This window comes from Schistocerca piceifrons, chromosome 2 (genome assembly GCF_021461385.2).
Source record: "Schistocerca piceifrons isolate TAMUIC-IGC-003096 chromosome 2, iqSchPice1.1, whole genome shotgun sequence".
Lineage (NCBI taxonomy): Eukaryota > Metazoa > Arthropoda > Insecta > Orthoptera > Acrididae > Schistocerca > Schistocerca piceifrons.
Window position 1 is genome coordinate 617,696,001 of NC_060139.1, and position 137,942 is coordinate 617,833,942.

A 137,942-nucleotide genomic window follows, 5' to 3' on the forward strand; every position below is an offset into this window, starting at 1 on the left:
ACCTGATTTTCTTTTTAATCTCTAGCTGTTCGCTTAAGAAAAAGAGTTGTCGGAATCAGCAGACATTTTGTTCATTTCTCAAGTATATGATTTGTGAAAAATTCTGTGGCCGTTTCTTATATTTTAGCCTAGGTTAAGTACATTTTTGGAGAAATAATTGGCGTTTGTGTTGTCGTTAATTACCGTTCCTTCATTCATTCTGCACTGTTTCACAGTAGTGTTAATTTGCTCGTAAATTTGGTTATCTTGGTGATATTCTGTCGATTAGTCGTACATAGGGGACCATCATCTGCGCATTGAGCTAAGTTCACACCCTGATTTAGAGGTAAGTGATCGATTATTACCTTGAATAGGATTCGTGAGAGCTCTGGGCCTCGCGATGTGCCTCTGCCGATTGCCTTAGTTTCTGAATGTTCTCTGTCTGTGGACACAGTGATACGTCTGTCTATGATTTTAGTACAGCACTCAGGTATAGTCGTCTTTGTCAACAACATTTTCATCTTCAATTTGTCTTTGCATACTTTTCATTTGCCCTAGTCCAGTGAATAAATAACGCAACAGGTGATTTGGAAATATTGATATTTCTGGTAACGCTTTCGATTAGCCGGAGGGCGTCCATTTCAGCAGAGAGCTTCTTCTCAAACTCGAATTGCTCCACACTGCTTGTTTCATCCTGAACGAAGGGTTGTTAAATTCTGTTTGGTAGGATTTCTTCTAATTCTTTACTCATTGTTAATTCTAGACCCATAGGCTTATAACTGTCAGGGTTTCAGGGTTGTCTGAGATCATTCCCCGGTTTTGGCATCGTATCATTACGAACAATTTTTCAAATCTCTACTAAGTAGTGTAGTAGAGAGCATTGGTTTAAAATTCTTGTCAGTAATACCAGCAGTTTAATTGTTCGTTTGTCATCATGTCTAATCCGGGATCTGAAATTTCGTTTTGTTTTTAAGAATATTCTTGATTGGCAGGAAATTTTGTTGTAGATTGGACTGCTTGTAGCTCATCAGCAACTTCGTTTGGTGTAAGCTCTACATTTAGAAGAGTATTTTGGTTTCCACAAGTATTCGCAAATGTTCCTGTAATAGTCAAAGGACATACGAGAGATCACTTTAACAAGTTATCATTCATCTTCTTATGTCAGTAAAAGATTATCCATCTTATCCTCGAAGCGTATATAATAAGAATTTTGAACTCCTGCCAGATTCTACGATAGCTATTTTTTCTCTGCGGGGGGCAGAAGAGCAGTCCCGTGTAAAGGGGTTGTTCAAGAATTGTAGTTACAGACTACGTTTTGAGTGAAGAGTTGATTCTTCTACTTCAGCTGTTTATAGCCGAGACGTAATCTTCAACAGCGTTTGATGTTAGCACTGCTCGAACTGAATGTGGGAGAATGCGCTTGTATTCATTCCAGCTGATGATACGTTTTACTCTCTTTACTGTAGAGCGTGTTTAGGCCAACAGGAAAACGACGGCTACAGGAAGCCTACCATGGGTCTGTAGGTCGATGAACACGAAAGGTATTTCTATCTCCTGTGTTGATGGGATGAATGCTGTCTGATTATTTTGTCAGCAGTTCTATGAGGTGTGTTGGGTATTTAAACCTCATTATTACTATTATTACGTGTGCATATCATTATACTTAAGGCTTTGTGAATATTACAGCAGCTGCAGCAGTATACATCGCAACGGACGACATGGAGGAGTTCCATGGACTGCTACTGCCTGAGCCACAGCAACGCACAAGTGCTTGATCGCAGCCTTCCTCATCAAGAAAGGACACCTGTTTGGACGGCCAAGTAATCAGGAAGAATATAGCACGACAGAGAGTGACTGTTAGTGTAATTGTCGGTTGTAAATTGACGATAAATATACGGTGTAGTGCACAACAGCATATATGAAGGGTATATCTGAAAGAAATGTAGAAAATGAGAGGGTTGGTAGGTCATATTCATATAGCGACCCACGTACGCGTCACTTAGCGTACGGCGCTGAGCGTCGTTGAACAACATCGCGCGCCCCAAGAGGGAAGGCGCACCATATGTCATCCGAAAGTTATGGTGGCAGATCTGCGGGGCAACGTTTTCAATGTTTTTCTGTAATCAAGGTATACGAGAAGTCTGGGTGAAGTTTTATAACCTTCACTTGATAACAGTTACAAAAAAAAATGGTTCAAATGGCTCTGAGCACTATGCGACTTAACTTCTGAGGTCATTAGTCGCCTAGAACTTAGAACTAATTAAACCTAACTAACCTAAGGACATCACACACAACCATGCCCGAGGCAGGATTCGAACCTGCGACCGTAGCAGTCCCGCGGTTCCGGACTGCGCGCCTAGAACCACTAGACCACCGCGGCCGGCTACAGTTACAAAAATTGCTCGAAATTATGTCCTCCGGCTTGTATACACGACATGCAACGACGCTGGAGTGACTTTCGCGCTCTTTCAAACGCTCCTGGCAAAGTGGAAATTTCTTCGTAGGCTGCAATAATGCGCGCTACAAGCTCTTTATCAGTCTCAATGTGTGTTTTATGGAAAACAGTTTTCAGGTGGTCCCAGAAGAAAACATGAATGGGCGTCAAGTCCGGGGAAGATGCAGGCATGCACCCGCCCACGGCACTCTGCATATTTCTACCAAAAGTTGCATCCAAATGCATTCGCACTGTACGTGAGTAATACGCAGGTGCACCATCGTGTTGGTACGACATTCTCTGTCACACGCTGAGTGGAACTTGTTCCAACAACTCTGGCAGGGTTTCCAAGCCGGCACAAATGTTGACGGCTAAGTGATCTTGTTTACCACGAACAAAGGCGGCTTTTGGAATTTTCCAGGGCCCACACGTGTTGATTGTGGCTGTTGAACATACCCTCTAGTGTAGAGGATACCTCATGCGTAAGAAGTCCAGTTGAATGGCGCATCTTTGCAAAAAACCATTGGCAGAATTCAGTTCGTCGTGGAAAATCGTCTGGGTTCAGGGCGTGAAACTTGTGATGGTGCTAGTGGTGCAAACGGTCTTCATAACACACTCGCTAAGTTGTGGAGTGGCTTACACACATTTCGCGTGCAACACACCGCGACGTTCTTGAGGGTGTGTTTTCCAGCAGTGCTAACGCCTCCTCTAGAAGCCTTGGTGTCACAGAGTGATGTACTTCTGGCAAGTGAGAGACTGTTTGTTTACTCTTAGGACAGTGTATCTTTGACATGTTGCGTTGCATGTTCTGTGACTATGAAATAAAGTGTTGTTAGACTGCTAATCGCGGCTCTACTGCGATTCAAGACATAAGAATTTGGTGCCGAAACCCGGGAGACAATTTCCACGATTGCCGTTGTTAACCACGAATTCTGGACGCACGTCACGCGGCAATACTACGACGGGTTTTTTTTTTTCTTTATTGTGATTTCATGCCCCTGCCCCATACGGGCAGGGGAGGGCTGTCAGCAGCATAATCCGCCGCTCTTCAGCCGAGTGAATGACAACTAAAACAAGAATAAAATAATACATACATAAGGAGGTAAAAAAGGGGAACATACAACAGAGTAAGGGGAGAAAATGGAGGTAAAAATACACTGACATGTAGAAGTTCATTGGGGACAGTTAAAAAAAGTCACCAGAAAGTTAAAAAACACAGTTGGCGATTCGTAAAACACAGAAGACACTGGATGCGCATGCACAGGTTAAAAGTTGGCCACAGTATTAAAAACACTCCGAAACAACACACTTAAAACCCACTTGGAGCACACACGACGAAGAATAAAACTACCAGGCGGGACCTGCCGAGGAAAAGGTGAGAGAGGATGGAAAAGGAGGGGAGAGCATGGGGCAGCTAGGGAAGCGGCGGGATGAAGAGAGGAGGGGCAACCGTGGGTTCACGAAGAGGCAGGAGACACATGGGGCGGGAGAGGAAAAGGGAAGACAGGGCAGGAGGGAGCGCAGAGACACTGAAAGAAGGCACAAGAGATGGACGGGGAGTAGGAGGGGAAATCCGCTCAGAAGGAGGGAGGGGGAGGAGAGGGAGCCCTGAGGAGGAGGCAGGAAGAGGGGGTTAGAGTTGGTAGGAAGGGTAGATGTCAGGGCGAAGCTCATCATCCGGGAGTGGTAGACGGTGGAAGCTGTGTTGGGAAAGGAGATGGAGGGTGTGGAGATGGAGAGAGGGAGGGACACAACGGTAAAGGCGCGGCAACTGGTTGGGAGTGGAGAGGAAGGGAGACACCAGGGGGTGAGGGGGATCAAGGCGGCGGACAATATATAGTGTGCGGATGTGTTGGAGAAGGTGGGGGAAGGGGATGAGGTCATAGAGGATGCGCGTGGGGGACGGAAGGCAGATGCAGAAGGCGAGGTGGAGTGCATGGCGTTCGAGGATTTGGAGGGCTTTATAGAACCGGGGAGGGGTGGAAATCCAAGCGATGCTGGCATAACAAAGGATGGGGCGGATCATGGATTTGTAGGTGTAAAGGATGGTGGAAGGATGCAGACCCCACGTCCGGCCGGACAGGAGTTTCAGGAGGCGGAGGCGGTTGTGAGCCTTGTTTTGGATGGTAAGGAGATGGGGAGTCCAGGTGAGGTGGCGGTCGAGTGTGAGGCCAAGGTATTTGAGGGTAGGAGTGAGGTGGATAGGACGGCCGTAAATGGTGAGGTAGAAATCATGGAGGCGGAAGGAGCGGGTGGTGCGGCCTATGATGATCGCCTGGGTCTTGGAGGGATTAACACGGAGGAACCACTGGTTGCACCAAGCAGTGAATTGGTCAAGGTGGGTTTGGAGGGTACGTTGGGACCGTTGAAGGGCAGGATAAAGGGCTAGGAAGGCGGTGTCATCAGCGAACTGGAGAAGATGAACAGGAGGGGGAGGTTTGGGCATATCAGCAGTGTACAGGAGATAGAGGAGAGGGGAAAGGACAGAACCTTGGGGCACGCCAGCAGAGGGGTAGAAAGTACGGGAGTTGGAATTGTGGATAGTCACATAGGAGGGACGATGGGAGAGGAAGGAAGCAAGGAGACGGACGAAGTTGATGGGGGGAGCATAGGTCTGGAGTTTGAAAAGGAGCCCGGGATTCCAGACACGGTCATAGGTGTTCTGGAGATCAAGGGAAACAAAGATAGCAGAGCGACGGGAGTTAAGTTGGAGGGAAAGAAGATGGGTAAGGTTAAGGAGCTGGTCGTCAGCAGAGAAGGAAGGCCAGAAGCCACATTGGGTAAGAGGAAGGAGGCGGTGCTGGTTAAGGTGGCGGTGGATACGGCGAGAGAGGATGGCCTCAAAGACCTTACTGAACACGGAGGTGAGGCAGATGGGACGATAGGAAGAGGTAGCAGAGGGGGGTTTGTTAGGCTTAGGGAACAGCAGGACACGGAAAGTCTTCCACAGGTCAGGGTAAAATCCAGTGGAGAGGAGGACATTGTACAGGGTAGCAGGGACAGACAGGAAGGATGGAGGGGATTCCTTGAGGTGACGGTAGGTGACACCATCATGACCAGGGACGGTGTTTCGTTTGGAGCGGAGGACGAGTGTGATGTCTTGCATGGTGATTGGAGTGTTGATGTCGGAGGGGGGTAGCCGATCCAAGTACTGGAAGCTAGGGGCGAGTGGGGGGACAGAGGTGTCAGTGCGGTCAAGGACAGTGGGGAAGAGGGAGTAATCAAAATGGGGATCGTCAGGAATGGAGAAGACCTTGGACAGGTGGGAAGCAAAATGGTTAGCCTTACTGAGGTTGTCAGGAAAGGGTCGATCGTCATGGAGGATGGGGTAATGCGGGGTGGGATGGCTACCAGTAAGGCGGTGGAAGGCTGACCAGTACTTGGAGGAGTTGACAGGGAGGGTGGAGTTGAGGCGTGTGCATGTCTGATGCCAGTCCCGGCGTTTCTTTGCTGTAAGGAGGTTCCGGATATGCTGCTGTAATTGCCGGTGGTGGGTGAGAGTATCCCGGTCACGAGTGCGGAGGAAGGAGCGGTAGAGCCTGCAGGATTCACGCAGAAGAAGGACGGCCTGTGGAGGAAGCGTAGGGCGGTGAGGGTGGATCAGTTTTTGTAGGGACATGAGCCTCCACAGCGTCGGTGATGGTCTTCTGAAGGAAGGAAGAGGCATGGGTGATGTCATCGGGGTGGTGGAAAGTGAGGGGGTGGCTGTCGACCTGTAAGGCAATGGATTCCCGGTAGGCATCCCAATTGGCACGGTGGTAGTCATGGACGGATTTTGGAGGGGCAGGTGGGCGGGTGGCTGCAGTGGCAGGACGAGTAGAGGAGATGGTGAGAAGGACAGGGAGATGGTCACTACTGATGGGATCGAGGACATCAACGGCTATGCGACCATGGAGGTTGGGGGAAGCGAGGATAACATCGGGGGTGGAGTTACTTTCAGGATGGGTGGGCTGTGGGAGAGGAACAAGGTCACCATGGAGGGTGGCAAGGAACTGATGCCACTGCTGAAGGGTGGCAGGGTCACAGCTGTGGATGTTGAGGTCAGTGGCGATCACATAGGTGGAGAAGGTACGGTCAACATGGGAAATGAAGTCAAAGGGGAGAGGAGCTGTGGGGCGAATATAGATAGTGGCACAGGTGACGGTGAGGGAGGGAAAAAAGAGGCTGAGGAGAAGGTGTTCGGTTGGGTCATTGAGGAGGGGTTGTGGCCGGACAGGGAGATGCCTGAGGTGGCCGATAGCGACCCCGCCTCGAGCTAGGGGAAGGGGATTGTCAGTGCGGTGAAGGAGATAAGAGGAGATGCGGACCACATGGTGGGGTTGGAGGAAGGTTTCATTAAGGATGAAGGAGTCAACCTGGTGCTGGGAGAGGGTATGCAGGAAGAGGTATTTGTTTGCAGGGAGGGATCGAATGTTGAGGTAGAGGAGACGATACTGTTGACGAGCCATGGGGTTAGGTATGGGAAGGGTGTGGGAAGGGGAGAGAGGGGCTTAAACAAGGGTGTCTAGGTGGGTGAAGGTAAAGTGGGCCTGGTTGTGGGAGTATGTGGCGTAGATGTTTAAGTGGAAAACAGAGCGGGCAGTGAGGGAAATCTGCTGGAGTGTGTGGGGGCGCTGGAAGGGGTGGATGTTCTGCAGGACGATGGTGAGGAACCGGATGATGTCTTCTGCTGTAGGGGGAGGGCGGAGGGAATTGTTAGGGTGGATAGGTGGGTCAATGGGGCGAACGGGGACAGTGAGTTCAGGGTTGGTGGGAGGGGGCTTGGCTTTGCATTTGGAGGAATAGGTGGGGTGAGGTTCATTGCAGGTGTTGCAGGATGGGGGGGAGGCGAGGTTGGGACACTGTTTGAGGAAGTGGGAGGTTTTACAATGGGGGCAGGTGGGTGGGTTCTTGCAGTTTTGGGTGAGATGGTCATTGTACAGAAGACAACGCTGGCAGCGGTAGGATTGAGGAGGGGAACGCGACGGGTCAACAGGGTGGCGGCGGTTGAAAATCAGGGCTCCCTGCGTGAGGAGGTGGTCGATGGAGGAGGCAGACACTGTAAAGATACGCATGAGGAAAGTAGGGCCAGAGGAGTTGTAAATACGGCGGGCAGAGTGGACTTCCAGGGAGGGGTGGGCATTCAGTTCCGCCAACACCGCAGCCTCCGTGACCACAGGGCTGAGTTTTGTGATGACGGCAGTGACGGCGGACGATGAGGCGGTTGGGGTTGATGAGGAGAGGAGGATGTAAGGAATGGGGTGAGGGATGCGTGGGGCCCAAAGGTGATGCGGGGAAGGCGCCAGAGGAGATCAGTATGGAAGGACGGAGAGGGAGACTTGACGAGGACAGAGTCTCTGCGAGGGATAAGTTGGGTGATGGGTGCACTGGGGATGTACTTCCGGATTTCAAGGGTGAGGGTGCGGGCATCCAGGAATTTCGGATCAGGGTGGGCTAGGACAAAGGTATACAGGGAGGGGGCTGGAGAGGTGGGAGGTGGGGTGGTATCCATAGCGGGGTCAGTGGGAGGTGGGGCGGGCAGTGGCTTTTTGGAGGAAGGAGTAGAGGAGAGGTCGCCACTGGGCCGTTTGGAAGATTTTTTGGCGGGTGTTGCCTGGGATGAGGGATGAGGGACTGGATGGATGGGGAGGTGGTGGGAGGCAGGGCCCTCCTGTGAGGCAGTAGCACCGGATGAGAGGGTAGGGCGCTCTGTGGCGGCGACTGTGGCGCGGCGGGCGGAGACTCTGGCAGGGGAAGCAGCGGTAGTCGCAGGGGGGAGAGGGGAAAGTCGTCTCGGCGGGCGACAGGAGGGGGAGGGGGGTTGGGAGCAGGGACAGAGGCAGGAGCGGGAGAAGCAGCAGGGGCAGTAGCAGGGGTAGGAGCAGGAGTGACGTACAGGTGGGGATACATCGATGGAGAGGAGATAGATGGGGAGGAGACTGTGAGTAGGGGAGGTGCATGAGACGGGTGAATCCCAGAGGAAGCACTCCATGACGTTACAGTGGGGCAGGTGAAGGAGAGGTGTAAATGATGGTGGTAGTTGGGGCGTCCATGATCGCAGGCGGCAGCGAACACCGAGAGACGGCGACAGCGGCGAGCACCGAGAGACGGCGGCAGAAGAAGTGGCGAGCACCAAGAGACGGCGAGAGCGGCGGCGGCGGCAGCGGCGGCGGCGGCTGAAGAAGCGGCGACCAGGTGGCGGCGGCAGAAGAGGAAGCGGCGAGCACCGACAGACGGCGACCAAGCGACGTTGGCGGCGGCGGCGGCGGCAAGCACCGGGCGGCGGCGAACAGACGACGGAGGAGGCGGCGGCGGCGGCGGCGGTGGCGGCGGCAGGCAGGCAGGCAGCAGTGACGGCGCGCAAACGGGCAACAACGCGACAAGCACGGTTGGAGCTCTTCCACGTCGAAGATACACCCTGAGAGTAGCCCAGGCAGTGCGAGTCCTCGATGAGGAAATGAGGGAATCCAACCCTCGAATCACTACGACGGGGCTTACTGCAGCGATTTGTCACACCACGCAACAAGCTCTTCGACGACAACCGTCTACATAGCCAGGTAAGTCCAATTGAACTATCACGCGACATGTTTTGTAGTGCCATTTGTAAAGGCAGCTGAATACATTATTAACGCTCTGTACTCCTATTGTAGCTGTTCGATTAGCGCTTCAACGAATTATCAGATCCTACGCTACGCCTGTAGGTTGTTTATGACTAGTGCTTCTATCTAGCGACCATCGATTGAACTACTTCGACTACCGATCCAAAGGTAACGCCTTACTAGGACCAGGTGATCGCTAGCCGACACTGCTTTAAACTTTCGAGTAATCGGACGGAGTGGACATGCAGAACCACAAACCAGAAGCACAATTACACTCTCTAAAAAGAAAACATATGAAAGAAAGAGCAAACATTACGCGATTCGTAGTGGAAGCTGCAAGGTTGTCAGACACATCGGAAATCGCGGATTATACATATTACAATGACAGATTGGGAAGCGTTCTGAACCGCCACCGCAGGCTTGTTCAGTTCAATATGAAGGGGCTTTGGCAGAATTCTTCAGTGCCACTTTCTGCCTTCGAAAGTACTCACATTATTTCTCACCAGCCTTCGGTTCCACAACATATAAAGAGTTTAGCAGATGCCCGTAAGATTACGCTAGCAGATCCGAAAACCAATTAAATAGAAGATTCTAGTAGGAGGCGATTTTTATTGGAAGATACTGAAGCACAATTCGCCCATACGCATCTCTGAAACCTTAGTGTTAGTTCCTTCTCTATTTGGCTGGATACTTAGTGGTAACAAGTCATAAGCCTGTGTGCATGCAACCGTGGTAAATTTTGCTCAGACTGATCGATCTCCTCTGCACTCGGACAATGTTTTCAGACGCTTTTGGGATTTGGAAGCTATAGGGATTACTGCCGATCAGGATCTACCTGTGAACAACAAGGATACGAGACTTCTTGAAGAGTTTAGAGCATCTTTCTCTATAAAGGATCATTGAGCAGTGGTTACACTTCCCAAAAGACAACATACAGTACTTTCGAGTAACAGACCAATCGCGGAAAAACGATTCAAGCACCTTAGAGACAGATTTCAACGTCAGGAGACCTTTAAACAAATGTATTTCGATCTTATGCTAGACTACATTATGAAGGGGCAAGTAGAGGTCGCTCCCACCCCACTCTCAGGAAGGGAGCTATTTTATCTCCCTCATCATGCAGTGAGGAAGGAGAAATACGGAACCAGTAAGTGGAGAATAGTCTTTGATGCCTCATCTCACGAAAACGATGCACCTTCTCTGAATGAGGTATTAGAAGTAGGACCGAACCTATTACCAGAAATTCTGGAAATTTTACTGCGTTTCAGACTATGTTCTACGGCTATCGTCACGGACACCACACAAGCTTTCCTTCAATTAATCTTGAACGAAAAGGACAAAGACTTGACGAGATTCCTCTGGTTCAAAATTAGCCAGGATGAAACAGGAAATCTTCAAACGACGGACGAACTAACAGAATACCGTTTGAACAGACTCCCATTCGGCCTGACCTGCGGCCCATTTGGCCTGACCTGCAGCCAATTTTTACTTTCTGCAACACTAAGAGAACTTGCTGACAAGTGTATGACAGCATTTCCCACCGTAGTGCTACTTATAAACAAGACTGCATACATGGACGACTTTGTGATCTCAGTAGAAGGTGATAATTTGGTTATAACTGTATACTATGAACTTGTAACCCTAATGAAATTGATCAGTCTCCCCTTACCAAAATTGGCTACCAACTGTGAACAACTCGAAACTATCTGGAGGGCAGAAGGGCCAGAACTCCACACCCAGACTCAAGTCTTAGGCGTAGACTGGAACACCGCAGGTGACTACTTCTGTATCGATCCTATCGAAATCATCAGAAGGTCTTCAGAAGAACCAGCCACCGAACGACTCCTTTTACAATGTACGGCTAAATTCTATGACCCACTCGGACTGTTTTCCCCTCTTTCTCTTGGTGGGAAATTACTATTCCAGGACACATGATGCCGAGGAATTGGATGGGATGAACTTATGCCCTGGGACTTTGGCGCACTTGTATATCTAGCTTACCTTCATTGCCACATATACGTGTCCCTAGATGGATAACTGTAGCTCATGGAAGAGACTCTCAGTTGCACGTATTCTGTGACGCCTCAGAAAAGGCATATGGAGCAGCTTTGTACATTCGTACTGTCTTAGGTGATGACGTCGTAAAACATTTAGCCTGTAGCAAGAACAGACATGCTCTTATTAAAAAGGTGACATTGCCTCGACTCAACCTTTTAGCGGCAGTGGTTGGGACCAGACTATTGTGTTACTTTTGCCGCGCAACAGACTTTAAAATTGCCCATGCAATATTGTGGACGGATTCTACAATAACACTAAGTTGGATTCGCTTTGATCTAACAGATGGAAGACCTTAGTTTGTAATCGTGTTACTGAGATACAAAGGCACACGAATCCCACGCAGTGGAAACACTGCTCAGGACCAGACAATCCTGCTGACCACCTCTCACGTGGACTCCTTGGCTACCAAATGAATTCTCTGGATATTTGGTGGCATGGGCCGCCTTGGCTTACATGCCCTCCTGAATGCTCGCCAAACGATACTCCAACGATGGTACGACTTCCTCCCGAAGAAAAGAGGAAGGAAACCCAGAGCCAAGTCTTGTCGATATCTACGCCAACGAGCCATCTGAACTTATTTAAATTCAGCTCATACTGGAAGCTCATTCGTATCACAGCATGGACTCTCCGCTTCCTACACAACATTCGTCAGAAGAATAAATCTTCAGGAGCACTTACAGCCACCGAATTATCAGCTGCCAAAATGTATTGGATTCGAGTGGGCCAGAGAGATTCCTTCCCCAACGAATTAAATGCACTTCAGAACAACTTACCACTGCCAAGAGAGTCAAAAATCAAACGATACAACCCTTTCGTAGAAGATGGACTAATACGTCTAGGAGGTCGACTGCAGTGCACTAGCCTAAATAGGGAACAAAAACATCTTGTACTCCTTGACGCTTTCCACCACTTCACACAATTTGTTATTCGCGAGACACACATCCGCCTCCATCACTTTGGTGTTCGTTCTGTACTATCCGAACTGCAAACCGAATTTTGGGTCCTTAGAGCTCGTCAGGCCATCAAAAGAATCCTACACTCATGCCTCGCGTGCAAGATCTTGAAGAATCCACGAGGGTAACAGATCGAAGCACCGCTGCCACCTGAACGAGTTGCGCCTGTCAAACCATTTGCTGTAATCGGAATAGACTTTGCTGGCCCACTATTCATCAAAGTGGGGAAGGAAACGCACAAGTCATATATCACTCTTTTCACATGTGCTACCACACGAGCTGTACACCTCGAACTCTGGACAGACTTGTCAACGGACAAGTTTCTTATGGTACTTCAGCGATTCGCCGGAAGATGTGGACTACCCCACACGATATATACGCGAAAACATTCCACGCCACGAATATGGAACTAGCCCAACTTTGGAAGGCATTAACCACCACAAAAACTTAGCAGTTCCTCGCCCACCACGGTATTACTTGGAAATTCATTGTCTCCCGAGCGGCTTGGTGGGGAGGATGGTGGGAAAGAATGGTGGGCGCTACAAAGCGTTGCTTACGGAAGGTATTGGGACTCGCAAAGCTCACTGAGGAACAACTGAACACCACCTTGATCAGTATTGAAGCCTAGGTGAACTCCAGGCCCATCACACCAGGAGATGATTCTGATGCACTCACACCTTCCCATTTTCTGACGGGAGAAAACTTACGAATATTCCGACGGGACCAGAGCCTTCAGCGAACACGAATTTAACAAAGGAATTCCGACTGAGACAGCAACTCTGTGACAGTTTTTGGAACCGATGGATTAACGAATACCTATTGGAGCTCCGGAACTACCATGAAGTTAAACGCCCATCGGGTCGAGTCATCCCCTTTCGCCCTGGCGACATCGTGCTGATCCAAGAGGACCTTCGTCCGCGACATATGTGGAAGAAGGCCAGGATACAAAAGGTACTACCAGGAAGAGACGGCAGGGTAGGGACGATAATACTTCGGAGACCAGAAGGTCACGTCATTAGTCGTCCTGTGCAGCTGGCCGTACCTTTGGAGGTCGACCAGGGTGGGGAGGATGTCACAGAGTGATGTACTTTGGGCAAGTGAGAGACTGTTTTTTACTCTTAGGACAATGTATCTTTGACATGTTGTTTGTTCTGTGACTATGGAATAAAGTGTTGTTAGACAGCTAATCGCGGCTCTACTGTGATTCTCGACACTTGGGGTACGTATTGTGCATTGACGACCGCGTCCGCCCGACCCTCACGTCTGTAACACAAAATGAATACACCGGTTTCTAAGAAGCTATTAAATGCGCACTGCGAGAACGTGCCGGTGGAAAACATACCTCTAGTGAACTGCCTCTCGTAGGGACCTGTGGATGATAGTAAATGTGTGTGGATATGGCACTCGGTGATTCGGAAATTGTGGAACGTCCAAACGCTGGTCAGCGTAAGCATTTTCATCCACCGTACCATAAGCAGATCTGCCCTCTCCTCCCAAGAATAGCGTTCCACTTCCTGTCCACTCCACCCACTTACAAACACAAGAGGGTGCTCGTTTGGTGACCAACTCACGCAGAGAGAACCAGGCTCATCAGTGTGCACAGGTGCTGCCCTCTTTGCAGCACCTATCAAACAGGCACTTTCACAGCCGAAAAGGACGCGTTCGCGTCCCAATAAGAGGCGGAAAACGCGTAGTGTTGTCCCGCCTGGAATATCAGCAACAATGTTGACCAGCGCTTGCAAATAAAGGTTGTAAAATTTCAACCCAGCGTCTCTTTTACCTTGGTGTCATTGAAATCGTTGCCCTGCAGACCTCCTACCTCGACGGCTCGGGTGGCATGTTGTGTGCCCACCCTCTTGGTGGTAAGCGACATTGTTCAACAAAACCTAGCGCCGTACGCTAAGGGATGCGGACATAGGATGCTACGTGAAATATCCTTGTTATGACCTACTCTACCGCCCACTCATTTTCTACATTCATTTCAAACATCATATATACAGGACGTTACAAAAAGGTGCGGCCAAACTTTCAGGAAACATTCCTCACACACAAATAAAGAAAAGATGTTATGTGGACATGTGTCCGGAAACGCTTAATTTCCATGATAGAGCTCATTTTAGTTTCGTCAGTATGTACTGTACTTCCTTGATTCACCGCCAGTTGTCCCAATTGAAGATAGGTAATGTTGACTTCGGTGCTTGTGTTGACATGCGACTCATTGCTCTTCAGTTCTAGCATCAAGCACGTCAGTACGTAGCATCAACAGGTTAGTGTTCATCACGAACGTGGTTTTGCAGTCAGTGTAACGTTTACAAATGCGGAGTTGGCAGATGCCCATTTGATATATGGATTAGCACGGGGCAATAGCCGTGGCGCGGTACGTTTGTATCGAGACAGATTTCCAGAACGATGGTGTACCGACAGGAAGACGTTCCAAGCAATTGATCGGCGTCTTAGGGAGCACGGAACATTCCAGCCTATGACTCACCACTGGGGAAGACCTAGAACGACGAGGACACCTGCAATGGACGAGGCAATTCTTCGTGCAGTTGACGATAACAATAATGTCAGCGTCAGAGAAGTTGCTGCTGTACAAGGTAACGTTGACCACGTCACTGTATGGAGAGTGCTACGGGAGAACCAGTTGTTTCCGTACCATGTACAGCGTGTGCAGACACTATCAGCAGCTGATTGGCCTCCACGGGTACACTTCTGCGAATGGTTCATGCAACAATGTGTCAATCCTCATTTCAGTGCAAATGTTCTCTTTACGGATGAGGCTTCATTCCAACGTGATCAAATTGTAAATTTTCACAATCAACATGTGTCGGCTGACGAGAATCCGCACGCAATTGTGCAATCACGTCATCAACACAGATTTACTGTGAACGTTTGGGCAGGCATTGTTGGTGATGTCTTGATTGGGCCCCATGTTCTTCCACCTACGCTCAATGGAGCACATTATCATGATTTCATACGGGATACTCTACCTGTGCTGCTAGAACATGTGCCTTTACAAGTACGACACAACATGTAGTTCATGGACGATGGAGCTCCTGCACATGTCAGTCGAAGTGTTCGTACGCTTCTCAACAACAGATTCGGTGACCGATGGATTGGTAGAGGCGGACGAACTCCATGGTCTCCACGCTCTGCTGACCTCAACCCTCTTGACTTTCATTTATGGGGGCATTTGAAAGCTCTTGTCTACGCAACCCCGGTACCAAATGTAGAGACTCTTCGTGCTCGTATTGTGGACAGCTGTGATACAATACGCCATTCTCCACGGCTGCATCAGCGCATCGGGGATTCCATGCGACGGAGGACATTTTGAACATTTCCTGTTGCTGTGTGTTTCCATTCCATGATTAATGTGATTTGAAGTGAAGTAATAAAATGAGCTCTAACATGGAAAGTAAGCGTTTCCGGACACGTGTCTACATAACATATTTTCTTTCTTTGTGTGTGAGGAACGTTTCCTGAAAGTTTGGCCGTACCTTTTTGTAACACACTATATATATATATATATATATATATATATATATATATATATACAGTGTCCCATTTATCTTGACTACCCTAAATAACTGTTTGTCCAGATGGAAATTACAACATGTTTCAAGCAAATGTTCTTTAACCGTCAGGAGGGACATTAGTCAGCATTATTACCTTCGTTGTAGCATTGTTTATTACAAAGATATGAACAGCGGTACGACTTTTTTAAAAAGCACCTTGTATTTTTTATTCGGTAATTCTTTTCCTCTCCTAAAGACCTATTCAAAATTGTATCACAGTGTACCATTCACTGAAACACAACGTTATTAATTACTTAACACGGAGTTGTCAAAAAACATATGAAAACCAAGTAAAAACATAACGCAAAATTGACTTTGACTCTCCTGTACCACTACCCAGGAGTAGAACATTCAAAGGTGTTCCAAGTGGTGACCCTGGACACCCATACACTGGTGCACTCGTTGAATGAAAGAATTATTTACTGCTTCCAGTGTTGCCTGCTGAAGACAATTACAAGCAAGCACGATACGTTCCTTCATGTCCTCTGGAGCTGTTGGAAAATCGCGATAGACAACGTCTTTAACGCATCCTCAAAGAAAAAAAGTCCAGAGAATTTAAAACAGGAGACCTAGCAGGCCACGTAGCTGTTCCTCCTCGGCCAATCCATTTGGCCGGATACCTTCGGTTCAAACCACGACGTGCACGCACGGCATTATGTTCTGGACATCCATCGGTTGATACCACATAAGCATTCTGGTTCTTAGCGGCACTTCCTCCGTTTAGACTACCATTGATGAAATAAGGGCCAATAATTGTAGTACCAAGCATCCCACAGCAGACGTTAACTCTCAATTGACGCTGATGTTCCACCTGTCTAACCCATCGTGGTTGCCACGGGACCAATAATGCATGTTCCTTGTATTTACCTGTCCTTTGTTTGAGAAGGAACATTCGTCGGTAAATAGAACATTAGAGAAGAAGTTCGGGTTGTCGAGGATTTGCTGCTGTGCCCACTGACAGAACTGTACACGATTCTGGAAATCATTCCCATGCAATTCTTGATGTGCGTGTGCATGGTAAGGATGGAACTGGTGACGTGTAAGAATACGATGTACACTAGTTTTGGGAATGACAGTCTCGTGTTCAAGCTGTCGTGTGCTCACATGTGGATTCACAGCGACGGAAGCGAGAACAGTAACTTCGGCAGCTTCGTATGTGCGAGTGCTACGACGATTGCGTTTTCATGGGTTGAAATTTCCCGTTTCCTGAAGCGTTGCAACAAGACGAGGAAACATCCGTCGGGAAGGTGGATTCTTGTCAATATATCTCTCTCTCTACAGTTTTACTACCTGCGTAGCATTTCGCCTACCTTCAACAACAACGACAACAACAATAAAAGAAACGTTATGTCGATGCAGTTTGTAGGAAGAACAGCCTTTACTGTATGCCTACTCTACACAACAGTATTTAGAAGGACTAAATTACTGTACTAAATGTACCCATACATAAGAAAACCGTATTGCAATTACTGTTCTGCTAACTTACATTCTTCGTAGAATAGTAGCATTTTACCTTCTCTTCGTTACTGTACACTCTACTCACACAACTCTTCAACTGACTATGGTTGACGGAATGACGGGTTTGCATTCTACTTATGTTTACATTTGTCCTCTGTCAACGTCAGCACGTGGATGTGTTCCATTACCCCGAGTACCTGCACTAAGCGCTGGGAGCATCAACATCAGTGTTGTCTTAAGTAATTAATAACGTTGTGTTTCAGTGAATGGTACACTGTGATACATTTTTGAATAGGTCTTGAATGTCGTTATATACACTCACTGCTCCTAAACAGTTTAATAACTACCACTGTCACACGGCATTTGGTATCTAAGATAATAACGTTATTCATTATATTCAAACCCACGATGATGATATGTACAGTAGTATCTATATACAGCTTTCGATAAACAATTCAACCAGTCGTGTGAGTACTCTGAAAGAATGAACTGTCGAAATTTATAGCAGCAAGACAGTCGCCATCTAAGTATTAGAGCCGATGATGATTAATAAAAATTGTAGTTCATAGTGTATAATACATTCGACTTATAATCTATTCTTCTTTCTCCTTACAGATGAGGCTCTGTCATCTCATTAGCAGTCACCTGATGCGGAAATAATGTTGTACAACCTTACCTACAGGTTAAGGTGGGACGTTTACGAAAAACGCACGCTATTTAAAAGAGGCACCAAGTCCACAACTTTGAAGACATGGCAGTGAAATTTTGTACCATGCATTACATTAAATTAACACATTTACTGTTAAGTACCTTGGACTATATAAATTTAATTTTTTATGGAATTTAAAACTTTTATTTAAAAAAATAGAATATGTAACTTTTTCTCGGAAACTATTCAAGAGATTTCTACAAAAAATTCCCTGTTTAACCTCTTTGCTTGTATAACCTTCACTGCTGAGGTTCTTTGAATACATCGCATAGGAGAATTTTAATAATTTTTAATCATAATTCTGTAATATAATATAAAGTTCACACAAAATTCCAGAGACTGTATATCAGCTTACGCTCAAAATTTCAAAATTTGCTATTGAGACAACGATTGCTGGGTGTATCGTACCACGCGGACAGTATTTCATAACTCTAGTCTTCATAGGTTCTGATAATAAGGTATAAAAACCTTAAAAGCATAATTTTCTGGGAATGCAATTTAAAGTACAACCTAACGTTTTCCCCTTGTGTCACCTTTTTAGACGGCTGCAGATTTATACTCCAGGTACTTTTGCCTTTCAAGGCTTCTCTTCTGGTCTCTTGATTTCTGTCATCTTTCCTTTACCACATTTTCAACTGACTTTTCAGCTAAGAGATGCTGCAAATCTATTTTTCTCAAGATGTCTTCAGTGAAATTTCCTATCTGAAATCCCGTTCTGAGTAATACCTATAACCTCCTACGTTCCCGTCATTAAATGCAAGAACTGCATCATAAGTTGCAGTTCTGACAATTGTAGCAGATGAAAATGTTGTTGTAGGGCTTTTTTCCGGATGAGTGAATTTGAAGACTCATTTGGATTCTGGGTTCTGCTATTAACACACTTTTTTACACGTTTGGGTTCAGCCAGAAACCTGTAAGTGGACTTGATAACATCCAGCATACAATCAGTAAACCTCTCTTTGTGATTGTAGGTGTTGTTATCCATCTGAGCCTGTAGATACTTACAGCAGATTATGTTGCACGTTTGATGAGTGGTATGTTCATCTGTTGAAATTACGTAGAAATACACTGCATTTTATGATCGTGTTGCTATTGAATGATGAAAGAATCGAACACTTGCGTAATCTCTGTCAGTAGGATGAGACAAAGCGAGAATTGCCTATTCTTAAAGAAAGCAGCTGGTTTGTTATTGTTTCTAAGATACTGAATACAGTCACAGATGATCTGTAAAACCAGGGAGTATACATCATAGCCTTCCAGATATATCCCTCGCAAGCTTGCTTGAAAGTAATCCACGGAATCGTTGTTCAATGAGATAGTATGGAAGTGTTGAAATACGTTCCCCCTCAGCGATGTTGGGCCAACACGTAATCTCTGCAAGGGACTTACAATAAACAGTTAAAATGGTTAACGACAGAAAGTGCACAAATCTACAGGAGGACACTTTTGAAAATCTAAAGCTTGCCGGCAGTGAAATACAGCATGATCATAACTGTCAACTCAACAAGCAACCGTATGTCTACCGGTTCCATGAGAAGTTGTGGAGCAATCTGTAGGAGATGGCACGCAGAACTTGTCGACTATCAGAAGAAGCCATCTTTCAACTCTAAGATTCGTGATATACTTTGATAGAAGTGGAAATGTATGAAGCAACTGTACTGCATACAGACACAGAATTACGTTCTTAAAAAAAATAAAAAGTAAAAAAAAAATTCTACATACCCTGCTTTATGCAAGAATTTATAAGTAAAAATAAAAAATCTGCAAGAAGTATAAAAATGTTATTTATTTCTCCTGTAATCACACCAGAAACTGTAACAGGAAGAGGAATAGTTTGCTACTTTCAGATAATATACATGCTCTCTGATTGTTGGACTATCAGTCTGCAGTAAGACTAATCTTGTTCTGTTGCTGTTAACACATGCAGAGGAAATTCGCTTATTCGAGCATGTATGTAGAATTTCCAAAACGACATGACTTTAAATGAATTTGTTATCACATGCTGGTGTTCCTGAAATCACATGCAGTATACCGTTCTATTTATTGATAAAATGAGGGCATTGAATTTCAGTCGATATAGGCGAAAATTCCAGGAATTTCTGGGTAAAAGGTAGTATATTACCATGCTACTATATCAGTATACTGTAGACTATGGACAAAATTGCACAATGAGAGTTAAATGCCATATGTGGGGTTAGCAAGAGCGAGCCATATATGCTAGGTAGGTAGCCCATATATTTAACCAAGTATCCAATATAGGTCGTGAATAAGAAATCTGAGAGAACACTAGGTTTGTTAAATCTAATATTCTTCAAAACTTCGAGCTCTGAAAGCATCTGCCGAAAGAGAAGCAAACATATTCTAAAATATTTTGTATCACAAACATACATAGGATAGGCAGCACTCTAAAATGACGAATAAAGGCCTAAAAAAATAACAAATACAATAATATTAATGAGACCCCTTGCTCTACCTGCAGGACAGGTCAGATACTTTAATTTGTGGAAAGGGGCCACAATGAGTGGCTGTCAGTTGCACTCAAATATACTACTTTATTCATTTGACAAAAATTACAAGAGTCAAGAAAAAATTAAAAACAGAGCAAGCCAAACATTAATTTTAGAACTTAATTCCCGGCTAAATGCGCCATTCAATCTCACGCCTCAAGGGCAAAACAACTTTCATTTAAAACCGGTTGAAGGCGAATCAGTTAAGACTCAAAACAAGAATTTTAATTTTAAAAGGCACAAGGCGTTATCTTAAAACATTTATCTAAATTAGGCTGAAGGCCCAAACAATCTCTCGACCTAAGGGCAAAACAACTTTAATTTAAAATCGGCTGAAGGCCAATTACTTAAAGCTCAAAACAGGTATTTGAATTTTAAAAGGCAGAAGGCGTTATCCTAAAATTTCTTCAAATCAGGCTGAAAGCCCAAACAATCTCACATCTTAAGAGCAAAACGACTTTAATTTAAAATCGGCTAAAAGACGTACATAAACAAACAACAAAGGACAAATACGAAAAGGCAGCACGTCAAAGGGAGCGCAGACGTTTCCAAGGGTCGGCCTGGAATTCAAACAGTAACGCTCTCTTAGTTGAGACAGGCAGTCGGCCAACAATTCTCAATCCGATGGCAACCCAACCGACTGACAGTCAACGGACCAAGCGACAGGACAACTTCGCTCCACCCAACCAGCACACAAAAGGGAGTTCAATGAAACAATGCAGAAGGTATCGGCGCCCACAATGAATTACACATTCAGCTGCCAAGCTACACTCTGTGCTGGACAGCCACAACACGCCGAGGAAAATACACTGCCTGAATTTACGTCAACGCTCAGGGCAGGTAACCGGAACGTTAACGGCCACAAGGCAGAAGATTCCTCTGGTGCACTTCAATTCAAAATAAACAAGTTAAGTTAAACTCCACAGGAGGGCGGCTAGAATTTCGCCAACTTGAAAACACACGTTCTTGCTTGCGGGAATGTCCCAACAGCCGACAACTAAATTCAAACGACACAGTGTGAACAGTTGGGGCTGGCTGGTAGATTAAGTAAAGACTCAACTTTCATGTCCAGGATCGGTGAGCCAAGGACCTCATAGCAATGGGAACAGCCCCTCACACTAAGACCGCGTGTGGACGCCGCCAGCGGCCCCGGCCAGACATACGCCACGGAGACTTCCTCGCTGCTCCATGCCAACCGGAACTGCCCGTACATGGCACAGCTGGAATCTATAAGCGCGAGGCCAAAGATAGAACAAGGGTGCGAATATCGATACACGCTGCTGCTGCCACTCACAGAGAGAGAGGTTAACAGCATAATCGCGATAACTGCGGGAGACTAATCACTGAATAGCAACCAAGGTTTAATGCAAAGCATAACACGAGTCAGCCACTGCTCAATTAATAAACCTGCTTTAGAAGTTACATGTAACACAGGTAAAGGCAGTGATTCAGCATAGAAAAAGGAACACCGCGCCTGTGGAGTACATATACCACAATGACCCATACAAAATCACTGAATGATTATGACTGGTCACAGCATTGGTCACAGAAGGGAATACAGTACATATGACTGAAATGAGATCCGTCATTTCAGAGGTTTGAGAAAGATGTATCGTCGAGGAATTACGGTGACAGTCGTTCAGGACCTTCAGAAACGTGAATATGGCTGGCCAGTCTTGTACATGTGGAACAATATTCAAGTTTCAAAAATGGCTCTGAGCACTATGGGACTTAACATCTATGGTCATCAGTCCCCTAGAACTTAGAACTACTTAAACCTAACTAACCTAAGGACATCACACAACACCCAGCCATCACGAGGCAGAGAAAATCCCTGACCCCGCCGGGAATCGATCCCGGGAACCCGGGCGTGGGAAGCGAGAACGCTACCGCACGACCACGAGATGCGGGCTATTCAAGTTTCAATGAAAGCTTAAAATATATTTTAATGGTCATAAACACGAATTTCGAAATCATCTGACGCCCCCTTGTGAAGGCAAAGATAGGGAAGTAAGTTGCACAGATGTGTGAAAAATAATTGCTTGGAAACGGGGCCATCAGATATCCTTACAGCCTTCAAACCGACTATGGAGATTCATTTTACTACAGGTATTTTAAGACAATAACGGAACGATCTGGAATTCATCCCTACTCGACATTCCCCTATGTAAGACCGGGATGATGAAAAGTCAAATGGGATGAGATTTAAGTTTAAAGGGTCATACAAATGGCTAGACATTGTCCCTCAAATAACTGAACGGTATAATCGAATGAGACATCGAATGATTAAAATGAGACCAATTGTTGTACATGATAATGGATATCTAAGTACGGTATACAGTCGTCTTATGATGGTGGAACCACTCAATAAGAAATTCAGTTGTGTGATCTGGTCGTACTCCAAAATACAAAACTGCATTTCAGAAGTCTTATCTCCCAAACTGGTCAATGGAAATATTCAGTTTCTGAAGTCAAACGCATAAACCTCAGAACTTACATCTTAAAGGATAGAGAATGTGAAGAAATTGCCAAAATTTTGACACAGAGGAATTACAGAGAAGTTCTGAAGCACAATGTTTGTCATAGAGTGTGTTATAAGACGACGAGGGAAAAGGCCATGAGTTAAGTGGTTCGGCTTTCCACCAAAGCACAGCAGTTGGAAAAGCGTTCACGGTTTAGTATATAAACAGGACACACGAACTTCACGATATGCTGTAGCTTGACATGAGTATTACTCAACACATCGGAAGTGGTGTTGTTATTCTTGATCAGTTACCATTTGAGTTGCATGTCCCTGGATACAACTAATGTGGACTTAGAACAAATCCTGAAAAGCTCTTGCTCATGGTGATAAGTGAATTAATACGCTTGACAATGCATACAAATGAGCACAATGTTGCTTACACTACCAAAAAAATCGTCATTTTGTACATCAAATATTAGCTGATAAGGCGAAATAAATATATGGAAGAAAGAGCACAGGCATAGGAAAATGTACTGGAGCATTCGTATTTGATAAAGAACTGACAAACTTTAACTGTGTGTTGGAATAAATTTCAAGTATAATGAGCACAACTCGTCATACACTAAATAAAAAACCTGTAGCAAAAACACTGCACGTAGTCAGCAATGGAAGTGGCTAATAGTACCCTGAAGCACAACGGAGCAGGAATAAAAATAAGTCGAGTTAAAACACCTAGGGTACTACCGATACATAAAACATCAGGTGGAATCATTTCGCTTCCAATGGCAGCGCTTGCAGGGCTATCAGCACTCAGTTCTTTAGCTGGAGGAGCGGCTGCCATGAACAGCGAAAAACACACAAAATGCAGAGGAGCAATTACAGGACTTTAAAAGACATGGTAGGGCAATGGATGTCATCACTGTCGTTAAAGGACTATATTTAAAATTGCGCATACTACTGGACAGGCCACTTACACAGAAAGGTCTACTGAAATTTGTGGAGTGCTTATACAGAATATGTTGCCATATACAATGTGGAAATCCTAAGGATGTGTGACTGTCAATTTAGATGTTGCAGGAGGACATGGGACTCACTAGGTTGCATATATCTACAAACGATATGCCATCTACTACTTTGACGCATATGACGTTTTAAGACCACCTGAAGAACTGTGCATTATTTTAACAACGAGAACCAGACGTTTTACAATTTTCGACACTACCAAGACATCAATTCATATCTCTGTGGTCATCTCCAACCAGAGTTTCTCCTAAAGTGCGTCACTTGAGGTTGCTTTAAAACAATGTTTGTCAACATTAAGACGAAGCAGCTTTCACACTGAAGATCTAAGCAAGCGGAAGTGGTTTATTGTATTTATTAGTTTGGAAACATATAATAGCGTACTTAGCATCGACGAGGTGAGCAGTAAATTATGTCTACGAAGTGGAAAAGTTGCAGAAATATCTCCTGGCTCATATGAAATTGATGATTTGAATGCATGTATAAAATTATTTCTACAAGGCTTTGAGCTATATGCAGACGTTAGTACACTTAAAACAGAGATAAAAACAGTGGAAGAGTGAATACATTTTAGGCACGAAGGTAAAACAGCATTGCTATTAATTTTCCCGAGGAGCTAAGTATTGAAGAATACTTGTTAGCGTGATCTGTGTTGAGTGTAACATCTCAACGATTGTGTATCTTAGTGCTAGATTAAGTCCTATAATCAATGGAATTTTTCTACAATGGGTCCAGGTTGAAAACTCTTGAGGTGCCGAGGAATCTAATCTACCTTCGAATGAGAATTCAGACATTAGACATCTCGAAATGAGTAGCATAGATCAGAACGAGGACTTAGTCGCTTTTCACAGTGACGAAATTATAGTATGTCTTCATCTGAAGCAACAGCATGCGTGACTGATCTTTAATGTTGGGTAACCACCATGCACACAGTTCAGAATGCTACTTCACAGCAGATTGTGATAGTACACGAGAATTACGAGTTTATAAAAACGGTAAGACTGAAAACTCACAGCCGGCCGAAGTGGCCGTGCGGTTAAAGGCGCTGCAGTCTGGAACCGCAAGACCGCTACGGTCGCAGGTTCGCATCCTGCCTCGGGTATGGATGTTTGTGATGTCCTTCGGTTAGTTAGGTTTAACTAGTTCTAAGTTCTAGGGGACTAATGACCTCAGAAGTTGAGTCCCATAGTGCTCAGAGCCATTTTTTTGAAAACTCACACTGTCGTCGCTGAATATAACAACTCCAGTGCAATATGACAATCGGATCATTCATCAGGAATGTTTCTCCTACAAACCTTTTGCTTCAAAGATCTTTAATAATAACTATGGCATATGAATTCTCATTCAAATATCAAGACGAGTTAACAATTCCTAACAACAGTTTCCGTTATTTGGAAGGAAGATTTGTGACTACAAAGATGGATGGAAGTACTCCGCCGACAACAGCATGAAGCCTTACATAAGCACTGATCTTTCTGCTTCAAGAAATAAGATTTGAACTTAATGGTATCGAGAATGTTCGCTCAAGAAACGTTGAATCACATCGACCCTCAAAATGTATGTCTCCGCATTAACTTTGGACCTCAATGTATTACAAAACGCAGGATTGTTCGCAGATGGATCGAAACAAAGCCGCTTTAGCGCCTGTAACTCGCTCAAAATGTCGTTTGGCTACTTGGAATACAATAGATGCATCATTATAAAAGACAAACAGGAACTGACTCTAGCTTTACGTGCTAGGAGCACCCAAAGAAGAATAAAACTGTACTGGATCAGTTAGTAGGGAAAGTGTCCCATATATCAGTATCAGATGAAGTAATTCTTCGCATATATTGCATGCAGGTATTCAGCTGCTATTAACATTCCATTCTTCCAACACGCGTATCCAATCATTTCAGTGACAAACAGACAAAGATGGACAATTAAGACCCATTCAACTACAAAAGCATCGATTTATTATTCTAACCAATGTTTGAGCATATTTAAATTCAAAGTACTTTTCTTACGTTTCCATACGTTTCCCAGTTTGATGGGACAACACTAGTTTCAGTGTACTGTACGATATGTAGACAAGGTGTCAGTCTTCTAACTATGAGGGTGATGAATTTGGATGCATGCTCAGTCCTAAGAAATTTAAAAAATTAGCACTTATAGTGGTGGCAGATTGTTCATAGTAATAATACGCTATCAAAACTGGAACCTCAGGTGAGCATATTGAATTTGAATCATTCCAAAACTTCCCTGCACATGTGTCGTTGCTACATTACATATCGTGTTTCACTCACCACTCACAGAAATCATACAATGTGTAGTAAAATGTAGAGTGTGCACCACATGCAACATACTTCACAAAGGTGTCTCAGAGTATAAACGTCGTTCCAGATAAACAGCGGTTTTATGATGAGTGTGGACAAATTGTGTTTAAAGATGTTGCATTCTCCAACACTGGACAAATTTTAACGAAATATTCCACAAATATCACTTCATCCGGACCATTCAGTATAGTACACTGTGCTAAGACTCTCCGAAGCAGTGCATGTCTGACGTACTATGATCACAGAAAACGCTGAGATGATGAGAGAGTGCCATACAAAAAAGGGTACAATGTCTCTGAACCTATGGTCACAAAGACAGGATAGTTTATGTCAAAGTCCATGGGAAAGTGTTGTGGCTGGATGACATCTCAAAGAGTGCTTCAGTAAGGAATCTTGAGGAGTGCAACTGCCCACCAATTCGAAGACTCAGGCAAATGTATGGTGACAACAGTAGCAGTTAAATGTGTGCTTCAGAGAATGCACAAAGACTTTTAAGTTGGTTTATCAATACCTAAATTGTCTTCAAACACCTTTGTATTAATTTATTCTTTTCATATTTCGACTTCATGATTTGTAAGCTTCGGGTGAGTATTTACCATATGTTTCCTATGCAATTTTTCAAGGTTCGGCGATATAATTTTAGATGATTATTCTCTATAATGTTAGAAGTGACAGTGGTCCACAGTACCTAATGGAGCTTCGGTAAGGCGGTTCTTCCGATCGGGTCACTGAAAAATAGTTCAGAAACCGTAAGAGATTGTTGGTAACAAAAGCAGAATTACCATCCAACAATATAGCGGCACCATCAAGACTATTTCTTCCTTTCCTTCCTCTTCTGCAGACTGTATCAATCCTCTTCACACCATTCTATTTTTTTTCTTTTCTTTTGCTGCACCACCACGTGAAGATGGCGCCTCGTGCAGATTTGGCCTCTTGCTTTGTGTAAATGACAGCTGTATTAAACTTATAAAACTACTGTACATCGTGTTGAAACAGGAAATTATAAAAGAAAAATTTGGTGTTTAAGAAGAACGATAAAAGAGTGTAGGATAAGTTGAATACGTAGATGTTTTCTCTCCGCTGCCAGGGAGGACGTCCCAGAAAATTACCTCGAACCCGATATCCCTGTCCAGAGCCTCCCAGGGTTACTTCCTAAAGTATGTTGAAATAACAGTCTACTTAATTCTAGGTTAGGGTTTTACAGGTTTGGAGTGCTGCCTGGCACAACAACCAGCCACACTAGTTTACACATTGTAAAACAAGTCTTTATTACCAGGTAACAAAGGATTACTTCAGGTATGTGTTATGTATACTATGTTTTTTGTCTCTTCATGTGTTTTATTCTAATTTACACTACCTGTTAGTATGTCTTATTACACTGAGGTAACAAAATTCATGGGATACCCCTAATACCGTGACGGATCTCCTTTTGCACAGCGTAGTGCTGCACCTCAACGTGACATGAATTCAATAAGTCGTTGGAATTTCCCCTGCATCAATATTCAGCCACGATGCCTCCATATCGGGCACAACTGCGAAAGTGTTGCCGGAGCAGGATTTGTACAAGAACTGACCCCTCGATTATGTGGCATTAATGTTCAACTTTGCTAGCGATGGTTCACTGACAAAATACGCTCTCATTTGCCGAGACGATAGTTTAGCGTAGCCTTCAGCTACGTCATTTGCTACGACCTAGCAAGGCGCCACATTCAGTTACTATTGATATTGTGAATCATGTACCGTCAAGAGCGACGTTCATCATTAATGGATTAAAGTTAAATATTCCAGCAGCTACGTCCGTTTTTCTAAATTCTAATTTCCTTGTCCTGTTCCAGACCTCACGCCAGCCTGTGTGAGCTAAAACGCGTGCATTTTGGCCTCCCCTAGTAACACGGTGTTGGCTCTCCTGCCAACCACAACATTGGCGACGAGGCAAAACCGCGTTCTTATCGATATTGCCCTGATTTACTTGTGTAATGGCTTCGCCACAATCTCCAGATGTACTGTCCGAATCTTATCGCTTACAGAATCAGCAGACGCAGGCACTACTGGATGCCCTTGGACAGCTCATCCAGGGTCAACGTGCAATGCAAAACGATGCGGCAGCCGCTGCTCAACCGCTAACGCAGCCACAACACGCTGTTGCACCAACTTTTCGACCTTTTGATGCTGCACTGGAAAGCTGGACGGAGTGGTCACGCAAATTTGGATTCCATCTCGCCGCCTACAGAATTCAAGGTAACGAGCGGCAGCCTTTTTTGCAATCATCAGTTGGGGTGAACACGTACCATGTGATAGTCAAATTATTTCCCCGACGCAATGTAGCAACTCTGTCCTACGAAGAAATTTTGTCTGCATTAGATGCATATTTCAAAGCATCAGTCAATGTAGTTGCGAAAAGGTATACCTTCTTTCGTACAAAACGTACGGCAGGTCAGACTAATCGGGAATGGGTTGCAACCTTGCAAGGCCTTACTAGGGATTGTGCTTTTGAGTGTCAATGTGGACTCCCTTATTCAGATACTATGGTACGTGATGCAATTGCACAGAACGTTTCTGATGTTCGTATAAGGGAACAGATTTTGAAACTAGTCAATCCCTCCCTTCAACAAGTGATGGACATATTGGATCGGCAGGACACACTTGACTTTCCTCAGGAATCCTTTGAAACTTTGCCAGCCGTGTGTCGGGTTAACCGGCCTGCTGGGCGAGCTGCACGGAGCAGTAAACAGCCCTCGCGCCCGGCCGCGCCGCTGCCGCCAGGCTCTCAGCCACGTGTACCACGCCGGCAAGCAAATGCAGTGCTCAAATCATGCCCGTGGTGGGCTACTAGACATTCGTGTGAAAATTGCCCGTCACGCCAAGCTATTTGCTTTTACTGTAATAAAAAAGGACATGTTCAAAGTGTTTGTCAGAAAAAGCTCAGATCGGAAACTCAAAATCATTCCAGGCCCTTTGCTTCATGCCGGAATCGGAATCGAACCAAGGATACTTACGCTTGCTAAACTTCGCCCATGGAAATTCATGTAGTTCATTCCACTCCACCCAGTGCCATTCTCTCTAACAGTGACTGTGTTCGTCCCACAAATAATGTGCATCGACATCGCTGGAAATCCTGTCAAGTCACAAGTGATTTTGTACCAGTGTCAGTTCACGTTGCACGAGACAGTCGCTCTTGTCGTCTGCAGGACAATAAACTTTTTGTAGAGCTGGACATTAACGGCAAAGTGATACCATTCCAGCTCGATACCAGAGCTGCAGTTTTGCTGATCAATCGAGACACGTACAAACTGCTGAGCACACCTCCGTTGCGTGCCGCAGATGTAAAGTTAACTAGCTATTCAGGTCAAGGGATCTCGGTGTTAGGACAGTGCAGCCTTCTTGCAACATACAAAGGACAAACAAAACTTGAATCGTTTTACGTCCTTCGTTCTTCTTCTGCAGTGAACTTCTTTGGTTTCGATTTATTTCAGTTGTTTAACTTGTCTATAGTAAATCAGGTCCTATCAGTGAACCAGACTGTGCCTTCCGACAGTGTTTCTCATCTATGTGAAGAATTTGCAGACATTTTTGCACTGGGCCTCGGTTGCGCTAAGAACTATAAAGCGCATTTGGAACTGAAAGTAAATGCGCAACCGAAATTTTTCAGAGCGCGCAATGTTCCCCACGCATTGAGTGATGAGGTCGCAAAAGCATTACACGATTTGGAATCACAAGGTGTAATTGAATGTGTGCAGGCTTCTCTCTGGGCATCACCCTTAGTAATTTTGCCAAAACCTTCCGGAAAATTGAGACTTTGTGTGGACTTCAAGGCAACATTGAATCCACAACTAGTGATTGCAACTTTTCCTTTACCCCGCCCGGAAGATCTTTTTGACAAACTGTGCCTGGGTAAATATTTTTCGAAGTTGGACCTAGCAGATGCGTACTTGCAAATACCGGTGGATGAAGAATCCCAGCGCGTTTTGGTGGTTAACAGGCATCTTGCTTTGTATCGATTCAAACGACTGCCATTTGGGTGTGCATCCGCCCCTGCATTGTTTCAGCAATATCTACAAACTGTTTGTGCGTCGGTCCCTACTGCAGCAAACTATCTGGACGATATCGTGATCTCCGGAAAGACGGAAGAAGAACATTTAGCCAATCTCAGAACATTATTTCAGGTCTTGCGACAAAATGGTCTTCGCTTGCGGAAGGACAAATGTGTGTTTTTGCTCGTGACTTGCCATACCTGGGTCATGTACTCAATGCCTAAGGCATACATCCCAGTCCCGAGCACCTCCATGCCATACAAGACTTGCCTTCGCCGCAGAATTTGAAGCAGCTACAGAGTGTGCTGGGAAAAATCAACTATTATCATAAATGTATCCCACACGCTTCTTCCATTTCAGCGCCGCTTCATCGCTTACGCCTTAAAGGTGTTCCGTTCGTCTGGACGACGGAATGCGAACGCGCCTTTCGCCAGTTGAAATCGGCGTTGTTTTCCAATACTTGCCTTACGCCTTTCGATCCCCAGAAGCTCCTTTTGTTGATGGTGGATGCATCGGATTTCGGGATCGGTGCTGTGCTTGCGCATAAAGATGGATCGCACGATCGCCCTACTGCCTTTGCGTCCAAATTGCTCTCGTGGGCGCAAAGAAAATTTTCACAGATCGAGAAAGCAGCATTGGCTCTCGTATTTGGTGGTACTAAGTTTCATGATTTCTTGTATGGTCGTCACTTTACCATCATCCGAACAAGCCTGTACCTCCACGTACGCCGGCCGAAGTGGCCGTGCGGTTCTAGGCGCTGCAGTCTGGAACCGCGAGACCGCTATGGTCGCAGGTTCGAATCCTGCCTCGGGCATGGATGTGTGTGATGTCCGTAGGTTAGTTAGGTTTAACTAGTTCTAAGTTCTAGGGGACTAATGACCTCAGAAGTTGAGTCCCATAGTGCTCAGAGCCATTTGAGCCTCCACGTACAGCGCAGAAATTCATTCGCTGGTCTATTTTCCTCTCGCAGTACCGCTAGGATATCTTGTATCGGTCCACTGATAAGCACGGAAACGCCGATGCGTTGTCCCGTTTGCCTGTTGCTGAGGATAGAGCATTCGATTCCCCCGAACTTGCTTGCATGTTCATTGATTCGGAAACCTATGACGTGGTCGAATCTTTTCCGATTGATTTTAGTCGTGTAGCTACAGCCACAGCTGCCGACCCTGTCCTTGTTACCGTTCTGCGTTTTGTTGCTACGCAATGGGCCTTGTCAAAGTCACGGATCAGGGATCCGTTGGTTCGCCGATTTTTTGCTCACAAGGAGAGACTTTTTGTTCGACGTGGTGTTTTGCTGTTGCGTTCTGATAATGATCAGTCCAGGGTCGTGGTCTCACGTTCGTTACTGTCCTCTGTCTTACAGCTTCTCCACCAAGGACACTGGGGTATAGTGAGCACGAAACAACTTGCTCGTCAGCACTGTACTTGGTTCGGAATCGATGCCGCGATTACGAATATGTGCTCTTCTTGCATGGCGTGTGCCGAACACCAATCAGCCCCACCGCGGAAATTCTTTGCATGGTCAAAAGCCACTTCCCCTTGGCAACGCTTACACATAGATTTTGCTGGTCCATTCTGGAATGCTCGATGGTTGGTTGTGGTAGATTCATTCAGTAATTTTCCTTTTGTTGTCCAGATGTCTTCCATGACGTCATCTGCCACCATCCAAGCGTTATCAGCTATCTTTTGCATTGAAGGTCTTCCACAGACTATTGTTTCCGACAATGGCTCGCAATTCATATCCGCAGAATTTCAGTCATTCTGCAAGGCCAATGGTATTCAACATCTGACGTCCGCGCCGTTTCCGCCACAGTCAAACGGTGCCGCTGAACGATTGGTCAGGACTTTCAAGTCGCAGATGTTGAAGTTCAAAGAGTCACATTTTCGGGAGGACGCGTTATTGCTCTTTTTGTCCTCTTATCGCTCTCAGCCCCGAGATGGTCGCTCTCCGGCTGAGTTGCTCCACGATCGACCTCATCGAACCTTGATGTCTTTGCTACATCCGCCGCATCAGGTTCCTGTGCAGAGGCAGACACCTGCTTTTGCCCCAGGCGACGTTGTCTACTACCGCCACTACCGATGTTCACGGCGTTGGCTCGAAGGGCGCATTCTTCGCTGCCTCGGACGCGCTATGTATCTGGTTTTGAGGGCCTCTGGTGAGGTGCGCCGGCATCTCAACCAGCTGCGCCTCTGTCGACGCACGGGATCTGCCGCTCGTCGTCTGCTTTCAGCGACGGTGCCGTCCGGTCAGCGCCCTGGGGACCTATCTACTGGCTCGCCTCAGCCCCAGGTGTTACGGACGCCGCCTTCCATTTTGCCCCATGGCGACGTGTCGTCGCCACCGCCGCCGCCGCCTGTTCTCCCGCCGGCGACGCCCGCAGTGCACGCGTCGCTGCAACCGCCGGGCGCCTCCCTGGGTCACGCGCCGCCGATCGCTTCCTGTGACCAGTTGTCCTCCGACATGGAACTCTTGCCCGCTCCGGACCGTATGTCGTCTTCGCCCGTCGGGTGCCCCAGCCCGATGGAGGTCGACCCTTCGGCCCCTCCTGTCTCTCTGTGGGCGCATACACCGCATGTTGGCGTGCACCCTGGAGCAGGTTTTCAGGCGTTTCCTAGCTCCCCGCGGTCCGAATGGCAGGGTGCGGGTGGCACAGCCTCGCCTTTTGTTAGGCTCCCCACCTCGTCGCATACGTCAACATGGGGTCCTCCCCACGGCGGGCGGAAGCCTTATGCCACAACCGTACGCCGATTTGCGGGGGAGGAATGTGGTGTCACCGCCAGACACCACACTTGCTAGGTGGTAGCCTTTAAATCGCCCGCGGTCCGTTAGTATACGTCTGACCCGCGTGTCGCCACTATCAGTGATAGCAGACCGAGCGCCACCACACGGCAGGTCTAGAGAGACGTACTAGCACTCGCCCAGTTGTACAACCGACTTTGCTAGCGATGGTTCACTGACAAAATACGCTCTCATTTGCCGAGACGATAGTTTAGCATAGCCTTCAGCTACGTCATTTGCTACATTCTTTTCAACTTCCTACGCACAGTCATTGTGAAAGCTGAACTGCTGATAGCACTTTTGAATTCAGCAGTGACTCCTTCCGCTGATTTGTTACCACCACCACCCGCCAAGTCTGACGGTCCCTGTCAGTACATGAAAAGTGCCTGGTCTTGGTTGGGCTGTGGCTTTTGCTGAGCGTCGCCACTTCACAATCAAATCACCAACCGTCGAGTTGCGCAGCTTTAAAGGTGTTGAAACGTCCCCGAAGCATTTGTTAGTCAGGTGACATCCAGTAACTATTCGACTTTCGAAGTCACTGAACTGTCGCCACTGATTTATCCTGCTGTTACTGCTTCTCTACAGGCAACAATGTACTCCCCGACACCTTTTGTATTGGTGGGTCCGTATCTTGTGACATTTTAGGGTCAATTCCGCATTACGTAGGGTGCCGAAATACTTTTGGCCAGCTACTGCATTCTATCACAGCACCGGTCGAGGAGGCGCAGTGGTTAGCAAACACACTGGACTAGCGTTCTCGAGGACGATGCTTCAAACCAGCGTCCGGCCATCCTGATTTAGGTTTTCCTTGATTTTGCTAAATCGCTGCAGGCAAATGCCGCATGGTTCCTTTGAAAGGGCTCTGCCGGCTTCTTTCCCCATGCTTCCGTAGCCGATGGGACACATGACCCCGCTGTTTGCTCCCCTCCAATCAATCAACCAACCAATCATCATAGCTACCGTCGACTTTTCAACAACGTGACAAGCTTTCTTTTAAATGTACAAATCATATAAATAGCGGTTTGGTGCGTTAAATTAGTTTGATGTGTGTACCATACGTAAGTAATAACAGATTCTTCGAAACCACTGTGTGTCCAAAAATATCAGAATATCTATTGCCACATATACGAAAGACGATTAATTATGTGTAGAATTATCTACTGCACCTACTGTAACGTTTAACCTTTAGAAACACTGGCTGATGTGGTTAATATTTCACAACAGAACTCCCACTTCACAGTAACATCCGATAAGGGCCACGTTCATTAACCTGATGGTGAAATCGAGGCCATTACAGATTAAAATATTCGTGTACCAGAGCCCATGCAACTTCTGTAAAATCCCTGTAGCCGGACACGTGAATATGTGGTCTAGCATCAAGATGATATCCTGTTTCCTCTGTTCTACGAGTGCATAAGATATCTTTACGATGGCTCCACGTCGCACACATAGCGTTCAGTCTGGTGTCAGGCGGCTTTATTTCACATTGCGCTTGAAGATATAACTGAAGTTGGAAAGTATGGAATTTTCGAACCACACCTACTGACCGCACAATAAGTATTTCACAAACGTATACTAGAGATAGTCTTCTCCATCAGTTTTCGTTCCAACATCTAAAAACTTGGTTTAACAAATCTGTTGTAGAAACATGAGTTCGAAGTACTGCCGGGGAAGACAAGACAGGACTACAATACTGAATTTGTATAAGGTTATACTACTTGTCGTTGAAGTTAGATTTACGTCAATAGACTGACATTAATGCAGCTTCAGCATCATCTCCAACTCTAAAAGGAAATTCAGGTACCTGAAAGCTTTTGTATTTCCATATACTGATATGTGTCTCCTGAGATAACCAAGAAACGGATCATCTTAGTAGGGGAAGAAGAGGTTTTTGGAAACTTTTCTTTTGCAAGCCCGAGATTTGACGTTATCGAAACCGTCCTACATCATTTACCTGTCCCCTGAGACCACCAAGAAAAGGATCACCTACGTAGGTGAAGAACAGGTTTTTGAAAATTGTTCTTGGACGATCTTGCCATTATATACTTTCGAGACCGTCCTAAACCATTTACATTTGCTTAATTTCTTATTTGGAGTATGTCATCCACTTACAAATTCTTGTTCTGTTGCTGAATAGCTAAAATCTCATTCAAGTTTTACGTTCTGTGATGGATGTATACGTAGCAGTCCAGAAAGACTATCGAAGTGGTTTGAGCTAATTCTACAGTTGAGCCTGACAGCAGCTCGATGAAAAAGTAACTCCAAATGTTTGCCTGAGCTTCATGATTAATCTTGGTCAAAATAATCTCCGTTCATATCTCATTTGACTGAATTTCCTTACACATTAAACGTATTCGCAATTGCGAATACCTTCAACGCATTTCATAATGGCTGTAGTCGCCGCAGTCGGAAGGAACTTTGTATCGTAATCCGAAATAACACAGACACTGTTATTTTTGTACTGCAGTTTACACTTCACGTTGGATTCTACACAACCTTCTGGTTCCGGCAAACACTTTGTTTTCTCCTAAAGGTCTCGTTGCTATAGATTTCAGTTTTAAGCTAATTTTCATTTAAAATATGTTAGCCGAGATTTTCAGAAGTGCCTTAGTCAGTAGGAGTGTAATGTCTTAATATTTATGGGCGTTTTTTCAAGGAATCTGCTGCGAGTACTTTGTTCGCTAAAAGTACATTCTTTCAAAGCGGTTGTAACAAACCCTTACGTGTATTTCATCTACACTGGTTGCCTCTCTGGTGCTCGCATGAGCCGCTTACAGGTGCTTTTAAATTTTACTACTATGCCTCACCACTAACATGCCATAGCATAAACTTTTGCAGAAATGCAAAATTCTTCCGTTTAACGTCTGTGGTGTCACAAGGCTTAGACCTGTCCCACCCCTCATTGAATCGACCAAGACTTATACGAATAATTGTAAGAACAGTTATTATTATTATGTTCTTTAAGTTTGTTTTTGGGTTTTCAGAAATACAGTGGGAAGAAAGTTTATTTATGTAGCAGATAACGTGGAAGACGTTGCCCAACGATCACCACGGAAGTTCGACGTAGCGGCAAGTGGGCAAGGAATAAAACGAATGCTGCAAACTACCGCGAGCCATGGAAGAGCCTGGGCCGCGAGGGCGTCGAGCTTCCTAGGCCGTTGTTGGACAACGTCAAAAGAAGAGATATTCTGCTTTCTCTTTGTAAACAGATCGATCGTGTCTTGAATGGTTCATGTAAAACGTATAGGCGGGTAACACATTAGGTGGGACCCGATGCCTGTAACACTTCCACAGTTATTAAAAAGTTGTTAAATCGCAAAACCAATAGTTCATCATTTATATAGATAAAATGTAGTAAAGATACAGGAAATGAAGAGTTGCTGCTTCAGAAAGAAAAGTGATACATGGCTCAGCAACGAAGAAGGACGTAAACAGCTGGCGTTACGTGGTGAAAACAAATTAACTGATAACATAGTAAGTCTGTAATTAAACATAAAGCCACGTAACACTGCACATCTCAGACCCAGAGACAGCGGTAAGTCCCAAGGACAGTGCTGTTTTGCAACATTGTGTCTGACAAGAAGACTAGTCATCTCCATCTTCCTTGGTACTCTACTTTAAAGGTCAAGTGTGACGTAGGAGCGCAGGTGATAAACGTGCTCAACCATAATCTGCACCTTGCTACACAGTGTACCTCAATGGTTTAAGTGAGACAGTTCCTGTGTTTGCCATTCGTTGGAAATGCTGATAATTAATACATCCTGTTTCCTCTGTACCTACATTTACTACGTTTTCAGTATCAGATTACATCTACTTTCACAGTTCAGTATAACGTGCGCATCAGGCAGTACTATTATTCGTACTATACATTAAGGTTTCTTTAGTTTTCCTGGCTGTTATGGAGGCAGATTGTCTGTTCCACACGTTTGAAGCCGTTAGCTTAATCAAGAGACAGGTTCACTTTACCTTTGTAGATAAGTCCGAAAAAAAATTAAGTTGTTTCACATCTCTCTCTCTCTATTCGTTTAGTCGGTTCCGACTCTTCGTGACCCCATGAACCAAATCACGCCACTTTTTCCTGTCTTGCACTTTCTCCCGTAAACCTTCCAGGTTCGAACACATTTCCAGAACGAGATTTTCACTCTGCAGCGGAGTGTGCGCTGATATGAAACTTCCTGGCAGATTAACCCGAGTTCGAGTCTCGGTCGGGCACACAGTTTTAATCTGCCAGGAAGTTTCGAACACATTGCTTCTGTGATGCCATCGATCTACCTCTTCCTCTGACGTCCTCTTCTTCTAGCTCCTTCAATCTTCCCCAGCATTAATGTTTTTTCCAGCGAGACATGCCTTCGCATTGTGTGTCCAATGTAGGTCAGCTTTTGTTTTAACATTAGACCTTCCAAAGAGAAATCTGGTTTTATTTGCTCCAATATTGATCTGTTGGTTCTCTTTGCAGTCCATGGAACTCTAAGAAGTTTCCTCCAACACCACAATTCGGAGGAGTCAATTCTTCGCCGTTCAGCCTTTCTAATGGTCCAGGTCTCACATCCATACATCACAACTGGAAAGACCATAGCCCTCACAATACGGATCTTTGTTGCTAGTGTTACATCTCTGGACCTTAGAATCTTGTCAAGGTTTGATATCGCCTGTCTACCGAGCAACAGGGGTCTCTGGTTTTCACGGCTGCAGTCGCCATCAGCAGAGATCTGGGAACCAAGATAACTGAATGTGGTCACTACCTCCATGGTTTCTCCTGCTATATCCCACGAATTGGTAGGTGTAGTTGCCATAATTTTCGTTTTCTTCACATTCAGCCTAAGACCGGCCTTTTCACTTTCGTCTTTCACCTTCAGCAAGAGTGTTCTCAATTCTTCTTCACTTTCCGCCAACAGGATCGTATCATCCGCGTACCTGAGGGTGTTTACATTATTCCAGCTATTTTAATTCCTGTTTCTCCTTCATCTAGCCTCGCATTCCTCATAACATGTTCTGGATACAGATTGAACAAGTACGGTGACAGTATGTAGCCTTGCCGGACCCCTGTCTGAATCTTTATCAATTTCGTTGTTCCATATATAGTTCTCACCGTGGCTTCTTGGTCTAGGTATAAACTCCGTATCAGATGAATGAGGTGATCTGGTTCACCCATGTTTTTCAGTACGTTCCATAATTGTTGTGATCGACGCAGTCAAAGGCTTTGGCGTATTCAATAAAGCAGAGGTGCACATCTCTCTGGAATTCTCTTGCTTTTTCCATAATCCACCAAATGTTAGCAATTTGATCTCTAGTTCCTCTTCCTTTCCTAAATCTAGCTTGTTCTTCTGGTAGCTCTCGATCTAGATATTGGCGAAGTCTTTTTTGTAAGATTTTCAACATGACTTTGCTAGCGTGTGAGATAAGTGCGATTGTTCGGTAATCTGAGCATTCTGTAGAACTTCTCTTCTTTGGAATGGGGATGAATACTAATCTTTTACAGTCTTCTGGCCACTTCTGCGTGATCCATATTTTTTGACATATTGAGTGCAGCACTTTCACTGCATCCTTTCCAGTGACTTTAAACAATTCTGCTGGTATTTCATCATGTCCACTAGTTTGTTTATCAGCCATATTTTCAAGGGCCCACTGGATTTCGCTCTCCAAAATATCTGGCTCTAGTTCTAAACTAACATTACCATCAGCAGTAGGAGCCCTGTCATTACGCAGTTCTTTCTTCAATAGGTCTTCTACATATTCTGCCAATCTTTCCTTAACATCCTCTGCTTCACTCAGATCTTTCCCGTTTCTATCTTTTATCATTCCAATTTTTGCCTGGAATTTTCCATTAATTTCCCTAATTTTCTTATAAAGATCTCTTGTCTTCCCCATTCCGTTACTATCTTCAACTTCCTTGCACTGTTCATTAAAGATTATTATTATTTCCTCTAGCTAATTTCTGAAAATATTTAATTCAAGCATAGCTGATCTATCTCCCTTGATTTTTGCTATCCTTCGTTCTTCTGCAACTTGCAGTGCCTCAACTGATAGCCATCTAACCTTCCTGCTGTTCCTTTTCTTGGGAATGTGTTTCTCTGCGGCCTCCTTGACTTCTATCCACATCTCTTGTCAGCTTTTGTCCTCCAGCTCTAATACATTAAATCTGTTTTGCATCTCTACAGTGTAGTCGGACGGTATAGAGTTACGGTCGTATCTGCAAGTTGGGATACTTTTTGCTACATTCTGAGGTTTCAGCCGCAATTTTGCAATCAGGAGCTCATGATCCGATCCACAGTCAGCCCCAGGTCTTGTTGTAGCTGACTGAACCACGCTCTTCCATCTCTGATTACGAAGTATCTAATCAATTTGGTTCCGGTGTTGGCCATCTGGCGACGTCTAGGTATATAGGCGTCGGTTTGGTAGTTGAAACAGTGTCTTAGTAATTATCAATGAATTTTCTTGGCAGAATTCTAGGAGTCTCTGTCCGGCTTCATTTGTTGTACCAAGAACATATTTCCCTGTTATACCTTCTACAGCTTGATTTCCCATTTTTGCATTCCAATCGCCAACTATGAAGACGATATCCTTTTTTTGGTGTTAACAGTAGTAATTCTTGTAAATCTCCATAGAACTGGTCAATAATTTCCTTTTCAGCATCAGTTGTTGGCGCATAAACTTCAATTACTATGATGTTGAGGGGCTGACCTTGAAGTCTGATGGACATCATTCCATCATTATTATATTTGCATCCCATTACAGCTTTTCTCGCTTTGTCACTAACTATGAAGGCTACTCCATTACTTCTGTTGTTATCGTGTCCAGAATAATACACCATATGGCTATCCGAAGCAAATTCTCCCATGCCAGTCCACCTCATTTCACTTATTCCCAATATGTCGATGTTAATTTTCTCCATTTCTCTTTTCACTATGTCTAGTTTTCCTTGATACATGGATCTTACATTCCATGTTCCTATGCAGTGCTTCTCTTTGCACCATCTTACTCTTCGTGAAGCTCCTCTCAACCTGGTTCCCCCCGGAGATCCGATCGGGGAACTTGAAACTCCGGAACATTTTGAGCTGAGCGAAGCCATGGGATTTTCTTGGGATAGGGTAGGAAGTTGGAGAATTGAGGTGACAGAGGCTGTGAGAACTCTCTTGCTGAGTTCTTGTAATCGCGCATCACCCCCATTTTATGCCAGAGTCTCATGGTGTCTGCAGATACCCTCCCCCCCCCCCCAGGTCATTTCCTGGGCCCAAGTTGTTTTACATAGGTTTATAATAAAGTGTATGCGTATATCGTTTCGTAGTTCTTAACAATAATGGCTGCATAATTAATGACAGAAGGTTACATCTAAACCGCAGATACTTCATATGCCCCACTGTTCAGAATCTTTTTCCTTTGTTTACAAGTCTAATATTAATAAGACTGTTCTATTTGGAGAATTTGAATAGTCGATCAGCAAATACGCTCATTCTGAAGAGAACCAGTTACTGTAAATGTTAAAAATTGACCGAGTTTAAAAATCGAACAATGTGGATTCGTTTCTGTGGCGGTTTCCTCATCTCCACCACCTCCTCCTCGCTGCTGCGTCGACACTTGAGTATATAGATTTTCTACTAAGAATCGTGCATGAAGTATATAACAGAAACTAATATAATCACCAAAGGGTGGGCTCGATTGCTCTTAATCAACAATAGCCTCAAAAAATCATACTTCTTATACAACTTTCATTTCAACTTCGACAAATACTTACATAACATTTTCCTTTTGAAAGCACATACATGGGGCAATGAACTTTTGTCACTGAACAGATAATCTGAAGAAACTGAGATTTTCAAAAGATGTCGGGATGTTTGCTTCTAGAGAGTGAGCAACATGAAACTGACTCTGAATATATTTACAACTAGCAGATTTGGCGATCTTTGCAATTGCTAAGTATGTATGGGAATTGAATATAAGTCCTAATCTCCTTCTCTCGCCCTTCTCTCTATCCCTCCACTATTAACAACACCTTTTGTCCATCTCTGTCCATCATCTTCCCCAAGCTCCCTCCCTTACCTCTCTGCCCATATTCTTCTTCCCCTTCTTTATATCCATTTCATTCACAGTTATCTGTTCATCTCCCCCCTCCCCCCTCTGACGTTATTTATTGTTATTACAAATGGAACCTTGACTGAGAACAGAAGTCAAAATGAAAGGGGAAATCGGCTGGAATCATTAATACACGGGGTATCGGAGATACCTTTCCGGCTGCTCTATCTGCGAGGAAAGGAGCTTTATTGACAGTATTTCCCATGGTTTTAATCCACGAACAGGAATAATTACAAGGTTAGCTATATACACAACCTTCCTTTCTTCCGTTAAAATGACTGCGGAGAAGAAAGCAAACCTACACATTTTCACAGTACAGCTTAGCATGTTCTTTCTCGCAGCCATTGGCGGATGATTTTGCGTGAGTTACACGTGTACCAGCAGAGCTCGACTGTTCGCGAGTCATAAAGGATTTCGCTGTCTATGCTCTCCATCAGTCTCACTGACTCGACAACTACGTAGTTGGCCCGCGTTGTGCGTACGCCGAGCGTTATTTCGACCTCTCACTGGTGGCACTTCGTCCAAAGAAATTAACCACGAACTGAAATCAACTGATTGTTTGTAACGCACAAAATTACCAAGAAGTGACATCAATTCAATCTTCGCAACACACCAAAAATATCACCACTGAAAAACACTGAAATACCGCTTTCAGTTGTATTCTTTTTCGCAAAATATCTAAAATGAATATGGAATTTGTTGTTGTTATGAAATCATGCCACAGCAGAACTGTCAAACAGATCATAATATCTCTTTCATTGAGATTTTCATACGAAAATACCATCACAGTTTCCGACTTTGCCAGTGGATTTGCAAAAAATTTCTTTCATACAAACCTTCATCGGACAGTTACGAACACCACAAAGAAAGTCAACCAGATCGGTGAGCTGTTCTCAAGTGATGATCTTTCAAGCATGCGGAAATTTGTTTTTGTTTATATAGATGAGACTAATGCGGAACTGAACTGTTTTAGGGTAGGTATGGTTTTTATTCGTTACCTAACCCGTTCCGAGCCATTTAACTACAAAGTTTTGCATTTCAGACTTTGTTGGAGATTTTTCCAAAATACTTATAATCTTATCTTTTGTGCAAACAGCCCCACACACGGTTTCCACAAATTATATGGTTGCATTAGTAGAACTAAAAAAGTATGTGTTCATTAATACTAACACTAAACGCGTGTTCAAATCCTGTAAAGTGACACGTTCAAATTCCGTTTCGACAAAAGAATCGTTCAAAGTATTTATGGAACATGTAGCAGAACACCCCGCTCACAAAATACTGTACATAAACGATTCACATTAAAAAACTCAAGAACATTAGCAAACAACATACCTGTATAAGAGTAAATATTCCACATTCGTGTCCTTTGTCGTCACCATCCCGTACACAAATATTACAATATCAGAAACAATTGATACTATTGAAAACAACTTGCTACAATATAGAAAATTACCCATTACAGGAATAAAGGATACCATGAAACTGCTATAACTAGTACTAAGCCAGAATTACTTTGAATCTGGTAATGTATTATACACACAAAACGACGGCGTAGTCATGGGGTGTAGCATAAACAACAGCTGATATATTTTCAGACACATCAGAACTAAAATTTTTCAACACCATAAACACTGTTTGAAAGAAAATGTGCTACTAATAGAGGGTTCCGACACAGACGTTCAACAAATACACAAAAATTTTACTGAACTTCATCCCAACATGAAATTCACAGTGGAACCAGAAAACAATAAACCGATCAACTCTCTGGACCTAACAATAAAAAATATGCACAAACACATCAATCTGAAGTCTACAGAGAACACACAACATCAGACAACATCATTAACGCAAATACCTGTCATCTTAAAACACACAAATATGTATACTTTCATACAATGATAAACAGACTGACGAATCTACCATTACAACAGTCCGCAATATATTAGACATTGAAATCCTCAAATACATAGCACAACAAACAACTTCAGTCTCAAAATGGTTGACCAAATCTGAGACAAACTCAACAAACCGATACATATTAAGATTCATACCGACATAAAACTAACAAGAGAGGCACCAAAAAAACAGAAACTAACACACATACCACAAACATATATAGGGCATACATCAAACACCCGTAATGCATTACTTCAGAATACTCTGGCAATATTTCCATACCTAGGCACAAAACTCCAATCCAGAAAAACGAAACCACCAGGGCACACATATTCAAGCGTATGCAGAACAGAATTAATTGTAATGACTGGGAAAAATTCTATGTCGGACGGACGGCCGGAAATTTCAATATCAGTCATCGAAAATACACCAACAACAGTGATAACAATCTCATCCACAGTCCTCAGCCACATGCAAACAGAAATTCACAATGTAAATCTGATGAAAAATGAGGTGCAAATCATGTACATAACACCAAAGGGCTCAATAATGAACTTCCTAGAAGAATTTGGAATCTAAATACACATATGAAAATATCCGAACAAAACACTTAGCAAACAAACCGACTTAAAACTAAAAAAAAATTCACTGGATTACTGTACATATATTGTCCTTACACAATGACATAAAAAATAAATCTACAAGCAAAGACAACACTAGCGAACATCAGCAAAGAATTTACTACCACACACAACTTCATAGATGAATAAACCAATAATGTAGCCGTACAACATCACTGACGTATCTGAAAGTTAAAGGTTTTAGCGAATACTGCTGAAAAATAAAATCCAATGCTGAGATATTAACCGTCTATAACAAAAAAATTTCGTCTGCTCTACACCTACAACACGCAGCTGTACAAGGTGTTAGAGGGGGACAGTGTTAACGATGTGTTATGGAAATATGTACTACAATAGATACATATAGAATTGTCATTAGATAGGAATAGGCCTATACATACATAACACTAACAAGTCCATATGCTTTCAGATAGTTTGACAGTGGCCATAGAGCCGAAATAAGCTTATGGCTCCAGAAAATATCTTAATAAAAAAACTTTGAATATAGCAGCGTGCTGGCTTACTGTACATATATTGTCCTTACAAGCCAATTTTAGATATTAATCTTACTGTCGAAACCTATCCCGTGCGACAAACTGAGTGTTGTACAGAAATGTACACTTGAGGTTGATCACCGTGTCCGATTTTCCACTATTACTGAGGCTCCATTCGGTCATTTCGCCCCTTTAATGTGAATCTGAAATCGAGAGTTCTTGCTGAACAGCAGTTGAAATGTTACAGCACACGTCTTCCCAACGAAACGCTAAGTCCTTGATATCTCAGTCCTGCATGACAGCCAGTAATTTATTTTGTCAATGTACACTAACTATTTGTGCACATGAATTGTTGTCTGCCTTGTATTTTGGGTTCAAGGAATGATTTGTGCCAGTAAATGCAATTGTTGCATTCCAGGCAAGCGTATGGATCCAGCCGTTGCGCTAGGATCCTGCGAACGTGCGCTTGACACAAAATGAAGCGTTTGGAAGCACACCGATAGAAGTATTTTTAGTAATAACCGGGGGACTATAGTATCTTCTTTATCGCGATGAAGAACATGCGGTCGGGTCAGACGGCTGATCAAGCTAGTTTTCTTGCACTCACACGAGACAGAATCGACCTTCCGAAACCACACCACATAACGTCTTATTCTTCATCTACATCAATACTCGGCAAGCCACTGAAGATGTGGGACAGAGGGTACTTCTGGTACTCCCTTCCCTGTTCCATTCACGAATGGCGTGTGCTAAGAACAATTGTCGTTAATCCTTTGTATTAGCTCTAATTTCTCAAATTTCTTTTGTTCTGCTCATTTCGCGAGATATATGAGGGAGGAAATAATATGGTCTGACTATTTTCGGAAAGTACTCTCTCAAAATCATGATAGAAAACATGTCCATGATGCACAACGCCTCTCTTCTAGCGTCTGAGACTGGATTTTTGAGTATCTCTGTAGCGCTCTCGAGCGGACTAAATGATCCCGTGACGAAACGCGCCGCTATTCACTGGATCTTTCCTATCTCTTGTATCAGTCCTACCTGGTGGGGGTCTCAGATTGATGAATAAGACTCGATAATCTGTTAAACAAGCCTCTTATAAGTCTCTTCTTTAGTGGATCTGGCATATGATTTTTCAACTGTTTCTTTTATGTGGCCATCCGACTTAAGGTCGCTCCGGATGGATACTTCTTGACATTTTAGGGTATTTACCGTTTTCAGAACTTTGTCATGAATAATATACTTGTACAGTACTGGATTTATTTCTACCATCTTATAGACAACTACCTTCTCATAGACAACTGCCTCATCTGCGAACAGCCTCAAAGAGCTTCTGACGAATTCGACTAGGCAGATCATTTATATACATCGAAAACAGTCACGGTCCTGTCACACTTCCCTGGGCTGCCCCCAAAATTACTTTTACAACTATCGATGTCGTTCCGTTAAGAGCGACATGTTGAGTTTTATCTACAAGGAAGCCTTGAATCCAGTCAAAGATCTGGTCTTATACTCTATAAGTTTGTATTTTTTCACTGAAAGGCAGGTGGGGTGATGACTGAAGTGATAACAGTCTCAAATATCTACGGATACCAGTCATTGAAGTCTGGCTCTTGTTTTGACTGGACCAAAGGTTGGAATCTTCCTACACGTTGGTCACGGGGCCTGAAGATGGCGTAATACTTCGCAGAAACTGGTTGCTCAATAAAATGCCAGATTCGAGATTTAGACTGCTGAAAGTTGTTTTGATTTGACATTCTGAATGCGGAATATGTCGGTTACATAAGCAGTGCCCAGTAGCTCGCATCAATACGTTGAGATTCATATTCCACAGCAACAACTTTGTTTCTATGGATAATCTATCCCCTCTCATCATGGGATAAAGTTGGAAAAGGATAAATTTCCTGGTTTAGGATTATGAAGTTTCGAAGCAAGATGGGGATCAAGCGTTAATAGCGTATAATTGTCAGCACTGGAAGTATTGACAGAATAATCTCACATAATTAAATTTGTCTAGCGTGTTTTCTACGTTGTAATGTAAATCTGAATGCTTCGGTTTCATTTGTGTTAATACTGATATTTCATAGCACACACCACTGCGTGATTTTCTCACGGTGTCGGATTAAATTCATAGTAATGTAGTTTAGGTTCTTACGAGAACTATAAATAGCAGTATCGTCAGTGAGAAGGGTGGTGTGGTATAATTCTGGTCAGTTGTCATTAGTATAAATAGAAAATAGGAGTTGTTGAAATGTGTCTTCCGCTGGTTTTAGTGAAATCTATAATTTGTTGATAGAGATGCAGAATTGTATTCTATAGAGGAATGAGCAGAGGATATGAATTATACTGAGCCAATGCAGTTGTCGATTATGTTTTTACAGAGTTTGCAATGGTTCTTTATTTACTGATCCTACTGATTTTACTGATAATGCTTTACGAAATAATTTTCATAAATCACTAACTCGCAGTTAACTAATTAGTATTGTGTGTCATTAAAAATAATTGAAAATCTCTTTAGTTATTTTAAGTAGACGGTCGCTTTCTAATAGTTTACTTACCTACAAGGGTTTTGTGTTAAGCGTGGAAAAATAATCCAGAAACAATTTGTCAAGCTGTTATTAACTGATTAACAGTTAAGAGTCACTTTGTCATAGCGCACAATTACTAAGCAGATAATTGATGAATAACTAGTGTGCCTAGAGCGTGCACGACAAATAGGCAATCAGAATCCAAAGGCCCTACCCACTGAACGATGACCGTTGTTATACCAACCAGTTCTCACAAATAATCACTTACTGGCAGCTCATTATCTTCTTCTCCAGAGCTACAATTTTGAGAAACAGTGCCGCATACTTACCACTTACGCAGCAAACTGTCACTCACCATTAATGCTTCCACATAGAAGTCTGAAAATCCTAGTTCATCTAAATGTTATCATCAACAAAATAATTTGATAGTGTCTGGATTTGTAAAATTTGACAGTAATGTTAAACAGTAACTGAAAGTTGGTGTTCAAAACAAGCACAAACTCTGTACCTATCAGGTGCTGTTATTTCTGTGCTTGACCATTATGTTACTGTGTTCAGTTGTAGGTTCATGAAACTATGAAAGCTCGACTGCTTTAATTATGTACTTTATCTCATATAAAGGAAACTTGGCTACTGTCACTATGATTTCAATACTGCTGCCAAGAACAAAAACCAACAGTACGGCTGACTTTATGCAATTACTGATCCTATGTTTAAATGTATAGCAAAGGCAACTGTGAAGAACATGGATGCTGCATGAATGTATATGTTAACATTAATATGTTTCTGTTACTTAACTTGGAAGCAACATAAATACACATTATTTTCAGTAATGTTCTCATATCAGTTCTTGATATACTAGTACAAGCACTGACAGCAAATAGCTGAATGTTGCTGAAGTCGTGAAGTGAATTCTGCTTATGCTAACTTTTATAACCAGTAAACTATTTCTTTGCTGTTATGACTGCAGTATTGCAAAGGTAAAATTGTCTTTCTCACGTAATACTGGCAAGCTGATATTTAAATCTTTCAGTATGGTTAGATAAACTCTAGGTTCATGACACGTATATCTATATATGTATGTCAATTATGTGTATCACGAATATGCAAATTCGTTAAGTCGTGAAAAAGTTACACATAAATAGCAGTTTCACCTGTTCACAAATATTCTTGCCGCATTACTTTAAAATTTTAGTGGGTAGTACATTTACTCCCTTAATAAACAGTTTTGACTACAAGCAAAATTCAGATACAGGTGGCTACAGAAAGACAAAAACCTTTACACCTTTTTTCAAGTAAGCAAGTAAAATGATTATCCACACTAAAGCAAACAAATTACAGATCTTTCCCTCTTCTTGGTAGTGGTGCTTTGGTGTACAACCTGTAGTAGTGCTCATGTTATAATCACGATTTGTAAGTAACTCTAGAACATGATTTTCACATACTATTTATCTGATATTCCTCTTGATGTATCAGCTTGAGCATAGTTTCCTTATGATTTAGGTTTTGATAAACATCCATTAGATGTGGGTAAATGTTATTTTGAGAGCCGGGAGAGCCTCCACAAATTTTTCCTCTCTTATCCTGTCGTCTACCGTATAAACAAAACTACGTTAATGTGTAGTAACACTTCACAATGCTTTATGCTCAGGCTTTACACTTTGTAAAACAAAACTGTCACTGGTAACACTGCCCGTCTGTGTACTACGTTTTTTTGCAATATTTAGAGCACTTTCAGACAGGCTTTTTGTCACAGTTCTGACTCATAACATCTTATTCTAACCATTACATGTTATCAAGTGTCTAAGCAGTGGCGACCATTTAATAGCTTTGGCGCATTCCACGAGAGCAACCCGCTCATACCAATTGTGCAAAGATACTGTTACTTCTAAGATGACCATTTTATATTCGTTAACAATTTATAGACACGTCTACACTAAAGTACATAAACATTACAATCATTACAACTTCACAATATTACTGAGAACATTTAGATGAAACTGCTTTTGACATTAATCAAACAATTTAAGTTATTTGGAGGTTGATAGCATTGTGTTTGTATACAAATGCGTTGTAAGCTGAACAGCCTACTTCTTGGCTGCAGGGAAACAGCGGAGGCCCGTTAGCAACGACGGGCTCAAGACGGCGAGCCGTTGGTGATGGGAATCGTCTCGTGAGTAACGTCCAACGATTGTGAATCCACCGAGGCCGACGTCTTCATGAGCGTCACCGCATTCCTCAGCTGGATCGAGCACAATACCGGCGTCACCATCTCATGAGGCTGAGCTCAACACTGGCCCTCATCCAGCCTAACAAGACTGTGTGGCAACCTTAATATGGTGGATGCAAATAGATTCAGTTCGTGCTTATGGTTGTATGAACTTAATTCATAATTAGTAGAGCCTTTGCCTGCCAACAGTACACCTTATATATGTTTACAGAAATTTTGGACGCTTTGGCCTGTTTACAACCTTCCAATGAAACGACAAACGCACACTTGTTAAAGAATTTTGGACAAAATTTAACATTAAAGCTACAATACCAAGAAGGATAGCAAGTAACAAAACTTGATGATTGTGTGTATAAAGATAGTATGAAGGAAACATGATTAAATTTATAGGCTTTTTTTTTGGGGGGGGGGGGGGGGGGGGAGATCGGGACATCACTACTCTGGCAGGTTTGATGCGACTAGCCAAGAATTTCCCCCTTGTGCCACATGATCTCGGAGGTGCAGGTACACCCAAGATTCTCAGTTGTGTATTGGATATGTTCCAGTCTCTACCTTCTTCTTCACCTTTCACCTTCTACTTCTCTCAAGTACCAAGTAAGATACCAGTTGACGTCTTTGCACATGTCCTGTTACCTTATCGATTCTTCTTTTCCATGTTTTCCATGCACTTCTCTCCTTGCTGTTTCTGTGGAGACTCTCCACATTCCTTATTTCATCAGTCCGTCTATTTTTCAACGTCCTTCTGTAGCACAACACGTCAAATATCCTGATTCTCTTCTTTTCCTGTTTTGCCACAGCCCTAGATTGACTCCTGTGCAGGGCTATGCTCTGTTATTACTTTCTGTCTTTATTTTCCCTGTTGTTCATCCATTATAACACCGGATTTGTGAGGGATACTACAAGTGTGTACATAGGTACACAAAGCCAAATAACCCACGAATGAGTGAGGAGGAGTACAGGCCATTGGTTGATTTGAGGTACAACCTTCACTTGGATGCAAGCAATCTTCACGGGCACATCATGCTACAGTCTATGTACTGCAGGGTTCTGGTGAGTGTCCAAAGAGGAAATCGCCAGGCTGGAAAAAGAGATCCGACGTGTGGCTGCAGATTCTTCTGAGTATATGTCTTTCAGATAGGCCTGGCATATCCCATCAATTTGTATTACACACACACACACACACACACACACACACACACACACACAGACCACTATGCAAGGAGCAACTAGTCCTGCCAAATGGTTCTGTCCCCAAACTAATGACTACTCCGAGAAATAAGCAGAGATATATCCTACGCTACGGAAAGCTCCAGAAATCTCTCAGTTTGAGGATGAGACTTATTACTATCACCCATGGCATCTCCTTAACCCACATCCCTGGTTGTAACGGAAGTATTGCAAACTTGGTATTAAAATGGTGTTTGTCTATCCATTTGTAAATTAATTTTTTCAGCTGCTTTTTGATGAATTTTACATAACGTATCTGAACTTTATCATGTTGCTTAGTTATAGTTTACAGTAAGAAGTTTAATGATTGCCAGCACACTTTATACATTTAGAAGTCAGGTGGCAATATTTCGTGTTATGAAGGAGTCTTTGACTGTTCTTACATTGTCTTTGAATTTGTAGTCTTCAATGAAGACTCTGATATGAAACGTGTCTTTTTCGATATAAATTCGTTCTGAATTCATGTCCTGAGATAATGTTACAAAGGATCTTGGCAAAGTTGCAGTGTTGGGGTCTCGTATCTTGGACTGACGTAAGTCTTTAACATCGTAATCTTTGTCTTCGAGATATGTCACAAAGGGTTCTGCCGCAGAGACTCTGAAGCACATGTTACTGATGTCTGATCAGTGTAAAACAGTAACTTGTTACTCGCTATAAATTTATTAGCTTTCTTGTAGTCCCCTAGGTTGTCAAAAATAATGTGTCATAGGATAGGTTCTATAGAAAGCCCTCAGTTAGACATAGATAGTGTCTTTTACCGCTTTATTTAATTTCAAATAGACCTATGTTTGGTACACCATCAGAGTGGACATTCAAGTTGTTCTGCCATCACCTAATGTCTGTTTTTGAGAAGTACATGCTTTAGGTTATCTCGGAAAGGTTTTAAAATAATTTTTACTTGTAATATTGTTTTTGAAGTCGTTTAACTTGTGATGCTTCGCTGTCGGATAATTGCCAGCGTTCGTGACTGGCTCATGAGGTGATTTTAGTTTTGGTTTCTGAGAACTGAATGAGCAATGCCCTGTGTACTTAAACATCGGTCTGTTGGTGGATACTTCTCGTATATTTTGGTTAAATATCAATAATGTGGGATTGAGTGTTGTTTAATTTCAGTTTGAGCTCTCAGACTTTCCGGACGAGGTTTTTTATTGATGTGCTTACAGGTGATCAGGGAGTTTGCTTCTTCTTGATTCCCTTCCGTTGCTGTTCTCTTCAGAATACGCCACAGAGGGAGATTCAGTTTGTGATTCTTCAGTAGATTATTGTTCGTGAGTAACATTCTCTTAAACTGTAGTATCCTTAACAGGAAAAAAACTGCAGTATGCTTAACACAGAAATAAGTAATACGTAATAGATAACAGCTAATGTGAAATACGGCCATTGAACTAACATGTTCCAATGTTGAATTTTTGTGTATTGTAAGGCAGTAAGATTGAAACGTCCATGGAGACATAATTCCATTAGGCATAAATCAGGAAATGTTTCAGATACGTGTTTGGACCTTGTCCATCTATTCACCGTTACACTAATAGGAGGCTGATAACGTGTCCAAATAAAATTTATTTTTGATGGATCCAGAAAATTTGACAGGCATTCACGTTCACAATTATCAGTCCTAACGAGAAATTAAGTTTTAGAATCCCTCGATATGCACCAGTGGTCCTAACTGGAGGAAGATTGTCTGTGGGGATATTTCAACCCATTGTTAGTGAACCAATCAGTTAATTAACATCTCCGTGCATTTCACCAAACATGACTCGACGCAATATCTTCATCAGAAACCAAATACAGGAAAGTTACACACATGCATCTGTTGAAAAATCTTTAGCCGGCCTTTGTGGCCGAGCGGTTCTAGGCGCATCAGTCTGAAACCGCGCGACCGCTTCGGTCGCAGGTTCGAATCCTGCCTCAGGCATGGATGTGTGTGATGTCCTTAGTTTAGTTAGGTTTAAGTAGTTCTAAGTCTAGGGGACTGATGACCTCAGATGTTAAGTTCCATAGTGCTCAGAGCCATTTGAATATTTTGAAAAATCTTTCAATTTAGGAGGCACTGTTTACTTCTGCAATTTATCATGATAACCATGCGTGACACTGACAAAGGAAGTTCTAAAATTGAACGTTTGTCCCAGAGAGAAAAGTGAACTACCGGAAAACAACAGAAGAATGTTTAGAAAATGAAGTGGAAGGATATTCTACAAAATGAGGAATTAACGCTACGATATCGTATAGACCCTAGAAGCAGAACAGGGAGGCACTTCACTCTAAAGTCAGCGGTAGGCCAGGCAGGTGGTTGTTACCACCGTGTGCTCGGCGCCATAAGGCAGAGCGCGCAAGTAAATTGCCTATAAAGTGTCTGTCAGAAGGGACAGACTGTGAGAGAAGGTTCTCGTAGTGCTTCTCAAGTGAGTCTACTATATTTTTCGATTAGTTGGTTATGGTCGCAATTATCAGTTTCTTAAATAAATTAGATTGTTCAAATTACTTGTTTCAAAAACCTTAATGTCAAAACCCTCATTCGGAAACCATCATTCCAGCTACATGAGTAACTGAAATTGCCACAGGTGCCCTCGTACACATACAATGAAACATCTGAGTGTAGAATAGCACACTGGAAATCCATACTAAATGAGGGAAGAAAATGGTAGAGAATGGTGCGAAAATCTTGTCAGTATTCTAAGCACCTTAACGCATCATTTCTTGTACATCTCATAAAGCATGCAAAGAATATTCAAATTGCAGTAGAACAATCAGTAAAGGAGAAATATTGTTGAGATAGCATACATTGGAATCCTTAAATTCTTGAGGAGGTTGAGTGTTGCAGATTTGCAGCGATGAAACGCATACTAAAATGGTTATTAAATTACCTAAAAAAATGGAGAAATCGTCCTTAATACTCCTGCAGATAATTTTTTAAGTTGCGTCTTTCAAATACAGGAATTTTATTTTTATTTGCCGTAGCATAGCAACGTAACACAAATTGTCACTTATTATATATTTATAACAATTTATTCACAGTCACAATTACGACACCTGAATGTAAGCTCAAATGGTTCAAAAGGCTCTGAGCACTATGGGACTTAACAGCTGAGGTCATCAGTCCCCTAGAACTTAGAAATACGTAAACCTAACTAACCTATGGACATCACACACATCCACGCCCGAGGCAGTATTCGAACCTGCGACCGTAGCGATAGCGCGGTTCCAGACTGAGGCGCCTAGAACCACACGGCCACACCGGCCACCTGAATGTAAGCACAGGATCTAAACTAGTAATGACTGGTTCACTGAAACGCGACCGAGAATGTAAATAAAATTAATATAAGGCCAAAAACACACAGACAATATAATATAGGCTAGAGGGTAGCGTCTTTGAGTACTAATCAAAACACCAAGGTCCTCAGGTTCGAATCAAGCCATTGAGCTCAAATGTTGCACAAAAGTAATCAGCAATGGCAACCGAAGATTTCTTGCACAAAAAGTCACTCTGTTTATGCTAATGGTGTGGCAAAGGCGGTGGAGAAGCGGCCATAGGTTCAGGACACTCTCTTCCTCTTGCTACGGGAAACTACCCTCAAACGTTGAACAGACAGCAAAGATCAGTGGCATGTAGATGCAGACGGCAGTAGAAACCACTGCATTAAATACAGGTAATATGATCCCGCTAGACGTATTGCCTATAACTGAAAAAGTGTCATGATAATCTCCCCATCGGCAAAACACTCCGGATTAGCATCCCGTTCAGAGCTCCAAAAGGCGTCTGCCAATGAGTAGATGATCCTAAGGAATGATGGAAAGAAAACCAACTGAATGATGATATTCTCCGAATCGGAGCACGCAATGTAAGAATTTTGAATGAAATAGGGAAGCTAGAAAATCTGAAAGGGGGCGCAGAAAGAAGATAGTGTTTTCTAGTCAGACGAGCACAAATGAGCTGATCCATTAACGCCTCTACCATCCATATCAGAGGATCTTGCTGCGAATGGCGAGCATTATCTGTGGCCGGGGTGGAAGTGGGGCACCGTTGGTGAGCCCACATACTCAGTCAGAGTCTGCGTGCGGATGAGGAAAACAACATTCTATTGGCCAGAATGTGTTAGGTAGCAGCCAGCAGAGGTATAGAGCTACTGAGACGCGACCACTGATCCACGTCGGAATGCCAAGCCGCCAGCAACGGGGCTACTGTCATTGTTGTTATTTGCGCGCGTATGTGTACGCAATACGTCGTCCGGGTTGATGGAGCACTGATACCAGCAACGAATGGAGGCTGTGTGCATGCCATTTTTCGCGGTCGTCCATGGAGTACGTTGCCTTGACGGATGATGGGGAATTGCTGCAAGCAATGAGTGCAGGCTCTCTTCCTGCTGTCTTACCACCATCGTGTACTAAGTATGGCGTGCAGTATCATGCAATGCTATCACTTTCGCTTGGATATCGAAGTGACGAGAACATACTAGCATGATTTGCTGGCAGTGGGCTGCTTCTGAAGAAATACCCACCATGCCGGTGATCGACAGAGTGACGTCACGGTCACTTCGTTGTGCTGCGACCGCCGTGTCATCTGAAGGAGGGTATTTGTGTTCTTCTTTATTGCTGCAGCAGTGTGACGTGTACCTAGAGTGTGGGTTAAGCAATACTATGCTTAAACATCATTGTAGGCAGTCATTGTGGCACAGAATTGAGTCACACTGTTTAAAAGGTACTCTAGTTCGTCACTGTATGAATGACATGGCTTTAAGTTGTCTTGTTGTCTACTGCTGTGTTCATCTTGTAAGTAATTTTTTTTCTTTTTTTTTTGGTAATGTTTGTGTTAAGCATTGAGTCTCATTAGAGTTCTCTTCTACTGTTGATTCGTGTCTTGTTTAATTATATATATTGCAGGGTTGTGTCTAGGATAAAAGTGACGTTTCTTTGCAATGACAAGATGTTTCCTCATTCACCAACAACTTTAACGTTAAGTTTCGCTTCCATTTCATTCATTGGGTATGTCTGATGTTGTTGCCTGGTGGATGTAGTTCCTATTTGTTTGATATAAAGTGTTTTGTGCCCTGTTATCGCCGAGAGTGGATATAGACGGTAGCATACTTATGAGAGTGCTACTATGATTGAAAGTTTAATTTAATGGCCACCAGCTGATTGTTTTGTAAACATCCGACTGAGTGAAGATCCTAGACTGATTCTTGCACTGGGGCTTTGTCAATCATTTCTGTGAAACAATTTTATACAGTTCCTTAAATGTATGATTCAACTTCTGAGCCGAAGAGTTTTCGTTAAAAGCTTGAAGTACTGAGATGTCAATGTTTTTGGTGATTGACAAGATGATAAATTTGTTTAATTTATTGACTGAGGTAACCAAATAACAATTAAATGTACCACGAATCTTGGTTGTAAAATCACTCTTGCTACCATCTGTAAAGTGTTTATTATCTTTATTAATAAACGATAACTTGAAACTATATCCAGTAAAACTCTCAGCTTGTTCCACTCACTACCTCCCATGCTTCTACCGACGCATAGGATAATATCGAAAACAAAGGAAAATGTTAAAAGGGAGTAGGATTAGAGTTACTTTGAACAGTTCAGTGATAGGTTTCTTCTCATCAAAATAGACAGCAACCCAACGCCGACATCCTCATTCAGGTATACATCCCGACATCGCAAGCAGAAGATGAAGAGACACAGGAAATGTATGTCAAAGTGAAATGGCTATAGAAAAAATGCTAAGAAATCATAAGTGATCGTCGGAAGGACTATCTCATCATTTAGGAAAGTCAAAATAACCTTCAGTAAAGCTAAAAGCATGGATGGCAACATTAAGAATGTAACGGAAATCCCACCTTAAACGAAAAAGAGAGAGCGCATGATTGGAAAGCGTGCACTGAAGGCCGGTATGAGGAGGAGCATTGTCTGATGATATCACAGAAGAAGAAATTGGAGTCTATATGGAAGAGATAGGTGATCCAGTATTAGATCAAGTATTAAAATAAACGGTTTGGAAGACTTGCGTTAAGTATTACTGATCCTTCTCGTCTGCGATAGATATTATTCCATCGGAATTTCTGACACCATCGGAGGAAGTGGCAACCCAACTTCTAATCAATTTGGTGCATACAATCTATGAGACCTACCGCCATACTTTCGGAAAAATGTCAGCCATTCATCTGCTAAGAGAGCAAGAGCAGGTAAGTGCCAGCGTTTTAGCACAGTAATTTAACAGCTCACGCATCCAATTTGCTGACAAGATGATATACAGAAGAATGCAAAAGAAAATGAATAACTATTAGATGACAGTCAATTCGGCTTTATCAAAGGTAAAGGCACTTAAGAGGCAGTCCAGACGTTGCAGTTGATAACAGAAGCAAGACTGAATTAATATGACCAGAAGCGAGACTGAATAAATATGATCATTCGATTTGTCCTCCTGGAAAAAGCGTTCGACAGTTTAAAATGGAATTCTGAGAAATATAGAAGTAAGCTGAAAGTAAAGGCGAATAATATGCAATAGTACAAGAACCAAGATGGATCAATAAGTGTGGAAGATGAAGAACGAAGTGCTCTGATTAAAACTGCGTAAAATAGGGATGCAGCCTTTCGTCCCTACTGTACCATCTATACAGCGCAGAAGCAAAGGCGAAAATAGAATGGCTGTTCGAGAATGGAATGAAATTTCAGGGTTTAAGGATATCGATGATATGATTCACGGAAGAGGTTGCTATTCCCAGTGAACATGAAGAAGAATTACAAGATATGTTTAATGGAATTAACAGTATCATCAGTACAGAATATAGTTCGAGGGTAAACCGTAAAATGATAAAAGCAATCAGAAACAGCAGAAATGAGAATGGTGAGAAACTTAACATCAAAATTTGTGGTAATGGAATAAACTGCTACCTTTGTACCCCCACGAAGAAGAAGTTAAAGAATTCTGCTATCTTGGAAGCAAAATAACCCATGACGGACAAAGCAAGGAGGACATAAAAAGCTGACTAGCACAGGCAAAGGGTGAACTCTGGCCAAGAGAACCTACTATTATCAAATGCCGGCCTCCATTTGAGGAAGAAATTTCTGAGAATTCAGTACAGCAGTGGTTGGTAGTGAATGATAGGATGTAGCAAACCATGATGTAGGAAAACCGGAACAGAAGAGAATCTAAGCTTTCGAAAAGGGATGCTACACAAAAATATTGAAAATTAGGGGGGCTGATAAGATAATGAATGAGGAGGTTCTCTGGAAAATCGGCGAGGAAAGGGACATACGGAAAAAAAATCGACAAGGAAAAGGGACAGGGTGATAGGATATAAGACATGAGCGAGTACCACATGTGGTACTACAGGGAACTGTAGAGGATAAAAACTGAAGAGTGAGCCAAAGATTGGAGTACGAATACATCTGACAAATAACTGAGGACGCATAGTGAAAATGCTGCTCTGAAATTGGAAATTTGTGGTAAGATCCTATGGGACCAAACTGCTGAGATCATCGGTCCATAAGCTTACACACTACTTAATCTGACTTGAACTAATTTACACCAAGGACAACACACACACCCATACCCGAGGGAGGACTCGAACCTCCGGCGGGGGAAGTTGAGCGAACCGTGACGAGGCGGCCAAGACCGCACGGCTACCCCGCGCGGCTCTGCTCTGAGATAAATAGATTGGCACGAGAGAGAAATTTACGGTGAGCTGCATCGAACGAGTCAGAAGGCTGATGACTCAAAAAAAGATATATGCCTCCTCGCTTTGCTTAATACCTCTGTTAGAAATGCAGGTACTTAAGATCTTCTTACGTTTCAATTGAAGATACACTGGTCTCTTCCGTTCACAAAAATCGGAAATTATTCGACGATAGAATCTCATCGGAAAAATTCGCAAAATTTTAACCAAAATGAATCCATGCGAAAATTCATTTGTCAGATACAATCTCTGAAAACTCGCAACTACCCACCAATTTACAGATATACAGCTTCTTACCACAAGATGATATTTTGTTAGGTATTTAATGGTGGATAATTATTGTACCTCTTGGTTCATTTACTCACCTTTTCACATTGAACTACTGACATTGATCCCGTTGCTAAGTGCTAAGGGGTGTCTGCTGTCAGCAACATATATTTGGTACGCACTATTAGTGTAAGGTTGCCTGGGAGTGGATGGTCTAGACAAAATAAGGACTGAGAATTATTTGTATCAAGATTTTTACTAACACTCCCCTGGGAAAGTAACTTTGCCAATTAGATTAAAGGACCTTGACACACTGAGGCAAAACCAACTAATTAGATAAAACAATTTAAGAACAGTAATGATAATAAAACAATCTCTTTAAAGGTTCTGACCCTTTACTAAAGGATAAACAATTAAGCACAAAACTCAAGAATGTTCCAAATAAAAGTGTTTTACAACAAGTATAACTTGATAGGAAACTGTCTTCTAATCAGGCAGTCAATAAAGATCTTTAGAATGTGTCTGACTAAAATACATCAAATAATTCAGATTGACGTAAAAGAAATCCATTACAAAGAAACAAAAATAATTAAAGCTGCTTGATATGAAACCACCACACATCAGTCAGTGTAGTTCGGACGAACGGCCCCGAAATTACTTACGCCAGGTCCGATACGCTGCTCGTCACACTCCTCCTATTGTAATCAATCAGTGGGAACACCCCACAGGGCACGAACATAAAATAATAGCCTGATGAACAGATAAGTAACTTTTAGTTAAAAAGAGTAAAAACCTGAGTCATCAGATTAGACGCTGGCAGTTTAGACAAGACAGTTGTGGTAGGTCGCTAAAAGATAATAAGGTAACTGGCCAAGGTAACAACCTCTACTTACACTGTATCATAAAGAAGTTCAGTGGCCAACTGAGATTCAGCTTCAGATCACGCCACGAGGTGGAGACGATAAACACTTAACTGTCGCTTGGGACGGAAAGCGTAGGTGGAAGAGAGACGCAAACTGTTGGCTCGTGAACTTCACCTACGTTAAATGCAAGCTTGGACTGGAAGTTTAACTCACCAAAATAGATGCAACAAGATTTGGGACGAAAAGGCGTAAGCTTGGGGACTCCAAATAACTAAAGAAAGCGACTTGCCCGTTTAGTACACAACCTACCAGGCCAAAAAAGAAATATATATATAAATCTTGAACGTCTCAGATAATGACATATTGTATATAAAAAAATTTACCTAACTCCAAGCAATCCAAAGACATACAACAAAATCACAACTCTATGACAATTACCAATTGGAGCTTACTGTGTTTTCATACGAGCAACGGGCTCCTCAAATCGCGTGGCCAGACGCAGGAGCAGGGAACAACAACAACAGTGGGCCGGACCGCGTCCCATATAGAATCAGCAAGACACAAACACTTACAGGAAGTGAACCAATTGCAATTATTAACACACTCATAGCGGAAAGCAAGATCATTCTTTACGAATGCTGCATGATCTCAGCACCAAAGCAACGAGCTAAACGTAGCTCACCGAGCATGCAATGGCCCTGTGCCGTGACAAACAGTGGAAAAACTTGGAGCCTCCAGGAGATACGTGGATGACGACGACCCACCACCCACTTCCAAATGTCGTCGGCCAAATCAATAACGTGTCCACCGCGGTTTCTGGTGCACGTCCTTTACATCGGGAAGATGCTCAGCCAGACAGAACGAACAGCTGGCGCGTTGCTCGCACACATGTGCTGTCCGCGATGCTTCAGTCATTGCCTCTCCGGGGGAAAAACGGCCTCGGAGCCACTCGCGGCAAACGTGCCACGGCCTTTCACGCCAAAGATCGTGTTTCACGAGACTTGGGGCCAGCTGTCAGTCGCTCTATGGTTCAATACTATGATACAGAAGTATTCTTCAAACAAGAGTATCCAAAAGTTTAAAAGAATCATCCTCACGGAAGTTCTTGTGTCGTAATCCACACAGAAATAATTACCTTTTGAACATAGAGGTTTTAATTATTATTGCAAAAATAAACGTTTTCCTGTTATCCTGTAGCCATATAACATTTTCGAAACATTAAACCTATACGAGTGTTAAGAAATACAATTTTCCTAAACATGGTTGGGGTCTCATACTACGTGTTATATACACAGCTCTTTCGAAAAGGATTTCAGTGAAGTTCACCCCTACTGCGTGTCTCTTATAAATCCCAATTATAATTTACTTATCTTCGAGTTAATAAATTACAAAAAAATGGTTCAAATGGCTCTGAGCACTATGGGACTTAGAACTTAGAACTACTTAAAACTAACTAACCTAAGGACATCACACACATCAATGCCCGAGGCAGGATTCGAACCTGCGACCGTAACGGTCACGTGGTTCCAGACTGAAGCGCCTAGAACCGCACGGCCACAACGGCCGGCAATAAATTACAAATCTTGTTTATATTCTGCGCTCTAACATAAACGTCCTGTGGAAATATCTTCACCTGTTTTGTTTCGTTCTTCATAATCATCATCATCATCAGTGTTCTGCCAAAAGGCAGGTTTTGACATGGTAGTTCTCCAGTCTGTCCGGTCTTCTGTCATCCTCTTCAGGCCTGCATAATTTCCTCTTCCCTTTATGTCGTCTATCATCTTGTGCCTCCTTCTTCCTCTCAGTCTTCTTCCACAAACGAATCCTTCGAAAGCATCTGCTAGCAAGCACTCCCTTCTCAATGAATGTCCCAACCAGTTCTTTTTCTTTTTTTTTTTACAACATTTAACAGACATCTTCTCTCACCAACCCCTTCCAATACTCTTTCATTACTCACTCTTTCCATCCAGCTTATCCTCTCTATTCTCCTCCACATCCACATCTCAAATTCTTCTAACTTTTTTTCATTCTCTCGTATCAGCGTCCATGTTTCTGCCCCATATAGTGGCACACTCCAGAGAAAACATTTTCCAAGCCTTTTCCTTAGACTTTTATCTAATTTGCCACATAACAGTCTTCTCTTTCTGCTGAATGCCTTCTTTGATATAGCAATTCGAGTTTTCACCTCCTGGTGACATCTCACGTTTTCTGTTATTGTGTTTCCAAGATATTTAAATGCACTTACTTGGCTAATGGTTGATTGTCCTACTGTAATATTGGACAGTCTGCCTCTTGTACTGATGACCATAATCTTTGTTTTTGCTGTGATCCCATATTCCACACGAGCTTCATTCAGATCTTTCAGCATGTTATTCACTGTCCGCTCCCTTTCTGCCACTAATACAATGTCATCAGCAAATCTTATGCATTCTATCCTCTTTCCACCAATACGTATTGCTCTTTTCCCATCTAAGCCTTCTGCAATAATCTCTTCAAGGTGTGCATTAAACAACAGTGGGGAAAGGCAACAACCTTGTATAACACCTCGACCAATGCTGCTTCCTTCTGGCACTTCATTTCCGATCCATATCCTTACTTTCTGGTGTAAATATAGATTCTGTATCAGTCGTCTCTCTTTCCAATCTACTCCTTTCCTCTTCAAAATATCCATCAGCTTGTTCCACTGAACTCTGTCAAAAGCCGTTTCTAAATCTATAAAAATAGCAAAGTTTTCTCTACCTTTTTCCCTATATCTTTCCCCTATAGTTCTTAACAGACCAATAGCATCTCTTGTTCCTTTTCCTCGTCTAAATCCGAACTGCTCCTCTGCAATCCCTCTATCCAGCTTGCCATATAGTCTTCTATTCAACACTCTCAGCAAGACTTTAGCTGCATGAAAAATTAGACTGATGGTCCGATGCTCTTCACATTTTTTAGCGTTTCTCTTTTTCTCTTTTGGTATCATAACTGTTGGAAAGAAATCCTCGGGCCATCAGGCCATTCCCCTTTGTCATATGTCTCGTTACAGAGGTACACGATTTCTTTTCTTGTCTTGTTTCCCAAACTCTTCAACAGTTCTGCTGGCAAATCATGAATTCCACATGCCTTCCTATTCTTCATCTCCTTCAGTGCCTTTTCTACTTCTGCTTCCAAGATGGTGAATCTCTTTCCTTGTTCCGGCACATATTGCTCCTCTTATTGTTCTTCATAATGGTGTTCAATTTATGCATTACACTGACGTTAATCACACAAACATTTGGCAAGAATCTTTCCTGGAAACTACCGACACCCACAAGTTAGGAAAACAGTAGAAACATGTTGAGGAGGACTATATCCAGCAGTGAACAGAGATATACTGTCAAAGATAAAGAAGAAGAAGGAGAAGAAGAAGAAGAAGAAGAAGGAGAAATACTTTTCGTGATACCGCTATATTTCTGAATGGTTATTGTGCTTCTGTGACTAAAAATGCCTCACATTTTATGAATTATTTTTCAATGACCCGACTGGAAGAACCACCTTGCCGATGACTTATCAGGTAAGCAAACTAAATTTTGAGAGATCACGGCGGTAGAGATGAACAGGAAAAAATCTTACAACGACATCTTCTTAGCCCTTCCGTACCCATGTTCTATTTATTCAGGTCTCTTTCGTTGACGTTTCTCACAAAAATCGATTATATCTCTATAAATAATTTGCTAATTTGATGTGTTTCGCTGACCTCACTACGGCACAGCATGAACTGTAGCCTGTGTTATCGTTTAGGTCCATGCCGCTACATGGTTTAGTGTACATTAATTTCAATTTGTGACCACACGAGTTAATTACGGCTATCTGAAATCGCCTCATCCAACTACAGACACTTGAAATCGATTGTTTTCATTATCAGAGTGACGAGCTTGTATATATTTATCAGATTTGTTTTATCGAGCACGGCAGTGGAAATTACCAAGGTCGTGGAACATATGGTGCCCGAAGCTCTGAGTGTATAAAACAGCTACACATCACGTCTTTGGCACTGGTGACCAGCATGAAGTGCGCTTTAGTGGTTATTCTGTTACTGGCTTCTGCGCTGGTGAGTGTCAAGAAAAATTTTTTGATAAAAGTCTTTACGAAAGTTGTAAGAACAAGGAATTAGAAAGTGGAGATTATTTTATGAGTAGGATTATTGTACTGCAAATGATTTAAATTAAATAGTATTATCTTAGAGTTCAGATACTGATATGCCCAGGAGGCAATGATTTCAAAACTGTGGTGCACCTTTCGCATAAGCACCAATAATGCGAATACAATGAGTTGTAGTAGATTCGTAAACTCAGAATCAGTTTGTAACTATTTTCCACATGCCGTTAATTTAAAACCATATAAAATATGCACTACTAAGATTGTTACACTGTGGCCTTTTCTGCTGCAGGTTCTTACCAGATACAATGTAGATGTATTTATTTTTCTCCAACATTCGATCCACTAAAATTGTTATCATATGTGGAAAGAAAGAAATGGCCATACGGTATTCTTAGTTGGGACGCCTCGAGAGGCTTCCATCCTGTACAAGCAACGGCCCCTTTCCAATGGCTGTAACAGGGTTGTGTGGTATCTCTTCAGTATAGGTCACTAATGGACGTGCATGTAGTGCTGCATAATGATGCAAAAAGTGGTAGGATGAAACCCAATGGCATACCAAGGGTACCGTCGGGTTTAACGTTCTCATCCAAAAAATGGATCATCATCACGAATTTCATATGATTTCATTTAAAGAGACACTTTATTTTCCATGCTGCGATCGCCAAGCTTCTGATATGTTTTGTATGGCCTGTAGTGGTCCACTCAGTAAGCTTAGCCAGGACCAGTGGTTTCCACTGTGCAGCACTCATGCTACGCAGTTGAGGCCATGGGCTCCTCATGGGTGGTGGATGGACGGGGAGTGGGGGGGGGGGGGGGGGGTGGGGGAGGGTTTGTGCAGATCTTTTGTCCTCGTTCTTTGTGTAAATGGAAACTGCATCATACTTACAAAACTATTGCACAATATCTTGGATACAGAAAATTATAAAACATTTTTAATTTAAGAACATCAATATAAGGGGACAGGATCTGTGTAGTAGAGCTCCCTTCACCTGCTCTGCCCCAGAATGAGATCTCGGAATGAGACCTCGAGTCCGACATCCCCGGCAGTACCTCCCAAGTTTACATACTAAAGGATGTTGATATGATAGTCTGCTTAATCATAGGTTAGTATTTTAGAAGTTTGTCAGCCACACTACGTTACACATTCTACATCGTGTCTTTACACTATGTGATAAAGGGTTACTATTGATATGTGTTGTTTATGCAATGTATAGTGTCTCTTCAAGTGTTTTATTGTGTGTTTACTCTTATCCTAATTTACATTAAGTGCAGAAAAATCTACGTTATTATAATAACAGATTTAAGGAGGCGCCTGGTACAATAACCGACCACGATTATGTGATAACATGCAGAGTGAAGAAAAATGTCATACTTGTCGGTGCGCATGTGATTTCTCAGCCCAATTCAAAACAAAAGTGTATCTAGCAGAACCTAGTGTCACCAATAGGCTTAACAGAAATACGATTTTAAAAACGAGGCTATGGAAACGCTGTACTGCTTGCGGCATGACCAACAACATGCAGCATAAACTCGGCGCTCTACCGGTGCTGCCCCGTTAACTCAGTGACACGAGGTAATGCTGTGCGGAATGAATATTCAGACTCGTCAATGTGCGAATACTGTTCACGACAAACATTTTTTTTCGGTAAAAGCGTCAAACAATATCTAATTTATACTTCCACAATGTGGTGTCTTGTGTACATCTTTCCGTTACTATTATCTTTATTTAAACATTAAGAGATAACATGAACTTCTTACTCACGCAAACGATTCACTTTGTTTCGTCTATGACACAAATAAAGCCAATATAAAATAAATAGTGGATATAGTAACATTTACAGTATCCAGTGAGGCACAAAAGACACAATAGGCAGGTTGCACTGGATTGCACATTATGCTACACACAATAATTCCACTCAGTATGTCTGACGTCCACGCTTATATTCACAGATCCAGTACATACATGTACGAGCAATTTTATCTTTAGAGAAGATGTCCAAAACGACCACCTTACATTGACATACACTTCGCCACTTGCGGGATAGTATTTCGCTGGGTCCTACGCAAGACATCTGCATCCAACCATTGCCGAAGCGGCGTGGACGCGAACTATCAGGTCATGTACATCCATGGGTGAAGCACTAGAAACTTGGTCGGGGTAAGTGACCTCACGAATAAAAATGTAGTGGACTATGGTCAGGGGAACGTGGAGATTAGAACAATGGACCAATCCATTTGGCTCGAAGAGCTTCATTTATTAGTTACGCACATTCGTTACAAAGTGTGGCGGTGGATCGTCATGCTGAAACCATGACTGTCACCAGCGTAAGTGGAACCTTTTGTAGTGTGTCAGACACAGTACTGCAGAGAAACGTACAATACAAGGGCACATCCGAATCATCCAGCAACGGGACTGAAAGTCAATCGAAGAAACACGAATGCAATGAAAAGTAGCAAGAACGAGAACAACGAGAAACTTAACGTCAGGATTGATGATCAAGAGGTACATGACGTTATGCAAATCTACTAACTAGGCAGCAAAATAACACATGACGGACGGAGCACGGAGGACATACAGAACAAACTAGCACTGACAAAAAGGGCATTCCTGGCCAAGAGAAGTTTGCTAGTATCAAGCATAGGCCTTAGTTAGAGGAAGAAATCTCTGAGAATGTACGTTTCGACCACAGCATTGTATGGTAGTGAAATATGGACTGTGGGAAAATCAGAGCAGAGGAGAATCGAAGCGTTCGAGAGGAGATACTATAGAAGAGTGTTGAAAATCAGGTGGACTGGAAAGGAATGACGTGGTTCTACGCGGAATCAACGAGGAAAGGAATACATGGAAACCACTGACAAGAAGAAGGGACAGGAGGATGGGACATTTGTTAAGACATCAGCGGATAACTGCCATGGTACTAGTGAGATCTGTAGAAGTTAAAAACTATAGAGGAGGACAGAGACTGGACTGGACTGTCTTGTGACAGCCAGAGCGAGAGCACCAGCAGCAGCGAGTACTGTTTGTATAAAGCGTTTATTTTGCATTTTGTTTACGACCTTCCACTAAGGAAGGGATTCTATTTGTGTTTATCTGCTCTGCATAGTAACTAACAGTTCTTGATAAAACTTTACGTAGTTTTCGTGTTAGATTTCTTAGTGTTTTCTTGATCGTTTAGAACAGAAAGCGCCCTAAAACCGTCTTTTGTTTGTTTCGCGGCCGTTAGCCACTAGTCACTTGAATCAGCAGTTGTCTTGTGACAGCCAGAGCGAGAGCACCAGCAGCAGCGAGTACTGTTAGTATAAAGCGTTTATTTTGCATTTTGTTTACGACCTTCCACTAAGGAAGGGATTCTATTTGTGTTTATCTGCTCTGCATAGTAACTAACAGTTCTTGATAAAACTTTACGTAGTTTTCGTGTTAGATTTCTTAGTGTTTTCTTGATCGTTTAGAACAGAAAGCGCCCTAAAACCGTCTTTTGTTTGTTTCGCGGCCGTTAGCCACTAGTCACTTGAATCAGCAGTTGTCTTGTGACAGCCAGAGCGAGAGCACCAGCAGCAGCGAGTACTGTTTGTATAAAGCGTTTTTGTACTTATTTGCTGCGCTTAGCTTTTAAATAGTTTTTCTGGGAAAACCTAGCGTAGTTTTCGCGTCTCGTATTTCAGTGAGTGTTTCTTGATTATCAGAGTAGCTCATCAGAAGATTATCTTGGGAATTTGTCACCGTATAGAGTAGGGTAAACATAGTCATGTGTAGGGACTGTGGTTGTTGTGAGCGGACGCAAGGAGAATTGGCCACTCTTCGGGGGCAGGTGGAGGCTTTGTCTGTTAGGCTCATCGAACTCGAGGCGCAGGCGTCGGCTCGTAGTGGCGTTGGGGCAACTGTGGTGAGACCTATGCCTACTTCGGTGGCCTTGGAATCACATGGAACCCCTGATGTCGCTGCGTCTTCCGGCAGTGAGCATCTTACCGGTCAGCCATCACTCCAGGGTGAATAGCGGACAGTGGTGGGCTCGCGCGTGCCTGGCCGAAAGGCGAAGGTGGGATCTGGCCGCGTGGCAGCTGCCTTACCCCTTTCCAACAGGTACGGGGTGCTTCCTAGTGGTAATGACATCGTTTCCGAGCCACCACAGGATGCCTCGCCTGTTGGGCCAGTGGCCTATTCTCCGGCAAGGTCCCGACAGTCACAGAGGGCGGGCCTATTAGTTATAGGGAGCTCCAACGTTAGGCGGGTTATGGAGCCCCTCAGGAAAATAGCGGGTAGGTCGGGGAAGAATGCCAGTGTGCACTCGGTGTGCTTGCCGGGGGGTCTCGTCCGTAATGTGGAGGAGGCCCTTCCGGCAGCTATTGAACGCACTGGGTGTGACCGGCTGCAGATAGTAGCACATGTCGGAACGAATGACGCCTGCCGCTTGGGTTCTGAGGCCATCCTTGGTTCCTTCCGGCGGCTGGCTGATTTGGTGAAGACAACCAGCATCGCACGCGGAGTGCAAGCTGAGCTTAATATCTGCAGCATAGTGCCCAGAGTCGATCGCGGTCCTCTGGTTTGGAGCCGTGTGGAGGGTCTAAACCAGAGGCTCAGACGACTCTGCGACTATAATGGTTGCAAATTCATCGACCTCCGTTATTGGGTGGAGAACTGTAGGGCCCCCCTAGACAGGTCAGGCGTGCACTACACACCGGAAGCAGCTACTAGGGTAGCAGAGTACGTGTGGCGTGCACACGGGGGTTTTTTAGGTTAGAGGGACCCCCCCCCCCCCCCCCCCTTGGGCGAAACGATAAAATACCTGACGGCTTACCAGACAGAGAGGACATTATCATCGTTGATAAAGAACGTCCGTCCTCAGAGACCAAAAACAGGAAAAGTTAACGTAATATTGGTAAACTGCAGGAGTATCCAGGGCAAGGTTCCTGAATTAGTATCTCTTATTGAAGGAAATAGTGCGCATATAGTATTAGGAACGGAAAGTTGGTTAAAACCGGAAGTGAACAGTAACGAAATCCTAGACACAGAATGGAATATATACCGCAAGGATAGGATAAACGCCAATGGTGGAGGAGTATTTATAGCAGTAAAGAATTCAATAATATACAGTGAAGTTATTAGCGAATGCGAATGTGAAATAATCTGGGTTAAGTTAAGTATCAAAGGTGGGTCAGATATGATAGTCGGATGCTTCTATAGACCACCTGCATCAGCAACCGTAGTAGTTGAGCGCCTCAGAGAGAACCTCCAGAACGTCGTGAAGAAGTTTCGTGATCATACTATTGTAATAGGGGGAGACTTCAATCTACCAGGTATAGAATGGGATAGTCACACAATCAGAACTGGAGCCAGGGACAGAGACTCTTGTGACATTATCCTGACTGCCTTGTCCGAGAATTACTTCGAGCAGATAGTTAGAGAACCAACTCGTGAAGCTAACGTTTTAGACCTCATAGCAACAAATAGACCGGAACTTTTCGACTCCGTGAATGTAGAAGAGGGTATCAGTGATCATAAGTCAGTGGTTGCATCAATGACTACAAGTGTAATAAGAAATGCCAAGAAAGGAAGGAAAATATATTTGCTTAACAAGAGTGATAGGGCACAAATCGCAGAATATCTGAGTGACCACCATCAAACGTTCATTTCTGAGGAAGAGGATGTGGAACAAAAATGGAAAAAATTCAGAAACATCGTCCAGTACGCCTTAGATAAGTTCGTACCGACTAAGGTCCAAAGCGAGGGGAAAGATCCACCGTGGTATAACAATCATGTACGAAAGGTACTACGGAAACAAAGAAAGCTTCATCATAGGTTTAAGAGTAGTCGAATCATAGCTGATAAGGAAAAGCTGAACGAAGCGAAAAAGAGCGTAAAGAGAGCAATGAGAGAAGCATTCAACGAATTCGAACATAAAACATTGGCAAACAATCTAAACAAGAACCCTAAAAAGTTTTGGTCATATGTAAAATCGGTAATCGGATCTAAATCCCCTATTCAGTCACTCGTTGACCACGATGGCACCGAAACAGAGGACGACCGAAGAAAGGCAGAAATACTGAATTCAGCGTTCCGAACTATTTCACTGCGGAAAATCGTAACACGGTCCCTGACTTCAGCCGTCGCACGGACGCCAAAATGGAAATATTGAAATAAACGATATCGGAATTGAAAAACAACTGCTATCACTTAGTAGCGGAAAAGCATCCGGACCAGACGAGATACCCTTAAGATTCTACAGTGATTATGCTAAAGAACTTGCCCCCTTTCTATCAGCAATTTATCGTAGATCGCTGGAAGAACGTAAAGTACCTAGCGACTGGAAGAAAGCGCAGATCGTTCCCATTTTCAAGAAGGGTCATAAATCAGATGCGAATAATTATAGGCCTATTTCGCTTACGTCAATCTGTTGTAGAATAATGGAACATGTTTTGTGTTCTCGTATTATGACGTTCTTAGATAATACAAATCTCCTTCATCATAACCAACATGGATTCCGCAAACAGAGATCATGTGAAACTCAGCTCGCCCTATTTGCCCAAGAAATTCACAGTGCCGTAGACACTGGCGAGCAGATTGATGCCGTATTCCTGGTCTTCAGGAAGGCATTTGATACGGTTCCGCACTTACGTTTAGTGAAAAAAATACGAGCTTACGGAATATCGGACCAGGTTTGTGATTGGATTCAGGATTTCCTAGAAGAAAGAACACAACATGTCATTCTTAACGGTTCAAAATCTGCAGATGTAGAGGTAATTTCGGTAGTACCGCAGGGAAGCGTGATAGGACCTTTATTGTTTACAATATACATAAATGACTTAGTTGACAACATCGGTAGCTCCGTGAGGCTATTTGCAGATAACACGGATGTCTACAAGAAAGTAGCAACATCAGAAGACTCGTACGTACTCCAGGAGGACCTGCAGAGGATTAATGCATGGTGCGACAGCTGGCAGCTTTCCCTAAACGTAGATAAATGTAATATAATGCGCATACATAGGGGCAGAAATCCATTCCAGTACGATTATGCCATAGGTGGTAAATCATTGGAAGCGGTAACGACCGTAAAATACTTAGGAGTTACTATCCGGAGCGATCTGAAGTGGAATGATCACATAAAACAAATAGTGGGAAAAGCAGGCGCCAGGTTGAGACTCATAGGAAGAATTCTAAGAAATTGTGACTCATCGACGAAAGAAGTAGCTTACAAAACGCTTGTTCGTCCGATTCTTGAGTATTGCTCATCAGTATGGGACCCTTACCAGGTTGGATTAATAGAAGAGATAGACATGATCCAGCGAAAAGCAGCGCGATTCGTCATGGGGACATTTAGTCAGCGCGAGAGCGTTACGGAGATGCTGAACAAGCTCCAGTGGCGGACACTTCAAGAAAGGCGTTACGCAATACGGAGAGGTTTATTATCGAAATTACGAGAGAGCACATTCCGGGAAGAGATGGGCAACATATTACTACCGCCCACATATATCTCGCGTAATGATCACAACGAAAAGATCCGAGAAATTAGAGCAAATACGGAGACTTACAAGCAGTCGTTCTTCCCACGCACAATTCGTGAATGGAACAGGGAAGGGGGGATCAGATAGTGGTACAATAAGTACCCTCCGCCACACACCGTAAGGTGGCTCGCGGAGTATAGATGTAGATGTAGAATACATCCAGCAAAAAATTGAGGACGTGGGTTGCAAGTGCTACTCCGAGGTGAAGAGGTTGGCACAGGAGAGGAATTCGTGGCGGACTGCATCAGACCAGTCAGATTAATGACTCAAGAAAAAAAAATAGTAAGGGCCTAAAAGCACTCATTCCACAATTCCACCCTGCAGGTTGATGGCAAAGAATGCCCAAAAGCCACGTTTACGGGTAACATGTGGGCTGTGTTCCGATTAATAATGGATATTGTGGAGGTTGAAAACGTCTTCATGAGTGAAGCTGTATTCGTCAGTTCGTATCACGTTATTTATAAAATGTTGATTATCTTCCACTTGGTGCAAAAGCCATTCACAAAACTGTATTCGTCGAATGCGGTCTTTCGGCCGCTGGTGTCGATATATCGTGTAGTGATGTGGATGCATTTCTTTCATCGTGCAACACTTCAATAACCAGTCTTTGAGACATCTGGAACTGTCTTGCAACATCACAGGTACTTCGCTGAGGTGCCTGGTGAACGGAGTCTTCGGAGTACATCTAGTCTTTGGACGACCCCCGTTCATTACCTGCGGACGAAATTACCCGTTTCCTGAAGGCGTAGCTCCAGGCGACTTTTTCGGAACTGCGCCTTCGGTAGTATTGTGCAGCGTAGGTATGAGCAGCAACAGCAGCAGCAGCAGCAGCAGTTTCTTTATCGGATGCGCCTGGCACCAAAAGCCTATCGATGTATTCTTCATTTGTGTACTCCATAAGGAAGCTGACCCACATGAACGTGACAGGACCAGTTACGGCTGTGCACTGCGCAGCTATAGACACATACGATAGACTACTGTCATGCGGGAAAATTATGTACTGCTTATAAACGACGAGAACTGGGGAACAGACGTCTAAAAAGTAAAAAAGGAACTTGACAAGTATTTGAATCATAGCTACATGGTGGATGTGGGTTTGATGTCCCACAAGTGTACTCAGTGAGCTACGACGGCTGGTGCAGTAAATGCAGACTGGTACACGTTTCTCTGTACAATAGAATGCGCTGCACCATGTAACCGTTGCCAGCTCCTCGTTTTCATAAATCTGTTTTCAAAATGTGCCAGATCTGATTTTGATATATAAACTTTTGTCTTACCTGGATGAGGAATCGCATGCCGATTCCTACATGCAGCATTTTTTCTTCGTCCTATATGTCTCTCTGGTTTGATCTATATTTAACATTCCAATATTTTGGGTGGCTACAAGTTCTTCTTCACGTGTTATGTCGTCTATGTCGATGTTGGAGGAGTCCGTAGTACGGGAGTCATCATCTGAAGCAACCCAGTCGTCTCTTTGACGTCTGCTACGATGCCTGTAACGTCTCATTTTCTTATAGATGGTGTGTTCTCTCTTATAAATTTGGTCTACTAATTCATTTAGTTGTCCCCATTTCTGTGAGCCGCTGAGTGTGTTTTAGTGTTTCTCTTATAATTACTGTTGTATTCGGCTGTGCGTGTACTGCTCACAGTACAATACGATGTGTTCAGGGGATCCATGTTCGCCGCACTGGCAGTTGCGGTCCCAGAAAGTGAGAAGCGCTGCAGGTTCGCTGGATGTAGGCCATGGCCAGTCAGGAAATGAACCATGTCATGGACGGGATTGATATAGTTGGCATGATTCACCCGTAACCGTTCCCCGACGTTCGGGAAAACGTTGTACACATCACGGCCTTTGTCTCCTGTTGCCAGACAACCAGCCACCAAATGTTCAATGCCTTCCGCTTTTATTTCCTTGATTTTTTCGCGGCTTCCTCTCTTGAGCCAGTAGCATGCGGTTCCATGTCTGATCTTTATGTCGATTGGGAAGACACCCAACACCGCACATACCGCCTCTGCTGAGATGGTGCGGGTTGCCCCCGACAGCCACAGGAGGACACTCCTTCGTCCACGCCTCATTGCTGTCCTGCTGGTCTTTAGAGCAAGTCAATGTGCGTATCACTTGCCGCTAAGCTCACCACCTATTCATACAGAGCGCTGTGGTTCGCTCTGACGTCTGTAATTGATTGTCTGTACAGTGTGGCGTTTATGCGTGCGAGTTTATATCGAGTATTTCCTCTGCCTTATCAGTAGTTTCTCTTTTAATGTTTTTATTTTGCATTAAGACCATGACACACCGCTGCGAGATTTGGAATACAATGCAGAACACTGGTGAAAATATGTTTATCAGTAACTCGTACGCCACCATCTCTTTTTCCGTTTCCGGGCAAATAATAGCTCTGAAAATTCTTCCATCATCTGAAATTGGACTTCCGAGTCTAACACCACACACAAAGACGAGCGTTAGCGACATCGTTTGTGTATGCAGTCTCGTGTCTAGAAATGTCGTTTCCTAACTTTTTTTTGCAAGTTACATATACTATACTGCTATTTTTATTCGTTTTTGCTTTGCACAGCCGGCCGATGTGGCCGAGCTGCTCTAGGCGCTACAGTCTGGAACCGCGCGACCGCTACGCTCGCAGATTCGAATCCTGCTTCGGGCATGGATGTGTGTGACGTCCTTAGGTTAGTTAGGTTTAAGTAGTTCTAAGTTCTAGGGGACTGATGACCTCAGCAGTTAAGTCCCATAGAGCTCAGAGCCATTTGAACCATTTGCTTTGCACAGAGTTTGAAGTGATGTTGTACTATTTCGTACAGACGGCTCCGTGATAATTAAGGCATTACATCATAGTGTAGAAAAGCGTGTATCCAGGCATTACTCAGCTGTGGAGTATTATGAGTTTCACTTGCCACTGTTGTAACCTCCCAGCAGTAATATTTAAATGGAAATGGAAATGGAGCCAAATGTAACCTCCCAAAGAATAATAATTAAATGAATTTTTCTTAATATTGTAACCTCTGAACAAAATTGGCTCCCATTTATAATCTGTGCGCAGAAATGCATTCACACTTAATATTCCCACAAAATTCTTTTCTCATTTAATGTCAATAATAAAAAAGTTTTGTGACCTGATGAATTTATAAGGACAGCGGCGCTGACCTTGGGCCCTGTATTCTGAATAACAAAAACAAAAATTCGAACCTCAATAAAACTGCAATTATATCTGCTCTTAATTAGTCATTTTTCGACACAGCTTCGTGCAATGCTGGCGTATATTTTTTTTTTTTTTCTTGGAAGCAATGATAATGCATTGGAAATTCTTTAAATTGAAATGAGTACTTTTCTTTAAAAGAGTTGCTTTATATTATAAAATTATTATTGGGGCATTTCTTTGAACAAATTAAATTACAATTAACATACATTATTAAATATGCGCAAGGCTGCTTCTTTACCTTCTACAACAATACTCATCCTCCAGAGTCCTGACCAGAGTCGCGAGCAGAGCACACAGCCGACGCATGCCGACTCCCGCAGACTACACCAGACTACTACTAAAGCCGACCGACTACTACTGTCGACTCGCGCAGACAAGCGCAGACTAGCGACAAGCAACAACTAACGATAAACTACTCTCTGGTCAGAGATTCTGTCATGCCTCGCCCATCGCCGGCAAAGCATACGTCTTACACTGTAACAGCAGATAAGTGGACCACCGTGTAGCTAGTCGCTTTACATGCTATTGTTAGATAACCACAATTCATTTGCATCGACACAGGAACGCTAACAGTGGGCTCCCCAACCACTGAAATTTTGATTGAGTAGTCGTGGTCCATTTGCAATCACATCAATAGCTTGGCGATGGTGCTGATCAGGAAACATACGACGCAATAGATCACTAGTGCCATAATTCATAGAGCATTGGTTGGTATCATCGTAGGAGAAGTGAGTATAAGAGTTACACCGCTCATCGTGGTAGGTAAGACGTACAAGGTTCAACTGTTGATTATGTTTACTTGCACCAGCCTTATTGACACCTGCACGGTTTATCCATCCTCCAATGTATCACCCAGCGCTCTGGATACAACGTTACTAACCTTTCGCGGAACACCACTTGACCTCTGCACTACCGAACACACCATAAGTAACACATACAGCAAAAAAAGAAACAACCACCTCAACATCGATGTTGCCCCTAACAATACTAAAAAAATCTGCTGATCATCTCCTGGAAGCCCCTGGTAAATAAATTTCTGGTATCGGTGGACGTACAATAGTTAAGTGACGACTAGGTTCAAGACGGTCACCTGCTGGGTTACGTATGTCCTGTGCTGACCACTGACTTCTCTTCCAGGCAGCGGACCCGCGGCGGGCCGGCAGGCTGCACTCCCAGTCGCATCTCAGGAAGCTGCCGCGTGCGCCGCCTTCTCCTCCTGCAACTAAGAGGATCCCTGGTAAGTGACAGAGTGCATGAGTGAACAATAAGATGTAGGCGAGTAGTTACATCTTTGGTTCCAAGTACGGACTTTTCACAACATGCGGAACCTGTTGCAATCAATTCAGTCCGAAGATTGGTTTGCTGCTGCTCTCCACACTAGTCCATCCTGTGCAAAACCCTTCCTCCTTGCATTACTGCTGCAACCTACATCTATTTGAACCTGCTCAATGTAGTCAAACCTTGGTTTCCAATTTTTACCCGACACCAGTTACGTCACCAAACTGACTAATTCTTGATACCACAGACTGATCCTATAAACGGATCGCCTCTTTTTGTCAAGTTGTAGTACAAATCGCTTTTCTTCCCAATATGATTCAGTACCTCCTCATTAGTTGACTGATTAGCCCATCAAATCTTAAGCGTGCTGCTGTAGCACCACATCTCAAAAGCTTCAACTTTCGTAATGTCTGACCTGTTAAGTGTCCGCGATACACTTATGTACAACACTAAACTCCATTTTAATACCTTCAGAAAACACTTCTTAACACTTAAATCCATGTTCGAAGCAAAGAAATTTCCCACTTTCAGAAACGCTTTTCTTGTAATTGCAATCTGCATTATATATTCTCCCCACCTGGGTCATCATCACTTATTTTGCTACCAAAATAAGAAAGATCATCTGGCCCTTTTAGAGTCTCGTTTCCAAACCTAAGTCTCTCAGCATCGCTTGATTTAATTCAAGTACCTTCGTTTTAGTTTCGCTAATTTTCATTTAATAACATTCCTTTCAACACACTATCAATTCGCCGGCCGCTGTGGCCGAGTGGTTCTACGCGCTTCAGTCTGTAACCGCGCTGCTGCTACGGTCGCCGGTTCGATTTCTGCATCGGGCATGGATGTGTGTGATGTCCTTAGGTTAGGTAGGTTTAAGTAGTTCTAAGTCTAGGGGATTGATGACCTCCGATGTTAAGTCCCGTATTGCTTAGTGCCTTTTGAACCATTTGAACCACTATCAGTTCCTATATTAAAAATAAAATAATCTTGGTTGCGAAGTTATTTTTATTTAACAACAATGCGTTTCGTCGTTGTTAGGAATCACCAGATTAGGTAACACAGTCAGATGAAGTTCACTGTGCAGGCTGCCAAAGCTCTACGTCAGCCACATACACATAAGACCGTCTCGACGAAAATGCGATCGTCAGAATAACTAAAAGGATCTGTGAAAACCTTTGTACTGTTATAGCAAGTATAACAGTGAGACGTCTGTCTGTAGACGAATGGCAGCCCATTTTTAAACTAGAGAAGGTAGTGATGTCGGGCTCTGGGGTCGACGTTCTATCTCATCCAAATGTCCGGACTTGGGACAGGCTAGATCACTCCAGGCCATTGCCTCATAGATTTTGCTTTATACTAGGCTCCATTGTGTCGCTCATGCAAACAATAATCGTCTCCGAACTGTTCCTCTACGGTACAAAGAACACAATGCTGTGAAATGTGTTCATATCCTTTCACAACTGTTTTCTTAAGCACAGTGTGAGGAACACGCCATAATTGAAAAAGAGATGCCCATACCGGAACACCATCTCCTCCGTATTTGACTGTTGGCACCACGGGTGATGCCAGGTAAAGTTCTGTAGACATTCGCGAACCGAAAACCCTGCATCAGACTGCCACAGGGCATAACGTGAGTCGTCACTCCAGACCACTCGTTTCCAGTCATCCACTGCCCAATGACGTCGACGTTTGTACCATCTCAGGCGCCACTTAGCATTGATTACAGAAACGTGTGGCTGATGAGGAGCTCCTCAACCACTGCACTTTATTGTTTTTAACTTCCTACCCAATTCATTCGGCTAGGGAAAGCTGATACCACTTTGAAACTCACGAGTGATTCCTTCTGTTGAAAACTGTTGATTTGTTACAACCACCATCCGCAAAGCTTGACGGTCCCTGTCAGTACATGAAGTCTGCCTTGTCTTTGTTCAGTTGTCGTTTTTCCTTAACATCGCCTCTTCACAATCACGTCATCAATTGTCTAGTTCCGAAGCTTCCGAAGTGTTGAAATGTCCCTGATGATCTTGTTACTCAGGTGACATCCAATAACTAGTTGACTTTTGAAATCAGTGAACTCTCGCGACCGACTCTTTATGCTGGTATTTCTTCTCTACAGACAACAAAATACTCCCCGAGTCCTTTTGTACTGGTGAGTCCTTCTTTTATTTATTTACACGTCAGGTTCCGTAGGTCCAATTTGAGGAGCAAATCTCCAAGGTCATAGAACGTGTCAGTACATGAAATTACAACATAAAAGTAATAACAAATAAAATTAAATGTTTATGAAGCCGAAAAACGTCAGTTAGTAAGTTTAAGTAAATGCAATCAACAATACAATAAGAATCAGCTCAATTTTTCAAGGAACTCCTCGACAGAATAGAAGGAGTGACCTATGAGGAAACTCTTCAGATCCGATTTGAAAGCTCGTGGATTACCGCTAAGATTTCTTAATTCGAGTGGTAGCTTATTGAAAATGGATGCAGCAGTATACTGCACACCTTTTTGCACAAGAGATAAGGAAGTCCGATTCAAATGCAGGTTTGATTTCTGCCGCGTATTAACCGAGTGAAAGCTGCTTATTCTCGGGAATAAGCTAATATTGTTAATAATAAATGACGGCAAGGAATATATACATTGAGAGGCCAATGTCAAAATACCCAGACTTGTGAACAGGGGTCGACAAGAGGTTCGTGAACTTAAACAATTTATTGCCCGAACCACCCGTTTCTGAGCCAAAAATATCCTTTAGAATGGGAACCGCGGTGGTTCGAATCATGCCTCGGGCATGGATGTGTGTGATGTCGTTAGGTTAGTTAGGTTTACGTAGTTCTAAGTCTAGGAGCCTGATGACTTCAGATGTTAAGTCCCATAATGCTTAGAGCCATTTGAACGATTTGAACTAACCAAGTTCAAACATCGAACAATGTGGATTCGTTTCACTTTGTTTCCATTCATGATGATGTACGTGAGGAGACCTTAAAACTTCGTATGAAAAGTGTTCGTGTCGATTAACACGTAACACAATCTCATTTTGTTAAGAAGGACAATATCCCAGAGAAGAACGATGCAGTTGTTCAGTATGTGTCTTTGTGGTCGAATAATGATAATTATTCTTTACTTATGATGAGTACAAGTCGAGTGAATGCGAACCATCACTGTGTTATTAATAAAGGGATGACAGTCCGAAGCTGCATTTGGACTTGTTTTGGCATTTTGGCGGCATGTACGATCTGCTATTAACATAAACAGCATACTCTAAAACTACCGTTACAAACTCCTAGGATTTTTAGAGGGGAATGAGTAGATAATATGGTGAACTGGAACCAATGTTTCGGTACGTACCGTCTCCGTACTACAGCCATTTGATAACATGTTGGTAACGCGAACATTTTCACAATTAATTTATTAGGCATGACCGAGTATATAACATCTTCTACAGCTCTATTCATTGACAACCAAAGAACTCGTTGACAGATACTCTTGGTATTCTGCAAACGTGTACTCAGCCAGTCGCTGTAACAGTCACAGACACATGAATGAGGCTCGAACCAGGGCAGAAAGATACAACAGACGTCAAATGATATTAGTCGATCCGACGTAAACACTCCCACCATGACTAACTTATTGCATCAAATATGTTTTCAAATAGCTGTAGCGCGAAAACGATACGTTTCTGGACATGGGTTCTAATTCAGAATATTGTCCACTCGGTCGCCTTTGCAGGTCTTATAATTTCGTAAGTGAAATTTTACAGCATTCCCTATAAGATCGTATAGAGGTGACCATTTGGTTGCAAGCGGAAAAATACTGTAACAGGCAGTCTCAGTGTGACCGTGACTACTTTCAATCAAAGTTGCAGTAGGGGCCGATATGAACTATGTGCTCTGCATTCTAAAAGGAGAAGACGAAGAAGGAGAATTGAAGAAAGCCAACCCTGCCTTTCTCTATTCAGGGGATCTTCCGAACAGATAACTAAAGTTGATTCACCTGCAGGGTCCGCCGGGGAATTTCGCGAATTCTCGTGAAGTCTTATCGACTTCAACTAATTTCACCAGTATTAGTAGTAATATTTGTCAAACTCTTCTTTTACAGTGGGAAGACGAATGGTGCAAATTTCTTACACATACCTGCCTAAGAGCTGTCACTCCCCAAAGTAATCAATCTTACTGTTAGAGCATGAAATCAGTGTGGTCTCATTCACTAACTCGTTGATATCCATGTTATAACACTAGTTCGTTATACGTTATACGCCACTCTTCCCTAACTACTGAACATAAAGTCCTGTCACGGGAAAAGCCACGTGTAACACTAACCTGTCGTGACACAAGCTAATGTTACCCCCTGCGAGGACTTGGGAATTTTGACTGCATGTGTATCTAATGGATAAAGGTATCGGACTGTAATACTGAATATATTGCAACTAACAGAAAACTAAACAGACTTTAACTTTGGGGTTAATGAAAGTAGTAAAATTCATATAAGAATGAAAAAATGATCGGTCGACCGCAAAATTAAGCCCAATAATTCGGAAATATATGTTTAAGAAAATTGAATAGTAGTTGTTGAAGTTACTTTCATTAATATTTCCCTTTGAACATCACACTGGATACAAACTGACTCAGGCCACTCTGAGCTGTGCATAGCAGCAGTTACCAATAATGCACAAACTGGAAATCATGGAAATCAAAAATGTACCAAACTTATACTAACAACAGTTACACTCAAGATTATTACATGAACCAGTACTGAAATGTTACTGCAAGAAGTGCAGAACTAAATTTTGGACATGGGGGGGGGGGGGGGGTTCTGACTTAACTAACATGTGACAACCACTAACAAATAATATCACAATTACACTGTTTGTACCCCCATTAATAGAAATCTATCAGATTTTCTTAGTAGCAATGATATTCCAATTATCTTTCTAATATGAGAAGAAAATGGTGGGGACCCATAAACTGGTATAATATCACTAGTTAAGTCTATGAGTATTTCAGTTGAAAAGACTAATTAAAACAGATTCACTTCTTAACTTTACTTGGGATAGTTTATATTTTACTTTTCAAGGCAAATTATTCAACATTGAACTCAATTAACTCAGAAAACAAATCATTCATGATAGTACTCGAGACTAAATTAAGTTTCAAATGAGTTTAACTTATTTGCCCCTTTCATCACCTGTGATGCAGCTATTTTAGACAGTAACATATACACAATCTGAGACTGTATTTTTGCAAAACGATATTTTCACTAAACTAAGAGTACTTTAGGAAATTTCTAACCATCTTCGCTTTTGTGGTTTTAACTTCAACTTTTGCTAATCTTTGCACATTTGACCAACATAAGTAAACCACTAGTTCATTTGAAACAGGAGAGGACCCTGCACAGGTTCATGATCAGGATAGAAGTCATGGTTCCAAACGCAGATTTATAGCATTAGGATTATTATTAAAATCACTCGCACAAATTAACTGGTCCATGCTCTGATACATATCTGTATGCATGAAGTTAGTGGAGCAGTGGTGAAGTTGTGGTGGCAAGCGACATGGAGGCTAACTGTACACACGGCTCTTGATGTTTGAATGGTATATAAAATTACTTCTTGGAGACGGATTTTTAACGTGTTAGAGCCATTCCTAATTGCCGAGAGTACTAGTCAACAGCCAAATCCACATCAGCGGCAAAATTCTTTTCAAAACGGCTTCCAGTTACCTCCCTTGGCACCGTCGATGTGTACCGTTCCCACCAAGTAGCCGCACAGTTCGCCCGCCAAAACCACATTTTACATCGCGCCGTGCCGCTTCCGTTACGAAGGGACTTCCCCTTCCCTACCTCTTTCACATTTTACAAACACAAATGCCGTAAGCATAAACCAGCTTCCAGTACACTTTTTTTTTTTTTAGAAGTATACATCTATTACAAAATTTCATTATTTTGAACAATCATTTATCTTTTTCCATATATACATTATAACACTCTAATCTCCTGTCACAAATCAAGGACTTCAATTAACAAAGAGCACACACTCCATTACCGTAGATACACAGTTACCTGATAAAAACCTGCTACTAATCGATATGTGTTACAAGGTGACCACTAAAAGATAACTAGCTGAGAATTTCCTGACAGATTAGGATTTCGTAGCGGACAGAGACGTGAACTCGAGACTATCGCTGTTGCCAACACCTCTCTCTCATCACACCAGTGAGATACTTCCATTATTCGTTTATGACGTTCTGAATTACTGCTCCTGAATCGGTAGGAGGGGGTCGACTTCGGGCGGCGAGTATGTAGCGTCCGACTGCAGCCAACGTTAACGATCTGAAAAACGGCGTTTCTGTTTGTGCAATACGTATTACGAAGTGACTGTGGTGCCATTTTGTGCTGCGTTCTTAATTAGTATACCTCGCAAACAATGACGAAGCAGTTCCTGTGGCAGTTCTTATTGTCATAGAAGATAGAAGCGCGATACGAAACTGCCACAAGTGCATGAGGAAAGTAAATCTCCCTCCCCCCTTGCCCCCCCTCCCCGCCTCCAACCCCAACCCACACACCTTGTAGTGTCACTCAGGCGGCGACAGTGAGCAGTGCTCGCTTCTTCCGGTCTCCGTAACCCCCCCCCCCCCCCCGAGGCACAAGAGAATTCGGTCGTGACCACCTGAACAAAGAATTTCTCTTTCCCAATACCTATATGAGATGGCTTGTTTTCCGCAGCATCCGCAGAAGACCGCGTGGTGCAAGGTTCGCGGGCCGTGCAGGGCCAGTTCCCGTTCCAAGCGGGCCTCATGATCGACGGCTCCGGCTTCTGCGGCGGTTCCCTCATCTCGACCACCGCCGTCCTCACCGCTGCGCATTGCGTCGACGCGTAAGTATACACATTTTGTAGCAATGCTCGCGCGTCCTGTATCTAAAAGTAACGTAATCACCAAAGCATGGAATAAATAATAACAATACTCGACGCGCTTAATCAACAACAACATAACGAAGTCTTGGCTCTGAGCACTATGGGACTTAACGTCTGAGGTCATCAGTCCCTTAGAACTTAGAACTACATAAACCTAACTAACCTAAGGACATCACACACATCCATGCCCGAGGCAGGATTCGAACCTGCGATCGGAGCGGTCGCACGGTTCCAGACTGTAGCGCCTAGAACCGCTACGCCACTCCGGCTGGCAACGAAATCTTACTTGTTAAACAACCTTCATTTCTAGATCGACAATTATTTGGATAACATTAGCCTTTGAAACCACATACAGAGCCAGATGGCCAGTGACTTTTGCTACTGATAATCTGAAGAAACAGGGACTTCCAAAAGGATGGGCAAACTGAAACTGACTCGGGAAATATTTATAACTAGCTGACTCGACAATCTTTGCAATTGCTAAACATGTATGGGAGTTGTATACACGTCTCCTTCTCCCCCTCTCGCTCTCTACCTCTCTCCTCTTCTCCCTTTCTTTGACCATCTCTTCCTCCTCCCCCTATCGCTGTCCATCATCTTTCCCCTGCTCCCTATATACACTCCTGGAAATGGAAAAAAGAACATATTGACACCGGTGTGTCAGACCCACCATATTTGCTCCGGACACTGCGAGAGGGCTGTACAAGCAATGATCACACGCACGGCACAGCGGACACACCTGGAACCGCGGTGTTGGCCGTCGAATGGCGCTAGCTGCGCAGCATTTGTGCACCGCCGCCGTCGGTGTCAGCCAGTTTGCCGTGGCATACGGAGCTCCATCGCAGTCTTTAACACTGGTAGCATGCCGCGACAGCGTGGACGTGAACCGTATGTGCAGTTGACGGACTTTGAGCGAGGGCGTATAGTGGGCATGCGGGAGGCCGGGTGGACGTACCGCCGAATTGCTCAACACGTGGGGCGTGAGGTCTCCACAGCACATCGATGTTGTCGCCAGTGGTCGGCGGGAGGTGCACGTGCCCGTCGACCTGGGACCGGACCGCAGCGACGCACGGATGCACGCCAAGACCGTAGGATCCTACGCAGTGCCATAGGGGACCGCACCGCCACTTCCCAGCAAATTAGGGACACTGTTGCTCCTGGGGTATCGGCGAGGACCATTCGCAACCGTCTCCATGAAGCTGGGCTACGGTCCCGCACACCGTTAGGCCGTCTTCCGCTCACGCCCCAACATCGTGCAGCCCGCCTCCAGTGGTGTCGCGACAGGCGTGAATGGAGGGACGAATGGAGACGTGTCGTCTTCAGCGATGAGAGTCGCTTCTGCCTTGGTGCCAATGATGGTCGTATGCGTGTTTGGCGCCGTGCAGGTGAGCGCCACAATCAGGACTGCATACGACCGAGGCACACAGGGCCAACACCCGGCATCATGGTGTGGGGAGCGATCTCCTACACTGGCCGTACACCACTGGTGATCGTCGAGGGGACACTGAATAGTGCACGGTACATCCAAACCGTCACCGAACCCATCGTCCTACCATTCCTAGACCGGCAAGGGAACTTGCTGTTCCAACAGGACAATGCACGTCGGCATGTATCCCGTGCCACCCAACGTGCTCTAGAAGCTGTAAGTCAACGACCCTGGCCAGCAAGATCTCCGGATCTGTCCCCCATTGAGCATGTTTGGGACTGGATGAAGCGTCGTCTCACGCGGTCTGCACGTCCAGCACGAACGCTGGTCCAACTGAGGCGCCAGGTGGAAATGGCATGGCAAGCCGTTCCACAGGACTACATCCAGCATCTCTACGATCGTCTCCATGGGAGAATAGCAGCCTGCATTGCTGCGAAAGGTGGATATACACTGTACTAGTGCCGACATTGTGCATGCTCTGTTGCCTGCGTCTATGTGCCTGTGGTTCTGTCAGTGTGATCATGTGATGTATCTGACCCCAGGAATGTGTCAATAAAGTTTCCCCTTCCTGGGACAATGAATTCACGGTGTTCTTATTTCAATTTCCAGGAGTGTATCTTTTATCCCCCACTCTCTCCATCCATCTCTTCCTCCCTCATCTCTCGGTCCACATCCTCCTATCCCTCCTTTATATCTACTTCTTCCCCCATTTTCTGCTCATCTCCTCTGCACCGCCCTCTTACCTTATGTATTCTTATTACAAACGGAACCTTCATTAAGAACTGAAGCCAAATGAATGGGTAAATCGGTATACATGGCGTAAACACTGGGTATGAGACAGACCATTACAGCTATTGGATCTGCGAGGATAGTATCTTTAATGACAATATTTCGCATTGATGTCTAACTCCACTGAGAACCGTGTCCACCAATACCGTATTGTTGTCAACATATTTTGGATAAATAGCAGGACCGGTCGTAAATATTGAAATCCTTTATTTTACAGATGATTACAGTGACCGAACTCGATCTGCAAAATAAAAGATTTCAGTTTTTACGAGCGATGCTGCCATTTGTCCAAAATATACTGAATATTTCGAATTGTTTTGATTTACGAATAGGAGGGATTATAAAGTTAGCCATAACACAGCTTTCCTGTTTTCTGTTAAAACTTACTGCGAAGAGGAAAATAAAACTACACATCTTCACAGCACAGCCTAGCATGTTCTTTCTAGCAGCCATTGCTGGATGGTTGTGAGTAAGCTACAAGTGTGCGAGTCGAAGTCGACTGTAACCGTTGTTCCGACTCACTGATAGTATTTTGTCCGAAGAAATAAACCAGGGCCATGAAACAGCGGTTGTGTTCCGCCAACATTATTGTCCACAGAATTTACGAACGGGAATTTGATATGAATGTGGTTTAGATTAGAGATTTAAAGACAAAGCCCACTTTCTTATGAATGAGTTCATCAACAAGCAAAATTAGCGCATTTGGGGGACTGAGAATCCGCATTTCGCGATGGACGAATCTCTTTACCGTCAACGAGTGACTGTGTGGTGTGCAATGTCCGTCCATTCACGGAATAATCGGTGCGATATTCCTTGATGGTACCGTGACTACCCAACGGTAAGTGAAGGGTTTGAAGGTGATTTCACCCCCGTTACCCAAACTCACCCTGATTTCGACAAGATGCGGTTCATGCAAGAAGGGGCTCGACCCCATCCAAGCAAGAAAGTGTGAGGGGAACTTTGGGGCCACGTGTTCTGGCTCTGGGATACCCAGAGTCCACTGACATGGACCTCGATTGGCCGCCATATTCCCGGATATGAAGACATGCTATTCCTTTTTTGGGGGCTATATTCAAGGCAATATGTACAGGAATAACACGAACATCATTGCTGAGCTGAAAATAGCCATTCAGGAGGTCATCTACAGCGTCGATGTTCCGACACGTCAGCGGGTCATGCAGAATTTAGCGATTCGTCTGCAGCACATCATCGTCAGTTTTGGCAGGTATTCCAACTTGTCATAACCTACATCCGAATATCTGTATTTACATATACGTGTCGAATAAAGTGTGTGCACACACTAGTTTGTAACTAATTTACGTTTCCTTCATATAGTTCAGTAAATTTCACCCTGTAGATACATTCGAAAGTACTTCATCGTGAAAGAGTTGTAGCTTATATATATGAATCAATGTGATTCTGCTGTTTTTACAGGTACCTCACGATAATTCATGTCTCTTGGTAACTTATTAATGCATGCAACGCTACATTATAACAACTGTTCTGTTAATTAAGTAGAAAAAATTAAAAACTAATACGCATGTGACTGCTTTCGCACCATTGGAGCGCTAGTGTCGCTCCAGTTGTCCATGGTAACTATTTTTCGCACCAGAAAGGGTCGTGATTTGGGGGAAAATATTAAATTGGTCTCTTTATATACTGCTCAGCAATAAATTCCACTCCTGAGCCATTACTTATCTAGAGAGCAACAGTTTTGCCTGTGCTACACCTATGATATGCAGAAGTACAAAGTATGAGACAGCGACAGGGTTAACTGTGTTGCGGTAATTAGGATTATAACACATATTAAGGACTGGTTATTGGTTACGAATAGACGTAGATATATATACACTAACAACTCCATATGTTTGCAGGTAGCTTGACAATGGCCAAAATAAGCTTATAGCACTAGCAAGTAATATCTTAATAAAAAGTCTTTGAATATAATAGCGTTCAGGCTTACTATACATATAAGGTCCTTACAAGACAACTTAGATGTTAATCTTAGTGTCGAAACCTATCACATGCGACTCACTGAGCATTGTACAGAAATTTGCACTTGAGGCTCATCACCTTGCCCTATTTTCCAATGTTATTGGGGCTCCATTCAGTCAGTTCTCCTCTCTGACATGGATCTGGATCAGGGGTTTCTTGACGAACAGCAGTTGGAATGATACAATGGATGTCTTCCCAAAGAAACACTAGTAAAGCTCTTCACATCACAATGTAGCATAATGACCAATAATTTATTTTGTCAATCTAAAGTAACTTTTGAGTACATAAATTGTTGTCAGACTTGCATTTTGGGCTCAAGAAAGGATCTGTACCAATAAATGCAAATGTTGGATTCCAGGCTAGCGTGTGGATCCATCCGTTGCGCTAGGATACTGCGAAAACCCACCTGACATTAATTCAGGAGTTGTGAAACAAATCGATAGAAGCATTTTTAATAACCGAGGGAATATAGCGTCTTCTTCATCTTGGTGATGAACTTGCAGTCGGGTCACACGGCTGATCAAGGTAGTTTTCTCGCTCTCGCACGAGAGAGAACCGACATCCTGAAACCATACCAAATGGCGTCTGAGTCTACATCTACATCAACACTCTCCAAGCCACCAGAAGGTGACGTAAGGCATTTGTAGTACCGCAAACTGATGTCCCCTTCCCTGCTCCATTAGTGAACGACGAGTGCGAATTGTGACCCTCCGTAATCCTTCGTATTTCCAGAATTTTTTTTTGTGTGCTCATCTCGCGAGAATGAGTGAGGAAATAACATGTTGTTCGGCTCTTCCCAGAAAGTACTTTCGTGTAATTACAATAGTAACCCTCGCTGTGATGCACAACGCCTCTCTTGTAGCGTCTGCCAGTGGAATTTATTGAGCATCTCTGCAACACTCTCGTACCGACTAAACGATCCCGTGATGCAAAAGCAGCGCTCTTCGTTGGATCGTTACCTCTTGTGTCAATCCAACCTGGTAAGGGTCCCAAATCGATGAACACCACTAAAAAATTCAGGCGAGCAAGCGTTGTACAGCCTCTTCTTTAATTGTTCTGTTAATCGCTTTTACTCCTGTTTTATGCGGTTTATTCTTCCAAGCGTCGTTCAGGATAGTTACTCCAAGCTATTTTACGGCATATACTGTTTCCAGTAATTTGTCACCAATACTGTACTTTTAAAGCGGTGGATTTCTTTTCCCATCTATGCGCAATATATTGCATTTATTAACGTACATCATCCATTAGCTCTTCGTATCTACATCTCCATGGACACTCTGCAAATCACATTTAAGTGCCTGGCAGGGGGCTCATCGAACCACCTTCACAATTCTCTGTTATTCCAATTTCGTGTAGCGTGAGGAAAGAACGAACACCTATATCTTTCCGTACGAGCTCTGATTTCCCTTATTTTATCCTTAAGCAAATCGTTACTGTCTTCTGACGTTGCTACTCTCTTATACACAACCGCATCTTCTGTGAACAATCTTAAAGAACTTCCACGCCTTCTTCTAGATCATTTACGTACATCCTAAAAGTAACGGACCTATCACACTTCCATGGGGTACTATGGAAATTACCTTTGCATCTGTCGATTTTGTTCCGTCAAGAGCGACGTGTTGAGTTCTGTCTGCAAGGAAGTCTTGAATCCAGTCGTAAGTCTGGTCTTGAATCCAGTCGTAAGTCTGGTTTGATACTCGCTAAGCTCGTGTTTTTCAGTAAAAAACAGTGCAGCACAGTATAAAACGCCTTCCGGCAGTTGAGGAACACGACATCGACCAGAGCGCCTATGTCACCACCGCTGTACATCTCACGGAGAAACACAGCGGGTGAGTTTCGCAAGATCTCTGTTCGCAGAATCCTGATTGATTTTTACGGAGGAGTTTTCCTTCTCCAAAACAGTCATAACACATGAACATGTAACAGGTTCCACAGTTCTGCGACAGATGGATGCCAACGGTATATCGTGCATCTATGTGCACCTGTAGACGAGCCTTCTTGGAAATGGGAGAGACGTGCGCTGTTTTACAATCCCTAGGTTCGCCTCTTTGCTCCAGCGATCTACATTAAACTGCTGCTAGAAAGGGAACAAGTTATTTTGTATAATCCCTGTCGAATCTTACAGGTATCTCATCTGGTCCACAAGCCTTTCTACTACAAATCTATTGTTCTTATTTTTCTATTCCGCGGTCAGTTATCGATATGCCTGTCATTTCAAAGGTCATGGGACGATTAAAAGGATATACCATATTATGATCTTCCACTGTGAACAATTTCAGATACCTTATCCAGTATGTCGGCCTTCTCATAAGATATGCTGAGGTAAAGCGTGACTGAGCCTCCGCTCGTGCCTTGTTGCAGCGGTTCGTTCTTCACCGTTCTGCTCGGAGGCCTGGAGCCGCGGCCCACGTCTGGGGACAACAGCCAGTCCTTCGCCACCACCGACGCCATCAAGAACGACGCCTTCTACACTCCGGACGGCAATGCCGCCTACTATGACGTCGGCGTCATCTTGTGGTCCGATCCCATCACTATCACCGGTGAGTGTCTCCACTGAAATGTCTTCTAGGTTTTTAAGATGTAGGTCAGAGATACTTAGATACTTTTGTTCCTACTGTTGATATGGCTTCCGAGTCACAATTCTATGGTATGAGTATCTATGGAGTTGGCATTCACACGCATAGGGCAGTATTGTCACCGACAAACACTGGATCCAACGTCACGTGCTTGAGATATAGCGTGAGGTTTGCCTGAGAGATTTTGAATGTTATAATATTGCTAGTACGGGGTGGTCCAGTTCAAAAGTGCAATTATTTCTGCGCAAGCGAATCATATTGAAATGAGCTACTGTAGACTTAAATCTTTGATTTTATTTGCGGCAAGTATCACAAAGCTAAGAAGTATTTTTATTTTTATTTTTCTATTTCTCATGAAAAAATGGGTAGCCACCGTTATTTTCTAAATTTTGTATTGAACTTTGTCATGTGGTCGAGTCTCTTTCAAGAAATTTGACAACGACGGCATTGTGAGATCGTGTCCTTATACGCCAAAGTAAAAGTAACTCAAAAACTTCGAATTTGGAGTTGTGACACTCAGAATTTATTGATTTATCATACTTTTAAATATTTTTATAGACGAAACTGTTATACTTTGCTCTTAATCACAGTTCCCGTTTAAAAACGCTGTAGAAAGAGGACAACTGCTCAGGTTGAAGTCAAATTTCTACAGCATATTATTGACGCAGGGTGAAACGCCATGGAACCAACAATTTTTAACGAAAATTTGACCAATAGCTGTCGCTATAAGCGTCAGAATACCCACACCAACAGATGCACGGCACACGTCCCGAAGGCGCAACATAACTGTCTCTATGAAGACTCGCCCGCTGCTAGTAAAACTCTTTTACAACAACGGTCGCTATGCGCCAGTAGCCCTGTAAAATCTTCAGACACTGAAGACTCTGAAAAATGGCATTGGTCCAATGTCTGCTAAGGATCTAGAGAAAATGACTACAAAAATCGAAAATACAAGATTGTTTTGATTGCATTGTAATCAGAGGGAGGAAAGCAGTTCTTACGACATGTGTCTAAACGTGACCACAGCATTGCAGGAGGGGTCGAGCGGTGGTGTGGAAACATTCAGTGCACATGGAATTGCCCGAACAGTCGACATGCCTGCGAGGACGGTGCATAAAATCCCACAAAATATCCTGCACTACTGTCCTTACAAAATCACCCATGTTCAGAAGCTGCCTTCTGATGACCTGCCAGCAAGACAAACGATCGTTTTGGAATTTCTTGCTCGCATCGAGGTGGACTATGAATGACCATGGACCATTCTGTGGACAGAAGAAGCCCATTGCCATCTCCACGGACATGCCAATATGCAGACTACTTCAGTCTTCAAAGTTTACTGTCTCGTGCGGCATCGTTTGTCTCAGAGTCGTATTTTTCTAGGAGATGAGTCCTGTGCATCCTATTACCTGTATCGTCACTCCTAAACGCAATCCGTGTTCCATTCTAACTCTTCAACAGAGTGGATGTCTGGGTAAGACCATTTTCATGCAAGATGGCGTTCCCCAGCACATTGCACAGCCAGTGAATCGTCTGCTGCAGAGGCATTTCGAAAACGCTAGAATTATCAGCCGTCATTTCTCTACGGCCTCACAGTCGAGATCACCTGATCTTAATTCGTGCGACTTCCGACTGTCTGAACGATGTTGTGTTCAGTGCTCCAGTTACGAACGTAGCTGAACTGAAGGCACGCATTGCGCAACGCATTCTGAACGTGACACCTGAGGCACTTCGATATGTTGTGGAACACATTGTTTCTCACTTTCAACTTGTAGAAATCGGTGGACAGCATATTCAACATGTCTTGCTCCAGTCTCACAGCAGATAAAGGCCGATGACATTTTGTTTTTTATGTAGTTTTTCGACCTAGATTTTCCGATCTGATGTCGTACGATGTTGCCGTGGTGGATGGTCTTACCTAGGTGTGCCACAACTGCTGACTGCCGAACTTGTGGAGTCATAGATATTGAACAGTACGGATGGTGTAATGAGCAACCCAAACCACAGCTGTTGTGTTACGATTCATCTGTCACTTGTTGCATACCGCATTTACGTTAAGACGCTTACAGAGCTGTCTTTCGGTAAAATTTTCGCGCATGTGTGTTGTGAGTGAATGTGTGTGTGTGTGCGTGTGTGTGCGTGAGCGTGTGTGTGTTCCAAGACGTTCCCCCCCCCCCTCTCCCCCCCACTGTCAATAATATGCTTTTCAAATTTGATGTCATTCTAAGCAGTGGTTCTCTAACTACAATGTTTAAGTTTAAAGCGGAAACCCTATGCTTTGTGGAGTAATATTTTCTTTATTTTTTTCTTCTTCCTTAGGGAAGTAAAATATTAGACCTAATCGCAAATGCAGGTAGACATTCCGTACATCATAGGTGCTAGTAGTACAGTTTTCGGTCGTGACTATTTCAAAGTAGACACAGTGGCCTTGATACTTGTGAAGTACGGAGGAAATAACTCAAATTGTCAGAGGCAAGTCTTATGCGCAGATGAATTTTACTCTAAGTGTCTATAAATCGACTTAATGTCAACATACTTTCTAGAAACACATCTCTTAATTATATGGACAGGCTGAAGGGTATTAATTCCTTATAGCAGTGTAAATCGTTCTTTTTCAACATGCATCTTATTGTTATGAACGGTTATTGTTAGGAGGTCAACTGCGTTGCCACAGTGATAACACCGGTTCCCGCCAGATTACCGAAGTTGAGCGCAGTCGGGCTTGGCTAGCACTTAGATGGATGATCGTCCGGTGGTGTTGGCAAGTGTGTTGCACTCAGCTCTTATGAGGTCAATTGAGGAGCTATTTGAGGGGTCACCGCTCTGCTCACGAAAACTGCCAACGGCTGGGACTGTGGTGTGACCATATGCCTCTTCATATGCACATTCAGTGACGCCTATGAGCTGAGAATGACACGGCGGTCGGTCGGCACCGATACGCCTTCAGAGGCCTGTTGGGACATTTTTATTATCAAAGGTTGGTAATATGACAACCGTAACTACAGATTTGTGGTAGTAATCGACGAAAAGCAATGGTAAACTGAACTTGAATAAAACCACGATCAACTGTTAACTGATAATTTTTTCACAAGACCAGTTTTGCTACATTAAAGCAGCATCTTTAGGTGATAGTACATAGAAAGTAAAGCAAGCTTGTACTCTATACAAGTTAAAAAAGAAGGATAGCCACTAAAAATGAAACTAAATGAAAAGTATTTACAGTAGTGAAACTTCCTGGCAGATTAAAACTGTCTGCCGGAATGAGACTCGAACTCGGGACGTTTGCCCTTCGCGAGCAAGTGCTCTTGCCCACGAAAGGCAAAGGTCCCGAGTTCGAGTCTCGGTCCGGCACACAGTTTTAATCTGCCAGGAAGTTTCATATCAGCGCACACTCCGCTGTAGAGTGAAAATTTCATTCTATTTACAGTAGTGTCACATAATTAGCAAACGGAGACGCCCTCAACTTTAGAAGTCAAAGAACCGAACATTATGATGAAGGGAAGTGGTCAACAAATTATGGAGAGCGTTGCATTGGGGCGAACAGTGCAAGAGAGGAGGCACTATGGCAAGAAGAACCGTAGTTAAATGAAATAAATAAGATTAAAAGAGAATACAAGAAACATAAAATAAAATATCATAAGTAGAGCGTCTATCTGAGAAACGTAATCCGCTAACCAACCCCGTTACTACAAGGATTAAAAAAGCTAATAGGAAAAAAGTGATGCATGATTAAAAATCGAGAAGCTGGAAGTAAATTAAGCTATTGGGCCTACATGTGCATCCATGTGGAAATTGATTGCAGATGAAGGCTTAAAAGTATCAAAGACTATAAACTTTGTTTAAGACATTTGCCAATAAAAAACAAGTCGGAACTGAGAACGAACGTATCACGTAGTAGAACGACCCATTTTTAATGGCGAACCTAGGAAACCAGAGAACAGATTAATAAACCGTCTGACATAACTTGAGTGTCCAAACATACCAATACAAGAAATTTACATACTCTGTAATTGGTTGTAGCGAGGGTAAAGCACGGGGGCGGTCAGCTGTATACTAAACTAGGGGGTTGGGGGGGGGGGGGGGCGCCACATGGTTGGAGGTACTGGTGAACGATGGAAGACCACAAAACGTGACGGGCGCCGCGTGATTTTGAGCTCCGAAGTTTGGGGAATGCTTTCAGAGTACAACGTTATATCTAAGAACCAAAGAACACAGAAAAAATGAAGACGCGACTGTTATCGGGATAGCATATTGCATTAGTGGAATGCCAGAATGTAAATAGTGAGGGAATAAGGTACCAAAAGTGATTACAAAAAATCTTGAGGTCCAAAGAATTAAACTCTGCTTTTTAAACCCTCAAAATTACGTAGAATACCGCAGTGTCTTAGTTCGATCCGATTGTTTGAAAACACAATGGGAGTGTGTTCTTTCTGTGAACAATCTAAACTTCCTCAAGGATGTTGAAAATCAGCTCTTTCTCCTGTCGGTGCACAACAGATAAAAGACAGTCCGAGTTTGTAACTAAATGTCCGGTGTGGCGGAGATGTTTGCTTAAGACTGCACGCGAGCTGGCCAAATTAAGAAGATCCCGGAAAAGTGTGTTAGACGACCTACCAGTCCGGCCAATATATCTCTTTGGAAAATCACTACGTTGGATACCATAAACACCAGATACATCAAATTTACAAGTTGCTGAACTCTGTGCCTACATATGTAACCAATCATCTGAGGTATAAAATACGCGAGGAAATATTGTTTGCTATGAGACTGACACCAGTCTTCTCAGAAATCTTGCCATAGTACAGGAGCCTATGGTAAACAGTGGTCTCAAGAGTTGTTAACGATAGACTGGAAAGTGATGCCATGGATGTCATCGAGCCCACGACTTTGTTTATTCAATTTTGGTACCTCATTCATTCACTATTTATATTCTAGCAGCCCACTAATGCAGTATGCTATCCTGACGATAGTCACGTGTTCGTTTTTGCTATGTTATTTGGTTCCTAGATACAGTGTTCTACTGTTAAGGTATTCCCCAACCTTTGGAGTCAGAATTCCGCCTCACCTGTCACGTGTTCTGGTCTTCCGTCATTCGCTAGCCCCTCCGGTCGTATGGATATCCCCAACAATTCAGTATACAGCTGACCGCCTGCAGCGCTTTACCCTCGTCACAACTTTACCCTCGTGACAACCATCTACAGGGTACGTAAATTTCGTGTATTGGTCTATCGGTTCTTCTGGTTTCTTACGTCTGCCATTATAAATGGAGTATTCTACTATCTGGAAGATCATCCTGGGTTCCGACTACGCTATTGGTGAGCGTTTGAAGTAAGGTTTATAACCATTGAAGTTTTTTAATATTCTTAGTCCATAATTCGTAGGCAGTCTGCACATGGAAGTAAGAGGACAAATACCTTAACTACCTTCTTGCTTCCCGATGTTTAATCTTGCATAACTTCTTCCTTCTGTTTTTTTTTAAATTTTTTTTTACTAATGGGCCTATTATTGGTTAACGTTTCTCAGAACGAAGCACTACTGATGGTATCTAATTTTATGCTTCTTGTATTATATTTAAATGATATCTGTTACATTTAATTACCGTTTTTTGTCATAGTGTCTTATCCCTTGCACTATTTACGCCAATGCTCTGCCAGTTTTTCAAATGGTTCAAATGGCTCTGAGCACTATGGGATTTAACATCTGAGGTCATCAGTCCCCTAGAACTTAGAACTAGTTAAAACCTAACTAACCTAAGGACATCACACACATCCATGCCCGAGGCAGGATTCGAACCTGTGACCGTAGCAGTCACGCGGTTCCGGACTGAAGCGCCTAGAAGCGATCGGCCACCGCGACCGGCTGCCAGTTATTATTTGTTATCTACGTTCCCTCTTAATGAGACTGGATTCTGAGAGTACGAACGTTGGGTCATTTTCGTATGTTAATCTACGTGACGCTACTTTTCAGTTAGGTTTATTGTTGTCGGCTTCTTTAATTATTTTAATTTTATGGACTACAAGGATGCTTCGCTTTCTATGCAGTATCATCTGAAGACGCTGCTTTAATGCAGCGAAACCGGTCGTATCAATAAATCACCAATTAACAGCTGTTTGTGGTTTTATTCAAGTTCAGTTTACCGTGAATTTCAATGGTCGTGGCTGCCTATGATGTAACACTGTACATGAAAAGTAAGTTTTCCGTCTTTAGCGTATTCTACTTTGCATCCGTAGCAGCAACTGTTATTCACTATTGCTGTTACTAATGAAAAATGTGTGAAACAGGAGAAATACGAATAATACATATTAAAGCTTTGGTATTAGTGCAAATTGCAAATAAATAGCGTTGTGCGAAAGTGCGGGTCTGATGTGGGCAACTTGCACAGCTCACTATTCTCAATCCATCGATATTTCTACTGTATGTTCCCAGTTTACGTATATTGCCCTGGAAGTTGTCCCCGCCGGCCGCTGTGGACGAGCGGTTCTGGACACTTCAGTCCGGAAACGCGCTGCTGCTACGGTCGCAGGTTCGAATCCTGCCTCGGGCATGGATGTGTGTGATGTCCTTAAGTTGGTTACGTTTAAGTAGTTCTAAGTCTAGGGGACTGATGACCTATGTCAAGTCTCATAGTGCTTGGAGCCATTTGAACCATTTGAAGTTTTCCCTCTTGTGGAACGACCGTCTACCTTAGGTACAGTTACGGTAAACTTATCATTGTAGAGAAGTTCTAGTTTAATACACAACCATACAATCATGATTCTCGTTAAGGAATTGTGTAATTTCTTTTCAGTTCACTTAAAACATTCAGTAAAGTAATGTGTTATCTTGTATGGGATCTGCGTTTATGATTGTAACTAAGTTCCTAGAAGGACATAGCTATCACTACGTCGTTTCAAAGCTGGTGACAGCACCGTATACATTTATTAACAATCGTATATATCATATTAGTATATCACATAAATAATAATAAGACATTTGCTACAAATAACATATTATTTCTTCTGTAGTTCTAGTTATGTCAAGTTTACTTTACCAAATAGTTTTTTCCTCCCACTATTAGAATCTCAAAATGTTCATTTCAAATAACTTAAACGAGAAATGCTTCTTCTCCTGACCATTTCCGGTGATCATACTGCTGATTGTGTACGAACCAATAGAAATACTTTATCTAACGTTTGCTTGTGCCTCTCGTTGCAGACTACGTGAAGCCTATCAAGCTGCCATCGAGGTCGCAGGTCAGCGAGACGTTCGCCGGCTCCGACGCCACCGTCACTGGGTGGGGACTCACCAGCAACGGTGAGCTGCTTCTGCGTCTACATCTACATCTACACTGCGTAGATCACAGATAGAAATATATTTAATGGGGGGGAGAGGTACTAATGTTCATGGGAGTAACTCTTTTGTAGGCTAAGATCAGTATCCAATGATACAACACTGAATGAAATTAAGCTTAATGAGAAGCTCAGACCGGCAAGTACTACAGATATTAAAACATCACAAGATTCTCATAAAAGTAAGTGAAAAATAATGTTAGTATATTGCATTGGAATATCAGGGGATTAAAAGACACTGTAGATGAGCCACTTGTTTGTTTAGAAGATTTAGAAACTGAGGGTGGAATAGATGTACTATGCCTGTCTGAACATCACATAACCAGACATATATAAATGGTAAATGTAGCTGGATATAATTTTTCAGCACATGTAAGTAGAGACACTATTGACAGACGTTCAATGTCAAGGAAACTCACCAACAGCTGTTATTTTAAGACGTTATTTTATTTTATTTTGTATGCTACCAGTTTCAGCATTTCACTATGCCATTTCAGGCCCCATATGCAAGATGGAAACAAAAAACATTTTTAAAGCAAAATCTAATCATTTCCTAATCTAATTCCCTGCCTGAAAGCTTAATATAAATAATGGTACTTATATAATTGTAGCTGTGTACAGATCACCATTGGAAAACTTTCACTGCTTCTGAAAAACTTGGATTATTTGTTGTGCTATCTGCAAAACAAAGCAAATTATTGCGTTTGGGGATTTAAATATAGATTTTCTGAAAGAGCCTGATAGAAGGAATGGCCTTTAAATATTACTTGGTTCTTTCAGTTTGACTACTCGGAAAGTACAGGAAAGCAGCACACTGCTAGATGTTGTTTTTATAGATAAATATAAATTTAATCAAATAAAAACTTTTCCTGTTAAGAATGGTCTTTCTGATCATGATGCACATATAGTTAAAGTATATGACATAGAGCCATGCAATAAAGTAAAACAGTCCTCCAAAATAGTGTGTTGTTCAATTAACGAATTAACAATTCCAAATTTTAGGGGAAGCTTGCAAGAATTAGACCGTTATGAGGTGTACAGGGAACCAGATGCTAATTTAACATTAATTTATTCCATCACACCTTTATGAGCATATTTCAAAATAGTTTCCCTAAGAAAACAGTGAAACGTTATAGTAAGAAACCATCTAAAACGCTGAGGCTTATTAGAGTGATAAAAAATCTTGTGTACAGGAAAGGGAACGTATTTTGTAGCTAAAGTGAGTAATGATCCAGAGATAGTCGAATATTATAATAGCTACTGCACTGTGTTAAGAAAAGTCATGAAAAAATCCAGAAGCATGTGCATTATGTCTAAGGTTAGCGCCTCTGATAATAAAATTAAAACAATTTGTAATATTGGTAAAAGGAAAACAGTGCATCCAAGAGCATAAAAAGACTGTGATTCTGTCAGAATTATTGAAAAATTTGCCATCAAAAACTCAGAAAAAATATTTTTAATAATTGTTTTCTAAATGTTGTAGAGAAAATAGGAACCAGCTGTTCATCAGAAAATGGAAGAGGCAATATCTATATAATATGATAAAACTGAAATGCAGCCGCCCTTTTTTGCTAAAATTAGGAAAGTAATAAATTCACTCAAAAATAAAAGCTCACATGGAATTGATGTCATTTCCAACAGAGTAATAATTGCTTGTTTCCATCAGATAAGGAGGAATCTCTTACATGTTTGTAGTAGATCACTGAAACAGAGCATTTTTCCAGACAAACCGAAATATGCTATTATTAACCATTGCATAAAAAAGGGGATAGATCTAATGTTAACAACTACCGCAAAAATCTAGCTTCTGGCAACTTTATCCAAAATTCTTGAAAAAAATAATGTTTTGAAGGGTAACTTCACACATTTGTATAAATGAATGGTTTTCAGAACGGCTTTTCAACAGAAAATTCTATATATGCTTTTACTAATAAAATATTAAATGCTCTGAATAACCAACATCACCCAGTGGGATTTTCTGTGTTGTCTCAAAGGTTTTTGGCTCTGTGAATCATGAAATTCGTCTATGAAACCATAAGTATTGTGTATGAATGAGATTCTGCACAAATGTTTTAATTCGTATTTAACTGGAAGACTGCAGAAGCTTGAAATTAAGATTACAGATAGTCTGCAAACATCAGCAAAGTCCTCTAACTAGGGAGATATCAAAAGTGGTGTCCAGCACCCTTGGGTCTCTTATTGTTCTTAATATGTATTAATGACTTGCCACACTATATTCACGAAGATGCAAATCAGGTTATTTTTGCTGATGATAAAAGTATCGTTATCACGCCCAACGACGAAGCATTAGCTGAGGAAACAGTAAATAATCAGAAAATTACCAAGTGGTTCTCCGCAAATGGACTCTCACTAGGTTTTCATAAAACGTAGTTTATACAGTTCTGTACAGGAAATGGTATAAACCCGTTTACAGACTTTCAACCGAAGTCTGTTGCTAAGGCAGAATACTCAAAAATTCTGCATGTGTACATTGATGAGAAATTCATGTGGAAGAAACACATTCATGATTTGCTGAAATGTTTGAATTCAGCTACTTATGCAGCTAGGTTTTTTGCAAATTATGATGATAAACATACCAGTAAATTAACCTATTATGCCTGTTTTCATTCACTGCTTTCATATGGCATCATATTTTATGGTAATTCATCTGTTGTTGTTGTTGTTGTTGTTGTGGTCTTCAGCCCAGAGACTGATTTGATGGAGCTCTCCATGCTACTCTATCCTGTGCAAGCTTCTTCATCTCCCAGTACCTACTGCAGCCTACATCCTTCTGTATCTGCTTAGTGTATTCACCTCTTGGTCTCCCTCTACGATTTTTACCCTCCACACTGCCCTCCAATACTAAATTGATGATCCGTTGATGCCACAGAACATGTCCTACCAACCGATCCCTTCTTCTAGTCAAGCTGTGCAACAAGCTCCTCTTCTCCCCAATTCTGTTCAATACCTCCTCATTAGTTATGTGATCTACCCATCTAATCTTCAGCATTCTTCTGTAGCACCACATTTCGAAAGCTTCTGTTCTCTTCTTGTCTAAACTATTTATCGTCCATGTTTCGCCTCCAAACATGGCAACACTTTCAGAAAAAGGCTTCCTGACACTTAAATCTACAATTGGTATTAACAAATTTCTCTTCTTCAGAAACGCTTTCCTTGCCATTGCCAGTCTACAATTTATATCCTCACTACTTCGACCATCGTCAGTAATTTAGCTGCCCAAATAGCAAAACTCATCTACTACTTTAAGTGTCTCATTTCCTAATCTAATTCCCTCAGCATCACCTGATTTAATTCGACTACATTCCATTATCCTCGTTTTGCTTTTGTTGATGTTCATCTTATATCCTACCTTCAAGACACTATCCACCCCGTTCAACTGCTCTTCCAGGTCCTTTGCTGTATCAGACAGAGACTCTATGTCACTGGCAAACCTCAAAGTTTTTATTTCTTCTCCATGGATTTTAATTCCTCCTCCGAGTTCTTCTTTTGTTTCCTTTACTGCTTGCTCAATATACAGATTGAATAACATAAGGGATAAGCTACAACCCTATCTCACTCCCTTCCCAACCACTGCTTCATTTTCACTCCTCTCGACTCTTATAACTGCCATCTGGTTTCTGTACAAATTGTAAATAGTCTTTCGCTCCCTGTATTTGACCCCTGCCACCTTCAGAATTTGAAACAGTCTACAAATGCTAGAAACATAGGTTTGCTGTCCTTAATCTATCTTCTAAGATAAGTCGTTGGGATAGTATTGCCTCATTTGTTCCAAAATTTTATGGAATCAAAACTGATATTTCCCAAGGTCTGTTTCTACCAGTTTTTACATTCATCTGTAAATAATTTGTGTTAGCATTTTGCAGCCATGATTTATTAAACTGATAGTTTGGTAATTTTCGTATTGTCAACACCTGCTCTCTTTGGGATTGGAATTATTATATTCTTCTTGAAGTCTGAGGGTATTTCGCCTGTCTCATACATCTTGCTCACCAGATGGTAGAGTTTCGTCAGGACTGGCTCTCCCAAGGCTGTCAGTAGTTCAAATGGAATTTTGTCTACTCCCGGGGCCTTGTTTCAACTCAGGTCTTTCAGTGCTCTGTCAAACTCTTCACACACTATCATATCTCCAATTTCATCTTCATCTACATCCTTTTCCATTTCCATAATATTGCCCTCAAGTACATCGCCCTTGTGTAGACCCTATATATACTCCTTCCACCTTTCTACTTTCTCTTCTTTGCTTAGAACTGGGTTTCCAACTGAGCTCTTGATAGTCATGCAAGTGGTTCTCTTTTCTCCAAAGCTATCTCTAATTTTCCTGTAGGCAGTATGTATCCTACCCCTAGTGATATATCCCTCTACATTCTTACATTTATCCTCTGTCCATCCCTGCCTAGCGATTTTGCACTTCCTGTCGATCACATTTTTGAGACATTTGTATTCCTTTTTGCCAGCTCCATTTACTGCATTTTTATATTTTCTCCTTTCATCAATTAAATTCAATAAATCTTCTGTTACCCAAGGATTTCTACTAGCCCTCGTCTTTTTACCTACTTGATCCTCTGCTACCTTCACTGTTTCATCTCTCAAAGCTACCCATTCTTCTTCTTTCCCCAATTCTTGTCAGTTGTTCCTTAATGCTCACCCTGAAACTCTCTACAACCTATTATTCTGTCAGTTTATCCAGGTCCCATCTCTTTAAATTCTCACCTTTTTGCAGTTTCTTCAGTTTTAATCCATCTCCTTAAATTCTCACCTTTTTGCAGTTTCTTCAGATTTAATCTACAATTCATAACCAATAGATTGTGGTCAGAGTCCACATCTGCCCCTGGAAATGTCTTACAATTTAAAACCTAGTTCCTAAATCTCTTTCTTATCATTATATAACCTATCTGAAACCTTCCAGTATCTCCAGGCCTCTTCCACGTATACAACCTTCTTTCATGATTCTTGAACCAAGTGTTAGTTATTCATCAGCTATTCATCATTAAGAGAAAAAGTATTCATTGCACAAAAGTGTATACCAGAGTAATAGCTGGAGCTGATCCAAAATTACGGTACCGATACATTCACAACAGATACATTCACGTATGAAATTTGTTATTAATAACCCATCCCAGTTCAGAATTAAAACCAAAATGCATAGCTACAACCATAGAAGAAAGGATGATCTTCAGCATTCTGCATTCAATCTGATTGGCACAGAAAGGGGTGAATATGCTGCCACAAAAGTCCTTGGTCATTTGCCAAATAACATTTAAAGTCTGACTGATAGCCAACCAGCATTTAAGAACACATTAAAAGAATTTCTGAATGACAACTTCTCTTACTCAATACATGAACTTTCAGATATGAAATCGCAAACGAAAAAAAGTAATACAGTGTAAAGAAATTTTATGTGAATCTGACATGTCACATATCATCACAAAATGTCATATCCCTTATCTAAGGAACAAGTACTAATGTAATGTATCAACACAGACTGCCGGCAATTGTACTACGTACTAGGACTTGTTCCTATGCCACTCACGTAAGGGTCTTGAAATGAATGATACAGGATCCATAAGCAGATGACTGCAGTGTATTTCTAGATTCATAGCGTGTAGGCTTTCACGGCCGGCGTCTTCGGGAATTAAAACTTCCAGGCTAGGAGGCCATGGTCCAATAGTAGAAATACTTCTCCCTGACGTTTCGTTGCCAGCTGCGGGCAACATCATCTGAGGTGAGTCTATGACTCGAGTCGTAGACTCACCTCAGATGATGTTGCCCACAGCTGACAACGAAACGTCAGGGAGAAGTATTTCTACTATTGGACCACGGCCTCTTAGCCTGGAAGTTTTAATTACTATTTCTAGATTCTTCACTATTCTTCAGAACATCAGGGGATTAAAAAACAAAGTAGATGGGCTTCTTGTTTGTATAGAAGATTTAGAAACTGAGGGTGGAATAGATGCACTATGCCTGACTGAACACCATATAGTCACAGGTATTGAAATGGTAAATGTAGGTGGATATAAGCTTATAGGTCATATAAGTAGAAACACTATGGAGAGAGGAGGAATTGCCATATATGTTAAAATCAGTCACAGTGTGAAAAATTTGGAAACTAAAAAATTTTGTGTAGAGCAACACAGAGCAGCATGTGCATGTGAGCTTAAACTAAATAAAGGCACTTTCATAATTGTAGCTGTGTACAGGTCCCCACTGGGAAATTTTTAACTGTATTTGAAAAACTTGGATTCTTTGTTGTGCTGCCTGTCAGACAATGGAAAGCAAATTATTGTTTGTGGGGATTTCAAAGTAGATTTTCCGAAAGAGTCAGATAGAAAGCTTGACCTTGAAGTATTACTTGTTTCTTGCAGTTTGACATCAGTTATTGATTTTCCTACTTGGGTGGTACAGGAAAGCAGCTCACTAATAGATAACGTTTTCATAGACCAAAATAAATATAATGAAATAAAAACTTTTCCTGTTAAGAATGGTCTGTCTGATCATGATGCACAGCTAGTTACTATATATGACACAGCTCCATACAGTAACGCAAAACAGTCCTCCAAAATAGTGCATTCCATTAACGATTTAACACTTCAAAATTTTAGGGAAATCTTGCAACTATTAGACTGGGATGAGGCATAACCTATTTCACGATACCTTTGTGAGTATATTTGAAAACAGTTTCCCTAAGAAAACAGTGAAATATAATTGTAAGAAACCATGTAAAAAGCCATGGCTTACTAAAGGGATAAAAATATCTTGTAAACAGAAAAAGGAAATGTATCTTATAGCTAGGAGGAGTAATGATCCCAAAACAATGAAATGTTATAAAAACTACTGCACTGTATTAAGAAAAGTCATTAACATGTCCAGAAGTATGTGCATTATGTCTGAGGTTAGCACATCTCATAATAACATTAAAACAATTGGGAATATTGTGAAAAGAGAAACAGAGCCACTGAGAGCACAGGAAGACTGTATTTCTATCAAACACAATGAAAACTTTATTAACTAGAAGTCAGAAGTAGAAAACATTTTTCATAATCATTTTTTAAGTGTTGTAGAGAAAATAGGTTCCAGCTATTCATTAGAAAATGCAAACCAGTATATGAAAGAGGCAGTACCTACACAATTTGATAAAATTGAAATTCAACCGACCTCTCTTACTAAAATTAGGAAAATAATAAATTCACTCAAATGTAAAAGCTCACATGGAATTGATGGCTCTTCCAACAGAGTGCTAAAAGCTTGTTTCCAACAAATAAGTAAGATTCTGAGCCATATATGTAGTAGCTCACTCAAACAGGGAATTTTCCAGATAGACTGAAATATGCTATTGTTAAACCATTGCATAACAAAGAGGATAAATCTGATGCTAACAGCTACCATCCAATCTCACTTCTGACAGCTTTCTCCATGATTCTTGAAAAAGTAATGTATTCAAGAGTAGCATCACATATTTGTAAGAATGAAGTACTAAGAAAATGTCAGTTTGGTTTTCAGAAAGGCTGTTCAACAGAAAATGCTATATATGCTTTCACTGGTCAAATATTAAATGCAATGATTAACCGAACATCACCCATTGGGATATTTTGTGATCTCTCAAAGGCTTTTTAGTGTGTGAATCATGAAGTTCTTCTAGATAAGCTTAAGTATTGTGGTATGAGTGGGACAGTGCACAAATGGTTTAATTCATACTTAACTGGAAGAATGCAGACGGTTGAAATTAACAGTACAGATAGTCTACAAAAACCAGCAGAGTCCTCTAACTGAGGAGGTATCAAGAATGCTGTCCCACAGGGTTCAGTCTTGGGGCCCTTATTGTTCTTCATATATATTAACGAATTTCCACTCTAATTCATGAAGATGCAAAGTTAGTTCTTTTTGCTGATGATACAAGTGTAATAATAACACCCAAGAAGCACGAATCAGCTGAGGAAATTGCAAATAATGCCTTTCAGAAAATTATTAAGTGGTTCTCTGCAAATGGACTCTCACTAAATTTTGACAAAACACAATTTATACGATTCTGTACAGTAAATGGCATAACACCATTGATAAATATAGACTATGAACGGATGTCTGTTGCTAAGGTAGCATACTCAAAATTTCTGGGTGTGTGGATTGATGAGAAATTGAATTGGAAGAAATACATCGATGATCTCCTGAAACGGTTAGGCCTAGCTACTTATGCTATTAGGGTTATTGCAAATTTTGGTGGTAAACATGTCAGCAAATTAGCCTATGATGCCTATTTTCATTCACTGCTTTCATATGGCATCATATTTTGGGGCAATTCTTCATTCAGAGAGAAAGTATTCATTGCACAAAAGCGTGTAATTAGAATAATAGCTGGAGCCCATCCAATATCAACTAGCAGACATTTATTTAAGGAACTCGGGATATTCACAGTACCTTCACAATACATGTATTCACTTATGAAATTTGTCATTAATAATCCATCTCAATTCAAAAATAACAGCAAAGTGCATAGCTACAACACTAGAAGATAGGATGATATTCACTATTCTGGATTAAATCTCACTTGGCTCAGAAAGGGGTAAACTATGCTGCCACAAAAATCTTTGGTCATTTGCAAATAGTATTAAAAGTCTGACAGATAGCCAACCAATATTTCAAAGCAAATTAAAAGAATTTCTGATTGACAACTCCTTCTACTCAGTAGATGAATTCTTAGATATGAAATAATAACTGTAAAAAAATTAATTAATGAAATTGTGTACAGAAAACTTATTTTAAAGTGACACATTCCACATCATTACGAAATGTCATATTCATGATCTATGGAACAAGGATTAATGTATGTATGTATGTATGTACTGGTTCTTGAGACTTTATAAGAAGAGGGGTTTTCGCGAAATAGGAGAAATGAATTCAGAACTGTGAATACGATTAGACTGCAACTCACAATTATTTAGTGACAAATGAAATTCTGTGCCATACCAGGGCCCAAACTTAGATTTTCTGTTTTATGCAGTCAGTTGCCTTAACCACTTTGGCTATCCAAGCACGTGTCCAGGACCGACCAAAATTTCCATATGTCACTGAGTGCCTATGTCTTGCACTTGTACAATTGCTGTGATTCCTGCACAGAGCGAGACCTTATTATTATTGTTGTGGCCTGTCTAGGCATGTGATACTATTTGCAATGCTGTGTTTTCGATGTTCTGTGCAATGTCCTTCAGACATGCGTACATGGAAGCATACTCGGACAGCCAAAGTGGTTAAGGCGATTGTTGTGTATCCCTTCAAAGTGGTAAGGAGAGGTGGGCTACGGAGTGGTGTGGCAACTGCCATCGTGGGAAAGCTGAACAAGACCAGAAATGATTAGGGAACAAGTAACACAGTAAACAGAACATTTACTTAACTTGTATGTCTCCAAATGTAGGAAGATGCATAACAAATGATGCAACAAGAATAGAGTGCAGCTACTGATGAGTTGTTCTAGACTACTGCAGGAACTATGGTGTCAGGGCCGAGATCTGCCGGCGTTAGCTTAGCGACATGTGGCGATGTGGCTCCGAGTGTGAGTGGGTTTAGTCATTGCTGCCAACCGCCCTTTGTCGTGGTGGCAGAGGGCGCTCATGGTACAGAGCCAGTGAAGGTGTGGCTTATCTGGCCACACCACTGGGGCCGCTTGATTCCACACAACCGCTTTTGACATTCAACGGAAACTTTCAATCCCATTACCACTGTAATGATTCTCATGGCGTGGTATCGATACATGATACAACAGCGACCACACATGTAAAGCAGGAAATCTGGGTTTGAGCTTTGATCTGGCACAGATTTTCGTTTGTCACTAATGGTGGAGTTGCATTACGACTGCATTCGCAATTCCGAATACATTTCTTCCGTTTCATATAGCTGTTGATCGTATCAGTGCCAGGTCTTCAAACATGTATGCACATCTTAAAGACATTATATACTAAACCCAAAAACAGACACTGCAAATAGCACTATGCAGAATAGTTCCATTCCGTATTAAGAGTGTTTGTCAGTTTAGGCTTTTCAGCATCTTCATGATGCATTCACATAGCTAAAAGAATGCTTCGAACATTCGTCCTACCTTTCTTTGCACTCATTCAATAACCTCTGCTAGTTTAGTATGGTATGGCTCCCACACATTTAAGCAGTATCCTAGAATGACCTCATGAGTGTTCTGTAAGCAAGACCACTGACTTTTCATGTTGCTTTCCCTGTTTTATTTTACAGATTCTGATTATGGCACAACTCAAAGTGTGATGTGGAAGAAACATTGAAATGAAATTGAATAATGAAACTATTGCAATTCGTCTCACATTATAGTTATGCTAATCACGTCATGTGCCATTACGTGAGCAGGGGAAAGCAATATAGAAGGAAATAACAATTATGTAAACGAGTGAAATGTATATTTTACTTTGCCTATATCTAGACTTATTACACTTGATTTAGTTGTAATACTATATACATAGTTTTAAACATCAGATGTAAATAACACTGCTTTCAGAGACTTAACATAAGTTCTGTGAGGCAATGCCCAATAATTTCATATAATGATTTACAATAAATTTAAAGTATCGCTTGGAGAAGATAAAAAATCTCAATTTATTATATCATACATTCGCATGTCCTAGAAAGTGAAGTTGTCATGCTGACGTATTCACATTTGCACTCTTTACCTTGTTTCCAGATGCATGGACTGTTGCTGGATACCTTCAATACGCTGATGTACAGATCTGGGATAACGCAGACTGCCAGGCTATATACGGTGAACTTGTCGATTCCAATGCGATCTGTGCAATGGGCACTAATGGCCAGCATACTTGCTATGTAAGTATGCGTTCCACAAAGAACATTCGGAAAGTAAGGGACATTTTCTTACATAAGAAAGTTTATAGAAGATACCACAGAAATACATTGCACACCATTCGCCACATGTTTTCATTAAATTCTTCACAGAGTCGCCTCGATCACCGACACAGTCGTCACCCATTTAAGTAGTCTCTCCTCTTAAAATTACTTCCCTCATACAAATCAGCCCTGATATGGCCGTGAGTTTGTTCTGCACCCTTTAAACGCGTAAGAACGAGGTATTCCATTTTGGAAAAATATGGAGTTCTAACGTTTCTTTGTTAGACATTTAAGGAGGATCAAATGATATCCGGCACATGTCAACCTGCTATGATTTCTTTTGCTACCTCAAGGAATGCGAGCGTGAATTAATGTCCATGTAAGAAAGCTAGTTTCTGCCGCTGTTTTGGATTACCAACGGCCGAGTTTTCTACAATATCCGTGTAGATTTGTCATTTACATGCAATACATCGTTCCACGATGAAAATTAGTTCCCTAGAAGAGATGCTGGACATGTTGTTTTACAGCTGCGTTTAATTTATGGATACACGGGCTCCGACTGCCACATAATTCCAAAAGTGCTGTAACGTTTGAGCAAAATTGCTGTTGACAATTAATCAGAGTGCTTCACGTCTCGTAAGCTAATTCCCCCCAAAACTCTCTATTTTTTCGACTCTCATTACATGCTGCTTCGTATCATACGGAATTCTCAAAGACTGAGTATTATTCCGTAATCCTGATCGCGTGTGTATTCTGAAGTACCCAGACTGTACTACAATGTTCACTTCTCTCACAAATATCATTGCTGTGTTGCAGTTTTCGGAGAAAATATTGTTTGTATTTTCAGACGACCGCAGTCTTAATTGGCCTCAAGCCCATTTAATGATTGAAGCCCCATTAAAATTATGGTTTCTGACTTGAGACAACATTTACGAAGTGGTTATCATGGAGAGACATAATAATGACACGAAGTCATTAGAAAGAGAAATAGATACAGAATCTAAAGCAACAGTGGTTGATTCAGTAGGTTTGATTGAAGGCATTCTTAACAGAGGCAAGAGAGGCTGTTAGCCTAGTGAAGGGAGACAGCAGATTTTTTGAAAAACACTGTGGCTTTTGTTCCAATAAACGATGAGATTTAAGGAAGAAGAAAAATCAGATATTTATATCTCATCGACAACGAACTCATTAGGGACAGATAAAAAGCTCCGATTGTTTCGAAAACAGGGAAGGAAATCGACCGTGTCCTTTCAAAGGAACCATCCCGGCATCTGCGTGGAACGTTTTAGGGGAATCACGGGAAATGCAGATCTGGACGGCCGGAAGCGAATTTGAACCGTCGACCTCCCAAATTCTACTCCACTGTGCTAATCACTGCACTGATATGGTTTAATTGGAACCGTGAGGGTGGCGGTAATACTGTGAGGGTTTTAGTTTGTAGGACTTGACTGTAGAATATGTCGACGTCATAGGGAGTGATCTATAGTTTGCATCCACACGTTGAGATATGTATTCCGTATCATTAATTTTTTATTTATAGATAATCTTTCTCCTCTCATCGTGGAGTAAAGTTGGAAAAACAACATTGCGTTGTTTTAGCAATATGAAATTTTCAAGCAGGATGAGAGTCAAGGATTGACACGACGTTATTGTTCAAAAATGTTCAAATGTGTGTGAAATCTTATAGGACTTAACTGCTAAGGTCGTCAGTCTCTAAGCTTACACACTACTTAACCTAAATTATCCTAAGGACGAACACACACACCCATGCCCAATGGAGGACTCGAACCTTCGCCGGGATCAGCCACACAGTCTATGACAGCAGCGCCTAAGACCGCTCGGCTAATCCCGCACGACGATGTTATTGTCATCATTGGAAGTATTGGCACAGCAGTATCATACAACTGAACTTGGGTTCTTCATTGTAATGTACATCTGACTGCTTCGGTTTCATTTGAGTTAATTTTGATATATCACAGCATATACCACTGTGTGATTTTCTCAAAGTGTCGGATTAAATTCATAGTAATGCAACTGAAATTCGTATGAGAATTATAAGTTACAATATCGTCAGCGACCAGGGTTGTGTGGCACATTTCTAGTTCGGTTGCCATTAGTATAAATGGAACACAGGAGCGCATGATGAACTATGGCCTCTATTGCATTGAGTGAAGTTTTGAATTTGTTGACGGAGGTGTAGAAATGTCCTTCAGAGACGGATCATGATCTGGATTATATGAAGCAGATAGTGATAGTTAAGGGGTCTACATCTGCAGACATGAACAGCCGACTTTTCTGGTTACAGGGCGACAGCGGTGGCCCGTTGGCGGTGACTGGCTCGGACGGCGAGCCGCTGGTGGTGGGGGTCGTCTCGTGGGGCACGGCCAACGACTGTGAGTCCGGCCAGCCCGACGTCTTCATGCGCGTCACAGCCTTCCTCGACTGGATCGGCGAGAATGCCGGCGTCACCATCTCGTGAGACGGGGCGCCAACGACGGTGCTGTCTAGAATGTGCGCGTGGCACACATGATATTGTGGATGCTAATAAATTCAGTTCGTGCTAATGATTGTGTGAACTTAATTCTACATTCGCTAGTAGAGTCTCCCACTGGCAACAGTGCACCTTTGGTATATTTACAGAACTTTGGCACGCTTTGGACTGTTCGTGACCTTCGAAAGAAACACAAACACACACTTAAAAAGAGAAGCATCTTGCACAACAATAAACTGAACAAACTGAACATTAAAGCTGTAGCGCCAGAAAGGAGAGCAAGTAACGAAATTCGATTATTGTGCGTACACAGTATAGTATAAAGGATATATGATTATAGATTTTTTTCTTTTCTTTCGGCGGGAGGTGTGGCATCAGTACTCTGACAGGTTTGATAACCCCTGACACGAATCCCCTTCCAGTGCCAAGTAATCGTAGAGCTGCACTTTCATCCAACGCCCTCTGTTATTTACTGAATAAAGTCCACTATCTCTCTTCTCCTACAGTTTCTACTTTCTACTTCTCCCTCGAGTACCATGGAAATTTGTAAGTTACGTGCACTGAAGTGGGGTTTATGAAATGAGTGGAGCCCTGAGCTGTTTCCTGATGGCTCAAAGAGCCATACGCAAATGTGTTATCTGACATTAAAATCAAAGTAAAAAATAGGGTCGCCACCAACTGTAGCCACACGACAGACAAGAGGTTCGACTGAGTTGGAAAATTAATCAACTTAGTCATCAGAAAAAACTCATAAAAGAACATTCATTGTAATGTCACTCATAAAATGGGTTGCAATTATTAATATGATCCAGGAGTTGTTCACATGAATCAAATATTAAAATAAAGTAAAAGTTGTGTGAACACTGTGATTAAGAGCAGCTTGCAGCAACATGCCTGAAAACAAGATCTCTTCTAAAGAATTTGTTTTAATTAAAAAAGGGAACACTAATTATTGAACCTGTGCACATGGATACGCTATGGATGGGCTAACAAGGAAACTACAAGGTGAATGGCGTAGGTAAAGAAGACGTAAGATCGGTACACTGGATAAGACTTTAAACAAAATTATCTATTTCTTGAGACATTAATATAAGACATCTACATAACTGCTGTTGCCTGGTAACTACGTACAATTGCTTGTGAAACGCTATACGATCCACGACAGAATCTCTTAATTTGGAATCGAAAATAGTAATTAGAGGAGGTTGGGAAAGGTTTACTCTCATTCGGACACATATTCATTCAAAGAGCAGCAAGGACGGCCCCAACACTAACATACTAGGAGGTTTGTTCCGCTGTGTTGAAAAATGATTAAATAAAAGAGTAAATCTGAATATAACGGTTGCATTTAAAGTTGAACCTCGGATTGGAGAAACCGCCTCAACGAGAGCCACACATACATGCTTACGCGCTTAACATGAAATCACAAACCACAAATACAACTGAATAATCCGGAAAGGATATATTTAATATTCCAAAATCAGAGGAATAAGTAAACTCTAGAAAAGAGGCAGGGGGCCACCGGAAAGTTAGGCTCACAGTTAACTCGTGTGGCCATGTGGTTCGCGGAGACACAATTGCTACGTACCGCGGCCAAATTTTAGCAACATCAAACCAGCAGCCGTCAAAAATTAACATTTTACGGAGGACACATTTGAATAGACAGAGGGTAATGGCAGAAGGCCAACAAACTCTAATATTAACCCACGTGGATGGTTCCCAACGGACATATAATAATGAAACACAGAAAATTCACGAAGAGGCAAAAATGATCAAGATTCGGAAAAAATTAGAATGTATACATACGCAGTCAAAGGCACACAAACATTCACACTGAACCGAGGGTGCACTTCAGACCGAAAGCTAAAAACTCCCCTCTCGCTATGAGACAACTCGCCACGCGGTTAAATCATCTTACCCTTCTTCGAAGAGACCTCGGCTGCAGACCCTGGGAGAGCTGTAAGCCGACTGCCTGTCTCACACTAAAACTTCTCTCACACGACCCCGTGGCCAGGAAAGTCCAGAGATGAGACTTCCGCCACCAACCTAACACCGATAACTTTCACACAAAGGGAACAAACCTCTTTGCCTACCTGAGAACTACAAGGGTTGGCCATTTTGGAAGACTACCGCTGATTCTCTGCAGCAGACTAAACCACCGTAAAGGAAAATGAAACACACCCACATTCATTCACGCATGCCAGAGAGTTTTGGAATAGGAGAACAACGGATAAACATTTTATGGAATAATGGTCTAAGTTGGGTTACATGTAAAACCATGGAAGACTTATAATGGCGTCATAGACGCATTTGCAAGTCTGAAAAGAACCAACATAACAACCATATGATGCTTGCAAATCGTAGAAATAAATACGGCTAGATTGAATCAGAGCTCAGTCTTCTCTGGTACGAAGTTTAGCGACGAAAACACCCGAATTGTTCTGTAGGATGCAGAGTGCACTGCAATGCAAATAAAATGATAAAGAAAGGGGACTACAGGACCCTTTCTCGTTATTCCTTGATGCCTTAACACATGACCCAGTATCTCGTCGATTCTTCTTCTTCATATTTTCCATGCGGTTCTATCCTCACTGATTCTGTGAAGGATCTCCACAGTTCTTATCTCATCAACCCGTCTATTTTTCAACGCCGGCCGGTGTAGCCGAGCGTTTCTAGGCGCTACAGTCTGGAACCGCGCGACCGCAATGGTCGCAGGTTAGAATCTTGCCTCGGGCTTGGATGTGTGTGATGTCGTTAGGTTAGTTAGGTTCTAGGGGACTGATGACCTCGTAAGTTAAGTCCCATAGTGCTCAGAGGCATTTGAACCATTTTACTTTCCAACATCCTTCTATATAGTACGATATTTCGAACTTTTGATTCTCTTCTTTTCCGGTTCCTCACAGTCCAAGAGTAATTTATCTAGTGGTCTAAAGTTACTTTCCGTCTTTCTTTTCTCTATTGTTCGTCCAGTCCTTGTTTTAGCATATTTTAACCCATCTTCTTATTTTCATTGCTGTCGGACTGGGCTAGCACTTGGATGGGTGACCATCCGGTCTGCCGAGCGCTGTTAACAAACGGGCTGCACTCAGCCCTTGTGAGGCAAACTGAGGAGCTACTTGATTGAGAAGTAGCGGCTCCGGTCTCGGAAACTGACATACGGCCGGGAGAGAGTGTGCTGACCATATGCCCCTCCATAACCACTTCCAGTGACGCCTATGAGCTGAGGATGACACGGTTGCCGGTCAGTACCGTTGGGCCTTCATCGCCTGTTCGGGAAGAGTTTAGTTTGCTTTTCTATTTTCATCGAGAGCGCGCCTGTGTCAAGTGACCTACGGAAACCTATGAGGCGAAGACAGAGGAGCACACTATTCAGAATGTTTGGCGATTTTGGCTTCAAAGCGGTAGAAGTCTTGTGTGTGTTCTGAGGTCTTGGCCCATTGACATCACTGTTCAGCCACAAAGCGGCGGCGTACTAGTTAAAATGGGGGAAAATATTGTAGACATGCGTCAACTAAACAGCTCGAGATGGCAGTGGAAGATGACCGAGAAAGGCAGTCACGTTTTCTCTTTTATCTCCAATATACGTGAACGACTGATGTTGAAACATCCGATTCCAGGCCGTGGCATGGTTCACTTTTTGACCGCCACCTGAACCGCGTGGGACTCAGCCAGAGTGCTACGTGCATCTGTAGGGCATATGAATCACCAGAATACGTGACATTACATTGCAACACCCTCACACACGTAAGACATATAAAAGCATACGAAGACATGAAAGAAATGTTACGGGACCCACACAAATGGTGTGATCTAGGGAGCATCGCTGATAAGGCTTCAAGAACACTGGATGACGTCTATAGACACGAAAATCAGTATAGCATATCTCTAACAGACACACAACAAACACGACGACATAATCCTTGGGAGGATACAAACTCAGTCGTAGATAGACTCATAACATAACGAGCATAACACCTAAAATAGATAAATAAGATAACTATAAGAAAAGCAGACAGCACTTGATTGATCCATGTATCTAAACAGCACTTTAATATGATAACTAAGTACTGTTAAGGATAATGACTAACGTAAACAATGGGACAGTCATTCAATATAAGGGTTAATAAGCCATTCGAGGAGGCGAGTGTCGATGTTCCGAGGATCCCCTCCCACCTATGAAATCCGTTCACGGATATGGCATCATGCATACAAACATACAACATGACAGCACACGTGCAACATGTAGAACCAAGTCTAGAAATAGCAACACAAATAGTACAATCGGTAACCCCTACACAAGCACTTAAAACATGAAATAAATAGTACTAGTTCCTTGGCAGTAGAAACATCTAATATCTTTTACCATTCTGCACTGACGAATGTTTTCTTCTGATTCGACGAACACTACGAATGTGTCTTGACTTTTATTATATCGTGCTTCTGTTGGCATTGTGTGGATTAGAGCTCTCCGAAAGTTTGATAATATGTCTCTGGACTTAAAGTTTCTAGAAACCAACTTAGTTACCACTTCCTGAAATGATTTTAGAAATTCCGAAGGAATGTTACATTTGTCTTATGACTTTTTGACCCAAATTTTTCCAAACCTCTGTTAAACTCAGACTAATAGCGGATCCCCTATGTCTTCCATATGCCCACGGATTATATGACGTAAAAACTTTTACACCGAGCTGCCATTTCCAGCGGAAACACTGGCCCCAAATGGCTTGAGCAGTGAGTCGAACTGAGCATTGGCATTGCATGCTGCCTCGCGTCTATGCCAGAGTTTATTAGTCACAGTGGTTGGAGATCCATAGCGTGCAAATCTCTCTGAAACTCATAACCAGACCTTTTCAGATGTTAGTGATCTGATGAGCTTCCTGGCCCATCCCAACACCCTCGTTATCAGGCAGTATGCTGTCTTCCACTATCTTATGAAATAATTCGAAAGTAAAGTAGGATACAGTCATAGTCCTTAACACATCTGAAACGCGACAGCAGCTGTTCAGCCCAGTGTCATCTCATAGCTTCACACCAAGAGTTAAGACCTTCATACGATGCTTTTTTGACTCTGGGAACTTTATTGCTCCACAGAATCTCCGTAGATGGGTATGTCAATTGTGGTACTGTATGCTGAACGGTGTCTTGTCTGAGAAGACGATGGCTAGTGTAATTCCTGCGTCCGGTGTTGTGTGCACCACGGTCGGGGAACCTCTCTCTCTATACTGTGTCAGGGGAAACTGTATGATTAAACGCTGTATTCACAATCAGTGGTATTCTAGGTGTCGTTGAACTGTCATTATGAATATATATCTTGATTCAAACAACCCAATTTCCTGACTCTGTATACATGGGGTAGCTGTGCGTTCATGTATGGCTGTGCGAAAAATGTTTCTATCCTCTCGAGCGCTATTCGTGTGGGGTCGTTGAGATCGTGCATGGCGTTGGGTATGTCCCTCCTGAAACCATTGATTCGGTAAGCCCATGACAGTAGTGGGATACCGACCAACGCCAGCAGTAACTTCATGGAACGATGAACCACAGTCTCGATAACACAAGATTCTTCCGCTGTCGATTCCTGAAATGTGCTGGTAGCTGTTTCTCCCTCTTACACGTGGCATAAGACGAAGTTATCATCTACAACCAACACTCAGATATGATTTCGGAAAAGAAGCCTGCTGTGTAACCACTCTTCATACAGGCTGAGGTAGCTAAGGTAGGTTATCCAGTAGAGAAAAATATATCGAGATATGGTTTTCTCCAAGCTATGGCGGACAATGCGATGAATTTAATGAGGCTCGTAAGTAATTTTTACCGTTTTTAGTCACCGAATTACAACATCGACTTTGTTTTTTTCTAATGTTACTGTATACTCGTTTCTGTGACATTTGAAAGAATCTTCTAAGAGAACTTCAACAACGTTATATATATGAGTCTTGATCAAATAGTACCTGGCTACCAGTACGGGAAACCACTGTCCCGTCGTTAGGACGAGAGATTCCACAAACGTTTCCCCTGCTATAGCAAATGTACAAAAACTCGTAACACACGTATGTTTCTTGCGTTTACCTTTGCACCTGAAGCCAGTCAGTATGTGCTCTGTGCTCGTAGAGCTGTTGAGAAATTCACAATGAATGCGACAGTCGAAAAAGTGGACATCTTTTATGGCGAATATCTCCAGTCTATTATGGCAGATGTGCGGTTGTATGCTGAAGAGTATCCAGATAGTTCGAAGCAAACATGGAACTCAGGCATGGTTCTTGCACTTAAAGCCCATCAGTCTGTGCTCTATTTTTGTATTAATCGGGTAACTTGCTATTAAGGCTATTAAAACATTCACAATATAACCGACAGTAGAAAATGTTAATCTCGTTGAAGCTAAATGTCGCCAAACTTACAGCAGAGGTGTGGAGGTATGCTGAAGTGTATCCAGATCTACATCTACATCTACATGGATGCTCTGCAAATCACATTTAAATGTATAGCAGAGAGTGCATCGAACCATTTCACAATTATCTATTATTCCAACCTCGTATAGCGCGTGGAAAGAACGAACACCTATACCTTTCCGTATGAGCTCTGATTTCCCTTATTTTGTCATGGTGATCGTTTCTCCCGTTGTAGGTCGTCATCAACAAAATATTTTCGCATTCGGAAGAGGAAGTTGTTGATTGGAATTTCCTGAGAAGGTTCCGCCACAACGAAAAACGCCTTTGTTTTAATGATGTCCATCCCAAATCCTGTATCATTTCAGTGACACGCTCACCCCTGTTTCGCGATAATACAAAACGTGCTGCCTTCCTTTGAACTTTTTCGATGTACTCCGTCAATCGTATGTGGTAGAGATCCCACACCGCGCAGCAGTATTCTAAAAGAGGACGGACAAACCTAGTGTAGGCAGTCTCCTTAGTAGTACCAAGCACTCACGACCTGTCTTTGTAAACATTATATTGGAAGTTGTAGAAACTAGATGTCCGGAGAATAGAAAACGCCAAGGAAAAAAAAGACTTCTATGAGGCGGGTATTCAAAAACTGGTACAACGTTGTGACAAGTGCCTCAATATTGACGGAAATTATGTAGAAATGTAGATTAAGGTACAGGCTTTCACGTAAAAGTAAAATTATTGAGATTTCTTAGCACGTCTTTTTTTTTAATTTCAAAACTGTACTTACTTAAAAAACACGCCTCGTACATTACCCTTCATAATGATGACTTTTCCCGAAGGCAGTGGCATTTATCAACAAGATAATGTACCATGTTACAAGGGCAGGAGTATGATGGATTGGTTCGAGGAACACAGTGGGGGGTTATTATTGAAATTCTGGCCACCCAACTCGACAGATCTGAAGTTGAAAACTCACATTGACTAAAAGAAGTAGGTTAAACCAACGCTCTATCAACGTTTAGTGCATGTTTTCGAAGACTCCCATAATCGGTCCCTGCTTTGTTGATGTGAACCTAAATACATTCAATTACCTCGAGTTCCTAAGATATGCTGCTGCTGCAGTTATTGGAGAACATCCCATTGGACATAAGGCGTCAGTGTGGTGCCAACAAGACGGATGTCCCTCCCTTTCCTCACATCTAAGGGCAGACCCTCTTAAGAGAACATTTGGAGAGCATTGTAATGTAGTTCAGAAACGTAAAATGGTCTGCACATTCACCAAACTTAAGAATTCTATACTTTTATCTGAGGCGAAAATTCAAACATGTGGTCTATTAGGAAACACCGTCGACTGCCGAAGTCAAATAAATCTTATGACACGGGCCTCTGCTGCCGTTAACTCCAGATGAAATGCAAAGTGTAGTATTTTTCTTCCAGAATCATTTTATACTACATAGAAATACTCAGGATTAACATTTTAAGTACTTGGTATGACAGCCCTGATAAGAAACACTTGAACCTACCCTGAGTTGTGTGCTTGCTTCCATTTGGTGTAAAAGGGCATGTGTTAGTGGAATTTCTTCTCTGGAAAGTGGGACAGTAGTTTGCAGCGCTGTTATTTTGATATTATTTCATCAAGTCCCATACATGTTATGTCGTTGAACTACTCTCACAATCTTCTTTCAAATAAAACGGAAAAAATATATAGACCCATTACAAAAAAACGTCGGTGTCGCAATTTGGCAACTTTAAACGATAAAAATTACTTGCGAACGTCAGAAAATCCTCCATAGTGTGCGCTACAACTTGGCGAAAACGGCACCTCGATGTATTTATTCATTGTGGATACATTTGGGATGGCCTGACCTAACTGCCTCACACTTTATAAAGCATGTTGGTGACTTCGCTTCCACATATTTTTGTGTGGTAGCACTCAAACGCAAGTAGTTCGTATGTCAAAGCATGATTTACACTTTACGTTAATTTCACGTTTGCTGTATCTCATCTTCATGTCGTTTAAATCTATTAACCGACAAGCTGAAAGTAAGAGTTTTTTGATACGTAGGTACTGATGACATTCAGGAAACGAAACCTTTATGTGAACTGATCGCTAAATGTTACTTATTACACCAGAACGAGGGAGGTAAATTACACAGGAAACATGTCAATGGTGTACAGGAAATTTCAATGGGCAGTCATCTCATCACGAACACAGTAAGAAAAAATTAAGGTGTAGAAGGCCATAGCCCATCGCAACACACAGGTTATTTTGGCTACTTGGTTCCATAAGCAAGTAACAAGTTCTATAAGGCCTCACCCGTCTTCCTTCCTCTCCTTCTCCACGCTTCCTTGAAACACATGCACACACATACACACACACGCGTGTGGAGAAAAACAGACAGAGAGAGAGAGAGAGATTATTACTAATGATTAATACTTTTATGACCAGTAAGGTATGACGACGTCTTCCAGAACACGGTCTGTCTCCTCAGCGTTTCGGTGATTTTTTTTGTCAATGCTGAATGACGTAAGAAACGCCATTCACTATTGCCAAACAATTTTTGTTAGTGGTGAATGACGTAAGAAATGATATTCACCATTGACAAAAAAAAATCACCGACGGACTGATCGTATATGTATCGCAGAAGATGAGTGTCATATTCCAGTATGAAGGCGTACAAAAAGAAAAGTAAAAAACAAACGTCAAAGTACCGTGCAGCCTCATATCGTTGTAACTTGAGGAATCATGTTCAAAATAGTAAAATCGTTATCTTTTTTCTTCATTTAAGCTGTGGCCTACACAACGCTGACGGTCTTGTGTACTGCTCAGGGGGATTTACAAGCTCAGGTCTTACATTCGTAAATCAAATTTAAAAATTCCTGGGATGTTCCGCATTTATTTGACAGTCAAATGTATGCGCTGTCCCTGAAATTTAGCATTTTATCTTCACCTGAAGTGTCTCAAGAACTGTAGCTCATATACGCGGACAGGTCTGAAGGCAGAAACGTTCATTGTCTAAAGGATACGGACAATCAGATTCATCGCCGTTTCACTAGACACACCACAACTCACAGTAATCCTAGCCATATAACCAATTATCGTCGTACTAGGACATGATCTACATCACTAACTTCTGATTGACACTGAAGTACTTGGCAGAGGCGTCATATACCACTTTCAGACTATATCTCTACCGCTCCGCTCCCAAATAACACTTTCAAAAAACTAACACTAAATTGTTTCAATGCCAGCTCTGATTTCTCTTATTTTATTATGATGGTCATTTCTCCGTATGCGTATGGGTACCAACAAAATATTTTCGCATTCCAAGGACAAAATTTGTGATTGAATTTTCGGGAAAAGATCTCGGCGCAACGAGAAACCCTTTTGTTTTAATGACTGCCATCGCAACTTCCACATCATATCCGTGATAGTATCTTCCCTCTTCTGCGATAGTACAAAATGATCTATCCTTCTCTGACTTTCCCAGTTTAACGGATTTCTTAGATTACTCACGAGGAGGACCTCCCTCTTTAATTGTTTGGTGTCAAATGTCACTTTTCGCATCCTACAGGTACCTTGTTAGAATCATTTTGCATTTTTTACTTTACTAGGCATAAAAAATCTAAGAGGACTGCTCAGATTGTCTCCTTAATCGATTATGTTGATTAGGTACAGTAGATGACTTGGAACATTTCCTTGTGGGACACGCGATAACACTTCTGTTTTGTTAGATGACTTTACATAAGTTACTACAAACTATGACATTTCTAACGGAAAATCACAAATCCAGTCACACAGTTGCAATGTCACTCCATAGGAACTCAGTTTGATAATAACGCCCTTGTGAGGAACGGTGACAAACATCTTCGGGAAATCTAGACGTATGGAATCAATTTGAGGTCTTCTTGTCAATAGCACTCATGGTTTATCAAATGGCTCTGAGCACTACGGGACTTAACATTTAAGGTCATCAGTCCCGTAGAACTTAGAGCTGCTTAACCCCAACTAACCTAAGGACATCACACACATCCATGCCCGAGGCAGTATTCGAACCAGCAACCGTAGCGGTGGCTCGGTTCCAGACTGAAGCGCCTAGAACCGCTCGGTCACACCGGCCGACATGGTTTATCCATAAAGAAATTGTAGTTCTTGATTGCTAAAGTAAAGAAATCTTACTTCACCATGTCCTTCGCATCAGTTTAAACAGGTGATCCATATAAATGTTTTTCGTTTCCAATTTTATGTGATTGTCCGCTTTTATCGACGGAGTGTGCGACAGAATACAGCAGTCGTCTTATGTAACTGCATTATGTTGACTCAAAGTTATTGTGGAAAACAAAACACTGCGATATAAATTAAAGTCATATGTGGTTTCATCGCTTCCATCGAACCACCGGCTTTATAGTGTTTTGTGTACTTTTTTGGGTCACCATTTATTTATACATTGGGGGATAGGTATGCGACATCTTCCCCTTATTTCTGTTTCTATGTTTAATATTGGATGTTAGTTTACACATCCTCTAATATATTAAACGATATTTTCACTCTGGTATGAAAATTATAGGATAGCCAGCTGATTTCATATTGGAATCGATAAACTATTGCGTAACACTTTTCTCAGACTTGCTACTGTCCGCGGGGCAAATGAGAGATGGCCACACATTCTAAAAACGTCCTACATACTTTTCTTTGACAGAAACTCCCGTACACACTTTACGTGGACTAGTAACATTGAAAACCGAATTAAGAAATTTGAGATTCGGTAGAGCTAAACAGGTGAAACTTAGAATATTATTCGGTAAGGACTACTAGTTACGTGGTTGTAGTGGGAACTAACAGCATGAGCACGGATATTGATCGCGAAAACTAATGTGGGTATCTTTGCGGGAGACCGCAACGACTAGCTGTTCACATCATTAATTTTTGTGACAATGAGAATGAGAAACAGTGTGACAGTGCCAACAGAGAAGCCAATGGATGTGCGAGGAAATGTTGAGAAGTAGAAGTTAAGTAAGTCGACAGTGTAGAAATTACGGAAAACCGGGTGGAGCAGGATTAGAGTGTCTGTCCCAAAGCAGAATAAGTAAAAGGCGCACAATGAACATTTCATTGATGGCATAGATAAATGTCTGCAATGATTTCTGCGATTTTTTTTATCTAGTGACCCTGTCACCCTCCCAAATAGTCGTACGCATTGGCATATAGCTCACAGAATTCAGGAGGTAAGTCGGCCATGCAGATTATCAACGAGGACTGGTGTATCGGCTAGCCTGGATGTGATTTTCATGATTTCCCCATCTGACTAGGTGAATACCGGGTTCGTACCCAAGTCTCGCCTCAGCTACGTTATTTGCAAACATTCTACAACGTTCTCACACTTTCACGTAGATGATACTAGATACAAACAAATGGGGTACAGAACTACTATCTTGGGGCCAGGGGGTGACGACAGAATTGGCATCCGACTACCTTCCATGAATAAAATTCCCAAATCCATATTAACTAGCCGACCCTGTGAAGATACGGGATATGGCCAGGCAAAAGAGGAAATGATCCAGCGAGCCAGTCATTTTCTGACAAACTCTTACCTTCAGAGCATGAGAGAATGCTGTTCTGGAATGTTATACAAGCTACGGTATCGTCTAGAGATCATGATACTACACCAAAGTCGGCAACGTGAATCCATATGATAGACATAAGCGAGGTCTCGCTGCAATCCGCAACAAGCAATGTGCGACACTCGAGAAGATACGCCCTCCTTCTCAGTACAGCAGCGTCCTCACGCAGAGATCAATATAGTGTCGAGCATGCGAGAGCTCTGCCCCAGTTCGAGACCACAGCTATTGCAGTCAGCATGACAGTAGGACCAACGAGTTGTTAAAATATCACATGAACTTGTACTGTCGTATATGTGAACATTGTACCTCAAGAGAACAGGTTGGTTATCTGTGCATCAAGTAAGACTTTCATAGTCAATGACAGATGTAAATCACCTGTCCCTCTGTGACAAGGAACTGGTTAAAGTTATCCATTTTTTCATTTATGTAATAAAGTGGACTCATATTTCATGCATTCTAGTTTGATGTGGCACCTTACCAGAGCAATCCAAGAATCCCCAGCTGTGGACAGACGAAAGTAGTTTCGTCTGGTCACAACACAAGGACATGCTGTAGGATCGACCCACGTTGGTTACCAAGGAAAAGGTGCACGATGAAACAGAGGGCTAAAGTAATGAGAAGGACCCGAATTATGTGCCTAGCTCCAGTTTACTTAACTTGAGTTCAGCAAGTCCAATCACAGTCCAACAGTGAAATCTTCTCGGGTGATCAGCCGAGTAAAGGCGTCGTCTTCTCGCAACGTTTCGAGGGGTTTCGTACCCATCATCTTCAAGCTTGAAGATGATGGGTACGAAACCCCTCGAAACGTTGCGAGAAGACGACGCCTTTACTCGGCTGATCACCCGAGAAGATTTCACGAATGGAATACGCCGAGAAAGTCTCAAATCACATTTAACAGTCCAACAGTTTCGTGAGACAGGCAGATTCGTCGTATACAAAAACAACGGAGGCTAATTAATAAGGCCTCGAATCCACCGAGAGAACTCCAGGAACAGATTAGACCCGGCGTCGGTACGGCGTCTTCCTAAGCCGGCTCTGTTGCGACGCTAGCTGCGCATGCTTCAAAGTGCGTGTGTTGGAGCCAGCCGCCGACTGGCAGTCACATGAATTACTGACAACTTCTCTGACGTGGTACTCATGGCATATAGCACCACAAATACTGTCTTTGTAAAAACTTCACAGCGTTTGTCGGTACGATGGGATCTTTCCACGAAATTTCGGTCACCCGCTTTCTGCTCTGATTGTGAAAATATTTTTTTCACTCCGACTTACAAAGGGAGAAACCTTCATCACAAAAACGTAAGGGGAATCAGAGCTGGTATGGAAAGATATAGGTGTTCGATTTTCCCGCGCTCTGTTCGAGAGCGGAGTAATAGAGAATTATTATGAAGGTGATTCAAAAAAATGGTTCTAATAGCTCTGAGCACTATGGAACTTAACATCTGAGGTCATCAGTCCCCTAGAACTTAGAACTACTTAAACCTAACTAATCTAAGGACATCACACACATCCATGCCCGCAGCGGGACTCGAACCTGCGACCGTGGCAGTCGCACGGTTCCAGGCTGAAGCGCCTAGAACCGCTCGGCCACCGCGAAGGTGATTCAATGAAGCCTCTGCCAAGCACTTATGTGTGATCTTCAGAGTATTCATGTAAATGTAGGTGTCAGTTATTATACAGAAACTTTATTCATAGTGACAGTCGCGTCATCTGGATGTTACCATAGGATGGAAGTAACAGATGGTTCATCCAGACGCGACTGTGACTGTAAATAAAATTCCTATGAGGCCAAAATGATATCCTTCTTGGTTTTGACATTTTTTTTAGAAATGCGGATGATTAATAGCTACCCATGTTTCTATCTAGAAAAACTGTTCTCTTCATTTTCAAATGTTTGAAATTAATCGATGGATGATTGGCCCTCATCGATTAGAGCAGTGACCACATGACTCTCCCGGGTAAACAGGTATATAACTAACTGATCTTCACACCTGACATAAAGCAAAGATATGTTAAATGAAAAATGCGCTGAAATTTTAACTAAATTTACTGAAAACAAGTATTCATTCGTCAAAAATAAATCTTGAAAACTCCCAGCACCCATCAAGTTACAAATGTTCAGCTTTCCATTCCAAGATAGATTTTTAAATATTTAATGTTCTATAATTATTGTATTAATTAGTTCATCAGCTCACCATTTTCACAATAATTTGTCGATACTAATCCATTCATTAAGTCGTAAGAGATCTATAACGACAGCAATGTATGATGAATCTCAAGCAGTATCTAAATATTTATCGAAAAATCCTCATAGAAATAATTATTTTTTGAACATAGTATGCTAAATGATATTATAAAAATTAACGTTTCCTCTTTTCCCTTAACTTTACACATAACGTTTATGAAATATTAAAAACATACGAGTGTTAAGAAATACTACTTTCCTAAAACGCGGTTCTAGTCTTGTACCATTTTTAGATTTGTTAAGAGTAATTAGTAAAAATGTTATTGTTTAGTTCTTCCAGTTTCTAAATCAAATATATTTACCTCCGAGTAAATGAATTACATATCTTGTTTATATCCTGCGTATCTGACATAAGCTTCTTCCATAATTATCTTCATCTAGTTCACTTCGTATCAACATAAAGTACGCTAAATCTCTCCTTTAGACAAATATTAATTCACACATGCACTCATTTGACAATAACAATGCTTGGGACCTCATAGCACCCACCACGTTACAACACGCTATATCGCATTTCGAGCAACGTCGCTCCATATTACTTCCATTATCACTTCCATTATCTGAATCAGACATTCATATAGAATTGCAGGTGATTAAACACATCGCTATCAGTAGTAGTTACCTCATTATAATGACTCATAATATCGTACATAAAAGGCAAAAGCATAAAATGATGCTTGCAGTCACTAGCGAGAAAAAGTGGTGCACCATGCATTATGTGAAAAAAATAATAGTAATTCTATATTGATGAGTTGGACATTAAATAGTGGCCACATATGAAATAACTTTTCTGCTATCAGACAGGAGTTTCTTTTTAATTATATTTTGCACAACGTGGTTCGGAAATGATTCAAATTTTCAAGTGTGATTTCTGGGTTCTATGTCTATCCCATTTATTCATGATGTTTTCCATGTGTGAGGTGTTGTATCGTTCTGATGGTTTTCGTTCAATGTATAAAAACACTCGCAATTTTTAATTAATGGTAGATCTTTATACAAAGTTAATCGCGAAATTTGGAAATAACTACATTTCTTGTGGTCCACCTGTGCAGAAACTCAAACTAATGAAACATCACGCACTACACAAACAAATAGTTACGAAGATGTTATTACATGTATTCGACAGGGAAAAGACTGTAGGACACCTGCAGAGTATGTACGGAGTGTAATACCAAAACATAGTGTATAATAGACACTCACGACACTCATATTCATTTTTGTTACACACAGCGATAATAGCTCTTTAAGTGGACAGTAAGCTATTTTTCTGAATGCGATACAGGATGAATGGGGATAGTATCGTTTACATTGATTTGTTATATACTTCTTAAAATTTCAAGTGTATGTAGAGTCATAAAAAGTGACAATAACTAAAAAATGACACTATGTTTGTCTTTCTTTAGGTTCCTAAGGACCGTGAAAGATATGAAACGGTAAATCACGGAAAATTCTATTTAAAATTCTCTTATAACCTACAGATATTTACTGAAAAATGTCGTTTTCTTTTAGGAACGAAAAAATGGCTAGTAAACAGAAAAAGATCTTATCTTGTTCAGAAAGACGTCGTACATCTACCCAACAACGTTTTGTTCACTACACTTTCAGTCAAGTCACTATATGTGGAACAAAGGAAACTTGTAAGGAATGCAGTTCATTCATTATTTAGCGGACCAAACAAGCCAACACACTAAAATTTTTTGTATTGTATTGTATGTGTTGTGTGTATGTGTTTGTTTGAAATGTAATGTTATATTCTGATCACACATACCGTCGCGCCAATCTTACGTAAAATCTTAAACTTTCTCATAGGTACTCATAATGAACAGAAACAATGACATTTAGTTGAGCCTCATCTAATAAATATCCTTCGGCGTTAACCAAAAATTTTTCTTTGATGAGAGTAGTACTTTCGTACTAATGCAGTGATGATGAACATCATTTACTTAATTTAGCTCATAGTCCATCTATTCATTCGTTTTCTCTCATGCCCAAGCCCCGAATAGAAGAAGCCATAATAATCATAGTCTTAATTACGACGTACAGAGACCATGCTCTCACAGAGAAACTATTTAACCACTGTCCGCTACTGTGAATGCCGTCACTGAGTAATGTATTTGCTTCCCACTCTCGCTATACAGTATTTGCACGCAAACACAAGGTGTAGAAATGATATATTACAACATTTGTGGCTGAAGGGTAAACCGCACAGTCGTGACAATAAAAGCAATAAAGCTCTTTCACGGCACAGGAGAAACGAACTCCACAATTGTTGCTACGCCTGAGCCACAAACACCAAGAGTCTTCAAAACATTCGCTTTTGAAGTAAAACTAATTTACATTTACAAAAGCGAATGTATTAGAAGTCGAGTGAAGAATGAGAGAATCGTTACAGACGTCATAAAAATTGTTACTCAAGGAAAGTGCCTATTATGATAAGAGCAGACAACAACAATTACATGTTTCTCATGCATGAAGCCTGCCTTTGTATTCTCTTGCTTTCACTGGTGTAAGCGGCAGTTAAACACATATTCGAAAGCATTTCTTCATGCATAAGCTGTAGCTTATGTCAATAAATCAGTAAGACTTTGAATGTTTTTTACATTCATTTTCCGTTAATTTATGCATCTTGACAGTTAACAAATGCTTGAAACGTAAAAAAAATAACTATATTGTTACTTAAGTAGAATATAACTGTAAACAAATAATAATCTTACAGCTGCCTTTTTTGACGTCGGGGCACTAATTTTGTTCCAAATGCCAGACGGTAACATCTTTCACGACAGTGTCACAATATATATTTATACTTTTTTGCAGACGGTATTTACCTTAATTATCTGGATAGTAATAGTTTATATATATTTACAATTGTGCTAATTTCTATATGTCACAGTTTAGTGTAAGTACACTGTCAAAGTGTGTGAAGAAATTCACTGCGTCATGTTCCAGGTTTTAATTTATATTTAATATTTTATTTTCGTATTTCATGTACTGTGAATACGAGTATATCTTCAGTACTTCCAGCAGATATACTTTATGACCCTTATTTAGTTAGTGGAGTACTATGACATTTTGCTCTACTTTGCTAGATGGGTGCCTTGGATTATGTGCGTTTGTGTCTATTTCTGATGTGTGTCTTTTGTGTGTGTATGCTTCATTATGTTTTGTATGCCTGGTGTTGAAATTTCGGCCTGTTTGTCCTAGTTTGAATATGGATCATTCGTGGCGTGTTATTTTGTGTTTACCAGAGTCTGAGTCATGATTACACTTCATGTTACATGTTGAGAACCCAATAAATTATTTTGTGGGTTTTGAAGATTTTTACAGTTTTTGTGGTATAGTGCCAATATATGGGATGTTACAATTGTTTTAATCATTGCCATCTGTGCTGTGGTTTGCGTCTAGGTCTTTCTTTAATTGGCCTAGTATTGAGACAACCATGGAAGCCGTATAGCCACTGGGAACTGCAACCTTTTTCACTATGTTTATTTCCTGCTGCATGCTTTCTTGGTTCAAAGATATTTTAATTGCCTTGTGCAGCGTTGACCTATACGCTGCTTGTTTATGGATGTTTGGGTGACATGAAGCTATAGGGATTGTGGTGTTCGTCATTTTAATTTTCCTATAAATTTTGAATTTCTTTAAATGCTTCAACAGCATATTTAAATAAAAAAGTGACATGTAGAAATAAGTACCATCATAAATACGTATAAGCAATAATGAACTATAGTATAGAGATAAATAACCTCCGTAGTTAGAACGTAAGTGTATGTACTCTGTAGATGACGCACAGCGCTATCTCAGTTTACTAGATGTAGTAACATCTTTGTTCGACCATTAGTTAAATATAGCGTGTGATTTTTATATTTTACAATGAAAACAAGAAAACAATGCAGCACCTCACACGTGCAAAACATCAGTAGTAAATGGCACAGCACACAGAAAGCACACTTTAATCTGGTATTCATTTCCCAGAAAACGTCGTGAAAAATATGAAGAGGAAGAAAATCGTGCCTGGTATCAGAAAAGTTATTTAAGAAACAAACCTATTGTTTTTACTGTCACAGGCTTTCACCAACCATTTATAACGGTCAGATTAAAGTGGATATATAAATCCAAGGTTTATCACGAAATGGTCTTTACAGGACGTTGAAGCACTGAGAAAAACTATATGTACTTCGAGCAGGCAGAGCTCTAGTAATTCGGCATCTGAACAAGAGAAAAAAACGATGGAGTTTGCAAAAGACTGGTTCCATCACTTCTGAATATTTTGTAATGAAAAACTGCACAGATGAGGCAAAAAGTGAAGTCCTCTGTACAGCTAAGAAAAGTAGGAAGTTTGCACTGCCGAAAATCCTAGGAAGGAGCATGTAGCACCGAAGTCTAGATGAGTTTTAAACAAACGAAGACAGTTTGTTTTTCAGCTCTGCTGCTCTTCATCAGTTACTACATACGAGACAACTAAAGATTACTAATGGAATTTTTAAGTAACTTTTTATTTTCTTGACTAATCCGATTTTAAAATCAACTTTGTACTCATAAATTCTGTAACATCTATGTTACCTAAAACATCTGCCTATTCTCGATTATTCCACTAGTGATTTTGATAGTGGTCTCCTGAAAATAGGCTAGAGACATCATATTGTGAAGAAAAAAAGGAAGTGTTAAAAGGAGATCAATTAATTTTCATCTGTAAAAAGTACATGTATTCGATATTGAACTGAAATTACCAATACCATTCAGCTGCTGGAGACCAAGATCTTGCTATATCTTTGTTGAATCCTACCTTGACGACAAATATGTGAGGTCTAGGAAATCTGACTTCTTGAATAGCTAGACAACATTCAAACAAATCGTATTATTGAGTTTTATTACGAAAAATAAATGACAGTACTTTTAGAAATACAGATGTGTCGCAAGCAAAGGGCGGCAGGCAAAATACGCAATGTCTTCAGTATAACAATTCCAAGATCGAGCTACATAGAATGTTCGAGGAAAGTAATGAGCTTTGACCCTTCTGTCCTCGTTGCTAGTCTTGACGCTGCTGTAGAAATGGGCCGCGGTCAATCGGACGCGGCGCTTATGTTCTCTTCGCGTAGAGGCCGCTGTTATCGTGTTGTTGTCCTGGAGAAGTGTCGATCAGCGTGCAATTGGCTGACGACTTCTTTGCAGCCCTCTCTGCTCTCTTGTTCCCGACTGGCGTGCCTGCGCCTGACTTTACGGCGGAACATTCCTCAACGGGAGGGGAGGCAGGATCGTGGACGCTGCGCTGGATCGGAAGCTGTGGCTGTAGGGGACGTCAGGCTTCCGGTTGTACCACGCCAACCGACTTTCGCTCTAGAGGAAACGTCCCCCGGAATACGACCAGAAGCGTATGCGTCCATCTCCGGAGGCCCGTAAGAGGTACTGTAGAAGGCGTCGGCTACTGCGGCGTGGGTGGGTCCATCTCGATTGGCAGGACGAGAGGCTCCACCACCATGGCGTCGTCCCGCTGGGTCGTGATGACAACCTCTGGCGGCTGCTGTAGTCACGCTATCCTCAGGTTCCGTGAATCTGGGGGAAGACAAACAGATGGATCACCGTGAGAGTGGCGAGTTTGATTGTGATGTCGGCGCTGCAACCCGTCTGGGCCGCAAATGAGATACACGAGTGCGCCAAATCGACGAAGGATCTCGCCTCGCTTCCACCGTCTGCTGCCGCTAAAAACCCTGAAAAACACCGTATCATGTGGCGCGATAGCGATATTTGCGGTCCACCTTCGGCGCCGGATGCTGAGGGGGGTGGAGCAGTGTCCGATGGCGGCGGCCGTGAATCAATTCTGCGGGCGATGGTCGAATGATAGGGGCGAGAAATAGTTGCAATGCTTGATCGTTGGTGTGTATGGAGCGAAGTTTGCTCATCTGTTACTTGAAGATTCTGACAAAACATTCCGCTTCGCCGTCTGACCGTGGATGGAGCGGTGCACTAGTTAGATGCTGTATGCCACAGCGTTCACAAAATGTTTCAGATTCATTTAACGTGAACTGAGGGCCGTTGTCCGACACTGTGAATTCTGGCAAACCTTCGAGACAAAAAATAGGGGACACCATCTGAATCGTGCTACGTGACGTTGTCGAGTTCATTGGTACAGCGAAAGGAAACTTGCTATAAGAGTCTACCACAATCAACCAACGAGTGTTCCAAAAAGGTCACGCAAAGTCTTATGTGCACATGTTGCCATGGTGATTGCAGACTGATTTTCCGCACATGTCTGACATTGCGACGTCATCTGTTCTATTTGGGTGGCCATACCCTGCCAAGTACAGCGTCGACCCGCTAACTGTCTCGGACGAACAATCCCCCAGTGTCCTTGGTGTAGCGAGGCTATGCAGACGTGCAAAGTATCGGCGCACTAAAGAGTTCTTTGTGCTATGCAATGAGCGTGGCCAAGATGTGCGAGTATATTTTAGCAAGACGTTTAAATCTGATGCAGCTTCCGTGGCCTTTGCAATTTTCCTATAGTTCAGAGGAAAGGATTTAAACACTTCGGAATTGTAAGCATCGATGTGACAACAAAATGCAGCAGAAGCCTCAAAGTATGGCTAAATGGCTCTGAGCACTATGGGACTTAACTTCTGAGGTCATCAGTCCCCTAGAACTTAGAAGTACTTAAACCTAACTAACCTAGGGACATCACACACATCCATGCCCGAGGCATGATTCGAACCTGCGACCGTAGCGGTCGCGCCGTTCCACACTGTAGCGCCTAGAGCCGCTCGGCCACCTCGGCCGGCGTCAAAGTATGTATCAGGACTAATCGGAAGACGTGAAAATGCGTCCGCATTATCATGTTGAACTGCCGGACGATACTCAGTCTCGTACTGGCATTGAGACAACAACAAAGCCCATCTTTGCAATTGTGGGGCTGTTCCTACAGGAACCGGCTTCATCAGATGAAACAAGGACTGCAATGGACTGTGGTCCGTTACTAAGTAGAATTTTCTGCCACACAAATAATTGTGGAATTTAGTGACACCATACACAATAGCCAATGCCTCTTTCTCTATTTGTGAATAGTTGCATTGAGCTTTGGACAACGCTTTTGATGCGAAAACAATAGGCCGGTCTTCATTACCCATTCTGTGCGAAAGCACTGCACCGATTCCGTAAGATGAAGCGTCATCTTGCAATACAACTGGTTTGTCAGCATCAAAGTGAACCAAGCATCGATCACTGGGCAATGCATCTATAAGGTTTTGAAAAGCTTCTTGGCACTCATCGGTCAAAACAAAGGGAACGTTCTTGAAACTCAGGCGATGCAGCGGAGCTGTGATTTGTGCAGCAATCGGTATGAACCGAATATAATAGTTTTTTCCCCAAAATTCTGTGACATTTCGAGGAGCTGGCAGGTCACGTATGGCTAACAAATGTGACTGAAGAGGATGTACACCTTGACTGTTTATGACATGATCAAGATACTGCAACTCAGGTTTAAAAAATTCACACTTTTCCGTCCTATACTTGAGCCCTGCATCAGATAACACACGAAACAAAGCACGCAAATTTGCAATGTGTTCTTCAGGTGTACGACCTTCTACGACAATACTGTCCAAATAGTTTAAACAGTTTGGCACTTCTGCGGTCAGCTGCTCCAAATATCATTGGAAAATGGTGGGTGCGGAAGCACTGCCAAAAGGTCAACGAAAATATTTAAACAAGCCCAAATGAGTGTTCACAACACACACTTTTTGAGATACTTTATGTAGTGCTATTTGAAGATATGAGTCGCGCAAATCAATTTTTGAAAAGCAGCGACCAGTGCCTAATCTTTGCACGAAATCCTCTGGGCGTAGCAATGCAAAGTATTAATCACAGTTTGAGATAGACTTAAAGTCAACACAGAGGCAAATGCGACCTGAAGGTCTGAGGAGGAAAACCAGTGGACTTGCCCACTGACTAGCTTGTATGGGTGCAATAGCTCCACTATCTTGCAATTCTTTAAGTTCAGCAGCGACTTTGTCCCGTAATACAATGGGAATAGTTCTGGTCCAGAAAATGTTTGTTTGAGCATTGTCTTTCATAGTAGTATGTGCAAAAAATTGTTAGCGTTGCCTAAACGTTCGGAAAAGAGTTTAGGGAATTCTTTCGCAAGCTACCTACACTGTCATTGAATGTAGTCACTGACAACACATTGTCCTGAATTTGAAAGCCGAACAAATCAAATGAATAAAGGTAAAATATGTTTTCACAATCGCGTGATTGTAACACAGTGAAACATACTTGTGACTGTATTTCTGTGAGTGGGCATAAATCTTATGTTTGTCCCATTGAAAACTTACGGATTGTATGTGACCTTTCTTGCCACAAGCATAACACTGTGCTTGTCGGAACAGGCAGTCTTGGCGTTTGTGCCGTGAATAGCACCGAGGGCAGGATTTAATTCCGTTCGCCTGTTTAGAGAGCTGCTTGCGTGGCGTGGAGAACTGTTGATGCAGCGAGGCATGCGCCTGCTTTTGCTGATTACTGGGCCGGTTATAAGCAAGGGATGACTCGACCCGACAAATTGGTTGCTGCTCAAATTTATTGGCTGACATGGCATCTGAATCATACTGATCTCGGATTTGCACTACATGCTGGAATGATGGATCGGACTGTCTCAAAATTGGCTCTGTAAGTTTAACATCATTGACACTGACACGATCCCATCACACAATGTAACATCAGCATATAAAGCCCCACAAGCACATTTGAATTTGCATTTCCTCCTCATACCCTGCAAATTCGTTACCCACTCGCGATAAGTTCTTTCTGACTGTTTCTTGCAATTAAAGAACTGATACCTTGCTGCCACCACATTCACTTGTTGGTCATAATAGTGAGTTAGCGAATCTATGATCCAGTCGTAGGAAAGTACACTCGAAGTGGCTTCAAAGCCTTTGCGTTACAAATAAGTGAACACGCTCTTAAGCTGCAGTCTCCTTAGCGGCTCAAGAACGTACGGAATGGACCTGGATGCATCCACATACGTTTCTTAATAAAATCCAGCATGTGAACTAGTAAGAAACTAGCAACAGGCTGAGAGGCTGACTCTGATACCGATTCCTGTATTCATCACAATGGCTGTTGTTATTTTGTGACATCCTCAGTTTCCATTACATTTCAGATGGTTTTCTTCTCGGTTCAGAGTTCAGATCCTTGATCATTCGACTGTATTTCCGCTATGCTGTCTCAAAGTCCAAACATGGCCTGGCCGCCGCCTCAGATGCCTAATTACTGCAGGCATAAGATGCTGTTCGAACATCAGGAGGCTTCGAATAATCATGACCGCCTACACTATATGGCAACACTGCTAGGTGGCTACCCACTACACAGAATGCAGCGAGGAGAGTGCAGGTTAAGCATCTCTGTGTGACGCCCGTAAAACCACAGGTACACAGAGGTGTGTGCACAAAAGCTACCGCGTATCAATCAACAGCCATATGGCCATCATCAGCCTCGGCGTCAACACCACCACGTATCACCGACATTATTCCAGCCACCTACATCTTCACACACCGCGAATTCCATCCTTCAACTTGTGTGAGAACAAATGATTAATTCCTGCCCCTTCCCCCCCCCCCCCCCCCAACATGTCCATTGGTCCAATGTCGCTTCCATGTCCAGTCAAACTGCACTGAGAACTTTGCGTCCATAATTTAAATGTCGTTATGCAAATTATTTACCAAAATTATTGTTGCTTTCCACTCTTTTTTTAATTTCATTTAATTTGGAAAGTACTTTTACTACATTTTTACATTCCATTTCTACATTTATGGAGCCCAGCATAGCATGATTACATTTTTATTTGAAATCCTTCACGGTAATAAATCATAAATTTCGTTCGACATTCTGTATTTCCTCGTAAGAATTTCACACGATATGGGTGATGTTTTAATAGAGGACCTGATTTTTCGGTAGGGTTCAAGCTGAAAACGAAATAATGCATCACAGAGAAAATGGCAATGGTTATTATAAACTGATACGCAGTGAACTTGTGACTGTGAATTTCACATATGATAAAGCTGCTGTAAGAGTTGACCACGGCTTTTTGCTGCGTATCACCTGATTCCGTGTAAGTTAATGTCCATAAATAAAACATATATCCAGGCGATAAACCGCAGTGGTAATACCTTGTGAATTATGACTTTAGATAGTACTGCTTTCCACGTACTTGTACGTAGACAAGTCATAAAATTTTCCCAGCTGTCATATGGGAATTCCAAGTTAAGGCGGTTGCATTTTAAAAGGGCGTATTTTATATGAAAGTGATGTAGGTCCTATTGTTCTTTCATAAAAACGATTAGTTTCCTAAAAATAACTTCGACTTGCAAGGAAAAACTGCGCAGCGTCTGCATTTGATGCCACTTGATCGTAGTACCTTTCCCATCTACGATATCCAAGGAAACTATGGGAAAAAATAACAAAAGCAAAAACATAGTTATAGCGAATGAAATAAAGCGTCATTGACGTTTCCAAATATGAAAACTTCCAAATTTTCAGCTGTAAAGACAAGGCTCGTCGTGTTTTACATCATCTGCTGCTTGGCGCCTGTCTCTACAAGATCTTAAGAGACCCATGAACCAAGCTATTGATACTTCCTTACGATGTTCTTCTCTTCTAAACTTTTTCTGAAAGGTACGAAAACGAAGAAGCATTGAGGAAACGAGGCGAGTTAGTGTAAATAGCATACAGTTATTCGACTTCAGCCCATAACGAGAAGTGTAAAGTTTGGTTCACAAACACACTAAATGTAATTTATGTGTCTTTCAACGTATTTATGCCATCTGGATCAAAAGAGAAGGACAGGCGGAATTAAATTTATTTGAAATGTCTTACAGCATTAAGTTAAGCAGTTTCTGCTCTGTATCTAAGATGAATCCTCCGAGTCAAACTAGTCAATAATTTATCAAATTTTGGGTATTGCTTATGAAGTAACATATTACGAAGACTCACCTTCGAGTATAATGTTCCATTACAAAAAGGAATTTTATAAGAATGATACGTGTTGCTGCTCATTCATCATCGTTCTGTAGACTCCTCCTTAAGGAGTCATGCTTTCTACATGATTCATAGGACATACATATCAAATATTCCATCACTTGTAAAAGGAAATAATAATCCCCATAACACCAGAACTAGACCAAAACTGAGATTAATTTGTCTTCACTAAAACACACTTCAGGTCGCAAAAGAACGTATTATACTGAGAAACTGGTAGAGATTGTAACTAAAAATGGAGAAATTCAATCTTCTCGTCAAGCACTTCTGATTTCTTATCTGATATTTGTTGATAGACTTATACTCCGTAGAATGTTAGAGTTATTTTCTTATTCTAGTTAGAATATGTTTATTTTTCGCTATTGCGCAAGATTGTAACTCTGCATGATAAGACTAACCTCGCACAATTTTCAAACCGACTACTTCTGTAGTGTTTCAACACATTACGATATTTATTCATCAAAAATATAGCTAACAGCCTAAGTAACTAGTGGTGCTGCCCTGACCTCTGTTTCATCTATTTCATTACAAGAAAATTCCACTAATTTTTATTTGCCTAATCCTAGTTTGTCGAGCAATGCTTTCTTCTACCTTCCCCATATTTTATTAAAATGAAGTAAAATTTTGTAACTATTCGTGTGGGTGAGGACTTACGTAGTGTTCCTTGTCATTCGACATGTTCACATTTTTTATGTATGTCATGTAAAGCCAGCGACGGGGCGATTCTTTATAGCCAAAGCAACATTTTATTCATCAAAATGGTCATATTGTAATAAGCAGATACATACGCAACAATTTTGGGACACGGGATCGCCGGCCGGCCGGTGTGGCCGTGCGGTTCTAAGCGCGTCAGTTTGGAACCGCTACGGTCGCAGGTTCGAATCCTGCCTCAGGCATGGATGTGTGTGACGTCCTTAGGTTAGTTAGGTTTAAGTAGTTCTAAGTTCTAGGGGACTGATGACCTCAGTAGTTAATCCCATAGTGCTCAGAGCCATTTGAACCATTTTTTGAACAGGATCGCCTCGTTCTTCGAATGAGGTGTTCTGGCAGAGAAACTGCAGGGTACTTTTCTCTGTAGCTTTTATTCCTACGGCTGGGAGTTGCAGGAAAAGACTGCAGGACGCTACATTCAACGTGTTGTCTGCCTGGTCTGTCCCATCATCTCGGATGATGAAAACTGGTCAAAACGTAGACACAATAAAACCTCAATTTTGCACACTAAAATGTTTCTCCTCATGACAGCATCTTGTTTGCGTGTTATTTATCTTGTTTGTATATTATGTTGTTCAAGGATTTCTTGAACGAATAGAGTTTCAGAAAATTATTAGCGAATTTAGACCTATATATTACTTCCATTATATTTAGTGTTATTACTGAAAAGACGAAAGTATTAAATATAACACTTACAAAACAAACAAATATGTTATCTGAAATATACTTGCGAAGCCAAACCTATCCCAGAATTTTGTTGCGTTTCGAAAGGTTCTAAATCTTTGAATTTGTTGCTAGAACTCTCTAAAGCTTTCGTAGGAATCTTAAAATTTTTGCTCACTTCCCTAAATGATCTTTTGTGACGTTTTACATCTATTAATGCTAATCTCATTGATACTTCAGTAAAACTAGCTCTTTCAGTCTTCTTTTTATAACTTCGAACCATCCTAAAAACAAAACGGCTGATCGAGGATGAGTAAAAACGTGACTCTAGTAGAAGATCCACACATATTTGATACTCGACAATATATGTCCTACAATGCCCCAAAAGGAAAACTTTTAAATTTATATTACAAATGTATTAGCTGCAGTTATGGGTTTCGAAAAAAAATCAGATATCACATAGATGTTACCGGTTTAAAATCAGTGAAGGACGCAATTTGCTCACGTAAAAATTGCATTGGATATGGTCTATACTTTGACTACGTTGCACCTACTGAAGTTAATAAGAGAAGTTACAAAAAGGCAGCGGGGTAAATTGGCTATGCAGAACGACGCGCCCCTATTTAAGTGGACCATTGAGCCCCATTACCACAATGGAAATATTTATTTCTTTTATGAAAACGTTTAACCATTTACGCTGCATACAGCGCCAAAAGCATCCGTAATATATAGACTTTAATGGTGCTACTTACTTGTTTACTATCAAAGTTGTCTTAGAGTACACAACAAAATATCTTGAACAAGCAAAAATTACTTTTAGTAACATGAAAACATAAAGTACCTGCCCTTCCTCGCTTGACAATTGTTTCCATCAACCCCCTTGGTCACTGGCGTATCCTAACGAAAGTTAAACAAAACAATACCAGTTGACCATAGTGCCCCTATGGCCGCTGTGCCCTTGTTTCCCCTAATGAAATTTTGTGACACGGTGGTGAATAATTCACGTAATGCGCCACTGTCTACTACCATTTCTCATATTGTAGTGCTCCCTCACTTTTTTTAAGAAATTTTTATTATTATCTTAAAACTAACACAATTAATTCAACATTATAAATTGGAAAAGATGTGTGACATGACAAAGCAATCAAAAAAAATTCACAAGAAGTTTTTTGGTTGTCATATGCACTCGTGATCTTGGGATTGACGGCAGGATAGCTCAGCGTGTTCGGTCAGAGGGCCGATTGTCCTCTGTAATAAAAAAAACTGAGTGAAAGAATCAACGATCAACTTGAACAGATGTCATATGACGCCCGCCCAGCTATTCCTTATTGCTGTATGTATAGCCTTAGAGAACTTCAAGCGTATATCGTCATTCCTTAGTGCTTCCGTATCCCACTTCTTTGCGTGTTGATTCTTCCAGACTAATGTCTTAAACTTCAGTATACTCTTCATTACTACTATACTGTGATCTGAGTCTATATCTGCTTCTGGGTACGGTTTACAATCCAATATCTGATTTCGGAATGTCTGCCTGACCATGATGTAACCTAACCGAAATCTTCCCGTATCAGTAATCGGTGTTACTAGCTGAAAATTGTTACAGAATTCAATCTGTCTTTCTCTCTCATTCCTTGTCCGAAGCCCATAATCCCCTGTACCCTTTTCTTATACGCCCTCCCCTACAACTGCCTTCCAGTCCCCCATGACTGTTGGATTTTCATCCACCTTTACATAGTGTATTACCCTTTCAATATCTTCATACACTTTCTCTCTCTCTTCATCTTCAACTTGCGACGTATGCATGTATACCTGAACTATCGTTGTCGGTGTTGGTTTACTGTCGATTCCAATAACAACAACCTTGTCACTGAACTGTTTACAGTGACACACTCTCTGCCCTACCTTCCTATTCATAACGAATGCTGCTCCTGTTACACCATTTTCTGCTGCTGTTGATATTACCCTATACTCATCTGACCAGAAATCGTTGTCTTCTTCCCACTTCACTTCATTGACCCCTACTGTATCTAGAATGAGCCTTTGCACTTCCCTTCTCAGATTTTCTAGTTTCCCTACCACGTTCAAGT

At 42.1% G+C, this 137,942-nt stretch overlaps 1 protein-coding gene across 1 annotated transcript; it reads left to right on the plus strand.

Annotated features, from left to right (window-relative positions):
* Positions 1-62,046: 62,046 nt before the first annotated feature.
* On the plus strand, positions 62,047-109,241 carry LOC124775668 (brachyurin-like). The gene is made up of 7 exons (XM_047250496.1): positions 62,047-62,148; positions 74,703-74,802; positions 81,555-81,705; positions 88,316-88,494; positions 95,722-95,820; positions 106,567-106,706; positions 109,033-109,241. Exons 1-7 carry the CDS (start codon positions 62,047-62,049, stop codon positions 109,204-109,206), a joined length of 945 nt encoding a protein of 314 aa, XP_047106452.1. The 3' UTR covers positions 109,207-109,241.
* The last annotated feature ends 28,701 nt before the right edge of the window (positions 109,242-137,942 follow it).

Bases quoted from the DNA above. Each gene is read 5' to 3' on its own strand.
- LOC124775668 (XM_047250496.1), top strand. From the start codon at position 62,047: ATGTTGAGGAGGACTATATCCAGCAGTGAACAGAGATATACTGTCAAA. The intron at 74,803-81,554 runs GTAAGTGACAGA...TGTTTTCCGCAG, and splicing joins TGCAACTAAGAGGATCCCTG to CATCCGCAGAAGACCGCGTG. The intron at 106,707-109,032 runs GTAAGTATGCGT...TTCTGGTTACAG, and splicing joins ATGGCCAGCATACTTGCTAT to GGCGACAGCGGTGGCCCGTT.